Below are 144179 nucleotides of genomic sequence, written 5' to 3'. Positions count from 1 at the left end.
CATTTTTAATAGGGTTATTTGGTTTTCTAGAGTCTAACTTCTTGAGTTCTCTCTCTCTCTCTCTCTCTCTCTCTCTCTCTCTCTCTCTCTCTCTCTCTCTTTCTCTCTCTCTCTCTCTCTCTCTCCCTCTCTCTCTCCCTATATATATGAATGATATTACTCCCTATCAGATTTAGGATTGGTAAAGATCTTTTCCCAATTGGTTAGTTGCTGTTTTGTCTTATTGACAGTGTCCTTTGCCTTACAGAAGCTTTGCAATTTTATGAGGTCCCACACTGTCTAGTTTGTTGTACTTAAGTTTCATGTAGGAGTGTTGTGGCTTTTACACTAAATTGTTTACCCACTAGCCAATGCTTTATCCCAAAGATTAAATCTTATCTCAAATGCAATTTTTGATGATAAATTGAAAGTGGAAAGAATATTTCTCAATAGATTTTTAAGTTCAGTAAAGGAGAGAAACTATTATCTAAGCTTTTGGTAGCTAAACTTAAATGAAATAAACTATAAATGTAATTTTAAATCCTTGTTCTCCCTACAAAGAACCCCACATATATTCATGTTTTATTAGTTTTGAAATTTTCTCTCAGCTCCTGACATTAAGTATTTTCTAGATTTCTTCAATGATCATGAAGAACATCTCCCGTAAGTCATTGTTTTAAAACAGAATGCTGAAGACAGTCTATAAAACTCTTTAGCTGAAGCCCCCAAGCAATTAAAATAGATTTCTAACCTCAGCCCATGTGGTTCCAAAAATGTTATTTACTTCTCTCTTTGGTAGCTTGGCATCAAAACCTCGGTCAAAGTGTCTAATGAGTGAAGAAGAAAAAGTTCAATACAGATAAACAAAGTCAGTAAAATCTGCAGAACACTTATCTTCTCCTGTAGGTTTCAGGAATAAACTAATAGTACAGAAGAGAATATAGACTTGATGGATGTATTTTCTTGGAGAAAAATATTACCCGATTGTCATTGCCTTTAATTGTATCATCTGACTCTAAAACGATTCTCTAATTGCCAAGTAGGAGAGACTTTTCTGGAGCTATTGTTGTTATTTTCTTGTTAAGATGGTTCTATTTGTCTTCTACTATAACTCCAAGAAGTAAGCCACACAAAATTACAAAACACAGTGACTCAGGCCATGACTCATTATCCTTCCAAATGCAGTTATATCTACATGTTGATCCATCTATGTCTACATCTTTGTCTTTATCGTGGTTTCCATCTCTATCTCCCATCTTTACCTCTATCTCTGTCCATGTTCATCTATTTTGATCTCTACCTTCACTTGTATACCCATCTCATCTATCCCTTTTCAATATCCTTTTCTCTTGCTTTTTCTGGTCAGGGTTGTTCTTATCTATAAAAGAGGCCAGAAAGATCCCCTACTTTCTTACAGAGACACATTACTTCCAATTTTAATTTCTGGCACACTCAATTTATTATTTATAATTACCTACCAAATTCATGGAGTTATAGATAAATAGTCTAAGATTGGATTTGCTTAGTTTCCTTTCCAAATCCCTCCTCTAACTCTTGATGCACTTATTTTCTTAATTCTAATGCTATTCATTTCTGCCATCTTTTGAACCATGTCCAGCCCACAAAACATTTGGGTTTTATGAGAAATAATTCACATATTTACTAAGTATTCTCTCTTTCATTTTTGTTCCTAATAATTTCATTTTCCCCCTTTTGTGCATATTTGATATGATTAATTCTCTTTTTGCATTCTAAATTCTGAAATTCTAAATTCTAAAAGAAACCTAAAAAGACTGAAATTTTCTGCTTGCTAACATCTTTGGCCACATTGCATAATGAGCATGATATATTACATGCTCATTATTCATTTGTACACTTATTATTTACATCTTAGTTTCTTCTTTAGCCAAGGGTTTTCCTAAGAAGTATCATCCAAGTTTTCAAACAAATGTTTCAGACCCAGGGATGTGGTTCCATGGTAGACACTTCCCTGCTGTGTTTGAAGCCTTGGCTTTGATATCCAGTTCCACCAATGATTGAAAGGCCCTCTTCTGTCTCACATCTAATATGAAATTATTTTTTAAAAATAGCATGGCCATATTTTAATTTTATTGTATTAATATTGTTATACATATAGTATTTATGAGATGCTCTGTATGGTACAACTTTAAACTTGCTTTTCTGGTTACTATAGCTCAAAAAGTTGAAAAAGAATACACATTTTCTTTTAAGTATGTACATGTAATCAAAGTGTGTTGTCCTTAGAAGCCCATTAAGCAGTGTTTTCTAATGCTCACCACTGAGTTTTGAAAATAGTCATGATTCTTCTCATCACTCTTGTCATTTTTGCTTCCTTATATTTTGGCAACTTTATATAACATTTTCTTCAAAATAATATTTTTACTGACTCTTTTAAAATTTCACATCATATACCCCATCACACTTCCCGTTCCTTCCATGGTCCCCATTTGGGCCCCCCAAATAAACTAATTAATAAATAATAATAACAACAACAATAATAACAACATTAATAATAATTAGTCCAATTGTGCTGTCCATATACTCACTGGAGCATGATCAAACTCCCTGTGCCCAGCACGCTAAAGAAAACTGAGTCCTTCTCTGCCTCAGTTCATGCCAGATGCCATCAATATAGAGAACTACATTTCGACATCTTTATCACAATTTTTAAGAGTTCTCTCTGATGGCTTTCTTTTTAGGCTGTTACTTTAGGGGTAGGGTAGTCATAGAACCCTTCTATGTCCCTCTTTCTCACCTGCAGTCATTGGTATCACTACTAAAGGAGCTTCGTTGCTCTTTATGTTCACCAGAAGTATGGATCCCATGCCCCATACTTCCACATGGCCTTAGGTGGAGACACTGGCCATATATTATCAACATGGTACCCTACAGCAGCAAGGTCATGTAGACATCAACATAGATTCAAACTGCAGCATAAACCACATGGCCTTTGGTGATAACTCCGACATAGACATCAATACAGCCACAGTAAGACCTTGAAAGCCAGTCTTGTCGCTCAATAGTAGCATGGCTTTGGCCATCACCACGGCCTCAGGTGGCAGAGCATGCTACTCACAACAGCCTGGCCCCCAGCCACATCAGGGCCACTGACCCATACCTGGCCCTCGGCAGCATCTTGGAGCACCACTGTGGTTCCTTGAGGAGGTCCAATCCAGAATGTGACCGGTTCCTTATCTCGGGCCTTGATCATTGCCCAGAGCTGGTTGCAGAGTCTGTGTTGACAGCTCTCCACAGACCCCACTGGACAACCATATGTTCCACTGTTGACTTCAGCCTCCTTCTCTCACAACTCACTACCTCTCTGTACCACACACACATTGTTCTGCTCTTCTACCTTTCCAACTTCTACATCATACATTCATTCATCTTAGTGGTACCCACTTACCCTCAAGGTGGAGGAGGAGGGGTGGGCTATATAATGTTTCTAAAGTCTGATTACTAGCCTTTACTATTTTTGATAGGTTGTACTTTGATGGTGTATGTTTCTCATCCATAGTAGTTCTTCTAAACTGTTACTATGTTCATGGTTTGAGTTTCACTGGATACAAATATTATCATACCTTATTTTATTGATTATCTGGAAAGTACTTTTAACCTTTAAAATAGTTTATTCTACTTTTAGTTTCTTTCTTACTATCTTGAGATATTATTTTATTGTCATGGTATCTTACAGACATTTGTGGTTGGGTTACCTCACTCAGGATGATGCCCTCCAGGTCCATCCATTTGCCTAGGAATTTCATAAATTCATTGTTTTTAATAGCTGAGTAGTACTCCATTGTGTAAATGTACCACATTTTCTGTATCCATTCCTCTGTTGAGGGACATCTGGGTTCTTTCCAGTTTTTGGCTGTTATAAATAAGACTGCTATGAACATAATGGAGCATGTGTCCTTATTGCATATGCTAGCAAGATTTTGCTGAAAGGTCCCAGATAGAGCTGTCTCTTGTGAGACTATGCCAGGGCCTAACAAACACAGAAGTGGATGCTCACAGTCATCTATTGGATGGAACACGGGGCCCCCCAATGGAGGAGCTAGAGAAAGTACTCAAGGAGCTAAAGGGGTCTGCAACCCTATACGAGGAACAACAATATGAACTAACCAGTAGCCCCAAGAACTTGTGTCTCTAATTGCATATGTAGCAGAGGATGGCCTAGTCGGCCATCAATGGGAGGAGAGTCCCTTGGTATTGCAAAGATTATATGCCCCAGTACAGGAGAATGCCAGGGCCAGAAAACAGAAGTGGGTGGGTTGGGGAACAGGGCAGGGGGAGGGTATATGGGACTTTCAGAGAGGAAACTAGGAAAGGGGATAGAATTTGAAATGTAAATGAAGAAAATATCTAATAAAATGTATATTATAGAAAAAACTAAATGATAGAAGTTTTTAAAAAATGAAATTTTGGCTGGACATAGTGGTCCATTCACTAAGGAAGAAGCAGCCGGCATGTTTCTGTGACTTACAAAACAGAGAGCAAGCTAGTGATATCTTTCTCTAAAAATTTACAATGAGTTATAAAAGAGAAAACAGTTTGTAAAGGCATAATTATTTAACATTTTAATAATAAAATTTAATTATTTTATTATTGTTTACCACTAAGACATTAAAATATCCTATCTACTAAGAGGACAGTACACCTTATTACCTTAGATCCATCGTCCGATTTCACTTGTGCCCACATTCAGCCACGTTTCTCTGAAACCTGGTTGTGCCATGCTACAAAATATTTACTGATTGCCAATGTGCTGTCAATCTTTTTTTGTCAGTGTGGTTTCTGCCATGCTAAACACTTATCTCAGAGCTGATTCAAATGGATGGACCCATCTTCCCATACTTATATGGGAATTACTGAGGGTCCTGCCCTATGCCTTCACATCTCTCTAAATCCTATGCATGCTTCAAGAACAAGCTCAAATGTCAGCCATCGCACAGCCATGTAGGCAAACCCTCTGGAAGGAGCTTTGTATCCTTGTTAATTTTTTTTGCCACACTTTATGGTATCCTAATACTCTGCATAATACCTCCTGTAATTATTTACATGCTTCTCATTTAAAAACTAATGGCAGTTATCATTGTAAACTCAGACTATGATGTCTGGTATCTAAGAAATATTTTATGACCAGCACAATGAAAAATGGATTTTTTTATTGTTTCAAAATAAAATAACTGAGTATTTTTCCTGGGAGAGCCCCAAAATGTGACAGTAGTAGTTTCACTTCATTTGTACTAATTGAGGTGCTCTGAGGACAATCTGGTGTTTATTTTGGCCCTATTGACCTTTGAGGTATATCAAAGTAAGAACTACTATTGCCAAAAGTTGTTGCTTGTGTGCTATTATTTTTTCCTGTTTATAGAAATTTCCTGATAGGAGAGTTGTGATTTGATCTTCTTCCAATATTGCTATTTAAGATTGTGGTAATTCAGTACTAAAATATTTGACATTTCCTTCTTTTCTTCTAAGATAACGCTTCTGCCTTTTATGTAGCTGAATATGACACACTTCCAATTTTTCCTATTTCCCTATTTAGTATTAACTGTAGAAGTTTCAAGTTTTTAAAAGAAGAAATCATATTCTTTTGAATTATAGTTCTTACTTGGCCTTTAGATTAGATATTTTCATTAGAAACCTCTGTGAATTACTGCAGAGCTCTCTAGTTGACACACAAATCTGAAAAAATGCCTTTCAGGAAAGAGAAGTTGCAGTACATTTAAGTCAATTTTTGAAAGTTCCATTGAAGAATGAGCTATGGGAGCGTAAGTCCTAATGCTAAATTCATCAAGGCATGGCAGGATTGTCACGGATATTCTTATTTTAAGTATGCACAAGAGATGAAAAGGACTTGTATCATTTTTTCATCATGAAAAGAATTCATTATGAGCAGTAAAGTGAAACATCGTTAGGTACATCTTCCGAATCAACTTACTCGTTATCCAGTTACTGAGGGATGTGATCTTCCCTAACTAATCATTTTATAAGCAGACCTGGACTTGTTTTTCTTCAATTTTCCAAGCTGAACTTTGCTGCATGAGTTTTCTAATCAGGAGACTTGGAGCACTTCCATTTCATAGCTCCAGGTTCTCTGTCACAGGGGTGAACGCATTCCGTTGATGTGTAGAGAAAAGCCCTACTCACCAAAGCTTCATTTTGTGAAATGCCATATTTCCAAAGGAACTGGGAACCTAAAGCTGGCCAATGTTTATCTGTCACTTCATAAAGATGTAGTCATCAAATCATCAGCAAGAGGTCTAAATTAGAAGGAAGAGGTCTATTAGAAGAGAAATTATTTTCCAAGTCTATGAGTATAAAGCCTTCAGCCTCTTGTTTGTTAGTTCCAAGTGTCAGACATCTAGGGTGTGGTCCTTTGGAGATTCTCTCTGCCAAGCCCAAGTAAGGAATGTAGTCCTGAAGTATGAAGTGAAGGACGAAGCAATGAAAAACTGAGTGTAACAGACATAATTGCCTCTTTCTATCTTAGTGTCTTAGTGTCAGGTCTTACACTGCACCCGTGTCATTAAGAACTGGACCAACAATGGTAACGTTTCTTCCATTAACTTTACAACTGATCATCTTGTTCTATTGAATTTTCTGGCCAGCCTCCTCAAAGGACCAGCTCATCTCTTCTGATGGGATAACAAACTACAGGTCGCCATCCACATCGGAGTTTTTGATCCTAGTTGCTTGTGACTCAGAGAGAAGCCATGTTCTCACTCAGTCTCATTGCAGAGACAAAAAATATTTGGTGAGCATTCCTATGGAGTACTAATGGTGGGATAATGGCTCAGAACAGTACTTTTTGTGACTGTTATGTTGTCCTCACTGAATTTCTCCCTACTTCATTGCAAGATGCTATGGAAGGGGTACTTGCTGTCGAGGGAAAAGTCTATAGGTGAGAGCGAAGAGCTATGCCCCCTACTTTTACAGTCAAGATACAGTTTGAATAAAGTCAGAATGATCCAATGGGGTTACTTCCTGAGGGACAGGTGCAGCTTCCTGTGATTTAGACAAGGGATTCACAGAAAGCTGGGGAGTTAAAAAATAGGTAAGTCAGAAGTATTTATGGAATAAGGGTTATATTTGTTCATTTTGGGAGTCTGCATCTCGCTCTCTCTCACTCTCTCTATGTTTCTCTCTCTCTCTGTCTCTCTTTGTATCTCTCTGTCTCTCTCTGTCTCTCTCTGTCTCTCTCTGTCTCTGTCTCTGTCTCTCTCTCTCTTTCTCTCTCACAACTTGAGGATGAGATATAAACCCTCACCTATTTACCCAACACTATGCCTGTACACCTGCTTAATGCTAGGTGTCCTAGACATGATAACTGACTAATTCTCTGAAACTATAAGCAGCTCCTAGTTGGATATTTTTTTAATTTTATGAGTTGCTCATGGCGTTTCATCAAAGCAATAAAACAGTAACTAAAACATATTCCAACAGGAAGCTGTAGCAGGAGCAGAAAACATCACAGAGGAACAGAACAGCTAGTGGGGGGTTATATGCCCCAGTACAGGGGAACGCCAGGGCCAAAAAGGTGGAGTGGGTGGGTAGGGGAGTTGGGGAGGTGGGTATGGGGGACTTTTGGGATAGCATTGGAAATGTAAACGAGGAAAACACCTAATAAAAAATTTAAAAAAAACCAAAAAGAGAGAGAGAGAGAAAGAGAGAGAGAGAGAGAGAGAGAGAGAGAGAGAGAGAGAGAGAGAGAGAGAGAGAGAGAGAGAGAGAGAGAGAAGGGCTTTGGAGTCACACTGCCAGGGCTGGCTTTCACTCCACACCACCTGTTGTCAGCAACTTTAACCTCAGGGAGTCACTTAGATTCCCATACTTGCTTTTATCATCTATAAAATGTGGGAAATAATGTTTCTTTCACAGTGTTAGGAGCAAGTGTTAACAATAAATTAATAACTATGTATTAATATGCAGAAAATGTTTAAAACAGTACCTTGCACATTGCCCATTCTAGACCAAAAATTTCACCATTCAGTTACTTATCACTACAATATACAGGATTATAGAATAGCGTATTTGCAGATCTCAACACAAGCTTCACAGAAACATGGACTCTTAGTCAAGTATGCACTTATGCTGGATCCATGACTGAATACACATTTGGAATACTCGGTCATTTAGGAATTCTTAAATCCCTCTTATGTAAAAGGATCCAGCATGTGTTATAGCCTCATGAGGCCTGAGCTGCTCATAGTTGGTGGCAGCCAGGGGAAGAAGAATTGATTTTCTTCGGAGTGGTTGCCACTAGTAGATTACCCATGCTGCAATATATGGTTGCTATGCTCATGAGTATACAGACAGCTCTGAGTAGACCCAGTGTGTGAAAAAAATTATACATGGTTTTGAGGAGATCTACGGAGAGTTGGGGAAGAAAATGTTCATCACACATATAAAATTCTCAAAGAATAAATTTAAAACATATTAAAAATAAGATATAGCAAGATACACATTTTTCTAAACTTGTGGATTATACTAGAAAGCAGAAAAGACAGTCTTGATCGGCATGACATCTCAACTGGAGTGGCCATCTTGGATCTATAACTAAGCAAGCTTGGTAAAGTTGGGGTCTGACTCTGAAAGATAATAAAAGGAAGCAAAGCTACAAGATGGTGTGGTGGGGCATGCTGCAGCAAGACAACAAAACATGCAATAGATACAGCAAGGAAGCAGGGATCAGAGAGGAAGAAGCATTGCAAAGAGGGCATGTAGCCTGTGTACTAGCAAGGTATTACATGGATCCAGAAAGTCCAATGTGACTCAGGCTGTCCCAGCCTATAGGAAAAATCATGAGCAGAACTGGAAGCACGCAAGCCACACAGGACCACATGAGCAATGCAGAACCAAGTGAGCAGTGCTAACAAGTTCAGACTTGCTGTGATAAGCACCAAAACAGAAATGTCAAAGAGTGTTGACTCCAAAGGTCTGCCATGAAACACGAGGGCCAGGAGTTATGAGAGAAGGCACCAAGAGGGGCGATGACATGAACGTGTATTGGACACAATGAAATGAATACTAAAGTTGCCTTCTATAATTGAAAATTGTTGAACTGATTCACTATATTAAAAATACCCGACAGGATTTTGAGACTGCTGGTGAGTGGAACACAGCTTCTGCTCCAGTCCAATCACGCGGGACCCGAGACTGCTCTGGTTGGGGAGGCAGAAATCCAGCCTACATAGGGCCACAAGCCTCTTCCGGTCAGAAAAGCACCTGGGAAGCTAGGGCGCAGGGTCGGCTGACACTAGCCAGCTACCCACAACACCCGCCACAGGATCTTAAGACTTCTGGTGAGTGGAACACAGCTTCTGCTCCAATCCAATTGCGCGCGGGACCTGAGACTGCATTAGTTAGGGAAGCAGAAAACCGGCCTGAGTAGGACCACAGGCCTCTTCCGGCTGGACCAGCACCGGGGTACCGCCAGCTACCCACGACCCCAGCCACAGGATTTTGAGACTGCTGGTGAGTGGAACACAGCTTCTGCTCCAATCTTTAAACAGTGACAACGACAACAACTAACCCCAGACATTACCAGATGGCGAAAGGTAAACGTAATAATCTTACTAACAGAAACCAAGACCACTCACCATCATCAGAACCCAGCACTCCCACTTCGCCCAGCCAGGGCATCCCAACACACCGGAAAAGCTAGACACGGATCTAAAAGCATATCTCCTGATGATGGTAGAGGACTTCAAGAAGGACTTTAATAACACACTTAAAGAAATACAAAGGAACGCTGGTAAACAGGTAGAAGACAGTAAAGAGGAAGCACAAAAATCCCTTAAAGAATTGCAGGAGAACACTGCTAAAGAGTTACAATTCCTTAAAGAAAAACAGGATAACATAATCAAACAGGTAGAAGTCCTTAATGAAAAACAGGAAAACACATCCAAACAGATGATGGAAATGAACAAAACCATACTAGACCTAAAAAGGGAAGTAGACACAATAAAGAAAACCCAAAATGAGGCAACACTGGAGATAGAAACCCTAGGAAAGAAATCTGGAACCATAGATACGAGCATCAACAACAGAATACAAGAGATGGAAGAGAGAATCTCAGGTGCAGAAGATTCCATAGAGAACATCGGCACAACAATCAAGGAAAATGTAAAATGCAAAAAGATCCTAACTCAAAACATCCAAGAAATACAGGACACAATGTGAAGACCAAACCTACGGATAATAGGAGTGGATGAGAATGAAGATTTTCAACTCAAAGGACCAGCAAACATCTTCAACAAAATTATAGAAGAAAACTTCCCAAATCTAAAGAAAGAGATGCCCATGAACATACAAGAAGCCTACAGAACTCCAAATAGACTGGACCAGAAAAGAAATACCTCCCGACACATAATAATCAGAACAACAAATGCTCTAAATAAAGACAGAATACTTATAGCAGTAAGAGAAAAAGGCCAAGTAACATATAAAGGCAAGCCTATCAGAATTACACCAGATTTTTCACCAGAGACTATGAGAGCCAGAAGATCCTGGACGGATGTTATACAGACACTAAAAGAACACAAATTCCAGCCCAGGCTACTATACCCAGCCAAACTCTCAATTAACATAGATGGAGAAACCAAAGTATTCCACGACAAAACCAAATTCACGAATTATCTCTCCACGAATCCAGCCCTTCAAAGGATAATAACAGAAAAAAACCAATACAAGGACAGGAACCATGCCCTAGAAACAACAAGAAGGTAATCCCTCAACAAACCTAAAAGAAGACAGCCACAAGAACAGAATGCCAACTTTAACAACAAAAATAACAGGAAACAACAATTACTTTTCCTTAATATCAATGGACTCAACTCCCCGATAAAAAGACATAGACTAACAAACTGGCTACACAAACAAGACCCAACATTTTGCTGCTTACAAGAAACTCATCTCAGAGAAAAAGATAGACACTACCTCAGAATGAAAGGCTGGAAAACAATTTTCCAAGCAAATGGTATGAAGAAACAAGCTGGAGTAGCCATTCTAATATCTGATAAGATTGACTTCCAACCCAAAGTCATCAAAAAAGACAGGGAGGGACACTTCATACTCATCAAAGGTAAAATCCTCCAAGAGGAACTATCAATCCTGAATATCTATGCTCCAAATACAAAGGCAGCCACATTCATTAAAGAAACTTTAGTAAATCTCAAAGCACACATTGCACCTCATACAATAATAGTGGGAGACTTCAACACACCACTTTCACCAATGGACAGATCATGGAAACAGAAACTAAACAGGGACACAGTGAAACTAACAGAAATTATGAATCAAATGGATCTGGCAGATATCTACAGAACATTCTATTCTAAAACGAAAGGATATACCTTCTTCTCAGCACCTCATGGTACCTTCTCCAAAATTGACCACATAATTGGTCACAAAACAGGCCTCAACAGATACAAAAATATTGAAATTGTCCCATGCATCCTATCAGATCACCATGGACTAAGGCTGATCTTCAACAACAAAATAAATAATAGAAAGCCAGCCTTCACGTGGAAACTGAACAACACTCTTCTTTTTTTTTTTTTTTTTTGGTTTTTCGAGACAGGGTTTCTCTGTGTAGCCCTGGCTGTCCTGGCACTCACTTCGTAGACCAGGCTGGCCTTGAACTCAGGAATCCGCCTGCCTCTGCCTCCCGAGTGCTGGGATTAAAGTCATGCGCCACCACGCCCGGCTTAACAACACTCTTCTCAATGATACCTTGGTCAAGGAAGGAATAAAGAAAGAAATTAAGGACTTTTTAGAGTTCAATGAAAATGAAGCCACAACATACCCAAACTTATGGGACGCAATGAAAGCATTTCTAAGAGGAAAACTCATAGCTCTGAGTGCCTCCAAAAGGAAACTAGAGAGAGCACACATTAGCAGCTTGACAACATACCTAAAAGCACTAGAACAAAAGGAAGCAAATTCGCCCAAGAGGAGTAGACGGCAGGAAATAATCAAACTCAGGGGCAAAATCAACCAAGTGGAAACAAGAAAAACTATTCAAAGAATCAACCAATCAAGGAGCTGGTTCTTTGAGAAAATCAACAAGATAGATAAACCCTTAGCCAGACTCACTAGAGGGCACAGGGAAAGCATCCTAATTAACAAAATCAGAAATGAAAAAGGAGACATAACAACAGATCCTGAAGACATCCAAAACACCATCAGATCCTTCTACCAAAGGCTATACTCAACAAAACTGGAGAACCTGGATGAAATGGAGAAGTTCCTAGACAGATACCAGGTACCAAAGTTGAATCAAGATCAGGTTAATGATCTAAACAGCCCTATATCCCCCAAAGAAATAGAAGCAGTTATTAATAGTCTCCCAACTAAAAAAAGGCCAGGACCAGATGGGTTTAGTGCAGAGTTCTATCAGACCTTCAAAGAAGATCTAATCCCAGTTCTTCACAAACTATTCCACAAAATAGAAACAGAAGGTACTCTACCCAACTCATTCTATGAAGCCACAATTACTCTGATACCTAAACCACAAAAAGACCCAACAAAGATAGAAAACTTCAGACCAATATCCCTTATGAATATTGATGCAAAATCCTCAATAAAGTTCTTGCTAACCGAATCCAAGAACACATCAAAACAATCATCCATCCTGACCAAGTAGGTTTCATCCCAGGGATGCAGGGATGGTTCAATATACGGAAATCCATCAACGTAATCCAGTATATAAACAAACTCAAAGACAAAAACCACATGGTCATCTCGTTAGATGCGGAAAAAGCATTTGACAAGATCCAACACCCATTCATGATAAAAGTCTTGGAAAGATCAGGAATTCAAGGCCCATACCTAAACATGATAAAAGCAATCTACAGCAAACCAGTAGCCAACATCAAAGTAAATGGTCAGAAGCTTGAAGCAATCCCTCTAAAATCAGGGACTAGACAAGGCTGTCCACTTTCTCCATACCTATTCAACATTGTACTTGAAGTCCTAGCCAGAGCAATTCGACAACAAAAGGAGATCAAAGGGATACAAATTGGAAAAGATGAAGTCAAAATATCACTCTTTGCAGATGATATGATAGTATATATAAGTGACCCTAAAAATTCCACCAGAGAACTCCTAAGCCTGATAAACAGCTTCGGTGAAGTAGCTGGATATAAAATTAACTCAAACAAATCAATGGCCTTTCTCTACACAAAGAATAAACAGGCTGAGAAAGAAATTAGGGAAACAACACCCTTCTCAATAGTCACAAATAATATAAAATATCTTGGCGTGACTCTAACTAAGGAAGTGAAAGATCTGTATAATAAAAACTTCAAGTCTCTGAAGAAAGAAATTATAGAAGATCTCAGAAGATGGAAAGATCTCCCATGCTCATGGATTGGCAGGATCAACATTGTAAAAATGGCTATCTTGCCAAAAGCAATCTACAGATTCAATGCAATCCCCATCAAAATTCCAAATCAATTCTTCAACGAATTAGAAAGTGCAATCTGCAAATTCATCTGGAATAACAAAAAACCTAGGATAGCAAAAACTCTTCTGAAGGATAAAAGAACCTCTGGTGGAATCACCATGCCTGACCTAAAGCTCTACTACAGAGCAATTGTGATAAAAACTGCATGGTACTGGTATAGTGACAGACAAATAGACCAATGGAATAGAATTGAAGACCCAGAAATGAATCCACACACCTACGGTCACTTGATCTTCGACAAGGGAGCTAAAAACATCCAGTGGAAGAAAGACAGCATTTTCAACAAATGGTGCTGGCACAACTGGTTGTTAACATGTAGAAGAATGCGAATTGATCCATTCCTATCTCCTTGTACTAAGGTCAAGTCTAAGTGGATCAAGGAACTTCACATAAAACCAGAGACACTGAAACTTATAGAGGAGAAAGTGGGGAAAAGCCTTGAAGATATGGGCACAGGGGAAAAATTCCTGAATAGAACAGTAATGGCTTGTGCTGTAAGATCGAGAATTGACAAGTGGGACCTCATGAAACTACAAAGCTTCTGCAAGGCTAAAGACACCATCAATAAGACAAAAAAACCACCAACAGATTGGGAAAGGATCTTCACCTATCCTAAATCAGATAAGGGACTAATATCCAATATATATAAAGAACTCAAGAAGGTGGACTCCAGAAAGTCAAATAACCCCATTAAAAAATGGGGCTCAGAACTGAACAAAGAATTCTCACCTGAGGAATACCGAATGGCAGAGAAGCACCTGAAAAAAATGTTCAACATCCTTAATCATCAGGGAAATGCAAATCAAAACAACCCTGAGATTCCACCTCACACCAGTCAGAATGGCTAAGATCAAAAATTCAGGTGACAGCAGATGCTGGCGAGGATGTGGAGAAAGAGGAACACTTCTCCATTGTTGGTGGGATTGCAAGCTTGTACAACCACTCTGGAAATCAGTCTGGCGGTTCCTCAGAAAATTGGACATAGTACTACCGGAGGATCCAGCAATACCTCTCCTGGGCATATATCCAGAAGATGTCCCAACCGGTAAAAAGGACACATGCTCCACTATGTTCATAGCAGCCCTATTTATAATAGCCAGAAGCTGGAAAGAACCCAGATGTCCCTCAACAGAGGAATGGATACAGAAATTATGGTACATTTACACAATGGAGTACTACTCAGCTATTAAAAAGAATGAATTTATGAAATTCCTAGCCAAATGGATGGACCTGGAGGGCATCATCTTGAGTGAAGTAACACAATCACAAAAGAACTCACACAATATGTATTCACTGATAAGTGGATATTAGCCCAAAACTTAGGATACCCAAGATATAAGATACAATTTGCTAAACGCATGAAACTCAAGAAGAATGAAGACCAAAGTGTGGACACTGTGCACCTTCTTAGAATTGGGAACAAAACACCCAGGGAAGGAGTTACAGAGACAAAGTTCGTAGCTGTGATGAAAGGATGGACCATTTAGAGACTGCTGTATCCAGGGATCCGTCCCATAATCAGCTTCTAATCGCTGACACCATTGCATACACTAGCAAGATTTTGCTGAAAGGACCCAAATATAGCTGTCTCTTGTGAGATGATGCCGGGGCCCAGCAAACACAGGAGTGGATGTTCACAGTCAGCTATTGGATGTATCACAGGGCTCCCAATGGAGAAGCTAGAGAAAGTACCCAAGGAGCTAAAGGGATCTGCAACCCTATTGTTGGAACAACATGATGTACTAACCAGAACCCCGGAGCTCTTGTCTCTAGCTGCATATGTATCGAATGATGGCCTAGTCGGCCATCACTGGAAAGAGAGGCCCATTGGACTTGCAAACTTTATATGCCCCAATATAGGGGAATGCCAGGGCCAAAAGAATGGGAATGGGTGGGTAGGGAAGTGGGGGGTGCTATGGGGGACTTTTGGGATAGCATTGGAAATGTAATTGAGGAAAATATGTAATAAAAATATTAAAAATTAAAAAATAAAAAATAAAAAAACCCCAATTTGTATCCTAAAAGGATGTATGTGTGTGTGTATGTGTGTAATTTAATTACAAATATATTTTTAATTTATTTGTTGGCAATTGTATACATGGATACAATGAAATTTGATCATATGCAACTCTCACTTCCCCTCACCTTCTCCTATATCCCCTTTTCCTCATTCTCCTACCAATTTCATATCTTCTTTTTGTTTTGTTTTGTTTTCTTTTGTTATTTTCATAAGTCACTGGGTCTAATTAGTACTACCTACATGGGGTAGGGCTGTCCACAGGAGCATGGTGAACCAACTTGTAGCCATACTCCTGAAGAAAATTAACCCATTCTTGCTTAGTAGACAACAACTGCCAATGATTTCTCAGCAACGGTGTCTTAGTTAGGGTTTTACTGCTGTGAACAGACACCATGACCAAGGCAAGTCTTATATAAAAAAAAAAAGCAATATTTAATTGGAGCTGGCTTACAGGTTCAGAGGTTCAGTCCATTATCATCAAGGTGGGAGCATGGCAGTATCCAGGCAGGCATGGCGCAGGAGGAGCTAAGAGTTCTATGTCTTCATCCAAAGGCTGCTAGTGGAAGACTGACTTCCAGGCAACTAGGGTGAGGATCTTATACCCACACCCACAGTGACACACCCATTCCAACCAGGTCACACCTATTCCAACAAGGCCACACCTTCAGATGGTGCCACTCCCTGGTCCAAGGATATACAAACCATCACAAACGGCTAGGGTCTCTTGAGCCCTTGTCCATCCATGTGGGAGTGTTGACTGGCTTGGTCTTGTACAGGTCTTCTGCAACGAGTATAGCTGCTGTGAGTCCATGCGTACAACAGTCCTGTTATAGCCGGGCGCAGTGGCTCACGCCTTTAATCCCAGCACTCAGGAGGCAGATTTTTTAGTTCAAGGCCAGCCTGGTCTACAAAGTGAGTTCCAGGACAGCCAGGGCTATACAGAGAAACCCTCTCTTGAAAAACAAAACAAACAAACAAACAAAACAGTCCTGTTATGTCCAGAAGGACCTTGCTATGGCATTCTTCTCACACTCTGGCTCCTCTAATCCTTCCACCCTCTTATCTGTGGTATTCCCTGAACATTGAGCATAAAGAGTTTTAAAAAGGGGTCTAGAGAGATGGCTCAGAGGTGAAGAGCACAGGCTGCTCTTCCAGAGGTCTTGGGTTCAATTCCCAGCAACCACATGATGGCAGACAACCCTCTGTAATGGGATCCGATGCCCTCTTCTGGTGTGTCTGAAGACAGCTACAGTGTAGTTACATACATACAATAAATAAAACTTTAAAAGATAAAAAAGTTTTGAAAGAAAATAAAGAGCAAAACACCAGAGTCTATTGATCCATGTTGGTCCTGATATCACAATGTTCCACTCAAGACAACTAATATGTGTAATTTATAAACAGGCTGAACGATGGTACTGACATGACTATAACAAATGATACTTTGTGTTTCATGAAACCGGACGAGCTTCACATCCAGACATGTTGGCAGGCGTTTAGACTGCACCTCTTGTTTGTGTGTGAAACCATGTGATCTGAGGGTTGAAGGATGTCAAGGGTCAGCTAGTGCAGTGCTCAGATCAGGGCATTGAGCTACCCTCTCCACCACATCTAAGCCATTTGAAAAGGCTCTTAACTCAGTCATCTAGGGGATTCTTATGGGAGCACAACCATTGTGTGGGGTGCTACAGTGAGACTTGGAGAGGTGAGGAAGTTAACCAAGGGTATAGTCTCTCTCTTCCACAAAGCATACTTTTTCAAAACATTGTGGCAGTTAGCAATTTAGTCTGCTGCTTCCACCACATTGTAATCATGTCCCCTCCCCCGCCAATACCAAAAGCCACATACCATCCTTCTGGCCAAATATGTCAAAATATGTTCTGGAATGTTGTGCACTGGCCCTCTGGGAGCAATACGAGTTCTATTTATAAACATGACTATTCCCCAAAGCCTCAGCTATTCTTTGATACTCAGCCTTTATCTTTATCTGCCTTATTATTAATATTTTTAAATCCCTTTGTACCTACCAAAGACAATAATCATGATCAAAGTCCCCCTCCTTGGGCTGGTGAGATGGCTAGGGGTAAAGAATCTTGTTGCCAACTTGGACTACCCAAGTTTGATCCACGTTGGAAGAAGAAACTCAACTTCATTGAGTTGTCTTTTGGCCTCAACACATGTTCCATGGCACACACATGCCTTCACAAATAAAAAATAAACAAAAAAAATTTAAATGCATCCTACTTGTCACTTTAAATACTTCATTCTATTGCTAATACTAGCTTGGACTTGCATAGTGCCTAATGTATAGTAAGGACTTCTAAAATATTTATTTTATTCCTTATTATGTGTGTCTGCATTTGTGGGTCTGTGTGCATGTGTGGGTGAAGTTTCCTGGAGAGACATGAAGAGGACACCATACTTCCTAGAGCTGGGGTTACAGGTGGATATGATCCACTTGATGTGGGTGCTGGGAAGTAAACTTGAGTCTGTGTGCTTACCCTCCAAGCACCTTTAACAGTACATATATGTTAAACCAACTCTCACTTAAAAAGTACTGAGTAGGGTCCCTTCAGCAATGAGGCAAGCCAGTAGGAGGAAAAGTGTCCCAAAAGCAGACAAAAAGAGATACAGCCCATATTTGCACTGTTAGGAGTCTCACAAGAGCAACAAGCTACACAACCATAACTATGCTGAGGTCAGACCCATGCCAGCTCCCGGATTGTCACTTCAGTGACACTTCAGACCAGGTTAGTTGATTCTGTGGCATCCTTGACAATTCTGGTTCCAACAGTCCTTCCTCACATTCTTCCACAGGATTCCCAGAATACCACCAACTGTTTGGTTGTGGGTCTCTGCATCTGCTCCCATCAGTTGTTGGATGAAGCCTCTCTGACGATGACTATGCAAGTCTTTGGTCTACAAGTATAGCATATTATCATTAGGAATCATTTCATTGACTTTTTGTGGGTTGTGTTTAGTTCTCTCCTAGGTTTCTGGGCTATCCAGCCTCTGGTTCCTGGCCTTCCAAAAAGTGTCAGGTCTGAGCTCCTTCTGCATAGGTCTGAAGCTGAACCATTCATTAGTTGGTCACTCCCACAAGTCCTGTGCCACCTTTACCCTACCACTTCCTACAGGCAGGACAAATCATAGGTCAAAGGTTTTGTGGCTGGGTTGGTGTTCCAGTCCCTCCACTGGAAGCCTATCCAGGAAACAAGATGATCAGTTCAGGCTCTGAATCCACACTCACTAGGAGTCTTAGCTAGAGTCACCCTTGTAGATTCCTACTAGTTTCCTTTGCACTAGGTTTCTACCTTGACCCTAAAATGCACCCCAATTCCAGTTGTTTCTCAGTACTCAATCCTTGGGTCCCCCTCCCCCACCTATTTCCTCCTGTTCCAATCCGCACCCTCCCTCAATCCACCTGGGCAAAATCTATTCAATTTTCCCTCCCTAGGGAGATTCAGATTTCCTCTTTGAGTCCTTGTTACTTATCCTCTCTGAGTCTGTAGATTGCAGTGTGAATTTCCTTTGCTCTACAGCCGATATTCACCCATAAGTGAATACATACCATGTGTGTCTATCTGGGTCAAGATAAACATGGTACTTCTGGGTCTTTTTGAATGTTTCCATTCACATTTAAGAAAGTGTGTGTACACCCATAATGCCATACTGGGATTTGTTGAGAAAAACAGGCTTTATAGATGCACCCTTCTTATTGCTCAGAACTGAAGGAGGTTTAGGCAGTCAATCCAATCTCATCTATTTCCAGAAAGGACTATGGAGCTTATGCTGGTGATATGACCAAAGCACATTTAGAGTGGTAAGAAAAGGCTGATTATTTGAAAGGTCAAGAAACAGTGTGAAGAAAGAGCATAAAGGAGAAACTAGGATTGGAAGATTAAATGGGGATGGAGATGGAATGGGAGAGTAACGGAGGTAATGTGTGGAAAGACAGCAAACACTAAAGGCCTTTTCAAAAGCCATAAGGAAATCTACTGCTGCAGAAGCTCCCTAAAACATAAATAGATCAAAGGAATATTTTAAGTGCACCTATCAAACAGTAGAGGAGACAATGCCCCAGTTAGGCATCTTATGCTTCCAAGTAAACTGCCCCCCTACCAGGAATGGGTTACATCATGTTGAGTCATTGGCCAAAGGAGTCCTATATACTCCCCCAGCATTACAGACTATCAGATTCCCACAACACCTAAATGTGAAACCTCATTGCTAAAGACATCACTTATGTATGGCATGAAACATGAAGAAATTGAGCTGATGCCCAACTAGAAACCTCACATTTACTGACTAGCATCCATGGTGCTGAAAGGCACCATGTAAGCTACTGGAGGAGGAAAGTAAGCAGCACAATCAGCCAGCTAAGAGCCCTGTGACCTACAATAATGACCTGCCTGCGAGGCACAATGTGCAATCATGGCGCAAATGTTATGGCAGCGACCAATGACATTCGGTTGGATTTAAAACCTGCTCCACAAGATGGCACCTATCCTTGATACTGCTTATGACCAAGACAATACAGGTTTTAGGCCCCAGAAGGAAGCCTACCCCTAATATTGTGCTAAATGACTACAACCAGAAAACAACTAACAGTATTGCTCAACCCATAGACTAGTGCATTGTTCAACTCTTATCAGAGAAGCTTCTTGCAGCACATGATAATTCATACAGAGATCCATAATTGAGCAACGCTCAGAATGAGAGATTTGGGGTTTTATAACACTCCTCCACCTCGAGGTTTAGGGATCTACGCAGAAGATGTGAAAAGATTATAGGAGCCGAATGTGGTGGATGATTCCAAAGAAAGAGCGTTTTTCAGACACCAGGGTGCTGATTCATATATGAACTCACTGAACATGTGACACTATCCACAAAGCCTATACAAGTTCAAGCCAGACAAATCACAGCATTGAGAAATGGAATTGGGTTTAGAGTTCCATTATTAGCCAGGAGCTATTTGCCACACAATCAATAGCTGTGGGGAGAGGGGTAAAAATCAGTTTTCTCAAATGGAGTAACAGTGATTATATCAACCACAGTCCAGGGCAAGCCCCATCCTTGTAGTTGGCCAACATAAAAATTTTTCCATGATTTTTCTGTGAGCTTTCTGTTGTTTTTATTTGATTTGGTAATTTTTTATGTTTGTTTGTGTTGACTTTGGGTATTTTTCATTATTTATTTTAAAAAAAGAAAAAGCATGAAGTTCTGTGCTTATGGAGGTAGGAAGGACCTGGGAGAAGTTAGGGAGGAAAAATATCAAGTATATTACATGAAAAAATTAAAACCAATATATATTTTAAAAAATACACACACACACACACACACACACACACCCTTTGTAGGTTTGTGAATAGAATAGTCCACTATGTTTTTTTTTTCCTCACAAAATAACACTCTTCTATTTCTTTTTTAAGACAAGCTATGGAAAAGAGAAGGAAACAGTGTGAAGCAATGCAAGAAAGTGAGATAAAAAGTAGAGCCCTGTACAAACCGGAAATGAACACACAGGCTCTAAGTGGTGAACACTTCGTGGAAGAAGATGAAATTATCTAAGAGATTTGTCTATGTAGAAAGGACTATCTAGTTAGTGGATGTGCATGCTTCTTACTGTAAGACACCTTTAAACAGAAGTCTTACTTTTATGAAGTCTAAACTGGAGTGGGGACAGAGTACAAAGCTATGGTCCCCAAGCAGTCCAGGAAAGAGGTGTGGGCCACAGTGAGGAAGGTGTTCTGTTCATTCGGAAGCTGGAAATTTGAAAGGAAATTTGGAATCTGACAGAGGTGAAAGAAGAATGGAATAAAAATATTTTCCCACAAACACTCCTAAGTCTGGAATTTACGTGACTAACTCATGATACATAATTGAAGTTTGAGATGAATGTTAAAAAAATCATGAGTAATTTTTTTGATCCTTTTTTTTCTGTGTTTCTGTTCATGAAAGTGTAATCGTCTGTCCCCCCCACCCCCACCAGGGAGGGTTACAGAATTTGGAAAGCTTCCCACCCAGAATACAAAACATTCTCTCCTATGCTAATTATCCCACAATTAATGCCTGGCTGCTCTCCTCACTTATTGTAAGACTGTGAAAAAGACACCCAACATTTCTGTCTCTCTTTCCCAGCTATATAATGAGGATCCCATTAGCATCAATAAGTCATTATAGGACTAAATGAGGTTGTGTACGTAAAGTGCTTTAGTATGAGCCTAGAATATATTATTTCACTGTAAGTGAAATTTATATTAAACCCATAACTGATTTTTTTTTCTTTTAAAATCTCAGACCCCTGTACTAGGTCCTAGTACCTAATCTTTGTATTTCTGTTCTAATATCATCTTCCCTACTTCTTTAAAACACCACCCACAATTGGTCCTGAACTTGCCTTACAATTGGCTATCTAATTTAAATGGAATGGCTTCTTGCTAAAAATTTATCAATTTGGGTGTGAATTTCCCCCAATACAATGAAGTAAGCATTTTCTTTGTATTCAGACATATTAGAAAAGATGAAACCACCTCCAGGGGAGCAGAACATAAAGCAACCTTCCATTCTCGCATTATGAGTTGATTTCTCTTGTCAGGAAGCTGGTACTAGATCATATACACCCAGGGGCAAAGCTGGAAGAGGGTGCTTGGTATAGAAACAAAATCATAGGTCACCAAGAAGCCAGGTTTGAGGAGCAAGCCATACAAAGAGTAGACTAGTTGCTTCCAGACTCAATTTGACAGACTTGCTGATAGTCAGTCTCATTGAGACTAAAGCATGAAGAAGAAGCAAGTAAATAATTTTGTCATACACACAGTTTTATGTGGTAATAATGACACATGCATTTCATGCTATGGAACACTTAGACACATTCCAGGAAGGCGTCCTTGCACTCAGATGATTTCTGTCTCAGTAATCATAGTTACACATGTAAATGTGTAATGTGTAAAAAAAAAAAAATTAAGTGTGTAAGAAATCAGTGGGCTCTGGTTCATCACAGCAAAAAACAAAAACAAAAACAAAAACAAAAAAGCAAAAAAAAAAAAAAACCAAAAAACAAAAACAAAACAAAACAAAAAAACCGCAAAAAAACAAAAACAAAAACAAAACAAAACAAAAAACACCAAAAAACAAAAACAAGACAAAAAACACCAAAAAACAAAAACAAAAAACCCCACACACAACAAAAAACCAAACATGTTGAAGACCATGTGCCTAAATGAAAAGATGCTGTGTCTTTGAAGAATGACACTGAAAACAAGAAGACTCAACTTCAGCATTGTGGCAGTGAACTCATGAAGAACTTTCCCCAATGATGAGTAATCCAGATTTTAGAAAGGCAGTAAAGGGGATTAGGACTGCCTTCTTATAGCATCCTATTAATTAACCAGTACCAAGATGGCCACTATACAAGGCCCAAAGTAAAGCCAGCTCTTGTGTATAATGGAAGGAAGGAAGGAAGGAAGGAAGGAAGGAAGGAAGGAAGGAAGGAAGGAAGGAAGGAAGGAAGGAAGGAAGGGAGGGAGGGAGGGAGGGAGGGAGGGAGGGAGGGAGGGAGGGAGGGAGGGAGGGAGGGAAGGAGGGAGGGAGGGAAGGAGGGAGGGTCTAGACAAGAGCCCTGTTTGAACACTCCCAAACTTCATTAAAAGTTGAAGTAGAACAGATACAAATAATCAATCTTTTTCTTCTATCAATTATATGAATGATTTTGTGATGTGCAGGTGAAGCCCACTTAGCTGTGTGCTTGGATGAAATGGTGCCAGCTACTTTAAATCTAAAGGCTTTGTATTGGGACCATTCGCATGGCACATCTTATTCTCCTATCTGGCCCAGGTAGGCTGACCTATCACCTACTCTAATCAATGCCCTTGGCTCCTGAGCACATATCCTTCCCCCTGGCCCAGCTTCCTGAAGCTCCTACTGCTTTCTACCCATGCATCACCTGGAACTCATCTTGCTCTTGCTGCCTCCTTCCTCCTTACCTTCCTTCTCTAACCTTCCCTTTCCCCTCCACCAAATAGATGAAAATCTTTGCCACTCCTCCTGCCCAGAAACTTGATCAGGCCAACACCACTGCAGGCTCAGGTGGCCATCTTATCTTCTTCTCTACACTGCAGTCTCCATGATCTTCCAAAGAATAAATACGTCACTGAGTTACTTATCTACTTAAAATACTTCAGATGCACTATCTTATATACATTATGGTAGTTATTATTTTTAAAAATAACAAAGTCACAAATATTAGTAATGATGTAGAAAAACCCAAACTTACATGTACTATTGGTAGGATTTTTAAAAAATAAAATAAAAAATATGGATATTATAGGAAACAATAAGGTAATTCTTCTAAAACTTCAAAATGGTTAGCATGTATTATGACCAATTTCTTCTGACTGTGTATTACATATTTTTGTGTCACTGTGACCAAAATGGCTATCAGAAACAGCCTAAAGGTATATTTTGGCTCACAGTTTTGGGGAACTTCAGTCTAGTACTATGGGGGAGACAGGAAAGTCTATGGTGGCACAGGATATATCTGAGAGTCCCCACTTCACCACAAAGCAGGAAGCAGAGAGCACTCGTTGGAAGCATAGGCAGGATTGATCTTCAAAGATCCCACCGCAGAGGTGCACTTTGACCAGTCAGTCCCTGTCTCTTTAACATTCCATAGCCTTCAAAGTAAAACAGTTAGCTGGGAACTTAGAATTCAAGATATGAGACTCTGAATATCATTTCAGATAAAACTATAGCAGTTCATCCCCAAACAAGCAAACAATCCAGAAGACAAAAGTGTGTGATCGAAAGAATGGAAAGAAGGAACTCTAAGACATATGAGCCCCTGGGGCTTGGGAAGATAGCACAGTGGGTAAGTGCACAGGCTGTTTACACAAGAGGTCCTGAGTTTGAATCCCCAGGACTCACAGAGAAGTTGAGCATGGCACACTTCACTGCAATACCAGTTTTGGGGAACAGAAAAGGGCCAATAAGCAGGAGCTCAATAGCTGGCCAGCCTAGTTGAAACAGTGAGTTTCATGTTTACAGAAGGGTCCTAGCTTACAAAGTAAGGTAGAGTGTAAGAGAGAACAATAACCAATGTCCTCCTCAGATTGCTACATGCCTAACATAGGTATGTGAAATAAACCAACCCCAAAGGACACCATAGGATTCAGCTTTCCCGGTGTGCCTAGAGTCCTCCAGTTCATAGAGACAAGTAGAATGGAGATTCCCTGACGCTGTAAAGACAGGGGAGATGAGGAGGTATTTAGCAGTATGAGGTTTCATCTTCCTGAGATGAGAAAGACTCAGAAAGTTGGTTGTACAAAACAATAAAAATAAAATAAATCTAACATTACTGCACTATAGAGTTAAAGGCAGGTAAATTTAGGTGTATGTATTTTACTGCAGCAAGAGGAAACAAACCAGCTGCAACTGTAATACTCATGCGAACTCCTGGAGAAGAGCACATGTGAGCTTGTAGGTCCCTCCACCGCCCCCCAACATGGCTAGAGTAGTGGGTGGAACATGAAGTCAACAACCTGCAACAGCAAGCCCATTCCACTTTCAAAGTGACAGACGGATTTTTTTTTTTTATTTTTCAAAAACTCACCACCTCCTCTAGAAGAAATTTTCATTAACTCTCAACACCACTAAACATGGGTGCATGCTGGCAAGGTGGACCATAAACATGGATGCAAGTGGCTAAGCTGTCCCCTCCACCATGAGCCTTTTAGAGCATGCTGACCCTCTTTGGGGGATGTGTATATTGTCACAGACTGTGTCTGTTGTATGTGTCACCACAGCCTGACTTCTGTTCCATCAGCCCTTCAGACCTTGTTGCATGTTTCAAAAGGAACAAAGTTTTATTTGTCCCTCCGGTTTCCTGGAACATGGTGTGGATAAACACACAGATTGGTAAATAAATAAAAGTATCTGGATCTAAGTCGTTAAGAACATTATTAGTTGAGCCAGTATGAAATTTGAGCACTCCACATTTGCTACCCCTATTTTCTTGAATTTGCCTAATTAAAGGCACACATACCTCCCTCTTAGAAACTTAGGGATACACTTTCTGTGTCTGGTAAAAGTTAAATAGGCTTAACTTGCCTTCTCAGGCTCTATGAAACAAATCTCTGTGTTGTCACTAAAGGCAGCTTAAGAAAAAGCAGGGCCTTAGATATAAATAAGGCAGGTGTGTGTGTGTGTGTGTGTGTGTGTGTGTGTGTGTGTGTGTGTGTAAATGGCAGGGCAACTCAGAGAAAGTAAGAGTTGGATTTAACACCCCTATCTGTAAACAATTATTAAAATATGAGATGCCTTAAAAAGCAGAGCAAGCCAAGTTTCTTATATTGAAACAAGAATATATACTTAGGAGTATTATATATGGTTGCTCACACTTATAAACTCAGTGCTTGGGAAGTGAACACAAGGTGGGAGGATTGTCACACGCCTGCAATGTGAGACCCTGTCTCATCAAAACAAAGAACCACAAATAAATAGAAATAATGAAACATATGAAATCCATGAGCAAATATTTCTGATATGTTAAAACCAGAATCATACTTTGAATCTTTAACAAGTCAAATAAGTAAGAATAAAAAGAGATAACATTTACCTTTCACCTAATAAATATGGGCATTTCTCAGTTTTCTATGCACTGATCTATTTTAACCTCTTGATAGTAATACAAATAAAGCAGACTTTTTCCTATTTCATAGAACCTGAGAAATGAGATCAGTTGTCTTCTAAAAAGGGCTGATATTCATGTCTGTCTTTTAAGATGTGTCCCTACTAGCTAAGATTCTCTGTCTGTCTGCATGTCTCTGTCTGTCTGTCTGTCTTTTTCTGTCTGTATGTCTTGCTCTGTCCCTGTCTCTATTTCTCTCCCACTTTGTCTCTGTCTCTCTGTCTCTCTGTCTCACTCTGCCTCACTCTGTCTCCCTGTCTCTCTGTCCCTCTCTCTTTCACTTTCTTTCTCTCTATATAAGCACATATTCTCCCTCCCTCCCCCCTCCAGATATATATGTCTCTTTCTGTGTCTCTCTGTATCTCCCTGTCTCTCTCACTCAGTCTCTGTCTCTTTGACTCTCTTGACTCTTTCTCTCTCTCTTCACCTTCAACACAAAATAAAAGAGCCTGGCTCCAGTGATTTTATGACAGCACAAGGTTAGTCAGGAAACAGGAAGACAAAAAGTTTATAAACTTACTAAATGTTAAGCAGATATTGGCATAATGTAGGCAACCACAAATTCACACTGTATGAGTTTTGTGATAGCCAGTTTTTAAAACCTTAAACTGTGTTGACCATGTTATCTCTTCCTTTCACTTGATTGGCATAGTTTATTAGAATCACAGTTGTTTTTACAGTGCAGCAATAACAAATCTGCTAGAGTGAATAAACAGGAATTCATGTTTTATGTTGAGCAGAAACTTGTTCCAAGGCATTATTTAAAGTGCAAACCAATCTTTACAGAAGGTAGAGGCAAGAGGAAGGCATGTGACTACCTTACCCTTCCAGTACAGATGAAGAGATCAAAACCAGCCACTGCCTGCCAGGAGTACTCTAATGTGGAACTGGAAGAGGCTAAATAAGGAATCAAGATATTGTGCCAATATTTTAAAAGAAAATGTCTTTGCAACATTTCTAAGAGAAACAGACAAAGGAGTTTGACTTGAAGTCAATAGTTGGATTTTAGGAATGTCTTTATATTTCAGCCTGTTTTTTTCTTTCTTTCTTTTCAATCTGATAGCTCAAAAAGGTTTGGATTGTAGCATTCTGCTCCCTAAAGTCAAAGCAGTAATAAATGTTTAACTACAGAAATAGAAAAAGAATACTACCCATAAAATACACTCCAACAGTGCATTTCTAGAAGTACAAAGCCTGCCTAAATTACTGCTGATACAAGGTTTTACTTGTGTATGCATTATAAAGAAATATTTAACAGAAAGGAATTTCTGGTGTAAAATGGTGGACGGACTGCATTTTTTCTCTAGTTTTATCTAAATCTTTCTATAAGTAAACAAATAAGGACTGCATAAAGTCACTAAAACAACCAACAGCAAATAAGAGTTTCAAAAAATTCTGGAATGCAAAAAAAGTAATGTGTACAGGTTTTAAAACTGGTCAGAGAAGAAGTCAGAAGCCAGAGCAGGTTCATTTCAGTCTTAAAGTCACCCTACATAAATATAGGGGGTAGGTGTCCACTTTGGAACCAGAACAGGTTGCAAAGGCTTTTAAACTCAACATAACTGTAGATGCAATGGTTTCACTTTGAAGAAGAAAATTAGAAAGTTTAAAGCAAGTTGTACTGCTTAGTTTTAATTGTCATCTTGACACTACCTAAAAGTGCCCACTAGGAGACTTAATAGCTAGTTATTTAGATTAACATCAGCCTGCCTGTGTAAGGTGATTTTGATTACTAATTGAGGTATTTCTCACAAAAGGGAGACAGGCATAGCCAGTTGAAAACAGCACCATTCCCTAGGTAGGAAGTCCTGAATAGTGTAGGGGGTTGGGGGAGAGGAAGCAATCTGAGCAAAGCAAGTAAGCAAAGGACCCATGGATTTATCTTATCTCTGTTCTTGACTGTGGATGTGCATCTTTAAGTGTCCACCTAGACTTTCAGCTATAGTGGGATATAACCTGAAATTATAAACCAAAAAACCAAGCAAAGGAAAACTTCTCTTCCCTGGCATTTTGTTAGCATAGTTTATCACAACAACAGAAATGAAATTGGAAAAGAAGAGCAAATTCGCTAATGTACTTTAATGAAACACAGAGTCTAGAGATGGTCTCCTATATAGACAACACAGACCGCTGGTTCCCAGAGCTCTCAGAAGCCTAGAAGGTAGATGTGGGTAGCAGTTCTACAGGTAATCTAACTAAAACCTCATCAATTTTACCAGAAAGTCAGTAAGTAACATAGAAGTGGAAAATAAACAACTCAGCATGCATAGGACACAGATTTACAATGTTAACCAACAAAGAAGTTTGAAATGGAAAAAGCCAATGAGAAAACCTGTTGCCTCTGAGAAACAGAATTAAATGTAGGAAACTATGAATCAAAAAGTTTATCCTTGTGGATCACAGTCATCCATTGGACGGAGCACAGGATCCCCAGTGAAGGAGCTGGAGAACATACCCAGGGAGCTGAAGAGGTCTGCAGCCCCATAGGAGGAACAACAATGTGAACTAACCAGTATCTCCAGAGCTCCCTGGGACTAAACCACCAACCAAAGAAAAAAACATGGTGGCGCTCATGGCTCTAGCTGCGTATGTAGCAGAGGATGGCCTAGTTGGTCATCAATGGAAGGAGAGGCCCTTGTTCCTGTGAAGTTTCTATGCCCCAGTATAGGGGAATGCCAGGGCCAGGAAGCAGGAGTGGGTGGGTTGGGGAGCCAGGGGAAGGGGGAAGAGGTTTTTGGAGGGGAAACCAGGAAAGGGGATAACATTTGAAATGTAAATAAAGAAAATATCTTTTTTCAAAAAAAAAAAAAAAAGAAAAGAAAACAAACAGAAAAGTTTATCCTTTGAACTATCTGTGTTTATGGAATTGGTTATTTTTTCCAATACTGGGCTATCAAACTGAGATCTTTCCACACAAGAGACAAACACTCTAACACAGAGTTGCTAACTTTTTGTTAGTTCATTTGTTTGTTTGTTTTGAAGTAGGGTCTCACCATGTAATCCTGGCTAGACTAGTCTTGCTATGTAGACCAGGCTAGCCTCCAAATCACAGAGATACACCTAGTTCTGCCTTCTAATACACCACCATACCAGACATACTACTAAATTTTAACTCCAATCCATTTTTTGAAAACATTAACATACATTTTACTTACAAGAATTTCAAACATGTGCTTGAAAACTTGTTCAGGTATCATTACTTCGTTACTATGTTGAGCCTATGACTTTGAGCTTTGTTTAACACAAGATGAGAAAACAAGACGGATATATTCAAACAGCTAACCCTCCAACCCACCTAGAAGAGAATCTCTACACCTTTTATTAGGCTGTTTGGACACAGCGATGTCTGTTTCTATTTGGGCCAATAAAGCCTGGAAGGCTTTCAACTGTTTCCTTTGAAAAGGTCTGGCGTCGAAGAATGAATTATATTTCATAAGACTAGCAGACAAGACTAGAGAGAGAGACTCTGTAGATAGTTCTCTTTCAGGCTTTCCTTCCTCAGAGCAGATGGTAACAACGGGCTAGCCTGGAGCCTTTCAATGGGCTAGCCTGGGGCCTTTAAAGGGTGTTCTTCACATTCTCGATGTAGATCTCCACAGCTCACATATGCTGTGGTTGAGCTGTGAGTCTGTGGTAGCATTCTTTGTGCGTGTTTAGGAATCACATTAGTAAAGAAATAACTTGACTGTCTAGAACATGCCCACCTTACATAGCATCTACTAACTTAATAAATAATGATTTCCATAGATTCAAAATGTATATATGGCATCATGACTCATAGCATATTGGAAATTTGAATTAATTTGAACATATGACAAATAACAACACAAATACTCATTTTGTTTGGTTTTGTGCCAAGAGGAAAAATCTCGTAGGTAATAGCAGTGTTACATGTCAGTCAAGATGTCTCAACCATGTTGGTCAGAAACCATGAACAAAATTAAACCATTGTCTGTCAAGATACTAATTATTACTACAGAATAGAATATAAATATTATTAAATAAAAATGTCAGTGATGTAGTGGCAGCTACTTTTGATTGCCAAGTGGATAGAGAAATGCCTAGAAATCTAGGAGAGCACACCTTTGCCTATATATTGAACAGGTTCCCAGAGAAGATAATCCAAGGAGAAAAGATCATTTCTGAATATGATAGCACCATGCCACAGGCTGTGGCTATGGGTAGGATGAACAACAGGAAAGGAAAAGGCTCGTTGAGAAGACATTCTCTCTCTGTCTCTGTCTCTCTCCCCGCTCCTCTGTGTGTGTGTGTGTGTGTGTGTGTATGTCTGCTTCATGGCCACTGTCCTGTGAGTTGAAGGCTCTTCTAGGCCCTCTCAACCATGTTGGGCAGAAACAATGAACAAAATAAAACCATTGTCTCTCTGGTTGTTTTTGTCAGATGCTTTGGTCCCTGTGATGGATGGATAGATAGCTGAGCCTCACAGATTCAATTTGAATGATACACTTCTCAAAGTAGCCTCAGATTCCCAAAGGCATCAAGAATGGCTGTAGCTCCCCTGCCTGTGCCAAGTCCTTTACTCGGCTCTATGTTTGTCCCAAATAACATCTCATCTTAGAATCTGTTATGTGGTTTATTTAAAGTTGTTTGTGTTGTTGTTGTTGTTGTTGTGTTGTTGTTTTCTAAGCAGTATTTCTGTGTGCTGCTCTGGATATCCTGGAACTCGAATTTTAAGCCAGGCTGACCGTGAACTCAGGGATTTGCCTGCCTCTGCATCTCAAGTGCTGATAAAAGACATGTACCATCACCTGGCTGTGTGTCTCTTTGCACACGTGTGTCTCTTCTGTCATACAACATGATTACCTACTACACGGTATGTCTCATAAAGATACTGAATAAATATTTACTGAATTGATTAAGGTGGGTTTGGTAGACATGTTTTGACATTTCCTTCATAAACAATGTCAGTTCATAACAACTGTATCTGAAAAGAAAAGGAAGACTTAAAGTCAACATTTCCCACTCACTGTAGTTCTTCAAGTTCTCTGCTTTAGATCCTGTAGTTTCAGCTTGACACTAGTTAAAAGCCTGCCAAATTTGCATGCCTTAACTCTAGATCCATATACCTGCAAATTAGTCTCCAAAACTCATGTTTCACCAGCCTTAACAACTGATGTTGTTAGAGAGGATTCTAATATCAGCAGAAAGAGTTTATGACAAATTGAGCATAGAAGCATGTTGTAAATACTCATAATATAAATTGCTTATTTTAGGGAAAGCTTCCATTGTTGCAAGCTCTAGCACTGCTCATCAAACTTTCCATAAGGCATGGAAGTAATAAACAACTGGCTATTACTCACTAGTGATCTATGCCCATAAACCACATCTGATGACCGCACATCTGTTGAGATTCCATTTTTATGCTGCTTTTTCTATACCCCAGATTAACGAAAAAGCAAATGAAGATTTCAAATATGTTGGCCACATGCAAACTATGTTTTAGGTTACCCAGGAAATATTTTCTCCATCCATTGGAAGAAGCTCAAGTTAATTTGCTGCATATAATCATTGTCGTATTAATAAAATGGAGAAAAACAACATATTTTCTCTCATTAAAATTAAGATAGGGATAACAAATATTAAAAAAAGAAATAGCATACCCAAATTGAATATCTGGTGTCCATGGTGATAGAAGAAGCAAAAGATATATTAGCTGTGTTGATAAAACACAAGTATCACTCAGTAAAATCTTAATAAAAATTGCTTACAGATAAATGAACATCGAATTTGAAGTAATCCACATTCAGAGAGCTCTGGTTTATTACCACACATTTGCATGTCTAATAATGATATAGCTTGATCTTGAAGAATTCTAGATTTGGGGAACAAGGAGGCACTCAGAGCCTTCCAGAGTTCGACACTGACATTCCACTGTGTCCAGGTTTGTAGACACTCCAGTTCATCAGCATACTTTAGTCTTGGCATGAAGTTGCTTGTCATTTACCATGTTCCTTCTGTGAGCCAGACTGTGCATGAGATTATGAGTCAAGACAAAACTCTCCTTGTCTTTAAAACATCAACCTTTCCTGGAAACAGACTCATGAGAAAAATATCAACTGCTAGGCAAAACAGTGCAAGGTTAAAGGAGCTTTCAGAGCACAGTGGAAGATGGATCACTTCTGTGTTCAGAGCCAGGGTAAGGAATTAGTAATGAAGAGACACTTGAGCATAAACAATTGTTGAATATCTGTCTTTGCTCTCTCATCAAATGCAGCCTATTTTTTTTTTACACAAAGATAACCAGGACATGTCTTCAATTAGGGCTGTGACACTTGCCTCACATAAATCAAAACAGCTCCAGAGCCAAAGGCATGTGATCCCCTTTTCATGTACCCTTTTTAATTGAGCCTGTGACGACTGGAGCATACCAGGGTGGGGAACAGATAGTGTCATCTCCTGTGCACCACTGTGGAGTAACTGTTGTACTATACAGCCAGAGCATGGTGATCAAGGGTCCCATACAGAAACTGTCATCATATCTAACTTTTGTTAAGTTTGTTTTCAATGCAGACCCATTTGGAACTTGTGGAACTTGGTCTTTGTCCCTGCTCTGATTTACTCCATATTGCACAGAACAATTGCATTCAGGCCATGCCTTGCTCTAAGCAATTTCACTTTCCAAAGAGCAGTTTTCTCAACTGTGTGTGCAAATGTTGACTGAATGACTCAACAGCTTGTTTATGAAAATAAACAACCACCACCTGTCTGATACAAACTATCAGTCCATACACTAAAAAATAATGTTTCATGCAAGTAAAATATTGCTACCCACAAATATCAACACTCTTCTTGATTTAGATTTTAAGATATCTGAAGCCATCAATAATGTTTACACAGCACTAGGGAGGAAGGATAAGGAAGACACCAATGGGCTACAGTTTTATATGCTTGTCTGTATTTGTTTAATAAAAGATAAAAGTAAACATCTTAAAAGAGGGGATAATTCTGAGAGAGAGAGAGAGAGAGAGAGAGAGAGAGAGAGAGAGAGAGAGAGAGAGATGGTCTTCTGAAACCTCAAAGCCTATCCTCCATAACATACTTCCTCCAATTAGGCCACACCTCCTAATCCTTCCCAAACAGTTCCACCAACTGTGGACCAGGCATTCAAATATATGAACCTATGACAGCTATTCTCATCTTAATCATCCCAGACAATATAGATTATTATGAAATATTCAGCACCTCCCCCTGGCATAAACAGGAAGACAAAGCTATTTACTCTCAGGATTCCTACAAACATCACTGGAAGTAATACAAAGCAGGAAATATAAGTACAAGATGAGAAAGCAAATACTGACATTCATGGAAAACTATGCATCTTGGTTATTATCTCATGTAACAAATAACTTAAAATGAGTCTTAGGCTTAAATACAAAAGTCAACTATAAGACTCACAGGAGAAAATATTCATCACTTCATTTTAATAGATGGTGTTTTTAAAGGAGCTGAGGAGATGGCACAATGATTCAAATGAATGAGAACCAGATTTAACATCTTCAGAAGCTAGCAAAATGCTGGTGAGCATAGCCCACTTGTAATTCTAGCCTACAGAAGGTTGAGTCAGGGGATACACTGAGCAAACTGGCTAACAAGACTAGTATCAATGGGCTCTGGTACATTACCTCAATGAAAACAAACAGAAGAGTTATGGGGGATGCTTAGAGACCTAGCAATCCCGGGCCTCTACATATACATGTGTGCCTATGCACATAATTATTTATGCTTATCAACACAAAGTACACTCACAAACATGCAAAACATGTACACCTGTGTGCCTGCATACATACACACACATAAAAATTACAAACACAGAAAACTATATTGTTAGAACACTGCTGGCTTGAATAAGAAAGTCCCCAACAGGCACATAGATTTGAGTACTTAGGTCAGTAAGAGGTAGCACTATTTGAATGGATTCAGAGGTGTGTCCTTGTTGGAGAAAGTGGGGCTGGGCCTTGAGCCATCTACTCTCAGGACTCCTACAAACATCACTGGAAATAGTGCAAAACAGGTAGAAGACATGTGAATTGTAAAGAAAGAAGTAGAGCTGCTCTTATTTGCGCATGTGAAATTCTTTTCATAGAATATCCCAAGGTTTCAAACAACCAGTAAAGGTAAAATTAGAGTCAATTTATCAAAATGTCCAAATTCAAGGTCAGTTAACAAAAGTGAATGTGATTCTATACATTGGGAAGTTTACATTTTTTCAATTAGTTTGCATAAGGATGCCACAAATTAAACAAGAATAAATCCAACAGTGGAAAACCCATTGCATGCCCAGAGTCTCTCTCCTCCTGTCTCCTGTGTATCTGAATGATAACCAATATTGGACTCAACCTTGAAAACTGTAAGCTAGACTTAATGAAATGTTTTCTTTTTTATAAGAGTATGTTGGGTAGGTGCTGACATACAACTTTAATCCCAGCACTCAAGTGGAAAAGGCAGGGGATCTCTGTGATTTGAGGGCCAGGCTGGTCTATAGAGATAGTTTCAGGACATACAGCTACACAGAGAAACCCTATCTCGAAATACGATGATGATGATGATGATGATGGTAATGGTGGTGGTGATGGTGGTGATAAGAAGAAGGAGAAGAAGGAAGAGAAGAAGAAATAGAAGCAGCAGCAGCTGCAGTAGCCATGGTCATAATGTCTTTTCACACCAAAAAAAAAACACTGTCTAAGATAGACACAAAAGGCATAGGCTATAATAGAAAATTGGTAAGTTGCTGCAAAGCATAACTAAAAATTGAAATGGTAAGGACAAAATAGGAAAAAATTCATAAAGAGCTTTTGGATTTTTGTAATTGGAGCAGAATGGACTTTTATTTGTTGTAAGCAGATATCCACAGAAAGCTTATGATTTCTGGTAGTATCATAAAATATGCTCACTATCACTAATTATGAGGAATAATCAACTTAAAGCCACACACAAGGTCATTGCACGCCCACTAGAACGACTAACAAAAGTCACACACATTTATAATGCCAACTATGCAAAAGTGTGTCTTCCATTAGGAATTTTATGTTGCTGGAAGAGGGTGAAATGGTACAAAATATTTTGTGTTTTTCTATGAAACTAAAGACACATTTAGGATACAACCTGACCATTCTTTCCTATGTATTCATACTGAAATCAATCCACAAGCCCAGGAAAAGGACTTGAAAATAGAATTTGTATTCAGTAAAATCCCAAACTTGGAATAACCAGTTTTTCACCAATAAGTGTTTGACCAAATGCTGTGCTAATTCATAACATCAGGATTCTTTTGCAGCATGATATCCTCTGCAGAAATACTTCTGTGAGTTCAGCTTCATTTAAGAAACTATAATCCTGCTAGCTTGAGAAAAACACAATATTCAGCCTAGGGAATGACAAGATAGCTCAGTGAATAAAGGAGCTGGCTGTTAAGCCTGACTATCTGAGTTCATGTCCTGGAGCCCATATGATAGAAAAGAGAACCAGTTCACACACACACACACACACACACACACACACACACACACAAACACACACACTACTACTACTACTACTGCTACTATTACAACTACCAACAGAACAACAACTACTACTACTACTACTAATTATAATAACAACAGTAATTAGCTATTAAAACTATTCTATTTAATAATAAAATAACACTTTTCAAATTGGCAATTAGAAACCATTTGACATGATCCCTATTTACATTAATTTAGCCTCATAGTGGCACTTCAAGATCTTCCTAGAAACTTGATGATCAACAAACCAGAGGATCAGAGATCACAGCGTTCATGTTAATACTTCACATTGGCAGAGTAATGTGAAGTATTAACCATTTGTTATGTAACCAAAGTATTAACCATTGTTAGTAATGTGAAGTATTAACCATTAAGTATTTGTTATAAGTAACCAAAGCACCCCTTGTTTTCATTATAGTTTGGAACACTAGACGTTTCTGGATTTACAGACTCCATTGATTGATAGAAGACAGAAGGTTTTTCTTTCTGTACTCCTCTTCATTGCTTAAGAAAGGGACTTGATGTGTCCAAAAACTTCAGATTCCAATGTAAATAAACGTTAGAGACTATTTCAGGAAAGAGTAGGAACTCATTCCAATGCTACATGTTTTCCCAAGCTCTCTGCTTGTTCCCAGTTGGCCCTCTCAAACTTTCCTCTGCCCTCTGCAATCCTGACTTCTTCCTCTGCTCATCTCTTCCAGCCACTCCATTACTCACAGCTGATCTCTTTCCACCACCGATTAGTCCTCTCAGCCTCCCTCAGGGAAAACCTCACCACCTTCATCTCAAATCGAACACCCTGCCCTTAATACTCCCTCAAGATTATCCAAAGATGAATATTCCACTTCACAGTCCTCAAATTATTAAAACCAACCCATTGCAGGAAAAAAAAGGGGGGAGAGGCATTGTAAGTGTAAGTATTAGAGCCCTGAGGTGGAAGGTATCCCGGCAGTTGGGAGCCAAGGAATATCACAAAGTCACACAGCCCAATGAATCCCACAAGCAATTGATTGGGAAAGACACAGGAGAGGGGATGGCTGCCTCTGCTCCAGTGAGAAGCAGGCTTTTTGTGGGGTTCCTTATGGAGGTGGGGCTTTTCAGGGTAGCCCGGGATTAGAGTGACTCTGTGGCCTGATCTTAGGCCTTTCTTTTTTCCCCCAATAGGGTAGGGTCTGGCCACTCTTAATCTTCAAGGGGCTGTAAACTTAAGAGAAGTCTGAGGAGCAGGGCCTAATCACTAGTACTCTTCAAGGGACTTATAGTAAGTACCATTTTAATAAGAGCATTTGGCCGTTATTTCAGAATAGTTTCATATAATATAATAGATGTTTCAGAAAATCAAGATTAAAATATAAAAATTACTTTCAGGAAAAAGTTTGTAATAGAATTTTAAAAAGAAAAGCATACTAGCCCTCCTGCACCCCACCCTCCCACAAATGCTAACTTTTTCTTGCATATAGAACGTATCCTTAGATGGAAGCCAAGCCAAAATATCACTTTCATGAGCTGATCACATGTTAATATTTTCTACAGTAATACAACTTGAAGAAGTTCAAAGATTTCAAACTGATCAAACATACTCCATTTGAGTATTTATATAAGTTTTCTAGCCATTGTCATCTCACTTAGCATTTTTGATCATAGTCACCTTAAATAACCTGTTACAAATGTCTTGATGTTCCCTAACTTTTTAATGAAAAATTTTTGTTCAACATTATATTTTATAATGTTTTATGTAATTGTGTAGCCTTTTAACATTTTCAAAATCCCAAGGAATTTAAAATATTCTAGGAGAATTACCATTTTAGGGATCTGAGGTGAACAGTCTCAGGGCTTAATGAAGTATTGTTTTTATACAAATGTTTGTAACAGGTTAGAGCATGTACAGTTCTGAAGGCAGAAATAGAAACCATGTCAAAATTACCCAGACAGAAAAGACTCTGGAGCACAATGCAGCACCCTGTATAAAGCCGGCGATCATGGAAGCAAACCAACAAACCCTCCTCACACAGGAGGGACAGCTGAAGTGTAAAGCGTTTGTACAAGTGATACTGTTTCTAATTTTAAAGAATCTTCTGGAAAATATAGAACAATTCACAAAATTGCATGTTATCCTCATTTAGGAGACAACACGCTAACGTCTGTTTCCAGGTCATAGGATGCAAGTATCTGGGTGACTTTAAGACATTTTCGGATGTGAGTTTAGATGCTCGGGAAGGAGGTCAGCAGGCAGCTTCCCACTTTAATGCGTATGCTGCCCAAGTGAGGACAAGCATCTTCGGAAGAAATCGTCTCCTCCTCTTCATGGCTTACTAGTCAGAGACCGTGTTCCACATAAACTGTAGTCCTATCCTAAGTTAATCATTTAATCAAAACTCATTGATACAGGCTGATGCAGCACACACAACTCTAACCCAAGCAGGGCATCAGGAATTCTAGTCTGGGTTACACAGTGAGTTTCAGACCAGTCTGAAGCAAACAGAATTTATGTCAAAAATGAAACAGTTTTAAAATAAAGTGAAAATTCATAATGATTCTTTCCTTCTTAACATGAGAACATTTCGTTTGTTCATGCTAAAAAAATGATTTAATTGATAAGAATCAAATGTTTGCAAGCAAGGAACTCTAAGTTTACTAAGAACTGGGAGGGCAAAACCATAACCAGGAAATGTTCTGTTCCTGAGGTTGATTACGTGAACTGCCCTGTGTAATCATTCATCACATTAGGACTGGGGAGATGGCTCAGTCTGTAAAGTCCTGCAAGCACAGAGAGCTGAGTTTAGATTCCTCAGTACCCAAGTGAAAGTGGGTCGCTGTATACTTTTGTAACTCCCATTCTAGGGGGACACAAACAGAGAGCTCCTTACAGGTAGTCAGACCAGCCAAAAAATGGCAACCTCCAAGTAGAGAGAAGCCCTGTCTTAAAAGTAAGATGAAGTCTCTGTCTCTCTCTCTCTCTCTCTGTCTCTCTCTCTCTCTCTCTCTCTCTCTCTCTCTCTCTCACACACACACACACACACAGACACCAGAGAGACAGAGACAGAGACAGAGACAGAGACAGAGACAGAGACAGAGACAGAGACAGAAAGAGAGGAGGGGGGCAGATGGATGGAGAGATACACAGAGACAAACACAGAGAGACAGAGAGACACAGAGAGACAGAGACAGGCACAGAGAGGGACAGATGCAAAGAGAGAGCTCAACAAAGCACCTGCACACCCCACAAAGAGACACTAAAACAAAAGCATGTGATTAAATTCATTTGCAGATAATTTTGGAGAATCGCCTTTTTCTGCAGCAGCAACAACACATCGTTAGCATGGGTCTGTGAATCTTTTCTCCTTCTGATTATTCTCTTTGATCCCCTTTCTCCAGGTTCCAGCATGCTGCATTCTCTAGACTTTAGTATAGCATACTGACTCATTTTTAAGTGTACATCCTATCTTGCCACATTAAACAAATACCTGAAGAAATAATTTTCCCCACATTCCATTGTTTGAGGAGCTTTATAGGGCAGAGCATGTGTGAGGCTCCTCCAGCCATGAAGTGACTTTGTCCTACACTCATTGGCTCTTTGTTCCATTGCATTGCTGGCCCTTTGCTGGCCCAACATTCTGCAGAAGATCAGAAGGTGGAAGAAGGATGCATCTTGGTTTTATTCACAGAAACCAACACTACTTTTCCCATTTCTAGGCAGCTTCGGCATTCCAGTCACCAGCCTCTCTCCAGATTCTAAGCCAGTGGCCGTTGATGTCCTCATTGCTATTGTTGCTTCTCCTGGAAAACAGCCTCACATGACACTCTACCCATTTCCTTCCAGGACACAAAGCCCCTGTCTCCTTTTTCATCCATGAAGGATGCCTTCTATCTGCCAAACACATCATGAGCCTGAGCTCCAGATGAGAGCAGACAAGTGCTAAGTCACAAGGAAGCCTAAAGAGGAAAGAAAATTCCACTTTGTCCCCTGTTCCGTGATGTATGGAAGTGATAAATTCAGGTCAAGCTATAAACAGAAGCCTGTATATGGGTGGACAGTGTAAGAGTTAAAAGCTGACCATATTTGGCCTGAAAAGACGAAAATCCTTTCCACAGCTGAAGCTTTGTTTCTTGGCTGCCAAATCAAGCATTGCAGTCTGCTTACCAACTCGCAACACTCACAATGCTCAAGTAGCCGGTTTCCTGACATTCTCCCCTTGCCACAATTGAGGCATAACTAGGATTTTTTCTTTTAATGTTAAAATAGAATTTAAAGTGTTTTAAAACATATTAACCAAAAGAAGCATTAAGTGATGAAAATCTTGTGTCAGTGGAGTCTCTGGGAGTTCTCTAGTTAATAACTCGTCAGGCACTGAGATTTCTGTTTAATAACCCATGTCTTCTGGAAGCAGCATTGTGTACCCAAGTAGGGTACCTCCACTCAAACTCCATTCATTCATTCATTCATTCATTCATTCACTCATTACATTTTGTAATTAGCTTAGAAGGTAATAGATATAGATTTCCATAAGGTTTTCCCCACACATCCTTGGTTTGGTTAAGCCCTTCCTCCCTGTCTTGTTCCCATTCCCACTTAAACTTTTACTCTCCAGCATTAATCCTGTTTTCCTTCATATTGCATGTGTTCTACTGTCCTCTCTAGATATAATTTTTAATTGGATTTAAGACGGGTTTCCATATGGCTTCTTCCGATCTGCTGAAGTTTGGTTAACATAACCCTCCTCTCTCTTTCCTTCTACCCCCACTCTTTCCTTGCTCCCTTGTTTCTACCCTGACTGTTCCTCTCCTCTACTTTTGCTATGTGTATTATCTCCCACTCCTTTCTCTTAATCCACCTGCAATATTGTCCCCTTTCTAGTTTACTGACTTCCACTCATACTCTAGGTTAAGCATACAAAAACAAAAAATTCAAAGCTAAGACTCACATAAAAGAGAAACCATACAGTGTTTGTCTGAGCCTGGAATAATACCTCACTTGGTATAATTTTCCCATTTCATCCACTTCATCCTGCAATTTTGTCATTTCAGTCTTTTTTTTTTTCAGCAGTTGGATGAAATGCCATTGTGTACATGTTCTGCATTTTCCTAGCCCCATCATCAACTGATGGGCTTCTGGGTTGATTACAGTCCCTGGGTATTGGTATGAGCATATTGCTGGGAAATGCCACTTGATTTGATTGCAAGACAAAGAGAAATTAATCTCGGACTGGGAAACATCCTGCTAACTAGCTTTTGTGGTAGATATAAATTTGCAATAATGAAAAGTTTATGATTAGGATTGGGAAAATGGGCTCAGTGAAAATAGCAAGAATAAGTAGCTGTGAGTGCTTAGCCCTAGATAGAACATCTGTATGAACCTCTGCAATCCACGGTGCAGGGAACATCTCTAAAGAGATCATGGAATGAGTGTAAGATAGGAAGGATAGGGAGTGTACTCTGAAACACTGTCTTCTGTGCATAACAGTGTCCCATGTGTAACACACCTTCAAGGATTTCCTGCACAAAACCAAGCCAGTCAAAATCTCAATGTGGTTGGGATAGGAGCACAGGAGGTTGATTCTAGGGAATGGAGAGTCATTTCCTGTGGGGTTGTCACCAGTGATAGGTTGCCCATGCTCCAAGGGAATGAGCCCACACCCATCTGTCCTGTGCAAATAGGAAGCGCTAAGTGAACTCAGTGGGAGATTAAAAGAGAAAGAAAGATAAGATAAAATAAAAGGTGAAGCTAGAAGTAGGTAGGGATATGTTGGGGGCAGTTGGGGGAATAGGTGATATCTAAACACATTGTACAAAATTCCCAAATCATAAGTGAAACAATAGCTTCAGAAGAAAGAAAGAAATGCTAAACGTCGCTCAGGAAGCAATTGAGAGCTCTTAAGTCTTGAATAGCAGACTTGGTGCAGCCATCACTGGAATCTGAAGGATCAGTATGAGGTCAAGGCTAGCCTGGATTACATTTCCATGCTTCTCTAGGATAGAAGGAGACCCTGTCTTTAAAGCAACAACAGCAACAAATCCTGTCTGTAGAGTCTGTAGTTGAGGTTACAAGGAGTCTGTGCTCCAAGATCCGGGAGCTGCATGTTCCTCGGCTCGCTGGACCCCGCCAAGGGTTTTAGATATAATCAGCTCCCAAATTAGTGTCAAGAATAGAACAGAAAGGAAAGTAAGCTATATAAAAAGAAACTGGAGGGGTTGGGAAGAAGTCCACAGTAATAGCCTTCTTCCTTCTTTAATATCCTCTGAAAGGGTTTGGAAGGAGGCATGTGCCCTTTTGTAAATGTCTAAGTTGACAGAAAATGTCATCTTGACTACCATTTAAATGGCCTCATGGAATGTAATTTCCAGAATAATTATAAATACTAAGAATATTCTGTTAAATGTAGCCAGTGTGATATAATCATATAAATTTGATGCTACAACCACGTATTTTATATGAGCAAATGTATCACAACATTTTTAATTGGCAATAAGTTGCTTGGTCCTTTATTTCTCCTGAAAAAAATTACTCAATATAAGTTCTAATTACAGACCCTTCAGACATGATTGTTGTTGTTGTTGTTGTTGTTGAAGTCAGGGTATCATTCTATTTTAGACAAGCCTGGAAGACACTATATCAACCTCCCAAATACTGGGATAACAGACATGTGCAACAGACAAGGGTCACATAATAAGGGGCAAAAATGATCTTGTACCAATAGCAGAAGTACATTAGCCATAGAATAGATATGATTGGGAAGGCTGTTCATTATAACTCAACTGATGCATTATAAATCTAACAGAAAGGCACACTGGGGGATATTATATGAAAAGACGTAAGAAATTCACAGGGAAGGAAATATTTCAGGATAAAACTCCTTTTATTTGAAAGTCTAAATGGCATATATAGGCAAATGTCTCATATCAAAAATAAAAAATTATAATCATCCACAAAGAACATGTAAACACCATCTCACATACGCTAGTATGTGTACAGAAAAGACACATTAAAATATGCAGAAGCAGGAATTCTCAGACACTCAGTACATAATGAACAATGAAAGATACCATTGATTCCAAAGACAGCCTTCACCTTCTTCAAAGATTAAAATCAAAGTACCTGAGGGTCCAACAACTCCAACCTACCATTAGGTCCAGGTGCCATGAAAACACATCTACACAGGAAACTGCACACAAGGGTTCAAAGTTGCATTAATCATAAACAATAAAGCAAAATAATTCAAGTTTGCATTAACCAATGATGAGAGAACAGGATTAAGAGTGACAACTATTCAGGAACACAGAGGGATAGGGCTGGCTTGGCTTTGTGATGCAACAAGCAAAATTGTGGGAAACTGTGACAGACATAAAAGACCACGAATTACATGATATCATTTATATTAAATGCCCAGAGTAGGCAAATGACGATGCTGAATGGCACAGGAGACAATAGCTAACAGGTACAGAGTTTCTTCAACGGGTAATCAAGATGGGCTCTGTAAGCAACTAAGCAATGGAGCCACACCATTAATACATTTCAAATTCAGTTGTAGTAACAGCTATATAGTGTTACAAATATCCTGAAAACAGTTAAATCATGTTACCTGGTAACAAATTATCTTGTAAATGAAGATTTTTATCTTAATAAGATATTATTTTTAAAAAAAAGAAGCTAAATAGATCTATTATTTTCTTTCTCTTTCCTCCTTCATCACATGTGATTGGGTTTACTGTAGAGAAAAGTAACAGAAAGTCGAGTTGGGTAAAGAAAAGGGTTGGACAATAATAGAATTAATGTGGGCCTTTGATCCTCAGGCCTTGGCATCATGAATCCAATAGATTTTTTTTGCACCAAGAAGTTAATATTTTGAGCCATTTCCATGTTGTAGAGCCTCCAGAATGTTTCATAGCTCTCTCTCTCTCTCTCTCTCTCTCTCTCTCTCTCTCTCTCTCTCTCTCTCTCTCTCTCTCTCTCTCTCTGATTGTGGTGGAAGGCTTCTCATAGCAGCGTGGCCACTTTATGACATCAATAAACCCATTGGTGGTGAGGACTCTTTTCAGGGTCCTGTATGTACTTTCCATGTTTCCTTTCTGATCCATCACAGAACTGACTATGAAGTGCAGTTGTTTGATATAAGAGGCCTTGAATTCAAACCCTCACTCTTGAGGACCTATAGACTGCAGACTCAGCACTTGAACTCCAGGACCACTGTTATTTTCCGAGTAGATCCCAAGCTCCATTTAGCACATTCTTTTAAACTTTGCAAGGTATAGACCTTATCTTGACTCTTTTGGTTCTTGGTTTTCTGAAGCAGTTCAGAGCTATTCAAAAGAACCTGCAACCATGTGAGTGACTTGTCAGTGTTCCAGGCCAACCCACTCCTCTCAGAAAGGCAGGCACCAGCCACACTGGGTTAGAACAGTATCTACCTGCTTCCCCTCACTTTCCTTTTAGAACTATATGCCAAATAAATCCTTTCCTCTCCAGATTGCCTTAGTCATGGTTTTTTTATGATAGTAATAGAAAGCCTAATTAAGACACAGTTAAATCATATTATCTGCTAACAAATTACCTTGTATATGAAGAGTAACAATGTCCTATTAAATTCTCTTTAAAAAAAAAACTTATTCTATCTTTTTTACATCATCAATTTAAAAAGTCAATGATCCTAGGCAGTACCAGTACACAATTTACTTGGTATTTTCCTTCTGAAATATGTTCTAACCACACTTTGAAATTATTTCTAGTTTGTATAGACTACCATAACTCCCATAGCATCATATTATCCCTAAAGTAAATTGATGGCCATGTTGGACATCAGTGGGAGGAGAGGCCTTTGAGACTGAGGGTGTTTGATGCCCCAATGTAAGGGAATGCCAGGGTGGGAAGGCAGGACTGGGTGGGTGGGGTATGGGTTAGGGGGTCTCAGAATGGGAAACCTGGAAAGAGGAAAACATTTGAAACGTAAATAAAGAAAATATCCAATAAAAAGAAAAAATAAGGAAATTGAAACAAGACTATCCAAGATAAGTCTAGTATTTGGAGACAGATTACAGGACAGTGTTTGAGAATGACCACTCACATCCAGGGAATGAATGATTTTGTTCTTTGTCTTCAACTGTTTCCTGAAGCATAATCAACACCTTCTCATGTGCCGAAACAAAACTGAAGCCCATCACAGAAGGAAACATGCTTTAAATACCATATGACAAGGTTCCATTCAATTGCAGGTGATACTTGACTACCTGGGCCCTGAGCCAAGACATTGGGTTTACACTCTGGACCTAACATTGAATAACCATAGAATATTTGCCAAGTCCACAAGCCCTTCAGAGCTTCAGTTTTTTTGTATGGGTACAATAATCTCCTGATACACTGAATCCTTTATAAGGACAAATGAAACACACTCAGAGAAAGAAAAACATAAATGATACATATTATCTTAGTTAGGGTTTTACTGCTGAGAACAGACACCATGACCAAGACAACTCTTTTTAAGTACAACATTTAATTGGAGATGACTTACAGGTTCAGAGGTTCAGTCCATTATCATCAAGGTGGGAACTTGGCAGCATCCAGGCAGGCATGGTGCAGGAGGAGCTGAGAGTTCTACATTTTCACCTGAAGGCTGCTAGGAGAAGACTGGCTTTCAGGCAGATAGGATGAAGGTCTTAAAGCCCATGCCCACAGAGAGACATTTACTCCAAAAAAGACAAAACTACTCCAACAAGGCCATACCTCCTTATAGCTCCACTCCCTGGGCCAATCATATTCAAACAACTGCACATATGTTAGGAATTAATGAATTAGTTGCAGACTTCTGAGGCCATATTGTTAAGGTTAATTTTATTCACCTTGAAGAATGCAAAAATAAAAGTAGTGAACTAACACCCACAATGGTGCAACTCTAATCTCATATTATTTCTTCTATGTCATAGTTAGTAAAGTATTTCTTCTTTCTTGATCTCCTGAACATTCCTACCCCTTTAAGACACACAGATTAGAGGATCCAGTATTCCTGTCCATAGAGGAAGGTGAGGACATAGACTCTCACCACACTAGGACAGTGATGGTGGCAGGTTCCCCAGGACAATCTTCATGCAAGTTGGTTATCTGATACAGTTGCCGAATGTCACTTTTCATTTTCAAAATCTAACACTAGATTAATACCTTGAAGGTTAATCAAAATAATCCAGGCTAAGACACCCACTCCATTGCCACCACATCAATGCATCAAAACTGTATATGTCTAAATGCGCTACTGATTTTTACTTTCAAGTTTTGTTAGTTAAGTGAAAAGGGAATATCTATGTCTCCAGATGGCAGCCAAGAGGAGAGGAACTAGAACAAAGAGACAAGAAAGGCAAGAGAAATAGAGTCATAAATGATGAATTATGAGAGAGGATGTCCTAACTAAAAAAAAACAAATCTACTGGCTTGTAAGCTAGGCTCAAAGCAAGATGGTTCTTCTGACATTCATATTGTCTCTTCCGAGGAAGGAAGTGGGATGGAGATGCATTTTCCATTCCCCGAATGGACATTTGAGTAAAGTTGATTATTTTGGCCCTTGTGTTTTCCTATGAGTGCTTGCCAGTGAGCTGTCCATCCCTCTGCATGAATATCTGCCTCAAGCCAGCACCGGATCCTGCTTTTTATCCACCTCGTGAGTTTAATAAAATAATAGGAACTTCTCACTTTTTTCATAGTCAACCTTAATATCTTCAGTTCTTGTTGAAATATCTAATATTTTTAAATTTTTTAAAAAATCATTGAACTTTAAGCCAGGCAATGGTGGCGCACGCCTTTAATCCCAGCACTTGGAAGACATAGACAGGCATATTTCTGAGTTTAAGGCCAGCCTGGTCTACAGAGTGATTTCCAGGACATCCAGGGCTATACAGGGAAACCCTGTCTCGAAAAAAAAAAATCATTGAGCTTTAAAAATCAAAATTTTGTGTGCAATGAATTACTCTCTCTTATTGTCAAAATGAAGGCATAAGTAAACATGTCTTCCTTTAATTTTATATCCCAAATAAATGTTCTATACCTTGTCACCCCAAACAAGAAACTAGCCACATTCCATCAGTATTAGAGTGGACAAATAAGTTGCTCCTTGATCGTATGTCACACTACATAGCGATGTAATGAGATGAAAGATCCCCTCTGATACACAAGTCTGTGAGTGTCACAGTTATAGTTTCTGAAATAAACTAGAGACAACATAGAAAAATCTGGTGTGTGATGTCACTATGTATATACAATTTTAAGCAGAAAAATATAATGCATTATGTGAAAGTTTAGGCTTAGCCTTGCAGGAGAAGAGGAGGATGGAGTAACAGAGATGAACATGACATAGGCCTTGGGGATTGGTTATCTTCTGCCTTCATTTGAATAGAGGACATTTTCTCTGTGAAAACTCACTGAACTGCACATTTATGATTTATCACCTTTATATGCACATATAGTATGTCTAATAAGAATATGTATTGAATGCTATGTTGTTACAAGCTCCACAGATATGGGGTAGAGGCTGAGACTTACTAGTGTAAACACGTGGTCTGTGACAGAAGCTGTATCAATGATCTTATCTGAGACCAGGTTAAGCAAGCAAGATGGAAGAAGGTGGAAGCGTTAATTTGGGCAGTGGAACTAACAGACTGCTGGGTCAGTAGCAAGGAACAACTTGCAGAAATTAAAGCTGAAGCCTGAGTTTAGATTTTAACCAACAGTGTGATCAGACTGAATAGGGCTGATTTCGGGATAGAAATGAAAACCTGGTTTGTTTGTTTTTGACACATGAAATTTGAGGTAGCAAGATTATCATGTGGACATGCCTTTGAAGTTTGAAATCACTAGTCAAAACATACATTTAGAGGTTGTGAACATGTAGACGGTGTAGCTAGTGACCAAATTGGAATGCTTCACAACTCTTAAACACTCATCAAAATATATTCAACTTTCCATCAGTGACTGTGAGCAAATGCATAAGGAGACTGACATGAAATAAACACAAAACAGCATAAAAACAAGGCAATAACTCAGAAAGTGATGAAATCTAATAGAAATGCTTTAGTTGACTCTTTACAAGACAGGCATCAACTAGTACTATGGTACCTTTGTAGTGTGACATAAGCAAAGTTAATGACATTGGATTATGTCATCAGAGAAAGGACAAATTATGTTTAAAAACTAACCTCAAACAAAGTGGGAGCTGGGCTTTAATAGTTATTTTGTTTGAGAATCAAATGCAGCATTTAGATAGATAGATATAGAGACTTGCAGACTGACAGACAGATGATAGATGATAGATAAAATTATCTTTACATAGCTAGATCTTGGCATAAAATAAGAAATTTCTAAAACCGTATCTTTGGGTTGCTTTATAAACTAGCTTTTCATTGTTGTGGTATTCTAACAGAGTATAAAGGAACATGGTAGCACTCATCTAAAATGGCGGTTCTCAACTTGTGGATCATAACCCCTTTGAGGGTTGCATATCAGATATTCAGCATATCGTATATTTAAGTTACAGTTCATAACTGTAGCAAAATTAAACTTATGTATGAGACAGCATTGAAATTATTTTATGGTTGAGGGTTTCCACAACATAAGGAAAAATATTAAGGGTCATAGCTTTAGGAAGATTGAGAACCACTGGTCTCAAGTTTTCAAGTTCCTCCCTACTCTAAAATGTTGGAAATGGGACATTCTTTGATTGGGCAAAGAGACATCTTAGGAAGAAACAAACTGCAAAGGAGGACAAAGGAGGGAAGGAGAGCAGAATGAGACATTTCTATTATGGGAAGCTTTGTTTGGCTGGTAATAAAAGAACAAGAAAATAAAGAGAAACTGGGCGTGGTAACATGCGCTTTTAATCCCAGTGCTCAGGAACCAAAGGCAAGCAGGTCAGTGAGTAGGAGGCCAGCCCCGGTCTATATAGTGAGTTCTGGGACAGTCAGAACTACATACAGAAACCCTGCCTGAAAAACTACAGCAAAACAAAATAAACAATTTTGTAATATAAAGAGAGAAATAGGCAAAGCTTTTCCAATATGATAAAATAATAACTCTATTTTTGTCCCAAACATTTAGCTAATTGTACTCGACTCCTTCAGAAAATACTTTGCTTTCATAATAAAAAGCCTTCAGAACGAAGTGTCTTACGTAGCATGCCCTTTCCAGCAACATTCTGCAGATTCTACTGCTTCCAAATAAAGCAGTGCACAGTTTTTCAGGACCACAGTTGTTTTACTATCTAGGTTTATTTCCAGTGTCCTGTTTATCCAAGAGCTTCCAAGGACAATGGTTTTTAAAAGGGAAAGGCATGCTTTTTACTGAACTGTCTAACTCCCCAAAGGCATATATAGACTGACAGTGACGATCAGAAGTTCATTATTTCACAACAGAACTTCATGTTCATTCACTCTTATACAAAGGGGAAACAATCCTATTTATAAAACATTTTTTACTGCTCCCTAAAAGTTAAATGGCATTATAAATACAGGTTTTATAAAAACAAATGACTATTCCAATGAGAACTTTGGTGTTTCTCCTGATGTTTGCATCTTAATTCTCCCAAGAGTTTCCTTTTCTTCTTTACAAAAAGAAAAATATAAACATCTACCAAAATTACTTTCCAATATAATGTTTACACATTTACTAATTGGTTAACTAGGGAAACATTTTCCTCATCCAGACACATAAGAACAACAATAGTCCTCTTGGTAATATACTGTAATAGCACAAACTTCATTTTTATCTCCTTCTCTATCCAGTTCTGAGGCTGATATAAATGAGAGATTAAGAACTTAACAAGCATTTGTCAGACAGTTTGGGGGCTAACTGTGCTTTTGGGGCCCACAAAGAATAAATACAGACACCTAGATTTTCTATTTTTATGTTTTTGTGTATTCTAGAAACCTGCCTTACAACTGTATGCCATGAAGGAACAGAAGCAGAAACACATATTCTTTAAAAAAAATAAATAAGCCCTGGGACCAAAATTCTTCCCAGATATTTATTGATAGGAAAATCTAATCTACAAATTCTTCTGCCCTGTCCCTTAGCCACATCCCAGTCTTCCATTTGCTCTGTAGACTTGGCCTCCTTTGGCTCTCTGCTCACAAATGATTCTTTCATGAGCTGAAAGATGCCTAAGGGACACTAAAATGATGCTTTACCAGAGCCAGGTGGGAGCACTCTGTTCCTACCATCTTATTTTCCTATTGAGAACACGTGATGTGGTAGGATTCGAAAGGACTATTCTTGCCGTCTCATTCCCTATTTCTCATCTTTAAACTTTGAGTGTGCTGGGGCTGTCCTGCCCTTTCCTGTCTTGGCTATTCTAGATGAGACATGTTGTTTTTACAGATTGGCATTAATTCTAAATGAAAGCTGAAAAATATTTGTAAATAAGAGAACATGGAGCCTGAGGAGATGGATCCATAGACGTGATGATTATGACTGGCAACCTGAAAGGACCTAGAAATCATGAAGGATTTCCAGACACACTTGTAAAGTATTAAGTAGATTAGGTTAACTTCTAGCAAGCCTGAGAGAGATTATCTAGATTAGGTTAATTGAAGCAGGAAGATCCATCTAAACTGTGGATGATACCATTCCATGAGTTGGGTCTCAGAGTGAATAAAAAGGAGAAAGGGCTGAGCACAAGCATCCATCATTCTCTCTTTCCTTACTGTGATGCAATGTAACCAGCTGCCTCCGGTCCCTTGTACTGTGACTTCCCCACCATGGTAATAGCATCTGAGAGATCAAACTGTCCTTTAAGTTGTTCTTGTGGTATACTTGAACATGCCAAGGAGAAAGTAACCCATATGGCAAGTAAACTGTTTACTCTGCAAGCCTGAGGCTGTCAAGTCAGATCCCAGCACCCATGTGAGGTCTGAGCAGTGTGACATGCACTGCAAATATAGCCTGGGGAGGATAAGACAGCTGGACCCTGAGGGCTTGTTGGGCAGCCTTCTACCCAAAATGATGAGTCCAGGTTCTCTAAGGCTCTTTCTCAAAAGGAAGTAAACAGCAATAGTAAAAGGAACCCGATCCCAACGTCTGACCCCCATGTATTAATGCAGAGACAAGTATACCTCCACAAACATCTGCCTATAGAAACACATGCATGTGCATGCGTGCACACAAACACACAGAAAGAAGTTACTACTACTACTATTCAATACAGAGTATTAAATCTGAGTTTTGTCCAAACTAAAATCTCAAATCAAGCCCCAACAGGATGGTTCTATAGTTCACATTTTAATTAATTTAGGCTGTTGCCAAGCCTAAAAATTAGGGTTCTGTCCCTGGAACTGAATTTATGAAGAAGAGTACCAAGCCCCTCATGTTGAGCTCTGGCCTCCACTGTGTTGTGGCCTGTATATACAAAATTAATAATAAAATTATGTATCAATTAATAAAAAATTAATAAAATATTTATTCTCAAAACAAGAAAGTAGCTTCATGATCATAGTTAATACTGGGGAAAGACTAACCCACAGTTTTGCAAAAACTAGGACCCTACCTGTATATAAAGTAAATAACACTTCTTAAAAGTTTAGCTTAAAGTTAGTGCTTAGTAAAGCTTAATGAGTTCCTACTTCATGTTCCGGAAAGATAAACTATCAAAGTCCTATAAAGATGTCTTTTTAATATATACAGTACTCCAGATGTCAATGAGAGATACTCAGAAGGCTAAACAGGAAAATCCTTTACTTATGGAAAACAGGATAAAATAATGCTAAAATTAATCATCTTGCATTGTTCTGAAATGAGAATAGAATGACTTATCCAATCTCTGTCAACATGAAATGAGAATAGAATGACTTATCCAATCTCTGTCAACAGTGCATACAGAAAGCTCAAGACTGCACTGGTACCCTGCTATTTCTAAGAGCTAGGTTTTCTCACACAAAAAGTAATTCTGAATATTCTTGTGTATGACTTTTTTTGGGCAGAGAGTCCTATTTGAAACAAAAAAAAAAATATTAAGCTGTCACTAATCCCAAACAAGCTAGTCTGTCTTAATATTAAACCAGAAATTCCTGGTCATGGATGCAAGACTTTTTACAAGTGACAGGAAAAAAAAAAAAAAAAAAAAGACAGATGGCATGTAAAACAAAACAAAACCTGAGGAAACTTTCATTGAGTATCTGGCACCACTTCACATGTGTGACAGTTGAAGAACTTTAAGGACAAACACCTTCTATCTGATCTTTTAAACTTCAGGGGACAGGGTCCATTGTCAGGAGATGTCAGGAGATGGTGGAGGAAGAGGGTTAAGTGTGGAGAGGAAAAGGTATGAGAAACAAACACACATGCACACGCACGCACGCACACACATTCATGCACTCACACCCGGAGAAAACCAAAAACCTAGGGAGCTATTAATAATAACTATTAAGCTATTATTCAAAATCCACTATGCCATGGAGAGAGATCAGCTCAAACAAGAAGTAACAGTGTTTCTAAATTTCTCAAGCTTTGTTCTGTAACAGCAAAACCCTGATCAAGGCTGCTTTGTTTTTCTTCTAACAGGGACATGGATTCCTCAATTAAAGTCACCTAAAACTTGGGGAAATTATTCAATAGGTGAAATTTGCCAAAAATCCCAGAACTTAATATGGTCTTAAGATGAAATATGAAGGATCAAGACATCCCAAAATTTATCGTTTTCTAGATATAATCATCTAAACAATCCATACATTTGTGAAGAAAAGTATAGGGTGTATGGCAAACAGACAAGGTTTGGACATTGCTTCTGGGAGTCTCTTCATGGGTCTGTATATCTCTTAACTAATAACAATATTATAATGAAATATTGAATACTAATTATTTTGAAAAACTTAAAGAATAAAGTCCTTATATTTAAATTTTAAAAATAAATATATATGTAATGTTGGACAGCTTTTTTGTTTCACAATTACGAAGATGTTTCACAATTGAGAATCGGGTTTTCTAATAAATTATTAGTACAATTTCAAACTTTGTCTTAAGCAAGGGTTTATTAGTGGGCAGTGAGGCCTCGGGTTTTTTTCCTGTTCATGTGACATAGTTCAATAATGGTGAATTCCATGGTTCTCGGACTCAGAAAAGGCAGGGAAAGGTGACTTGGGTCCTCAGGGGACATTTGGCAATGTCTGGAAACATTTGGTGTTGTCATGACTGGGCAGTGTTACCTGCAGCTAGTGAGGCAGAGGCCAGGGATGTTGCTAAATGTACAGTTCTTGGGATAAGCCCTCAAAGCACAGGGTGATCTGGTTGAAAATGCCAATAATTTGGAAGTTGAGCAAGCCTCCTTTAACCCAAGTGCTTTAAATATCAAGAAATTATTTCCATGAATAACCAGTTCCATGAATAACCAAGGAGTAGAGCTGTATGTGAACAATACGGGACACTAGAAGATGTGTTTGTGATTTGAGAAGAAAACCAAAGAGAAAGACTGATTTTATTCATATGTGTATCCATAAACACATTACAATAAGCCAGAAAAGATCTTCTTTGTTACAGTGTAGTGAGAAAATGAAAGAACGAAATCCTACCCACAAATACTAATTTAGGATCAAGTTGTACTCCGCCATAATTTTAATATGACATCTAAAACTCTTATTAGAAGGCAAGATACATAATAATAGCTAGAAAAAGACAGCACCAGCATTGATTTTATATGAAATTTAACGTCTCCTTCCTTATAATTGAATGTGCTTTTGAGGCCCATTGGAGGATAATCCCGCACGCTGGAAGTTCTAGTGTGGACTCGGCCATTTGGCTGCAACATCTTCTTTAATTTTTTTCTTTCTTAGAAAATCTGTCAGTTTAGCATGAATAAGACCATCTTTGCTATGTGAATCATGCTGTTTTAATCCCCTTGAAAATAATGGTAGCTGCCATAGTCTAAAAATATTCTAATAAGATACACAAAATCATTTTATAGAAAGGCTTAAAAAAACGAATTAAAATAGTGAAGCGGGCAAGCATGATATTAAATATAAGAGTGTCATCAAGTCCCAACCCATGGTAGAGGGATATATTCAGTAAGTCAGTATGCGAGTCTTCCTCTATTGAATTCTTCATGGCATACGCCAACTCTAGACAGGTTCTATTTTCATCATGGGCTTCAGAGACAACTTTTATAAATACCTATAATTTTACAAATGAATCTTTAACTGTAACTGCCCAATTTTTATCTCTCCATGGCCTCCTGTCTCCACTGCTTGAAAACTCAGCAGTTATTTGCAATAGGTCTTTCAATTGTCCTAAGGAGGACCATGGAAATGTGAAGGTATCTGGAAGACTTGGAAGGGATGAAGCCCCAGGGCTAGATGTCCGGCCACCACCCTGACTGCACCCGTGCTTTTTCTTCCTCTTGAGAAAGATCTTACAACTTTGAGGAAATGTAAGCTTTACAAAAGATTAAATGGATCTAAACTATCTCTTCCAAACCCTGGTAATCAACACGAGGGCCTCCCCTTCAAACTCCTGCCATGGGAGGGGGGGGGGAGAAGGGGGGGGGGAGACAGCATCTAGACCCTATCTGATTCTCAGAAAGTCCGAATGAATGCAGAATGGTGAAGTGCCGAGAAAACAGTGAGTGTAAGGCCTATACCATCCCTTCGAATTAAAACGGACTTAAATAAAACCAGGAAGGAAAAGTATAAGCAGTGGGAGGGGGAAGCTTGAGTAACAGGACTCGGTGAGGGAGAGAGAAGAAGCCTCCAGGACCTGGGATTCAACCCTGTGCCATTCTGCATTACCGACATGATGACCCACACACTGCAGTGGAAGAAGATACACTCCTTATTCAACTATGCCATTTAGAGTTTTGCCTTCAAAATATGTTCTCCGATCAGTTCCCAGGTTGTTTGGTTGGTTGCTTTGTAACTTGTATTACTCCCCAAATAGCCTTTCCTTTTCCAAAGAAACCTTCAAATCCATTTCCTACAAGGGATTTGATTTGTGCAGCAGGCTCTAAAGCCGGCTGTCCAGAGCAATGCCCATTCTTTGGTACTATATTTTGGGGTCTGGGCAAGCTGAAAGCATCATTCCATATCTATACTCACCAAATTCCTATTTCCCGCAGGCAAAGTTTTAGTTTACCAGATGGCAAACTCTTTATGCCAACTCCTCCCTACTGAAGCTCTTGAGAGAATGGTCAGCGGGTTTATCCATGTACCATGACGTAGTTATATGCTTCTGTTTATGCTGCTCCTACGATGGCATTACAGATCTCTCTGCACGGCATTAGTTCCTGCAGTCTTTGAACAAAATCCTGATTTTATGGAAAATCCAAAATTAGTTGTAGTTTGGAGGCAGAAGAGCAGACCTATCCTTGGGGTATGATGGCAACAAACTCCTATAACAACTTACATAACCAACTCTGGGAAAACAAAACCAAAACGAAAGGGCTGCTGCAGTCCATTATCTGTCAACAAGGTACGCCTTAGCCTCACAATTCAGCGACAATGCTTGTTGTGAGTTGGGGACCAAGTAAAAGTTATGAATTAACATCTCATTCTCTCAGGATAGCTCTGAGGAGCAGGTGCCACAACTCTAATCCAACCAGTAGATGCATGTAGACTTCCCTAATGCTTGCCCCCTAGCACCTCCAGACCTTCTTCCAGTACACACACCTCCCCGACCAATCTGTCTGCCTTTAAGCATCCCTGTTGGGACTGCAAGCCAAGTGGCCCGGGAGGTCTGCTTTGCCCGGCTTCACCAAGCCAGGAGATGACTCATCGAGCCGGTTCCCCGGGCTCCTTGGGGCTCTGGCAAACAACTGGAGAGGTGCCCTCCCTCCCCGCAGGCCCGGCGGGGCGGGGCGGGGTTCGGCCAGCCAAGGCTGGGAGCCGGAACCGGCAGCGGGAAGCGGCCGCCGCCCGGGCAGCCCGAGGCTAGGCAGGGCGAAGCCAGGCGAGGCGGGGCTGAGCGCCACGGGAAGGGGAGGCAGGGCTGCCTAGGGACCGAACGAACGACCGAGCCACTCTTGCAACGCCAGCCACGATGGGGCTGGAGACCGAGAAGGCCGATGTGCAGCTCTTCATGGCCGATGACGCCTACAGCCACCACAGTGGCGTCGACTACGCAGATCCTGAGAAGTATGTTGACTTGAGTCATGACCGAGATCCTCACCAGCTCAACTCTCATCTCAAGGTGAGTTTCAGGCTGGGCTATCAATCACCTAGGCTGGAGGTTGCTGAGGGTCCCTTGTATGCTGCAGGAGGATGACTCTTGAACTTCTCCCCAACAGTGGGGGTTGGTCCCATTGCTAATGCTGGTTCCATTGGCACTCTGCCCTGGTCCCACAGCCTTCAGGCTCCCTGAACAGCCACACAGTGTCCAACTCCTGTGTGCCCAGTGTCACTCTAAGAAAAGCTGAAGATACTCTAGTCAGGTCGCCCTTCCTTCGGACTTCCCCTTCTTAGAGTGCTTCTGTCACCACACTCCCACCCCCACCAACTTCGTTCCCCACCCCCACCCCGACCCTATCCCGGACAGGTTGGATGACATCATGAGTCCTTGCATCTTGTCTCTGCAGCTAGGCTTCGAGGATCTGATTGCAGAGCCTGAGACTACACACTCCTTTGACAAAGTGTGGATCTGCAGCCATGCCCTCTTTGAAATCAGCAAATATGTGATGTACAAGTTCCTGACCGTATTTCTGGCCATCCCCTTGGCCTTCATTGCGGGTATCCTGTTTGCTACCCTCAGCTGTCTGCACATCTGGTGAGAGGGGACACATGGGGTAATTCTGAAGCTTAGAGAGGTTTTTGCCACCTGCTCTCTGCTCTTCCTATTTCCCAGGGCCCATTTGCAGAGAAAACGCTTACATTCGTTTCCAGGGGTAACAAGACCTGAGAAATCTGGAAGGGCAGTGTGCTTTCTTTAGAATTATAGTCCCAGCTGAGAGTTTAAACAGAAGGAAGCAAGGGCCTCTTTCCTGGGTGTGATTTTTCCTTCCATGCAGAAGGCTGAGCTGAGCGCGGAGGTGGGGTCTGGAAGGCCACTTCCTGTCATAGGCTGCTCTCTCCAGGGCCTGTTGTGACTCGTGCCTGTGGTTCTGGGCAGGTCCTTTCCTCCTTTCATTGACTTTTATTCAGTCACCATCTGTGCTTGGGCAAAACAAACATTGATCTCAGAGAAAACAGCGCTTACTTACATTCTGACCCTTGGAGAAGGGCAGACTTTAGTAAAAGAGTGCTATGAACTGAGCCACTCAAGTCTTGCTATTGGTAAACAGCAGCCATGAACCAGGGGAGACAGGAGTGTTTACAATGATTGGGTTGAACATCTACCACGAACAAATAAAATGTTAAGCTATGAAAAAAGGGGATAGGCCATTACATTATTGTTTCACTTATGAAGCACACACACACACAAATGCCATCTAGTTACAAGAAAAAGAAATATGGAAACCAGTCGAATGTTGGGATGTCTGTAAAGTTATTCACGTTCAAGATGCATCATAAGCTTTTTTAAGCACTCAAACTTTTCTTAAGGGAACTAGCCCACTCCTCCAAGAAATGTTTTTTGTGTTAAAGGTTACCCACTTCATTCAAAGAATCATCCCCAATGTCACAATAGTTCTTAAGCTGGTACTTCAAGGTGGTCCTGGTGACACGTGTGACCCTAGATAACGCCGTTTAGTTTTTCACATCATGGGGCATTGCCACATCCCAGGGCAGTCTCAGTGTTCAAAGAGTTACCCAACTTACTCCTTCTTTCAGTCTCGAGGTACACGTTGCTGTGTTAGCTCACTAGTTCTGCACACCAAGCCTATTAGGTGCTCAGTGTTGCTGAGTGAGAACACAAGCTCTTCTTCAGCTTGCCCATCACCAGGGAGGGGGATTTAGAACCAAACCCAAATGGTGAGAAAGCATGGTGAGCAACCAATGGAGGAGCTGGGAAACAAGTGTAACTTTGTGAGGGAAAGGAATCTGAAGACCAAAAGAAGTCTTTTGGAAGATAAATATAAATTCAGATGACGAAAGTATAAACAAAGAATACCAATCCAATCGCTTGAGGCTCTAAGCAGTCATCTTGAAAGGGCCAAAAGATTGCCAGAGAAGTGGAACTCTTTGCTTTCGTGTGTATGCAGGCCCACACAAGCATGTGTATGGTTATCTCATATGGGACATTCCCACATAGGTGATTTTTTTTACATGCCTAAATCAATATATAAAACTGTACATTCCAGCCGGGCTGTGGTGGCGCAAGCCTTTAATCCCAGCACTTGGGAGGTAGAGGCAGGCGGATTTCTGAGTTCGAGGCCAGCCTGGTCTACAAAGTGAGCTCCAGGACAGCCAGAGCTATACAGAGAAACCCTGTCTCGAAAAGCAAACAACAAAACAAAACAAACAAAAAAACAAAAACAAAAAAAAAAAACCCCTGTACATTCCAAATTTACTAAAATTGCCAACTGAATGACTAAATCTGTTATTTTTACTTTCAAAAACAGGAAAAGATAAAGGACCCATAACATATTGCAACATGCTAGCTTTGATGCTCTCTGTTCATTGATAACACTAGGTCTTCTCACAGCTTTGGGGGAAGAATTGACAAAAGATACGTTCTCATTTGCTAAATAGTGGAAAGATATCAACAGTACGACAATGTGCTAAATGTTGACTCCACCTGTCTTCCCTGGGAGTGGGAGGAGCTTTGTGTCTGGCTTCCACTGGTGAATCATCATATCACTTCCCTTTTAGACACACAATATGTATTATTTAACTTCAGCTCATTTCTCAAATTGTATTCATGTGAGACATTAATATTTAACTGTCACATGCTTGTCATCGGGTAGCTATGAATTGGTGTTTAACTGTTACATTTTACCTTCATGAAACAGTTATCATCAATGGATTGCATGCCCCTAACACATAAGCTGGATCGATTGCAAGGTTTATAGAAGAGTAGACTTGCTTGGCTTTTTGTTTTGTTTTTTTCTTTTCAGGCGTTTATTTTATATTTCTAAAACAGGGTGCTGTTCATTGTTAAACCACAGTTGAGAAAGTAAAAACTAAAGGGGCTTTTACCCAAGTCACAATGTCACCACCAACCTGATTTTAGATTTTTGTTTTGGTTGTTGTTATTGTTAGGACAGGAGTTATTTGGTTTATTAGCTGTTTTGTGTATTTGTGAACACGGAGCTCAATATGTTGCCAAGGTTGGCCTTGAACTCCTGGGCTCAAGCAGCCCTCATGCTTCAGCCTCTCCAGGAGCTGAAACTAGAGCTATACATCACAACAGGTAGATATCATATTCTTCACCCAAGTAAATAACAAAAACTAAATTATAAACATCTGGTTATACTGGACCTTCAGCCAAATGTTCAGATCATTAGGACTGGTGAGTTGATTTTATTTGGTACCTTGGTCAGATCCCCTTACCATTTGCCAAGTAAGTTTGCTGATCATCATAACTGAAGAAATGTCACAGGGGCTCATTTTTTTTCTGGAATGTGATGAAAATAGATGTCAGGTTACTGGAAATGCACTGTTTAGTTTCTTGTTTCCGATACAGTGTATTGCTGAGACAACACAGGCTTCAAGACACTGTAGTATAAAAACAAATAATAATCCCTGACCCCAGGCTGGGTGTCCCGTGGCAGCACAGAGGACCATAGGTTAGCCCATGTGCATAAGAAGCATTTGGTTATGCTTCAGCACATTCATTTTCAGTCTAAACTGTGTGCAGATTTAGGAGAGAAGTGAGTCACAATGTTAAGAACATAACTCAAATCCTATAACCAATGACCGTGGAACTCTCTGATACAAAGAGAATAACTTGCAGAAAATAAAATAAGCTCACCACATCCAATGAACTGGAATCTTCAAATATGGGCGATTGGATTTCAGTGAATCACAAAATGCTCAAGTGCCTTTTAGAGCCTAGAGATATAATGGGTTATGAAGAGTGAAAAGGAATAGCCTAAGGAGAGAATAGAGCACAATTTGTTCAATGTGAAGTGGATTTGATTAACAAACTTTCAGACATAAACTTCAGATATCTATTAATTTGAGGTGATTTCATTAATTTTTCCACTATGCATTCTGATTTCAAAATCCGTCTACTGATTATTATTTATTAGATAACAATACCATATGACATCTTAGGGACATAAAATAAGGCTTAGAGCCATAACTGGTTCTGTAAGATTTCTAGTCTCTTGTTAATTTGTGGCAGTGTGTGGAAGTGACATCGTGTGAGAAGCACGAAGAGTCAGAAGTGAAAAGTTGTTATCACTCACCCTTTAATCAGCTGTCTAGTTCTAAATACCTATAATTCGTGTTCTTACTAGATTGTTTCAAATATTTAGCAGTTGAAGGAAAACATAACCTAAATATAGTCTGTGTAAATGGGCACATGAACTCTAAAAACATTCATCAAACCCATAGTTGTTGATCCTGTATCCTTTGAATTAAAATCAGTAGTTACATCAGATTTTAAGAACAAACCAAGAAATCAAACTCATGCCCAGCTCTCCACCCAAGTAACAATAAAATTCCATCAAGATCTCTGGCAGTGCCAGGCATGGTGGCACACGCCTTTAATCCCAGCACTTGGTGGGCAGAGGCAGGCAGATTTCTGTGTTCGGGGCCAGCCTGGTCTACAGAGTGAGTTCCAGGACAGCCAGGGCTACACAGAGAAACTCTGTCTTGAAGAAAAAAAAAGATCTCTGGCAGAGTTCAAAACTCACAAACATTTTCCTTTTTTTTTTTTTTTTCTCAAAGGGAACATTGTTCAGGGGATTACACAAAAATTTGACCTGGGTAACTGAAGAATATTAAGCTATCTTAAGAAAAGGTATACAAACACGTGGGAATAAACATTTTCTCTTTTAACTACAGTACACAGGCCTTCTTGGTGACTGTCATTACTATGGAGAATAATAATATTCAGTCATTAATGTTGTGAATGCTGAAAACAATATGAAGCTGAACAGAATACTAAGTTCATTTCCACACAGGTCTTGATGAAAGAAAAAGTTCAGCATATAATCTAGAACGAAAGACTATCTACTTACCATGTGTTTTTGATAAATTTGAAAGTTGCTAAGTTTGTTTGTTTCAGTACATTAGAAATGCAACGAGGAGGCTCCCAACCAGACTGGCTAAGAGAGGAGCCAAAGAGAGAGGCCACAGGAAAGGCAGGCAGGAAGTAGACTCTCAGAGAAACAGGAAGTGCTAGTCAGTTAATGTTTACGGGCAGAGATCTGGCAGAGAAATAAACCTCTTTGTTTATTTTTGTTTTACCGTTTCCACCAGCATTCAACCAGCAGAAAGAATATTAATATTTATCATCTACGTGCCTGTTTATCTGTTAAACAGTGTGCTTCTTGCTCTTCTTACCATGCTGGCCACTGTCCATTTATTTTTTGTGAACTGTTAAAAGCACATTTGAGTTAAGTATTTGTATTTGTTCAAGCATGTGTGTCAGGCCCCTTACTTGGTAATGGAAATTGTTAGTGGTAATATTAACAATGCTTGTATCTCCCTCTTCCCCCATTCCAGGATCCTAATGCCTTTTGTGAAGACCTGCCTAATGGTCTTGCCTTCCGTGCAGACAATATGGAAGAGTGTGACAGACGTTGTCATTGGCCCATTGTGTACAAGTGTGGGCCGCACCTTCTCATCAGTCAGCATGCAACTGAGTCACGACTGACCACTCAGGCCCCGGGTGGGTCCAAACATTTGGATACTGTACAACTTTGTTGATGTAACACAAACTCACTACTGTTCTGTTCACTTCCCAACTGTTATAATTATTCTTAAAATGGAACCCAGATTTATCGAAGTTCACTGTCAGATCTTTAAAAGTAATGATTTTTCTCACTAAAAGCCAAGGATTCTCTATCTAATTATATATAACAAGAATTGGCAACACCCAGTGTGAGAACAGACATCTTTAGGAAAAAACATCCATTTGTAGTGATGACTTGATAATGGTCAAAGGGCAACTCCCTCAGACATTAGAGTAATTTTGTGCATAACTGCTCATGAGAGTAAGGAATTTCTTATTTTCTTTTCCTCGAGGAGTAATGTTCTTGAAGCTACTTTTACAGATATGGTCATAAGGCTAGCTAGAGGCAATACATTCCAACATTCTAGGAACTTTGTACATTAACAAAAGCATATACTTATGATAATAACTATTGAATAGTAAGACAGATAAATGTGAAAATGTGTTCCTCTGTGATATTATTAGCCTGCAAGCCTATTTAACAAGATGTTTTGTTTTTCTGTATATTGTATACCTAATGCAAGTGTTACCCTAATGAAATCGCTTTGGAGTGTGTTTTTCTTGCGTTTGCTATTGTACTAATCTCATTATATAAAGTAAGCATAGCTACCATAGGGTAACTTTCTTTGTAAGACTGTGATGTCCTATATGAGAATGTAGATAGATTCTTTGGAATGCAGTGTAAAATGTGCTGTCTATGTGTTCTCTCCAACTTACCCAGCAAATGTTTTATGACTGGGCTTCATCTGGCTGTGACCATAAGACATGTAGACATGTAGTTGTTTTGTTTACTATAAGTTTTCTTCTGAATAGTTAGAAACTTATTCTGTATTCTACATTCCTATGAATGCTTCACTTACTTTCAAGTAACTCTGGTGCTAGTTAATAATATTTTTTATGATAAAGGCTGTGTCTAACATCTAAGCACATTTTTTTACTACAGTGGCTCATATAGAGAAACTTACAGGAGAATTAACAATTGTGAGGGTTTATAAAACTGAAGTACATGTGTAAATTAAAAACTAAGATTACAAATTTTAAAGATGTTCTCTAGTATGAATCTTAAAACCCATAAAACATTATTTCCTTACTCAGTATGGTCTTTTAAAAATTGGTATGTTAAAAACTTTCTACATTATAATTACATAATATTTCAAATTTCAGAATTATTATCAAAACCTGAATGAGCATTTGCTTGAATATGCTCATGGGTGTCAAATCTTCACTGAAAGAAGATAAATTTTTTTTCAATTTTTCAATTCTGGTCATTATTATAGGTCATTGAACTGGGATTCTATTGCAGACCAGGTCAAAATATCATATTAAAAAACTAAGTGATAAAACTCATATCAATTTGATGGTAATCATAAAAGAAACATTTCAAAACAGCCTTAGGGTATTGTACCATCCTCAGTAAAAGAAGTCATAGCTTGGTAATAGCCACAAGCATCGCCATTAATGTGACTATGAAGATTGTATCACACTAGTTTCCAAGGTCAGTCTCATGCTTTATATTATTTTTGTAATTTAAGTTTTAAATGCCTGGATATATTGATTAGTCAAAACTTTAACAATAAAATATCAGTTTAATAAATTATAAGCGTCAACCTTTTAAAATAGTTCTGACAGATTTTAAGACAAATATGTATAATTATATATAAAAATCTTTAATTTCTAATATATATGATTTCCTTTTTCTAAATAGAATTGATTACTTTCAACTGAACTTTAACTGAAACTTTTCACGAATTATTTTGTCTCAAAAACTAAAATTGTGGATAAAAGGAATCAAAGTTAAATATGCAAATATGTTGATTTTGGGAGGCAGGGCAATTGGAAGTCAGAGGCAAAGAAATTCCCTTATTATCCATAATAAACATCTTTTAAAACAATGGATGATTTCATTGATTCTATTATAAATGATTTCCTTTTTCTAAATAGTATTGATTACTTTCAACTGAACTTTAACTGAAAGTTTTCACGAATTATTTTGTCTCAAAAACTAAAATTGTGGATAAAAGGAATCAAAGTTAAATATGCAAATATGTTGATTTTGGGGGGCAGGGCAATTGGAAGTCAGAGGCAAAGAAATTCCCTTATTATCCATAATAAACATCTTTTAAAACAATGGATGATTTCATTGATTCTATTAGTTTGTCTTTCTGCTGCTTATGTCGTACATCTGGAACTCAGGAGCAAGAACCTTTTCAAATAAAGTTTCTTAAAATCTCAAATAACAAGGACATGAGTTGCTGTTCCAAGATATATCTGTCAGGCTGAAGAGATGGGTAAATAGTTTTGGTGCTTGCCATACAAGCAAATTAGAGTTTTGGATTCCTAGAACCTAGATAGAAGCCATGCAAACTTGGCAGACCATTTTTAGCTCCATTATTCCAAAGACAGAGATGGGATCTCCAGGGCCAGCTGGCCGACTAGTCATATCCACAAGCTCTGAGGTCAGCTGAGAAATCCTGCCTCAGCCAACAAGGTGAATAGTGATAGAAGACTTCTGACATCAAACCCCAGGTCTCTCTGCATGCATACAGCTGTGTGCACAACCATGTACACAAGTGTGTGCACACATGAGAGAATGTGGACGCACACACTGCAAATGCACATAAGGAAAAAGAATGTTGCCCTGAAGAATTATGAGACTGATCGTTTAGTTCTCTGTTTTCCTAGCACTCGAAGAGATTCTGCATAAACTTTCCTGTCATTTGATAACTAATATGTGGTGGCTTGCTCACAAACCAACCATGCTCGAGCTTTGTAAAGTTTCATGTTGCTAATCTTAAATAAACTGATGTCTCTATTTCTAAGTCTTAAATATGAACGGGATACCAATATAACTCACATACTAAAATACCTTGTATCCCAAAGCCAGATTTCTCCAAAATTATTTTTGGAGAGTAAGTGTGTGAGGAACAACTGTGGATATTGGCACAGACTTTCTTGTGGTCAATTAATCTGTTAATAAATCAGATATTTGGCTGCTTTCGAATGTTCTTTATAGATTGAAAGAACTTTAAAAGTCCCTCTTTTTACTAGTCATCTAAATCCCATTCATTTAGTTTCAAGTCTTTCTTGGAAGCTGTTGCTGCAGGAAAATGCTCCCTGCCCTAGAACTGAGACATCCCCGATCCACCCTCAGCACTACCACGACCCCTGTAGTTCACCTTCTGCAGATGGCTTAGCATCTGAGTCTTGGATTTCTTATCTGTAGGGAAAATAACACTGAATTAAATGTTCCTCCCAAAGCACCACACGTCGCTGCATTTTATAGCACAAAGATTTGGTTATGTCTCTTCTTACACATTTCGCTATTTAGTCTAGGAACTTTAATAACAACAACAACAATGATAGTAATGATAATAATGAGGAGGAGGAGAAGAAAGAGGAGGAGGAAGAGGAGGTGGAGGAGAAATGTAGTCAATTACTCAGTTGAGATACAGAACATACATTCACAGATATACTTTGTACTCTTCTATTGATTATAGGACTCTTTTTTATGACTTTGATTCTTTATGACAAAACTTTTCGATTTTTATAAGCTCAAATGTTATCATTCCATTCCCTAGAGTAACATGTTTTGGTACATTTTAAAGAAATTCAGATTAATTTGAAGATTTACTAACAAAATCGACATTTTAATAGATGCTATGGTTTGGATCTCAAATGTTCCCCAAAAGACTCATATCCTAAAGGCTTGGTCACCCACCAGTGGTGCTTTTGGGAGTTGGTAGAACCTTTAGTAGTTTGGGTCTAAATGAAACAAGCCATGTCTTTGAAAGTGTAGAAGAAGATACTGGGATCTCAGCTCCTTGCTGTCTCTCTCCTCTTAGTTCCTGGGTACCATGCAGTCAGCAGTTTGTTCTAACACAAATGTACTCCCTCACTACAGCCCAAAGTCAACAGGGCCAAGCAATTGAAACATCTAAAAGAAAATATGATCCCAAAATAATTCTTTCTATCTCCAAGTTACATCAAAGGCCCGAGCAATGGAAAGCTGTTGGGAACCACCATTGCCATTATCATCTTCACCTTCAGCCTGGCTGTCATCCAGCACTCCCAGCTGGCCTTACCCTCTCTGTCAATATCTTCTCAAAGGTCCTTCCCTTAAAAATGTTATCCTATCAAAGCTATTCCATCTCCTTCATTTAAAACATTGGCTATAAATGATCACCCTTATATGATCAAACTTTTGCATGACATGCACAAGGCTTATCACATTGTCACCATTAAAGAGCCTTTCTATTATCACATACAATGTTAACTAGCCCCATTATATAGCTGCTTAAGGACCCAACGCAACTCCACGTTTGAGTCCTAAGATTCTGGAAGGCTGGAAACCAAATGAATTCAGGAAATGTTTTCTTCTTCTCCTTCTTTCTTCAACTTCTTCAACTTCTTCAACTTCTTCTTCTCCCCCTCCCCCTCCCCCTCCCCCTCCCCCTTCTTCTTCTTCTTCTTCTTCTTCTTCTTCTTCTTCTTCTTCTTCTTCTTCTTCTTCTTCTTCTTCTTCTTCTTCTTCTTCTTCTTCTTCTCCTTCTTTTGGTTTTTCGAGACAGGGTTTCTCTGTGTAGCCCTGGCTGTCCCGGAATTCACTCTGTAGACGAGGCTGGCCTCGAACTCAGAAATTGGCCTGCTTCTGCCTCCCAAGTGCTGGGAATAAAGGCGTGCACTACCATGACCAAGGAAATGTTTTCTAAATGAGTAACTAGAGGAACAAATGATTAAGCAAAATCAGAGGTGCTTGCAGAATTAGGAGTAAGAGTTATATTTCAAAGGAGAGCAAAACATACTGATTATGGTAAAAGTTCATATGCGTGATTTTCATGCTCATGAATCACTATGGGAAAACTAGACCTTTCATAAGACATATGATGTGCATTCCTTCCTTTGGGGCAATACCAGTTGTGTTGCTTACACATGTCATTGCTATAACAAAATACCTGACAAATACAGTTTAAGGGGTTTATTCTGACTCGTGCTTTAGGAAGAGAAACACTTGGTTGTGGTGGGGAAAGGCCTAGAACCAGAGTGTTAAGTACTTAGTTTTACTGCAATCAGGAAGCAGAGTGCAGGGAGGAAGGCTCAGCTAAAATCTTTAGACCCTCCCCATACACCCTGCTTCTTCAGTCAGGCTCCACCTCCTAAAGGTCTATCCCTTCCTGCAGCTCTATCAGCAGGGAACCATATGTCCAAACACATGATATTTCTTACTCAAGACACGCCTGTCTAATTCTGTGTTGCCTTTATCCGAACCTGTTTTCAAATCGTCAAGAACAGGGATCTCTACAACTTGGAAACTTTCCTGTATTCTTGCCTGTGTGGTTTTTGGAACGGTAGTTACTGTTATTATCCCATTTCCCACTGAAAGGGACTGAAGCATGGCTTCTGTAGAATGTTGCATCTCAGAAAACACATTCTATACATTGTGTCCATTGAACACTAGGACAAATTAAATGGCTTTGTATGGTAAGAGACCATAGGAACTGCCCCATTTCTGTGGCTGCAACTTCATCATTACAGAGTGTTTCCATAAGATAACAGGAGTTTCCAAAGGTTTTGTAGGGTTTATGTGAAGCAGCCAGGGGAAGAAAGTGGGTAAAGATGCAAAGAGCCCTTAGCACATCTGATGCAGCTCATCACGAATGAGGATGCAGGACATTTTCTCTGAAAAACAGACAGAGGGGGGAGGCAAAGGATACCAGTGCACTAGATATGCAGGCTAGAGATTCAAGGAATAAGAGGAATTTGGGGTCAACTCACCAAGTGTCTTCCCTCTTCACTTCTAAGTAGTAAAATGAGCCAAAGAAGGCTCCCCCTAGTCCTAGTTTAAAATCACTTTTATACCCTCTAGCCTTCCTCTGGGTAACATCTGAAAGCTACCACAGGTTTCTTACCTCTGATGCCTTTTAAGTAGAAAATAACCTTGAGTAGGGTCACGTTTCAATTGATTAGCAGCCTTATATTTTAAACTTCAGTATGAATGGGTGGTCTAAAGGGGATATTGAACACTGCAGAAGGGACGTGCCCAGGAAGAGCCCTGAGTACCATATGGAGCACATACACAGACCAAGAAGAAAGCCCGGCTATAGACGAAAAGACAGGCGGCTACAATGGCCCTGACCTTAACCCTCCCCAGCTTGCTTTGGAGACCTCTGCTTCATATTCCTAAGCAGGGTTCAGTGGAAACTGAATAGGAGTGGAGAGAATCCAGTCCACAAAAGAGACTTCTTTTTCTCCACAAAGAATTGCTTTTGTCTTATTGAATAAAAAGGGGCCTGGGGGGGGGAGCTTGGGGGCTCTGCAGGAACCAAATACCCTAAAGACCATCCAGTGAGCAAAACTGAAGATGAAAATCCAAGTATAGCTGTGACCACTTGTGTCTCTTTCACCTTGCCCTGGCCCACTGTTGATCCCAGCTATGGTGTCTGTGACAGAGAAAGGATACCACAGAGCAGTCAGAGAAATCAGAGGACACCACTCCAACAATTACCCCAAAATAGGACAGGGACACCTATCTGACTGCCCTTGTGCGTGTTATGTTACCCAGCGTGGGTGCACGGCTGGAGAAGTTATTTTGCCTTTATGGGAAGAAGTAGAGGTGGAGGAGGATGAGAGGAAGGAAGAGATGGGACTCGGTGGGAAACAGCATGTCACCAAGGGCAAATATTGCTCGCCAATATAAATGATTCAGGAAGAGATGAGAGCAACAGGTCATCTGTGGAGCATTCTTTTCTTTCCCTGCCTCCCAGCCACTTGTCACTGAGCCCCATCCAGTCACAAAAGGGGAGAGAAGGGCAGTAATCAGGCCCTGCTACAGCTGAATGGTAGATCAGTTCCAGGCAACTACTGTCTCAGCTAACTGGGACAGCAGAACAAGGAGTTGTTTGGGATGTTGCAGGGCAGAACTAGGGTGTTTTTCAGAGGCAAGTGGCAGAGATTATCATTCTTATTGCAATCCTTCATATGCATATGACTGAGAGCTCTCAGTTTAATCAACTACAGGAATGTGAACATTGATTAAACACTCAGGCGCTGAGAACTTCATCTGTACCTTATGACTTGGATTCTATTGTCCCCATTTTTTAAATGGTGAAAATGATGCCTGGAAGTTGAAGAATTCACTCAAGTTCACACGTAAAATTATGATTCGACCAAGACATTCTGAAATGAAAGTTTATACACCAAAGTTTATACTTGGTCTCCAAGAAGATGTCTTTTTTCCCTAGGATTCTATGCATGGCTTCTCCTGTCCTTTCTATCATATAATCTCCCGGAAGCACATGTCTGCATTCTCCCATCTATGGAGTGAGTCTCAGGACCCAAGAGGCAGGTCCTCTTCCAACCTGAAAGCTTCCTCCAGCTGTGTCTCCAAGTACAGCTCAGGCTCCTGCTTCTCTAGGCGCAGCCTCTCTTTCCTTTTACAATCTTTCTCCTGGCTCTTAAATTCTGTGCAATAGCAGATTGTTTTGCAAATGACATTATTCACAGATAGAATTTCAAGTTCTTCACAAGTTTCTCTCCGATATGTCTCAAGCACAGTGATTTATCTAAACACTAGGCACATCATCAGCACACATTAACAATTACATCAATTTTCTGTTTAGGCTATCAGTTCTCTAGGCAGAACCTATTTGATGTCTTTATTTGTTGAAAATTTCCTTCTCGGTGTATCCAGCCTTTTGTTGTTACAAACCTTTGTCTGACATTCTGTTTTTTGAAATCCAAAGGAAAACATAATTTTGTTTGTTTTCCTACCACTGAAGATTTTAGAATAATTGTTCAGAAGTAGAGCATCATGACAGTATATGGTAATATTAACAGTTTAGTTAGTGACATACAGATGTGAAATCTATGTGTATAATGCCTAATTACAACAGTATTGTATTATGATTTTTTTTGATACTGAATCTTAATTTGTAACCCTGGTTGCCCCAGAACTCACTATGTAGAACAGGCTGGTTTTGAACTCACAGACATCTGCCTGCCTCTCTTGCCTCTCTCTGCTTCCCAAGTGTTGGTATTAAATTTTTGTGCCACCATGCCAGGCTGTAAATTTTAATCTTGTTATCAGTATGGATTGGTGTTGAGAGAAATTCATTTTTCTTATCAAAAGTAGCCAGTCATCCAAAGGCCAATATTCCACAAATCTTGTGAAACTTTTATTCAAATCTTTTAATCTCCCCTACCTTACAAAACATTTATGCAAATTTTTCAAAAATCCCATTTTTAATATTTACTTATCTTTACTTTTTATGTCCATGAGTGTTTTTGCCTACATGTATGTGTATGCACTTCAGGCACACTTGGGACTCAGGAAGGCTGGAAGATGGTGCCAGATTCCCCAAACTAAAGTTATGAACAACTGTAAGAAACCATGTAGGTGCTGGGAACCAAACCCATTAAGCTATCTATATCGTTCTCTGTGCAAATCTTTTCATCTCCTCTCAAAGGCCCTGTTGCATTACCGGAACTTAATGGCCCTTAACGTGCAACCCCCTTTCCTTCATGCCACTTTCCAAATTAACCAATCAGGAATAGACTGTGAGCTTGAACTTTAGCCAACAGGGAGGAATAGCCAAGATTCCCCCTTTAATTAAAATAAAAGGCAGAGGCCATCCTGACCTCAGTGAGAACGGCTTGCTCAGTTTTAGTTGCGGTGCACCTTTTGCCAAAGACACTGACTTCTCAGGTCACTTCCCTTGTTAGATAGTTCTTTGTGCAATACTGAGAATATTCTTTTGCAGAAGTATGTATATGTGTAACCCAGTATGATTTTTTATATTCTTTTCTTTTTTATGTGAGTGTGTGTGTGTGTGTGTTTGCATGAGGGTGAGTGTGTATGGGGAGTAGATATAATGTGATGTGCACATAGGTGTGGTGGCCGAAGGTTGATTTAGGAAATCTTCCTCTACATTCTTCTACTTCAGTCTCTTAAGTTTGACTCTCAAAGAAACCCAGAACTCACCAACATGGTTAGTCATGCTAACCAGATTCTCTAGGAGTCACGACTCTACCATGTGAAGCTGCCTGGAATGAACGTGAGTTGCCACATTCCCTCAGCACTTATGATGGTTCTGGAGATATTAATTCTAGTCATCTTGCTTGTATGACCATATGTAGGAAATAGAGTAATTAAAATTAGAACTCCATGACTCCTCACCTCCGTGAGGTCACCATCTATGATGGAGTGATATGGTAAGGGCCATCCTAGAACAAAGGAAAGGTAACACAGTATATGTGACTACAACATAGAGCACATAATTAGAACATACACTGACATATGGGCAAGACAAAGGAACTAAACTGTAAAGGAAGCTAGAGGAAGGGCTCAGGTATTGCCCGCGCTTTTGTTCCCCCTGGTAAGAACACGCTCAGGGCAACCGGAATCTTCTGCGGCACAAGCTTTATTGCTTACCCCTTCAGGAGCCAGTGGAGAAGAGAGCGCCAGAGAGAGAGAGAGAGAGAGAGATATCCATAGAATGGCGGAACCCCGTCCCTTTTATGGAGGACTGTCCTCTGCCTCGGACGTGTCGCTCCCTGATTGGCTGCAGCCCATCGGCCGGAGTTGTCGTCACGGGGAAGGCAGAGCACATGGGGTGGGAAACTACCCCGGCGCATGCACAGATGGTTTGATTACACGGGTGCCAGTGCCATCAGCGCCATCTTGTAATGGCGAATGTGAGGGCGGCTCCTTACACTCAGGCTTTAGATGTGAATCCATTTAGCCAGTGGCCACACACATAACTATTGCTTCTTGGCATAAGGCCTTGGTGTCCTATCTTTCTATTTGTACACATACCAACTGTGGAACTTTGCAATGATGCAGCTGTTTGGGAGTCCCCCCATATACTGCCAGAAAGCCCATGAAACTCATTGGTCTCACCATGTTGGAATCTTACTTTTGTAGGTCATTTTGATGTTCATCTGGGATGACTGATGTTAATTCAAATCCCTAGGAATGTTTAACCTTGTCATTTTTCCAACTATAAAAAATAACTGAGTGATTTTGAGCATTGTGATTCCTACATTCATCTTTTACTCTAGTTTTTCAACTGATGTAATAAAACAGTGAAGTGCTTTGTAATAATGATTACACCAGGGGCTGGAAAGGCAGCTCAGTAGAACCACAGAGTACACATTTCTCTTACAGAGGACCCTAGTTAGGTTCCCAGCACCCACATAGAGCAGCTCAAAACTGCCTGAAACTCTAGCTATGGTCTAGACCAAAGTCTGGGGGCAAGTCACATGTATTTGCATAATCAAAACTGAGAAACATACTTTTAAATATATGCGACTCTCCACATTCACTCAGCATTTATCTTGGTCCTGGACATATGATTTATATGCATCTTGCTTGTGTGACCATGTGTAGGAAACAGTAAATAAAATTAGGACTTCTGCAGGGCATGGTGGGGCATGCCTTTAATCCCAGCACTTGGGAGGCAGAGGCAGGTGGATTTCTGAGTTTGAGGCCAGCATGATCTACAGAGTGAGTTCCAGGACAGCCAGGGCTATACAAAAAAACCCTGTCTCGAAAAACCAAAAAACCAAAAAAACAAAATTAAAAAAAAAAAAATTAGGACTTCTGTCAGAGGCCAAGGAGACTATCGCTTAGTCTTAGCAGTGACTGAAGATAATTCATATTTATTCACTCTCTCATCCTCTACTTTGTCCTGTCTTCCCCTTCTCATTCAACCCTGTGATCTGAATATTTTATATGACTCTGAAGAGTAGAGAATTTTAGTGAAAGACAAAAATGAAGTGGACTACACATATGATTTAAGTTTATTTATAACATTGTTTTAACTGGCATAACAAAATTTAATGTTTTTCTCATTAAAATATGTTAGGCAGTGGTTCTCAACCTTTTAAACGCTGCCACCCTTTTTTAGTACAGTGTCTGATGTTATGGCGACCACCAACCATAAAATTATTTTTATTAGTACTTTATATCTAAGGTTGCTTCTGTTATAAATCATAATGTAAATCTGTGTGTTTTCTGATCATTTTAGGTGACCACAGTGACCACCCAGAGAGGTCAGTTCAGAACTGCTGGGGTAAGGTATAATACACCAAAATAAGAAAATCACTAAATGAATGTATTTAAAATAGCTAATATTTCTTACACACATATATGTACTTACTAAGCAATAGTTATAGAATCAATCAATATCATCAATATCAAAGATGGGAGCGACCATGAACACAGGAAACTGTGACACTGTGATACATGCAGAGAAGCCTAAGACACAACTGCACTCTCTTTTAAGAATCCAATGTAGGCAGGCAGTCACAAAAATATTACAATTAGGACTAGATGTCAGAAACAAGATGAAGACTCTCCAGAGATCAAGAGCAAATTCGATCAGTATCAGGGCTGCATGCACAAGACCAGACCATGCAGAATTACCTACAATTCAGGAGCTAGAGCCATGGTTAAAGCATAATGATGATGGTGATGGTGATGGTGATGGTGATGGTGATGGTGATGATGATGATGATGATGATGATGATAATATCATTATCTGTGGGAACTAAAAAGGGGCCAGGGAAAAGAGGGGGAGGGAGGATAGCCCATGTACGGCCGGAATTCCTCCTATACTTTGGGCAGGCAGAAGCGGGAGGGCTGCCAGACGCTTTCCACTCTGTCCTGGGGTGGGCATCTGAGCCACTGACCCCACTCGACAGGGGGGTGGACAAGGGGCAGCCCCTGACCAGGGGCCTGGGGCAACACCCTGTTGCCCTGAGGTTATGGGAGAGAGGGCTTAGAGAGCAAGGTTCCCACACAGGCAAGAGTCTGCACAGCAGGCCTTGATGAGCAGAGACTGTCTATGGTTTTAGAGCTTTATTATAGAAAGGCAGGAGGAAAGAGAGAAGGTAGAAAAGAGAGAGAGAAGAAAGACTAGAGTGAAAGAGAGAGTAAGAGAGTGAGAGGAGAGGAGAAAAGGGAGGAGAAGACAAAGAGAGCAAGAGGAGTGAGAGTGAGAGAGTGAGGAGGGGCTAAGCAGCTCTTTGTATGGTTTGCTGCTATCTTTACCGTTGCTAGGTAACTGGGGAAGAGTTTAGCCTGAAGGTCATAAGCTTGGGACATTGCCTATGAGACTACTAGCCATGCTTCTTCTGTGGGGACTGAGGAGGGCGGTAACTTCAACAGGAGCCAGGGTCCAGGAGACATGAGAGAACTCCTTCCGTCCCATGTAGGTGAATTATCACCACCGGGTCCCAGGGTTCACCTCAGCTCAACCGGAGACCAGACTGTCTTTGCATAGCCCAATGCCTCACAATCATCATCAGAAAATCATTTGTGTCATTTAGAAGAAACAGGTGAGCCATCAATTAAATCAAGCTGGTCAAACTTTGAAAGGCATAACCGTGTTTTAGTGCGATTTGTTCCAGAGGTTACCTACAGCATGCAGGTTGTCTTGGAAAGGACAATTCTTATTACCACTTTTTGATCCTGAAAGTCTAAATAAAGTTATCTTTGTTATGAAGAACACAAGAGATACATGTGTGCGTGCTTACACCCCCACTCACACTGAATACTAGTTACATAAAAATATTCAAATAAGAACAGAGACAAAAAGAAGACTGTGAAACAACTTGTCTGGAAGAACTTTGGTAGCGGTCAGCACCTTCTACCAAAGGCAGGTATGAAAGGGACTATGCTCTCTGATGCATGATAACTCAAACCATGAGTTTATTCAAAACCTCCACAAGAAAATGTTCAGAAAACAAAATCCCTCTACCTAAAGTCTACAGATGAAGTGTCCTAAATGGGGTAACCTCTGGTAAGATCGCGAGGTCCTCAGCTCACCACTCATAGGTACTACTTTCACTGGTGTTCTTAATGGAGTACTTAATGCATGCAGTCTACATATATAAATATATGGAGTGCTGGTCTCTGCCTAGTGCATAATTTCTAATTTCACATTCCAAGGAGACTTCGGTTTCTAGAGAGAAAAAAAAATTGTCATCTCCCTACAAGCTATTTAGCCAGCATAACTGTGGGGTTTCCCTTCAATGATGCTTGCTTCCTGCCATTTGCTTACAAACATTTCTTCAGTCATACATCACTTTCTCTTGCTGAATTGAGGTTCCCTCCTAGTCTCCCAGGCTATAGTTCCAAGGCTCTTCCTTTATTGTAATGTTTTGTTTGTTTGTTTGCTGTGTGTGTTTTCTGTTGCTTGCTTAGTTTATCCACACTTCCTATACAGGTTAGTAATACTTACTGGCATGGCTTCTGATTTACAAAATGCCTTAAGGTTTAAAGTTCTTAGAGTTTCTTCTAAATCAGCACTTCTTAAAAACAAAGACTATGGATTGCCTGGGGGTTTTGGTAAACTGCACTTCTGACTCAGTGCGACTGTGCTAGGACCTGGGATTCTGCATTTCTAGGGATCACTCACTCCTGTGACGCTGACTCTAAACCACTCTCAGAGTGGTGTGGCTCTTAGTGCTCTAAACACTTTTAAAAAGGCACAGACAGAGAAACAAATGAAAGAGCGGCAAACAAAGGAGACAGAGGTAACAGCAGTGTGTTTGGTCCTCTGAAAAGGGACAGGAGATGATTTGAACATTAGAATCTTCTCTACACACATTAAAACACATTTGCATTCTCAAAACTGGCAATAAGGAATTAAATCCAGTTAGCAGCTACATAAAAGCAAAGTTGCAATGTTGGACTTTCTTTGGAAAAGAAAATAATAAATTTTATAGGACTGTGGAAAAGTAAACTGCAATGGCTAATATAAAATCACACACACACACATGGCTCACACTTTTTTAAAGTGTTATATATTTAACAATAAGTATCATTGCCTTGAAGAAAGTAGTGTGCAGACCCACTTTCCCAGATAAAAATTATTTCTGGTAAATAGTTTATGTACTAGGGAAAGCATCAAATGCAGGAGCATTTACTTTGTGAAATAATGAAGCATTGCCATAGATCTGCAATCAAAGTGCTTTTGTGGGCGGCTCCACCCAGACATTTACATTTGCCGAAGAAAAATGTCAGTTTCATATCTTCACTTTATGATTTTGTGATGCACAAACTCAATTTTTGCTATTTATCATTACTTGAGGTTCAAAATATATGTTTTGACCCACTATAATTAAAAACAATAGTGTGTAGTTACACACTCTGTCTGTGCCTTTTTAAAAGTGTTTAGATCACTACGAGCCACACCACTCAGGGTGGTTTCGAGAGTCAATATAGTACAAAAACAGTATGCAGATATCCCTCTAATTAGTATATGTTGGTTTTGCTTTATTATATCAAAGTACACTAGGTTGCATTATGTCCTATATTATAGCACCACTTGTAGTCAGTTCTGGATCGTGTTTATGAGACAGTCAAATGTCTAAAAGGGAGTTACAGTTTACTTAGCTTGCTTGAGCAGGAGGAGATGCAACCATTATTCCACTACTCAATATCTCTCAACTAGATTTAATGGAGCAATTTTCCTCAACACTTAGCTTCGTACTTTTCTGAAAACTTCTACACCTGAGACTTCTTTACAGTAAATAGTTTCAAGTTTATATTCAATAGAATTGCATTTGGGCTTTCATTATTGATATAAATCCACTCCGATGAAAGAATGAACACTTATTTTCAACTTTATTTTTCAAACACTTATTTTCATGCTTTCAGAATATATAATCCTTAGATCATGTTACTAGTGGCTATACATTTAGATTAAGAAATTTGTTTTTGTCTTAAAGAATGGAAGGACAGTTATGATCCAGTTATCAATGTAAATAAAATAGATCACTCATTTTCATGGCAGCTAGCTTGAGTTATTCTATGCCATCATGATAAAACAATTATGTGGGCTGAGAATGTTACTTGAGTTTCAAGCATATCTCTACCCCAGGGTATTGCTAATACACTGCTTTCTAGGAATGAGACAAAGGACAGCTATAGGATATATATTAAAGCTTAGATGAAAATTTAGAAAATCAGTAAAAAGCCAGTCTCTGAAGAACCTCTGGCTTCTCTTTATTCACAGCCTTAGCATGGCTTTCTCATTGCTGATAGTTTCTCCTCTGTGGGAAGCCACATGCGCCGTTGCTGGCTACCACTGGCCACCACGCATACATAGGCAGTAAAGTTTTTGGTTTTTTTTTTTTTTTTTTGCCAAGATGAGGTTTTGAGAATTAACCAATCAGATGAGAGACAAGTTAACCAATCAGATGAGAGACAAGTTAACCAATCAGATGTAGGCATGCAAATGAGGTGGTAAGCATAACCCAAGCACAACCAATCCGGGTGTGAGACACGCCTCTCCTAGGCCTATATAAGCAGCACCAGTTCTGGGCTTGGGTTCTCTTCACCTCTGTAATCAAGCTCTCCCAATAAACATGTGCAGAAGGATCCTGTTGCAGCATCGTTCTTGCTGGCGAGTCGGGCGCGCACAAGACTCCTCCCTTGTCCTGGGGTCAGACCAGGTTACACCTACTACAGAAGGCCATACCTTCTATTAATGCCACTCCCTGGAACAAGCATATTCAAATCACTATAGTGTTCAATCAAAACTTGCTAAGGTTTGTCTCCTTGTCTCCTTAGCCTTTAAAACTACTAGATTTTATAGTAGTTGATTTATAGAGCCATGCTGTAGAAATAATTGATTGCTATACCCTAAAGTTTAGTTTTTAAATATTTATCAAATGTATAATAATGAAATCATGTTGATTCCCATCAACTTTCACTTTCAGTTAGCTATTATGGTAACCATTCAGAAAGATCCATAAAGTTACAATGGACTGGAGCCTACCAAACACAAGGTGACCAAGCTTTCAGCAAGTTGTGATGGGGGCCCTATGGTGGTTTGAATATGCTTGTCCCAGGGAGTGGCATTATTAGGAGGTGTGGCCTTGTTGTAGTTGGTGTGGTCTTGTTGTAGTAGGTATGGCCTTGTTGGAGGAAATGGGTCACTGTGTGGGTGGGCTTTGAGAGCTTCCTTCTAGCTGCCCGAGGATGCCAGTCTTCTGATTACATTTGAATCAAGATATAGAACTCTTGGCTGCTTACCCAGCACTGTGTCTGCCTGGAAGCTGCCATGCTTCCTGCCATGATGATGATGATGATGATGGACTAAACCTCTGAACCTGTAAGCCAGCACCAACTAAATGTTTTCCCTATAAGAGTTGCTTTGGTAATGGTGTCTTTTCTCAGCAATGGAAACCCTAAGTCTGACATAAAAGTGAATTCAGTTTTCTTGTTTATGTGTGTGTTGGTTGGTTGGTTTAATTTGGTTTTAGTTTTTTGAAGCAGTTTCTCTGCATAGAAACTGGCCTCAAAAGCAGAAATCCACCTGACTCTGCCTCCTGAGTATTGGGATTAAAGGCATGTACCACCATGCCCTGCTAAAATAAATTCAACTTCATAACAGCATTGGGTGCTTAAATGTTTTCTGGGGATTTCACTCAACAGTAAATAACCATCAGATTAATTTAGATTTGAGTAGTAGAAAGTTTACTGATAGAAGTGTGAACTGACATAGGAAAAGCTAAATGGAGATCATATGGTTATTACTATTTTGAGTTAATAGAGGGGCAAAGGCTTTAATGTGAAGCTGTCTGGGAAAATAGATGTATTTACAGAAATCCTAAGATTAAACGTTTGCAATTTGAATTAGCTGGTTTGTTCCGACAAACTAGGTAGAGTACAGAGATGTTGCTGAGAATAATGATACTTTCTAAAGTTTACTGATGCCCCTGGAGCACCCCTCTCCATCCCAAAGCAGAACTGTGATAAAACACACACACACACACACACACACACACACACAAAGCAAAAAGCAGAGTAGATGTTCTCATCCCCTCAGCCTTGTTCCTGGGGGACTCAGAGCATAGAAGTATTACTGGGTGACCCAGAAATAGGCTACCTGCTCAAGTGAAAAGAAGTTAGAGAACAAAATGTTCATAAGCAGATAATATATAAGGTTCAGAGAGCAAAGATAATGCTTTTGGTTCCTGAGTAGAGCTAATGTGGGTAGCAACCCCCAGATTGTTTCAATGAGCCATGACAAGGCTAGGGAATGACTTACCTCACTTGGGATCAATGGATACTCCTGTATCACTCCTGTCTCTCCAGTTTATCATATTTCCACAGAGCCCTTGGGACTCTGGAACTGAAATAATAAGATAATAATAATAGTAATAATAATAATAATGATAAGCACCACTGGCCCTACGTTAGTCAGTTCTCCACCTCTGGAACAAGTACTTGAGCTAATCAACTTGTAAGGAAGAAAGAATTGTTCTGACTCACAGTTTGATTGTAGTTCATGGTCAGATGTACCTATGGCTTTGGGGCCAGTTTTAAAGCAGCACATGGTGGGAGCATTGAGCAGAAAAAATCTATTTGCTTTATGGTAGGGACAGTACTCTTTCTGAGTTTGCCTACAGTGACCTAATAATCTCGCCTCATAATGTCTCCACCAGCTCTTAACAGTACCACTCTGGGGACTTTGGAGGAGCAGTCAAGATGCAAATTAGAGTATCTCCTAAGAGGTGCATGAAAGGACCATGAAAAATGCTGTAGGGGCATCCACTGCCTGAGGACAGAGAAGTGATTTCAACAGTCTTTGGGCCGCAAAGCATCCTAAGACCTAGACATGCCTCAGAATTGAATTCCTTAGCAATTCACAAGCTCACTTCTAAACAAACTACCGAGGAATGGTGGAAAGTACAAACTGTCCTCAGTGAACTTTCTGCTACCTAAAGAAATTGGGTTTTGTTAGGGAAATTAAGTTTAGCTATAGAAAAGAGTTGCTATGGTTCACAGATGACTTTAACAGTGTCTATAATGTTTTCCCCTTAAGTTCTAAGGCAAAGAAGACAAAATGATTTTACCATCAAGCTTGATTGGGCCTGTTCATATTATGTGCTTACTTTGAACAGTTGGATTATTTTACAGAAAACATATTTTACAGTGGTAGTTTGAATAAAATGGTCCCACATGCCCATAGATTTGAATGCTGGGTTATTAGGGAGTAATCCTACTTGAAAGGGACTTGGAGGTGTGACTGGGGATGGGCTTTGGGGTTTCAAATGCTTCAGCCAGGCCCAGAGTCTTTCTCTCCCTTCCTGCTGCCTGCAGATCTAGATGTAGACCTCTCAGCTGCTTCTCTAGCACCATGTCAGCCTGCATGTCTCCGTGGTTCCCATTATAAGAAAATGGATTAAACTTTTGAAACTGTAAGCAAGTCCCAATTAAATGCTTTCTTTTGGAAGAGTCGACACGGTCATGGTGTCTCTTCACAGTAATAGAACACTTACTAAGACATTTTGTGAAGTAAAATGTGTCCATTCCATTATTGAATTTGTGGGCTAAACTCTGTCCCTGAGGGTTAGTGGCATCTATCATAATTTAGGTAATTGCACCAATATTTTAACTGTGTCATCTTATGGAATGTTCACAGCACCCTTGATGGATATGCATCAATTATGTCTTCCATTTTTAAAAAATAAAGAATGTAAAGCTAATTAGAAACACTCTCCAGGCATCTTGATCAGAAAAACAAAGAAATAGTTTGCTTTGTCATTTAATAAATAAATAAATAAATAAATAAATAAATAAATATCATTAAAATACTGAAAGAAAAGCTGGGCATGACATGCCTATAAATTTCAGTATTTGATAGGTGGAGGCAGGAGATGAGAAGTTCAAGGCCAGCCTTCTCAAATACATTGGTATTTGATGATGATGATGATGATGATGAAGAAGAAGAAGAAGAAGAAGAAGAAGAAGAAGAAGAAGAAGAAGAAGAAGAAGAAGAAGATTCAAGCAAAGAAGTTCCAGCTAGACTCCCTGTCAGACAGGGAAGAAAGGAATCAGCAATGTAACAAATCTTCAGTCAGAATGCTGTTACTTTCCAAGTGAAATCCATGAAATAAGGGAAGAAGACCTCCATGGAACCTGGTAGACAGAGTAAGTAGAGGAAAGCATATGAGGGCTACCAGCCAATTAGCAGTGCTGGGAGGAAAGCCTCTGAGATATAGCTCAAGTCTGGAATGAGTGGTAACTGACTTTGCCATAGTTACACACACACACACACACACACACACACACACACACACAGAGCCATTTACCATTTACAACCCATTCCCAAATCTCTTTTCTAAGCTGATTACGAAATATTGAAAGATTTGCTTGCTTGTTTGTTTTTCCTTTTGAAGTTGTATGTATTTTCTTTTGTCTGTAGGAGTGTTTGCCTGCGTGTATTTGTGCGCACCAAGTGTGTGTCAGTGCCAGAAGAGGGCAGAGGATCCCCTCAAACTAGGGTTATGGACAGTGTGATCTACCAAACCCAACCCAGAGCCTATGCAAGAGCAGCAAGCTCTCATAACCCTCCTTACTCTCGCCCATCGCTCCAGCCCTGGGTTTTACTTCTTAAGACTCTTAGTATTGCTTAACCTTAGGCTCCTAACCAGAGAGGAGAAAAAAGATAAAACTAAATGAAAAGAGGAAAAAGACTCAGTGTCATGAGAATGGGAAAGATAAAGCACGGTAGGAAGATGGGCCTGGAAGAAAGGCAGGGCGAACACAAAAAAAAAAAAAAGCAGCTAATTGTTATTTAGCCACAAGCAGATCCTGTGTCCTGGAACTTAACAAGTGCAGTGAGTTGTCAACTTAGAAGCGGTTTATTTTCCTCAGAAGGAGTGTTAGTGCATCCAGACTTCAGTGTCTTTATGTCTAAGATAGTGGGATTAGCTGACCATTACCGTGTTTAGTTAAGTATCTCTACTGATGCAAAATCCTCAGGCAGGCCTTTAAGGTTGCATCAGACATGCGAAAAATAGCAAATAAATAAACTGCAATACTCATTTCCAGTAAATGATTTAGAGAAAGCTATTAACTTTGCCTCAAGCCCAAAGTCACATGTGTGAATATCAAAGAAAAGGATTATCTATATCTCCTATTCACTTAAATCTATACCTAAGTTAGCAGAGTTAACTTCTCATGGGTCGGAGTCATTTCTCCCAGTCAGCTGTCACAAGAGCTTAAGAACTGTTTCTCTGTAGCATCTGTGTCTTGTTGAGGTGGGTCACCTAAACAGCTATAGTTTTTCTAGTCATTGTGGATTCATCTTGGCATCGGGAGCACTCCCCTAATCTTTATGATTCCAGAGCCACTGTTGACTTGACTTAGATATGGGCTTTCCCCTGGAGGTGGCTTTCCCTCTGCTGGTTTAGGTAGGCACTCACTGAAGGACCTTTTCAGAACTTCTTTCTGTCTGGAATACAAGGCAAACTCTCCCCATTCCTGTTGACTTCTTCACAGTCAGAATTACTCAGCGGCAGCTTGAAACAATGGGTGGGAACCAGTTTCTACGTTTTTCCCTAGAACAGAATCCTAATGGCCTCGAAGCAAATATCTCTGAAAGACAATGCATATAGTAGACAAATGATATCCTAAGAGATCTTCAGAGGTAGCTAAGGCAGATAGATACATGGAACCAGAAGGCCTTTTCTGGCTTACCGTGTAGGTTGACACACAAGTTGATAAAAGATTTTGGAAAAGTAACTTAGTAGAAATAAAACTAAGGAGACTAGCCTTTGGGAAGACGTTTAATCTCATGGGGAACAGCCAGCATAAGTTACCTAACCTGTACCACACTGACTTTCCCCTGCCATTCCTAGTTAAAATTCGCCCTTTTATTTTTAACAACATACTGCTAACCACCCTCATTAGATTAGTATGACAAATGCAAGTGCTGAAATAGCACACCGTTCCCATTAGCTATGAGTATCACACCCTGATAAAAAATAAATAAATTATTCATAAATAATATATTTATAATTTATAATACAATATATTATAAATTTATAATTAATCAAATAATTAATTAACAATTAATTCAAAGGATAGATTGCCTCCCTATCAGCCGGGGACCCAGGTTGCTGGTCTTTTCAGGTCTTCTTTCCAGCTAGATGATCAGTTCTTTCAGGGTTCCATTTTATCTGTTTTTTTATTTTATCAGGCCCCAGGATTCCTCTTCATCCTTCTCATGAGCCCGTGTTCTTGCTTCTTGGAAACAATTTTAAAAATGTACTCTCTGTCCTTTCCGGTGTGCATTGGGAGTGTTTGCATAGGAATGCTTAGGTAAAACTTTCCTTTCATCCTTGAGGTGGTGGGGAGTAAACTGCTTAGTTACTGTCTCTAATTAGTTACTCTTTCCTTTAGTAAAAAGCAACTATAGTTTGTCTTATTTTTCCTTACAATAAAACAAAAGGAGGCTGGCCAGCTTTTGAAACTGATATTTTAGTTGTTAACTTAAAAAGAAAAACTACTTTGTCAAAAAATAAAACAAACAAACAAACAAAAGCATGCTCTCACAGTCAAGTACATATTCCTGCGCCTGGATCCTCTATGGCAGATGTAATTCAGTGGTAGAGTGTTTAATCTCCAGACAGAATACCCAAAGCCCTGGGTTCGAACTCGTCGATCTCGAGCCAAGAAAAAAAAAAAAACAAAAAAAAACCTCTCTAGTAACAAGCTTGAACCTCTAAGTAAAATTTTCTGCAGTTGAAAATACTCAAAGTGCTTATGATTACTGTATAACCTGCTGGTAGGGATTTCATTTTCTTTATTGCAGAGGCGCCCACACAGATTGCTTCGTTGTGTTTATATTTAAAAACAAACAAAAAAAGTTCCCTCAGGTTCCCAGTCATCTCGCTTCTATATCTTTCTCTGTGAAACAAGGAGACAGATCAGTTCTAGGAGGTAATGGGACGTGGGCGAATTGGGAGGGGAAGCAGCTTAGGACAGGGCAGAATTCTTTCTGCAGAGCCGGATGCCCATACTGGGCATCTCTGCAGACTCTTGGGCTCCCTCCACCCCTGCTGAGATGATGCACTGGGAAAACACGCGCTCTCCCCTGGATGCCTCTCTGTAGGTTTATAGCTGGGAAAACGTTGCCTCGAGTCTAAAAAAAATCTGCCCAAACTGCCTAGCTCTGATGAAGGCTTTCTCACAGGCTCTCAGCTCCCCGCGGGCGCTCCCCGCCCTCTGCTGCCAGAACCTTGGGGATGTGCCTAGACCCGGCGCAGAGCACGTCCTAGCCAACTGAGAGCAGAACAAACCCCTGGCGAACAGCCAAGAGGCTCCCTCCCAGCCACCGCCCCCCGCCAGCGCCTTTCCCCCCTCTATACAATACAAGATCTTCCTTCCTCAGTTCTCTTAAATCACAGCCCAGGGAAACCTCCTCAGAGCCTGCAGCCAGCCACGCGCCAGCATGTCTGGGGGCAAATACGTAGACTCCGAGGTAGGCTTGGGTGAGGGCGCGCCGGCTCCAAAGTGCCTGCTTTTGCTATCTCCCACTCCAAATGCTCGGACTGCTTTCCTCGCCCCAGCCCGCTCTCCACCTTCGCGGCACTCGAGCTGGCACCGCAGAGGAATGGGCTGGGTGGGGAGGTGAAAAGCTAGGAATGTCTTAGGGCTTCCTTTTGGAGAGGAGACCAATGGATCCAAAAGGGGAAAGAAGGAGACCCGGTCTGCCGGTCTGCCAGACTTAGAAAAGTTTTCCAGATGACACGTTCGCGAGACCCCACTGCGGTCCAGCCCGTACCTACTGGGAGGCTTAGGGCTGGTGCTCAGTGTGTATGTGTGTGTGTGTGTGTGTGTGTGTGTGTGTGTGTGTGTGTGTGTGTGTGTGTGTGTTCGGGGGAAGGAGATTCATTTGGACAGTGTCCCCCCACCCCAACCCCCCAGGAGCCTAAAGTGGCTGGCTTGGGCAGCGGCATGCGTGTATTGCACTTAGCGAAGTTCTCAAGAACTTCAATAGTTCTTTCTGCCCCTGAGAGGCCCGGGCGCGGTGGGGGGGGGGGTCGGAGGTGGGGGAAGCCTCCTTCCTCCCTCACAAGTACCACCGCCATTGTCAACTACTTCTTGGTACTCAGGTGAACTAAACGTGGAGACCCCGGTTCCCAAATAGGACTACCGTTCAGGTTGGAGTAGACAGCCTGAGAGTGATCTAAGTAAGGGTGGTTCAGGCAGTCCTACAGATGGCATGTCCTTCTGGGGCGTGGGGGTGACGGGTCTTGGCACATGCCTCAGCCTAAAGAAGTATGTTAGATTGTGAGCCACTTATTCACCCCCACGGCCTAAGGAAAACCAGAGAGTAAAGGCGGGTTTTAAAAAAGGGTAGGGGCTGCGGCAGGTGCAAGGAAGAAGCACGGAGGGACAGTGAAGATGGGGCCTTTACGTCTGTCAGTTTGGTCCAGAGGGATCTTGATAATGTTGAAAGGGACCTTAGGACAGTGTTAACGGTTAAGAGAGGGACCAGGGAGCAGGTGAGGTTGTGGGGACGTAGGTCTGGCGGAGAGAAGGAATACAGAGGAGGAGGAACGGGAACCCCAGCCCCTGGGCTGGGGAGTCAGGGCCGAGAGCCGCGGGGAGCAGGAGGGCGCATGGGACTTCGCCCTGACCCCTGGCGGCGGGCGCGGGAGGCAGGCGCTCTCTGCCTGGTACCGAGGGGTGTGGTGTCCTCCGCTCCGTCCTCTTAAAAAGCTTGCAGCGCTGGAGTTTTCTGTGTGCAAGCCTTTCCTTCGAGGTTGAAGCTAGCAAAAGTTGGAGCGCCAGGCTCCCCCCGCACAGCCAGGCTGACTCTTGACTCTTGTTTTTCTTTCTGAACTTTTCTTCCCACCGCTGTTGCCGCCCTCCCCTGGCTTGGCCGGTTGCCCTCACAGGGACATCTCTACACTGTTCCCATCCGGGAACAGGGCAACATCTACAAGCCCAACAACAAGGCCATGGCAGACGAGGTGACTGAGAAACAAGTGTATGACGCGCACACCAAGGAGATTGACCTGGTCAACCGCGACCCCAAGCATCTCAACGACGACGTGGTCAAGGTAAGCATGTTACTGTCTGGGTCCCACAGTGTACTCTCCCAAGCTTTGACAGACAGGCACTCTTTTTTGAACTTGGCCGTGTGTGAGCCCCTGCGGGTCTGGTGTCAGAAATGTCGCATCTGCCTGCCTCTTCCTGCTGGCAAGTTCAGCAGGAATTTAGCCAGTTGATGTGGGGGGTCCATAGAACCTCAGCCACGAGTGCCCTACCACACACATGCACATTACTTGAGAAGGGAGAATTATTATGGTCCATTGGCAGGTTAAAAGTCCAGTTACAGGTCTTTTCCATGTCGGTAAAATAATTGTGTGAGACTTTGTGCCACTGGTGAATAACGGAATACAGAATGAGCAGATTCTGTCAGCTAAATAATCTAAATGATTAGCATAAAATATGAAATGAGTGGAAATGCTTAAAACCGATAACATATACAGATATGTGTACATATTTTGTATGTAGTGTGTGTGTGTGGTGTTTTAACTATAGAAACAAGGCACACGTGCAAGGGAAAGCCCATTTACCAAATTGAAAATCATTTTCACCTCTTGACTTCTGGATCCCTCTAGTTAAATTTGTGCATGTGTGGTGACAGCCAAGGTCAGCCTGCCCTGGGCTAACAGAACTCAAGATTGGTGTTCTATTTTCAAGATGTCCTTACTGAGATTTAAAATACCTTACTTTCCTGAGTTGTTGGTCAGCATAGACTTGACACAGTGGTCTGTCTGACTTTCATTATCATTTTGTTATTCAACTTTGACCCTTTCAACAATTCTGGCTCAAGGAATTTTTTTTTTGTCTGAATCTGAGTGGGTTGAGAAATCCTGGACTTGAGCTGTCCTTGGCAGAGGGTTTCCTTTGAGTGGCCTGGAGGGCCAAGGAAAATCCTAGCTCCAGGGGTTCTAGCGGAAGACACTGTCCTGCCCAGCCCCTGACTCACCATTGAGGAGGTGATGTGGTTTCTGCCCACAGCCTTCTATCTATGGATGGGAGGAGCTCCAATACAGTTTCACCTTTATGAATAATATATTTCAGAGAGAGAGATGGCTTAATCTACAACTACAGGGAAAGTGTATCTGTCAAAATTGACTCTCTTGGTTTGCTGGTAGAGAAAAAGGAAAATTGGACCATTTTCTTTTGGCCACATTGTGGAATATTTAAAACCAGCAATGAAGGCACCTCATAAATTGGAAGTTAAAATTGCTAAAAAAAAATCCGTTTATTAGCCACACTTCCTTAAAGGGGAAAGAGCAGTTTTCTTTTCACCCTTCTTGTGCTGCATTGGTCAAAGAGGGAGACTCCAATTATAAAAGCAGATTTCATGATTACAAATTGGCTCCCTTCTATGGAGCCTCCCTGTTGTTGCAATGTGGATTCCCAAGAGCCAGAGAGCCTCCTGAGATGAGTCAGAAAGGCCAGCAGTGTGGATTTGGGTCCCCACACATAGCATGACTAAGTGGAGAGAGAAGGCCCCACTGGGAAAAGAGACTTCAACACAGATGGAAAAAAGGCATAACAGGCTTGGAGGAAATAGCAGTTTACAAAATACTACGTCAAGAGCGAGTGTGGAGCTCCTCAAATTAGAAGAGCTAGAGCAATACCTGCCTGCTTGCTCACAGGAGGAGCAAATCCAGAAAGACGGACAGACAAGAAAAAGCTTACCTTGAGAAAAGAATTTGGAAGGATTTAGGCAGATGTCCTGTCCAGGAGGTTATCTTCTGAAAGCATTTGTTTTGCAAAGAGAGACCCAGGCTACCCCTGCTCATAGACTCCTCCCCTTCCCCACAGAACTAGCTAGAAATTTTCCATCATAGAAATCTCTGCTGGACAGTGTCTTGCTAGAGTGTCCCCTGTTCTTCACCGATACCTTCATATCCAGTTGAAAACCACAACTAAACAAACCTTCTATGTAGACAAGAAATGAGGCCCAGATTTAAGGTATAAAGAACAGCATATTCCAAATCATCTCAGCCCTATGTATCAAGTATGGAGGCATGGAAAGGCTCCAAAGGCTTCATGCTCTACACTTGCACTTCATCAACACAGAGCATGATCACCTAGCCCTCCGGCAACACGAGTATCAATTTCAATATAGAATTGATTGCCAGTATAACTGTTTTCATATAGAGGCTTGACACTCCACATAACGGTGTATCTACATATATACAAAATATTATGATTTGAATGTTTTCTTAAGCTTCTTTTACCCAGGTAGTTACCCTTGGACTCTCCATTCTTCCTCTGGCATTTATAATGTTCATTCATTTGCTTATTACCCATGATTAAAATGTGAAAGTTAAAAAAATGCATTAAAATATATGATCTTATTAATTGCTATTCAGTTTATTACGATGTTGCGATGTGTTAGGCTGGATTTTTATGATTTAGTTTTTAAAATAAGTCCAGCAGATAAAAATATTACTGTTATTACTGCTAATAAAACAAGAAAGATATGTACATATTTTAAAAATCTTAATCTTGAACACACACACACAGCCACAATGGATCCTTTAGTTTTGCCTTGACTACCAAGACACATGTAGCTCTATTATTTGTTTTATTAGCACAATTTATTTACTCTCCCCCACAGGTGGTTTTGTGTTCTCTCTCTCTCTCTCACTCTCTCTCTCTCCTTCCCTCCCTCTCCTTCCCTCTCTCTCTCTCTATCCCTCCCTCTCTCTCCCCCCCTCCCTCCCTCCCTCCCTCTTACTCCCTCTCTCCCTCTTCCTCTCCCCCCTCTCCCTCCCTCTCTCCCTCTTCCTCTCCCCCCCTCTCCCTCCCTCTCTCCCTCTTCCTCTCCCCCCTCCCTCCCTCCCTCTCCTTCGCCCCCCCTTCTCTCTCTCTCCCTCCCTCCCTCTCCCTCCCTCTCTCCCTCCCCCCTCTCTCTCCTGGCATGTAGTAATATGAGGCTCCATTGCTCTGTCAACTGCATTGTCATTTTAGAAATAGACTAAATATATGCTATGCTAAGCCAAAGTAAGCAGTATCGCATATCGCAGAATAAAATGTTCTTAAAAGTGATTGTCACTGATACTGTCAGGAAGATGTCGCAGGAAGAGCAGCAGGTGGGTAAAGATTCCTTAAATCCTTTAATGGAGGGGGTCAAGAGGAGCATGGGATCTGACCTGGGTGGGAGAGCACAGTCTGGATGCAGAAGGTTAGGAGGGCAGGAGGGTGCACGGAAGGAGACCAGACTGTTATATATTGTATTTTGAGAATATTCTCTTCCATACCTTCTTACCCTCCATCTTCTCACCCCTCCCTTTCTTTGTCCCTGTAGACACTTCCATATTATTATTTTAAATAAAGTTTGATTATAATTTTTAATTTTTGAGATTATAATTATGTTCCCCTCCCCATTTCCCTTTCCTCCTTCCAGCCCCACCCAGTGTAACCCTTGACTTTTTCTCAGATCCATGGTTGCTTTTCCTTCAAATATATATGCATATAAATTTCTAAACATAAAAATATAGCCTGCTCTGTCTATATAGCGTTGTCTGTGTATGTTCTCAGGGGTATTTGGTATTAGATGATTAACTGGTATGCTGCTACCTGGGGAAGACTGTTTCCCTCACTCTCAGCATTCCTTCGCTGCCTGTAGTTTTTGTCTAGGGTTGAGGCCTTGTGAGTATTTCTATCCCTTAGCATGTCTACCGATGTCATCCTTGCTAAGGTCTTGTTTAGGCAGCCATGTTGGTGTGGCTTCATGGGTGTTGCTGCTCTGACGTTTCTAGGAAACACAGTGTCACAGCAACCTATGTGTTCCTCTGACTCTTCTCATCTTTCCTCCCCCTCTTCCACCACAACCTCTTAGTATTAGGTGCAGTTGTTCCATGCAAATTTTAATATCTCACTTTGATTGGAATCTAGGAGCTCATGTGGCATAGTAGAACACGATAAAAATGAAATGAGAGATTAAAACCAAGCAGCAGAGTCCTGAATATCACACTCAGTTTAAGATTGTAGGCTCCCAAGTCCACAGTGGGAAGCTGTGGCATAACTGAAGGATGGCGTTGATATGAGATGCTAAAGTTTTGAAAAAGACTAGGGTTGAAAGCACAGCTGTGATGTAGCCATGCTGGGAAAACAGGAAAGGGCTGAAATGCAAGTAGTCCACAACTCACCGTGGTGCAACCTGATTATTCAGTTTTCCAGGCTACAAAAATAGAGCAAATTCAGTAGGAACTATGCTTCAAAAATTTGAATCTTGACCTTTTCCCACTCCAGCAGTGATATGTATCACAATGGTCTCTTGTGATGCTGGGCGGTGGGAGTGAGCATAACTCCCAGATAACCACACAATCCCAAAAAGAAACAACCACCAATACTACAGTATACCATGTGGCTGAACTATGGTGTTCAGTAGGTTTGGTGTGTTAAATGCATCTTTGACTTGAAGTATTCTCAACGTATAATGGACTTAATGACTCCATGGTGCAGACGTGATATGAAATGAATGGTGCATACACTACAGATAGAACCATCAGAGCACAAAACAACATAATTTATGGGAACATAATGGTTAGTTGCCTAGTTTCTAGTTCCCCCTTTGGGACATTAATAAAAAATTAGAGTTAATGAAGTTTTAAAAAGTTCTCCATAGTTTCAAAAAGGTGCTCAAGACAGATATTTTGAAATGTACCACCAAAAAAGAAAACATAAGATTACAAAATTTGTCATGGATTATTGTCATGGAGAAGAAATGGGTTTAGTGATCTTGGGATTAGCACTGAGACAAATCAGAACATCTGGGAAGAGGTCTTTGCTCAAAAGTAAAAATATCTGTTTGCAACTTTGTCTCCTAAAACGTGAACATAATTAGATATGGACAAACTCAGTTTTCATTAATCATGGAGCAAAGTCATGTGTGTAGTGAGCAGAACATTATCAGTGAGGTTTTCCATGCCTCTGTGACCATTTTCTATGAGAAAAAGTCTAGAAAAAGTTGTGACTGATGTCAGATAAGGATTATTTATAAAATTAAGCCACTTTAGTATACACATAATCAAAGCACACTTCCAATACCATGGTGGCAACCTTTCCTGTTGGAGTTGATAGACATTTGACTTCTTTGTTTAAGGTGCTTCTTAAAATGGTAATAAATATGCTGCAACAACTGAAATCATACCTAGAATTCAGGATGTCCAGGTTATAAATCTTACATCCTTGATTGCAAGTTTTTACATATTATTGAGCAAAGCAAGATACTAAAATGAGAGACATTATTTATTCCTAAGCATATGAATAAGTTTATGTTCAGCTAACAATTACATAAATATTGTATAATATTTTATTCTTAAATATTAATGCATAATATATAATATATTATGTATTTTACATATTATTCTTTAAATGCTTCTTTAAAAATTGCTTTTTTTCTTACATCCATCTCCATACTAAGGTAAAAATATAGTGAGAAATTGTTTGTCTAAACTCTGACTTTAACTGAATAGGAATCTATATTTCTTATTATGACAAAGTGTACTATATATCCTTGAATTATGAAGGGCCCATGATATGGGATATTTTCCCATTAGCAGCAGTGCTGGCTACATTTTCTAGGGGGTTGAATTATGAACAACTGCAGTAGGGAACAGGATCCAAAAGGTCCAGAAATTTCAAAAGCCACCTGCTTATGCATCCTGTCCACTCAAGTGTATACAATAGCAGGTACTTTCTAGCTCTTTCTAGTTTACCCTACTCTGAAACAGCAGTTCTCTATGACTGAATTCCCAGATAAATCTGATTGCTAAAGAGAGGTGTTCACCGACCTGTGGGGCTCTGGATCCTTCTATCACACTATATTTGCAGTAGGGAGAATGAATGCCTACAGAAGAGTTTATGCCAGGATGCATGCACCCTTTCTTCTGCTCTGGAGAACTTGTATGAAGATGCATATATGTATGCATATGCATTCTCTGGAATGTTTGTTATATGAGATGCATTGCATGTATATGCATATATATATAAAGCTTTTATGATGTTAATGAAATATCTTTACAAGGATATAGTGTTTTGAAAGATATATATGTCTTTGAAAACAATGTAGTAAAAGAGCTCCGCTCTCTTACAAAGTGGCCTAATGTAGAGGAATTTAGAGATGTTCTGCCATAGTGGAAAGACTACCATGCTAATAAAATACTTTTAAACAATGTCCATTTTGAATTCTGAAAAATTGTGATTGAATTGCAGAAAATATTGCAGTTAATATTTAATCACCTCTCTTCACATATCAGCTTTCCATTTTTTCTATAGAATATTTGAAACCTGAAGTCTTTAAAAAATGGATGGTTTCTTTCCAAACCCAAGAGGTTTCACAGATTTAATTAAGGCATCAGAGTCATTAGAGGAATTCTTAAAAATCTAGATGCTTGGGCTTCCCCAGATCTGTCCATTTGGAACTTCAGGTTTAGAAATAATTCTGCCCAAGTTGGTGTAAAGATACATACTCTTTGTTCTACTCCTTTAGAACAGACAAGTCATGTGGTATTGATTGTTTGTTTGTGTTGTTTTGTTCTTGACACTTTTCCCTGACAGCACATTAGTTGAGGGTTTGGACATCTTAAAGCTTGTCAGAGAATTTTGAAATGCTGTGGAGTACTCCCAAATCACCCTTACTCAATGCTTTTCCATCTTTTTGAGGTCATTTCAGTTTAGAGCCAACTGGACTCTCAAAGCCCCAGGGTAACCTGAGTGGGGCAACCATAAGTTCCATGTTGCCCTATCCCAGATAATTCTGCCCAGCTTTGAGCAATCAGGATTATTTTTTAACCTTGAGCAACTATTAATAGTGCTCCCCATTGGGAGCAAGTGCCTCCATTTGGAAGACAAAGCATAAAAGCACATTGACAATCATCTGTTCCTGCTTCTCTGCTCCCTTACCTAACAGATGATACAACATTTTCACATCCCAGGTGTACCCTGTCTCCCTCCTCCCCACTCTCTAGGGCCAGGCCTTTCCTGCCTTTTATCATATCCAACAAGCTGCCTCATCATCTGGATGGGCAGTTTCTAAACTCAATCTACCCTGTGCTAACCCACTAGATTCTTTCCACAAATCACAGGGTTAAATGAACTGACATTCCTCCATCACATATTTTGTCAGTGACTCAATCAAAAGATTAAAATGTTTAAAATCACTTAACTATTTTTCAGTTAGTCCAGGAAACATAAAACAGCATACTTTCACATGAACCATTGTTTAGGGAGGGGGAAATGTTTTTGAATTCTGTCTTAAAGGAAATCTGCATGATCCATGTACTGGGTGAGTACCAAGGGATTTAGCCAGTAGAATAGAATTACACCTGCAGAGAATACATATTTCCTGCCTCTCAGGGAAATTGTGTTGATGGTTCAGATATAAAGTACATCTTGCTTTCTTTAATTGAGCCTCACAAAGATGTCTCTCGTTGGCCATTACTTCGTGGAAAGGGAAGTGCGTGTTCTTAAAGATACAAGCAGGTTTTCCCCTTCATCATTGTTGCCTGCTCCGGTAATTCAAAACTAGGCATTTTTGAACTTTGAGGAGACTTAACCAGGTTCCAGTGCAGTGTATCTCACAGTAATGTCAAAGTTAAAAGTTTAAAGCTGCATTAAGTGTACAAACCTTTTCCAAGCACAAGAGCAGCATTATAATATAGCTAGATGATGACAGATTCACCCCTAGATATTTGCATTTAGATATTATATTGGGTTATATAGGGTGCAGATATCAAACACAAATACATTTTCCCATTTACAGTGAATCATGAAAGACACTGAGAACAAATAGTGGAAAACAACGTGACTGAAAGCAAGCAAACAAAAATCTTAAATGTCCTCTGGCTGGTCACGTGCTCTGTGCTAGGCTAGGCTGCATACACCCCAGCCCCAGCTTTCCCCACATTGACTTCTACTTAAAAGTGCTGCCATGTATGACTACCCAGCCAGACTCAGGCGTTCCCCGAGTAGCTGAGTCACAGGACCCATCTGCAAGGCTGTAGGGCAGGAATATACACCTCGATGATTCTGAAGAAGATTGTATAACTAAAGGGCAGGCAACAATCAGACACAAAGCAGAGAGGGCTTGGCAGTCTCCAACGTTAAGTACATGTTTGCACAGAAAGGATTCCCACCAAGAGCAGTCATGGAGGTGAAGGTGCCTGGTATCAGCAGCAGTTCGCGGTATCCAGAGCCACGTGGAAAACCAGCGTCCGGTTCAGCAGGGCTGTCTTCACTCAGCCACCATGTTTGTGTCTTAAAGGTGTCAGTGATCCATAAAGGGGCCTTGTGGCCACAGAGCACCCTAGTGCTGGTTACAAGCACCCTAGTAGGGTAGGGGGGAGTGGGGTAATGGGAGGCTCCCTCCAGCCTTTCCTACAGCTCGGCTCAATGATGCTCATGTCATTTCCTCCTCCAGTGGTCCTGTGAGATGCAAACTGTTGTTGCTACCGCCATCACACTCGGTTTTGGAGAAAGGAACCACAGGTTGCTCAGAGCTGCACAAATAGAAAGTAGGCTGTCGGATTTAGAACACAAACAGTGGAATTCAAAAGAATAGGCTCCTAAGCACTGTTATCCCATACCCCTCTGTGGCAGGTCACCCTCCAGGCAAACACTAGTGTTGTGAAACAGCTGAAATACATGATGGCAGCCTCATACTGAGCACACAGCGATTTTTGATTCAGTCTTCTACGTTGGGAGTAGCAGGCATATCATTGTCAGACCTGACTTTAGATCCTGGCAGGTTGGAAGGAAAGGAGAAAAATGCATGTACAAACCGAAATAAACTCCAAGACGTACACGTTCCCAGGGAGGTGGAGGGCACTAAGTTGCAGAGACCAGAGGTGAGCACAAACTCCTGGGGCATATCAGTGAGAGGAAGCAGAAGCAAAGGCGTCGACTGAAGACTGTTTAAAGAGCAGGGATCACTCAGGCTGCTGAGAGCACCTGGGGTGTGGCTGCTCCTGCTGGATATGACGGGTGGAGTAAGCAGGAGAGAACACCAAGGCAGGCCCCAACACGTACAAAACAACGTTCTCAGTTTGCCTACTCAGTCTGTATAGACATACGTGCCAGCCAGCCATACATTGTGGAAACAGGAAGCTATTAAGAACAACCTAAGTTAGATGCTGCTGGGAGAAAGGTCCATTGATTTCTACAGGGAGTTTCTCTGAGACTTCCTCCCTGGGCATTACATATTTGTTCTCAAAAACAAATGCCAGAAACAAAGACAGACTTAACTAGTGCACTTTTACAAGGCAGCATTAATCCTTTCGAATGACTAGAATGCTTCGTCAGTCGGGCCCCACTGTTTGCCTTCCCTGTATTGTGAGCATATGGCTGGAAGTGGGCACTCCTCCAGGATAAGCCAAGGCAAAGGAACTAACTACATTCGTTAGAATCATCACTGATTATTTTTGTTAATTAAACATATACTCTTTTCTTGTTTGTTTCTCAAAGAGCCAGAGTTTTTGTTTGTTTGGTTTTGGGTTGGTTTTTTTTTTGGGGGGGGGGGGGGTGCGTGGGTAGTGAGGACTGGAGATGGCATCATTGAAAACAGTTACGACCAATCTCCCAGATTATTTTTGGATAAACCCCTTCCATTTCTGCAGTTACATAGTATGGGAATGAGTTGTTCCCATAAAACATGCTCAAACAATACTTAGGAAAACCAACTCCCCACCAGGCCCAGAGAACATGGAGTCCCAGGACACTAGGACCCCATCCTAGAACTCCAAGCATCCTGCAGCATCAGCAGCAGATGCCTGTTGCCTCAGGAGCATCAGCAAAGTCTGCTCTTTACTCCAGTAGCTATGTAGCTATGTGCTCACTGCTGAAGATTTTAAAGCTTTCCAGACACCGGTTCACTGTTCATTAAGAGAAAAGTGAGGTGGGTTCCTTAAAAAAAAAAAAAAAAAAAAAAAACTCTTTAAGAGGACTAGTCTTCTCTCTCTCTCTCTCTCTCTCTCTCTCTCTCTCCCTCTCCCTCTCCCTCTCCCTCTCCCTCTCCCTCTCCCTCTCCCTCTCCCTCTCCCTCTCCCTCTCCCTCTCCCTCTCCCTCTCCCTCTCCCTCTCCCTCTCCCTCTCCCTCTCCCTCTCCCTCTCCCTCCACCCCCCCCCCTCATGCCTGAGTTCTGCAAACCGGGTTCTCACTCCTATCACTGCCCAAAACCTCCAGGTGGACTCCAGAGCCCAACACTGAGTCAGCCACCAGAAAGTAGAAGCTGACTTGAACCAATGCCAATGACTCAACTTCCTTAGCTAATTACAATTCTGGTTGTTTTGTTTTGTTTTTATGAAAGCACAGTTGAATTGCATTATCACCTGGCTTCCTCTGCACCTTTTATCTACATTGACTACAGTTTGAAACCTTGTAAGAAAACAAACATCTGAAACAGTGATAAAAATATCAAAAAAAAATCAGTCTTATTAAGAGAAGAAAAATGGCTTCTACTTGTATACATGCTTATATACACATATCTGCAAGTATTTGTAATACTTGTATGCATTTTAACAAGTATTTTTCAATGTTATTTTAAAAATATTTTAACTCCAGTATTAGAAGAACACAAATATAACTAAATCTTCCTTGGGCCTTCTCATATTGACCTCCTGGGCTCGACAGATCAAGGCTAAGCTCCAGCATATCCCAAGCACATTCCCAGGATGCCATTGGCTGCCATTTGGCTTCCCCACTTCTTCCTCCACTTTTGCTTTATCACTTTGGGAAGATAAGCATGCAGAACTTGAGGCTGTACTTGCTTAGAGGATTGGGATAGCCATCCACTCTTCCAGCATCAGAGAAGGTTCCCTATGTACCAAAGCTGGTCTCTTACAGTTCACAGATCTCTTCTCAGAGAAAAGGTAAAATAAGGTAAGTAAGTAAACTAACTAACTAACTAACTAACTAACTAACTAGCTAACTAATTAACTAACACACCCAGAAAAGATAGAATAGAGAACTCTGGGGTCTGCTGTTACTGCTTCATTACTGGTGTCTCTGCCACATGCACTGAAAGGTCAGCTTTTATCTCTAATATTTGACCCGATCTTGTCCCCTGTAATAGAGGATATATTTACTACAATATGTCTAAGAACCAGCAGCAACATGATATGTGTAAAATATCTGCTCTATGTCAGTTAAAAGTATAAAGGAAGAAGAGCCACCAAGGAAGAGTGTTGAAGTGTAATGAGGATGTTGGGCATGTGATTTACACCAAACATGCAAGCCAAAATCACAATCTTAGCACATATGATGTCTGTCACAGACTGGACTGGACAAGTTAAGTGAACTTTCACCTCACAGATAACACCAGTTATGATGACCTCATTGACATCTGTGATAAAAATAAAATCAATGTGTCCTTGATAAATTACAGATAGCCTGTAAAAAAGAATGACCACTACAAAGCATGATTGTGTGAAAGCTCTAGAAATAAAATATGTAATGAGAAGCAGATAACTAAACATAAAAATAGAAAAAATGGCAGGGAAAGAGTGTAATTTTGAAGGAAACATGCGATGTGGAAAGCTGAGGTACCTGTTGAGCGCTGTAGACCTGAACTTTCTGCCATAATGACTCCACTGCCCTTGGAACCAATACCTTTTTTGACACTAGTGTAAACACACCCTTAATGGATCAAGACAAAGTCCCTTGAGTGATGGGAGACACAAACTAACTCTGTCAGTTGCTCCAGAACATTGAACATCTCCATAGTTAAATGATACTTGAAAGCAAGCATGATTTGATGTTTCAAAAAGAATGCCACCTTCAAGATCTTTACCTTACTACACTACACACTGCTAGAACACAGGCTCCTATTTTGGTCTTGAAAGGGTGTAGAGATTCTGGAGAAAACTTAGAGAGGAGCAAAAGGCAGGTAGGTAGTCAAGAGGAAAGAGAAATCCCCAATGGGGAGGGGACTGTTTGGTCTGAATGGTATTTTAGGAGAGACCATGGAATAACAGCTATCTTTGCTTGTTGTCAGGTTACTAGGAGTCTTACAAGAGAAATATTAGTCAGACATAGCCATCATTCAAGAAAAGATAAGTAGAAAATACTTCCAAGTAATAACAGTGGTTAATCCCAGGAATGTGTCACAAGACGTTGGTTCCTGGTGTGTGTGTGTGTGTGTGTGTGTGTGTGTGTTTCCTTGCTTATCCATGCAACTTCTCAAATCTTTCTCTACCTCTCTACAATTACAGCTTGGTGTATGACAACACGGCACACGCACGCGCGCGCATACACACACACACACAGCCTAACATAGACATATATGAACACCTTTATCTATTTCAGCAGGATGCCTGATTTGCTTGAGTAAAGACTTGTTGTAGCTTTGCTTTGGTTGGCGATGGAGAACACCCAAAAGTGAAACACTGGAAAATGCATGCATTGTAATGACCAAAAGGTCAGCATGAAGCATTATCTGTATGGAAACCCGTCCTCCACTCCCTCCTACACAGCACATAGTCACAGCCCTTGCTGCTTCTATAAACCCCATTGTGATAGACCTTGGGATATAACCTCATAAGAGGGTGTGGCTTACACAGAGAGGCTCTTCACCCAGCCTCAGATCATCTGGAGAACATTTTAAAACGCTGCATGTTGATATGTAGAAAATCTGATGTGATTATTCTGTGCTAGGGCCCAATCTCTGGGATCTTCCTTCATAGCGCCTAGATGCAGCCTGATACACAGTCAGAATTAAGCTCAGACTGGTTTAGAGTCTCAGAACTTATTAATTTAAAAATGCATCACGGTAAGATTTTCATAGGCATAAAGGCATTAAGGTAATATTACTTCACTAGCTCCCCACTTGTCATGAGCAGTAGGGTCTTCATCATCTTACTAGAATATAATGTTTTCTGCTGTAGCTACTGTAGTAGAGTATACTTTACATGCGGAGTGGAGTTCCTGTTACTTATAAAATCCAGCTATGGGCTACCTCCCTTCTCTTCCATTATACTTGTCGATTCTCCCACAAGAGCACAGTCTGTTGTTCAGAGCAACAAAATGCTATGTCCAGTCCATTTACTTAACTGTACTGGACCTTACAACTCACAATCGTTTTTCTCCTAAAAGTGCTGCAAAACTCCTGTATTGCCAGAAGCCATGGGGAGCTTCAGAGAATCCACACCAGGCAGGTCCCTACATTCTCCAGTGCCTTACAGAGAAGTGACTCCAAGTCACTGACAGACATTTCTTGGTGCCAGTCCTTCCTCAGAGCAGATGGAGAAACTGATTCCCAAAGTAGGTTTTAATTCCAGTCCTCTTTTTGGACACATATCTCTAATGTTCCTTTGGACCTTGGCACAGTCTTATCTACTTCCTGTGCCTATAACAATCAAAATTTAGAACTAGACAAGTCCTAAGTCACTTTTATGTCTAATGATTTATACTTCAGGTAGGCCAACATTTATACAAAGGTAGAAGCCCAAATATACAGCTGACAGAGAACATTGGAAGACTTCTTGTCAATAAACAGCATATGTTTCTTTGCTTATTTCTTGAGACAATGCCATCTTACTAAGTAACTCTGAGTGTCCTGGGACCCTTGACGTAGACACAGCTGTCCTTGAATTCATAGTAATATACCTGTCGCTGCCTCCTGAGTACTAGGATTAAAAGTGTGTACTGCCATATCCAGCTAATAATCAATAGTGGCTTTATCATGCACTTCCTAAATTTTTCCATCCTTTCTCTTAGTTCTGTAATTGTGGTGCTTAATTAAATTATCGTTGAAAGACCAAGCTCATGGGTGGCCTGCTGAACCCATATGTTCCATAATACACGTTGAGTTCTGAAGACAATCTAGATCTAAGTTCATTTCACTCTCTGATTTCCACTTTATACCTTACATGCTTCTATTTTATTGCACGCGCCTCGAAATAAACTACTTGCATTCCAAAATGAGCCAGAATTCCATTCCCAAGTTGGCTCCAAACCTTCAAGCTTTCTCTTTCCTCATTTGCAGCTAGCTAGCCAGTTCATCTAAGTTCATAAGCAGAGAGCGCATAATTGTAACTTCAGTTAGAGCAGTGGTCTAATGGACCTAGACGAATAGAAAATTCATAGACTTTATGAAGCCAACAGTTGTCAAATTCACCTAGTTCCTGTGGCCCCATTTCTGGAGTTCTTTTAAGGCCCATCTGTGAGCAATAGGATCGGATGACTAAGAGGCAAAGGAAAGGCACCGTTACTTTGAGTCATATTTTCCTGTCAGAGAGTTGTAAAGTTTGTTTCTCTTCAACAGACATAAAGTTTAGCATTTAAAGGCCCACAGAATTTTAATCCCATCACTTAGCACCCCAGCTGTGTGACTCTGAAGTTAAGCATGGAGTCTCTGGAGTTCTGCACCAACAGATCCCCCCCTAGGGGACTCATCAGCTCTCACAAGCAAAGCTATACCAAGACCCATAGGTCTGAATCCAAAGGTTCATAGTACACAGAACTAAACTAAGCTCTCTTCCCTGCCAGTGCTCATCCTGTGTTCATACTTTCACCAAAATTATACCTGGATTGGAAAAAAATGACTATTATCAGTGAAATCAGATTCTAATCCATAGCCAGATAAATAACACAGAACTGTTTCTTAAAAGGGGGTGGGAGGTCATCAAGACAGCAATTGCCTATAAGGAAGAGGAACTACAATGTACAAATGTCTGTTAAGACAGCTGGAATGAGAATGGAACCCACAGACTCAGGTATTGAAATGTCTGTTTCTAAGTTGGTGGAACTCTTCAGGGGGAATGAAGCAGAATGTCCTTATTGGAGGGAGGAAGTCACTGGGAGTGGGCTTGAGGTTTCCAAAGCCCATGCTAAGTAAGACCAGTCTCACTTTCCTTCTCCCTCTCCCTCCCTCTCTCTCTCTTTCCCCATCTCTCTCTCCCCCCACCACCACATCTGTCCCCTTCCTCCCACCCTGTGTCTTCTACCTTTGGGTCAGGTTGCAAGTTTAGATGATGCTCCTGAACTGTGCCTATCTGATACCATGCTCTCCCCATCCCATGATGGTCATGGACTAACCTCCGACCACAGGCTGGTCTCCAATGAAGTGTTTTGTTTCATCGGTTCCCTTGGTCATGGTGTCCCTTCACAGCAACAGAAGAGCAGCTAAGATAGCTGATCTCACCAATTCGTTTGTATATTTACTAAATACTGATTTATGATCCACCACATTTTAGATACATAGAGTGTGCCAGCCGAAACTCTAACCACATGAACACACACACACGCATACACACACGCATACACACACTAACACATAAGTAAAGAGTGATAACCAAGGTGGAAGGGAAGGTTCAAGGAAGAAACCAGTGCAAGGGTAGGATGAAAGCTCTGAGGCAGGACAAGACATAGAGAAGTAGCTGGCTGAGAGGGATGGGAGAAACAAGCCAAGTGTCCCTCAGCCAATGAAAGGCTCTGTAGCAGGAATGGGCCTGGGCCTGGCAGACATTATCCTTCATTCCTCTAGGTTCTAGAAGCTCACAATCTGGAGTCAGGATGCAGAGTGCCTTCCTCTCTTACCTAAAAGTAAATGAGCCCATCCCAGAGGTCACCACCCTCCCTGCGGTGACGCCTAAGTGAGTCTGCAAAGCCAAAGCTCACATCTATTTCATTGACACTGTCCTCTTTCGATACCATAGAGCCTGCCCTTTGACCCCTACCTGGCGTCCTTCCCTCATTTCATTTATCCCATTCTCCAAAAATAAATGCTTCCCAAATGTTCGATGGATAAATAACTGGCTCTAAAAGACCATAACGGAGCAAAGCAAACATCCCTGCAATAAACAGATAGCATTCCAGGGTATAGATCCTCCTAAAGTCAAGAGCCACCTCGTCACAGCATATTATGACTCTCTAGAGCAGGATTCTCAACCAGGTGCAATTTTGCTTCCCTTCCAAGAGGACATCTGGCAATGTCTAGAGACCGTGTTACTTGTCACAGTCTGGAGGATGTTACTGACATCTAGAGAGTAGACTTTAAAGATACTGATAATCACCCCATGGTGCACCTCCAACAATAATGGCTCATCGAAACCTAAATACTAATCTGCCAATTATGTCCGTGTGGAAAACCCCATTGTAAAGGTTAGGGGCTCTTAGGTAAAGTGTCCGTTCTGTACAAAGGCTGTGATTCTCCTTGCAAGGACACTAGTATGTATCCTTTCCCCTGTTTACCAAATAGTGTTCAGGCCTGCAGAGATTTATTTCATTTATTTTCTATTTGTTTAATAAACAGACTAAAAGCACTGGAGGGAAAATATTCCTGCAGTGAGGTAAAATTAATTCTGTTTGTAATACTCCTTTGACCGATCTGAATGGCAGGAAGCAACATCTGACATCAGGAAGGGCACAGTAGCAACTGAAAGAGGAGTTCACATTGTTTTTTTATTGGATATTTTATGTATTTACATTTCAAATATGATCTCCTTTCCCAGTTTCCCCTCCGGAACCCCCATCCCACCTCCCCTCCCCCTGCTTCTATGAGGGTACTCCCTCTCCCACCTCATTCCCTACACTGGGGAATCGAGCCTTCACAGGACCAAGGGCCTCTCATTCTATTGATGCCAGATAAGGCCATCCTCTACTACATATGCGGCTGGAGTCATGAGTCCCTCCATGTGTATACTTTGGTTGGTGGTTTAGTCCCCGGGAGCTCTGGGGGGTCTGGTTGGTTGATATTGTTGTTCTTCTATGGGGTTACAAACCCCTTCAGTTCCTTCAGTCCTTTCTCTAACTCCTCCACTGGGGTCCCCATGCTCAGTCCAATGGTTGGCTGAGAGCATCTGCCTCTGTATAAAAGACTGCGACTCAAACACATTTAATTACTAAAGGAGTAGCCTCAAAACGGCAAAGGCATTTCTGCTTGTTTCGTGTTGATAAAATATAAAAAGCCCTTTTTTAAAAGTATGGCAATCATTCATATCTATCCCATGACATGCCCAGAAGCTTAAAGAATGATAAACACCAAAGTATAAATACAAAATTCAGTGAGCAAGCCAGACCTCCAGATGAGCCTTCTAATTGGGTGTTCGCACAAAATAAGATCTCTATACATTAAATGATGCAAGCCTTCTCTACTGGGGACAGCATTGACCATGAATGCTACAGTTATTCCTCCTCCTCTTGCATGGCAAACACAAGTCCGCCCAAACCATCATTCTTCGCTGCCCAAGTTCACTAACACACACTCTCCAGTTCCTATCTCTGGACCGTTCTTGGTCTATTTTTACACTGCTATCTGTTCTCTGTCACCGGTTTGATGACACTCAGCATCAACAAGTGGCACCAAATGGACACCAGAAGTCTGTGAAGAATAAAAGGAATCAAGAGGTGCTCAGCCTACTTTGTACAGAGACATCTGCAGCTGGACATTTTGTGATAAGGAAACTGAGGTAGATGGTTCCTTGAGAAGACTCCTAGCCAACTAGCCTCAACTACACAGTGTGGTTCTGGGGTCCCGATCACCCTAAGAAAGAGTGGGCAGCCTGATTGATACTGAAAGTAAGTTTTGAAACTTTAAGGGAGATATAGATGCATTTCCTAGGAATAACCCCCTCCCCATCAAACCATTACAAGCAGGGTACCTTAAAGCCAATAGATACCCATTGTCTCCTAGACTGAAGGTGACGGGTCCAAAATCAAGATGATAGCAAGGCCAGGCTCCCTGTGAAACCTCTGCTTGGTCTTTGTCTTTTCCTTGTTTCTTATGGATTGCTGAACATTCTTGGCAGTCTTTAGATGGCATCTGCATAACCTCATTGCCTGCCTCCATCATCGCTTGCCTTCTCCCTGAGTTTACTGGAAATTGAGGTTTTAATTTAGCTTATAATGGGGTCACAAGTCAATGCATAGCAAACTATAAACATCTGTGTTCTCAGACCTGGGACACTCAGCCTACAATGATGAAAAGTGACTCAACCCTCAGAATCTCTCACTCCTTCATGGCCAAGACAACTGGACCAGTGCTCCTTATACAGGAGGACCAGTGCTCCTCATATAGCTGTCTCCCTCCTAGACATTTTCAATACGTTAGCTATTAAATACTTTGAACTGGCACCCTCGTACCTGCGTGATCACAGGAAGAAACAAGGCAGGAGCAGATTAGCAGTTTATGTGGCTTAATACTGCCATTAAAGAAGGCAAATGCAGCCGCCATGCCTTTGGCCTGGACAATGCATTGCATTTCAAAAACAATGCACTATATACTACTGCATTCATTCAGATCTGCATGTTGAAGTTTTGAGATCCTCTCTACTGACAGCTTTGTTTTTCTCTTCCCTAGACCTCCTGCATCAAACTCAGGCTAGAGAAAGATACCTTGATACTCCCTTCCCCCCACCCCCACCCCCACCCCCACCCCCACCCCCACCCCCACACCCACACCCACACCCACACCCACACAGACTACCAATTCTGATTTGAGACCCAGAAATTTGTACTTTAGCAGTAGCTTTTGGAAATTCTGAAGTCTTTTATTAGTGTTTGAGAAACTGTCCCTCAGGAATAAGGAAGAATTAAAATGCTCTGGGGGAGAGAGCAGGGAGAACAGAAAAGGATGACAGCTCAACCTTCTCCCCTCAACTACCGGACAGGAAAGAATGAGGTTGATGAAGACAGACCACTAGGAGAGGAGAGAGTGGCCAAGCAAGAGTCCAGGTTTCTCCCTGCAGACCTTTTCCTGCCGTGTAACCTACACTCCTACACTTCACTTGTTCACACGCAGCATCTTGTGCTATAACTCTGCTTACGAATGCATCCTTTCCCCCTGTTCCCCAAGGCACAGTCCTGGGAACCTCTGAAAGACGAAGTTTCTTCACATCTTCCACTGAAGAGCAGCAGGCCTCCACGCCACGAACACGAAACAATGTTCCTATCCCAGATTTACATTCCTCTAAAGCACCGGTGGGTCACGGAGCCTCTCACGTGATCGTGGGCATTTGTAACATAATCCAGACTCTCTCTCTCTCTCTCTCTCTCTCTCTCTCTCTGCCTTCAGCACTGGCTGCAAGAGCACCACAGCCTCTTCGCCAGTGGTGCCCGTTTTGCCCAGTAAATTCTGCTTCTGAGAAAACACATGGGAATTGTGGCAAAGTTCCTGTGTTCTGGTAGCGTTTAACTGCACTCTTTCTCATCCTCCTCCATGCCCACATGCTCACACACAGTATTATTCCATTGACTTCAAAGGCCTCTCAGCATGTTGGAAATTTGTGTGGGAACAGAGAAGGGAGTTGGAAGTTGGAATACATGCTCTCTGTGTGTGACTAGATTTGGTACACACATTAGAATTTTTAAAATATGTATTTAATTTAAACAAAACCATGCGTTGGTTTTATTAAATATAGAGCAGTGGAGATACACCACAATCTCTACTGACTGGTTTTTCATAACGATCACAGGCGTTTATTTTTGATCAATAATCCATATCTGTAGGTTGAAATTAGGAAAAGATTTTCTGAGAGTGTTTACATCAGGATCCAGGTGTCATCCAGTGTAAGAGGAATTTACAGAAGGAAGTAAGTCAGGGCCGAAAGGCCCAGAGAGAGTACAACATGGATACCACAGGACTGTCATTAACTATAAGGAGCCATGACACACTCCAGTAAAATTTATCACTGAAGAGAGAAAAGAAGTCCTATTTAAAGTGAAAGCCCTGGGGGAGGGGGGGAGGGGCTGGAGAAATAACTCAGTGGTTAAGAAAGGGCAAAGCTATTTTAATGGATGCAAGTTCATTACACAGCATCCTTGTCAGATGGTGCACAACCACTTGTAACTCTAATCCCAGGGCATACTGCACCCTTCTAACTCTGAAGGTACCTGCACTCATGCATATACTGACACACAAACAGACAGACAGGCTTTTAGACTTAGCACTCAGAAGGCTGAGACAGGGGGACTTTCAGGTCTTGACTAGCCTGAGCTATATAAGGAGATCCTGTCTGAAATAAGAAAAGTACAGACCCAGACCCCAGACTGATTGAAGGGCTAACTGATTCTAACAGTTTTTTTTTTTCTTTGAAGATCCTTTTGGTGTGTTACTCATGTTGAGAACTTCTGAAAATTAAAAACCATAAAGTAGTGCACTGTGGAGTATTAGATTTTAAGGTCTAGAATTGGTTGTCTGGGTGATTTTCTGCATATCTGGTGTTTAGGCAGGATTCTCCAGAAAAACAGAACCCATGGAATGTACGTAAGAGAACATTGTAAGCCTTAGTCTGGCTTACAATGTAGGAGTGGGATATTCTAACAACAGTGAGAATCCAGTAGCCTCTCAATCCAGGAAACTGGATGCCTCAGTTGTCCCAAACAAGTGCTAAAATAGCATAAAGATTTCTGGAGAGCCGCAAGTATCCTGTCCACATTAAAAGACAAAACTGGGTTTGGGTACCCCCAGGAAGGAGCAAACGCTGGCAGGCAGTGATGCTTTTCCTTCAGATCTTCTCATGTCTCAATCACCATTGGAAGGTACCGCCCAGCTTGAGTCAGTTAATCCCCTCTGCCTAAGGTGTGGTTAGATTGTAAACCCTAGGTTAAAGGTAAATCCTATTAAGGTAACAATTAAAACCAATGATCAGATTTGGTTATAATCTCAAGCCCTTTGAGACATATAGGTAGTGTTACACAAACACTGAAAATGGTCTAATTATTTTTCTAAGATTGTGTAGATTATAGAAAGTTTAAGATGGTGTATTTAGTTCTTATACACTCATGGATTTGAGCCTCAGCACAAATTTTTAAGAAATTAGGTATATATTCGCTCTACATGTTTTTATATAGGTATGAAAGTTGAGTTGGCTAATATAAATGACATAAAGTAGACACAATAGCGTGAAAGAGGCTTGCTTTAGAATTGGATTCATTGTCTATCCCTTCATATCCAGTTATCTTCAAATTTAGTAACATATAGCAACAAGTATCCATCATCTTACACTTTCTGTGTGGTGTAACTTGGCTGAGTGGTTGCTCAGGGTCTCTCACCAGGTGCTAGATCCTCCCAAAGCCAAGATGGGGTAGGTGCCACATCCAGACTTAGCATGGTTGGTGATCCTCTCCTCTTAAGCTGCTGAACTGAAGTCTCCAGTGTCTCAAGACTTGATAGCCAGGGCCCTCCTCTAGGTCTTGTCCATGCCATCCCCTTTGAAGGTAACCCAATCATGGTAGCTAATTTCCAACAGAGCAAACCAGAGAGCAAGAACAGCACACAAGGCAAGCAGTTACAGTGTTGTGTAAACTCTTCAGCAACCCCCAACACATTTGAAGGACAATCACTTCTAGCCACCAACTCAAGCAGAGGGCGTTGCAAGAACATCTCGAAGGAAAACTTTGAGACCCATTTTAGACGCTGTTATATTTTAACTTCATTTCTATAAAAGAAAAACTGACTGTGCTGCTTCATTCATAGCTAATTTATCATGCTAATATTAATGTAAAGCAAACATCTCCTGAATGAAGCTTGGCTACAATCCGTGGGAATTTCTAGCAGTGTGGGAAGGAAATGTCGAGGCCAGACAAGGAACATGTTTCTAAATGTGCACGTACTATGCCTAGCAACAGAGAAGTTGTTGTTGTTCTAGGACAGAAACCTAGAGCTGTGGTTTACACTGATGGTGTGTACACATTGCTAAGTGGTCAGTATCTCTGGCATTGTTTCCATATCTGGTCAGTGGCAAAAGGAGCATCTTTCTAACCCCGTGTCCTCCACTCATTCATGTTACCTCATGATCATGAGGTGACATCACTTTATGTAATTAGAATATACTATTCTAAGCAGGACGAAAGGGGTCTCCCAATTAGCAGCTGTATCTTAAGGAGTATAAAGTTTTCCTAGAGGCTAGAATGATGGCCCAGAACATGAGAATAGGCACTGTTCTCACACAGGACCAGAGTTAGACTTCTGAGACCCACATTTGGTGGCTTGAAACTGTCTGAAGTTCAGCTTCAGGGAATCTGATGTCTAATCCTGGATTCTGCCAGCATCTGGACACATATTAGTGTGCACACACATGCGTGCACGTGCGTATGTGCACAAACACACACACACATAATTAAATAAAAAGTAAATACGCTTTGAAAGAAAAGCTCTCTTGAAACTTTTGCTCAGCAGACTAACTTAAATCTTATTGGTCAGAACCGAGTCACATGTATAATATGCTCAACAAACCACTCACCGATAATACTGATGTGCTACACCAGGTATAAAGTAACCATGACGTGACTCTGAGATCAGGAGAGAGTTTCAGTCAACTAAGTGGTTAGGGCTCTTTTGGAACAGCAGTGTAACTGTGCTGGACAGACAGCAAATGGGTCTTCAGTAAACATCTTGGCAGCTGCTTAGTTAGTATTATGTCCTCCACATACATTTAATTATCCTAATAATGTCCTAATATATACCTCATATACAATCAGAGAATTTACTAACAGTATAAAACTATATTTTCTTCACTGAAACCAAACAGGAAAACATTGTTGTACACAAAACCACAAAGGTACTTATATTGGTCTTGACTGTCTCTTATTCAGAAAAAAAGTCCACATTTGGAGAAAAATGACTGTATTTATTTTATTCCTATGTACATGTAGACCACCTTTCAAATATTACCTTAAGATGAATTTAACTAGATAGGATATTATGAGATTTACTGCGTTAACCAAGCATTATCAAAACATAATAAGACAAACTGTCTTTCTTGAAATCCATGGTTAGATTTTGTTATGTTTCAGAAACAGCCAAAGCTGTGCAAGGTATTTTAGCATCATTTATAAAAATCTAATAATATAAGCTTTTGACTCCTGATAAAGCATCCATTGAGACCCAGAAATATTACTGAAGTGCATTTGTGCCTTTCATCTGTAGGTCTGCAGAGTGGACAGTACCAAACTGGCAAATATGCTCCTTCAGTTACAGACGGAAAAGTCAGTTCTTTGGTGTAATAACTTCGCTTCATCGGAGGCATCTCATTTTAAAAGCCACAGGGTGCCTATACCATGTGGGTTTGTTGTCTTTTCTTTCTAAGGAAAGGAAATTTCTAACTCCCGTGCCAGTCTAAATCTGAGCAAGCGTATAAAGGATTGCTCTGGGTGACGCCAGAAACACTGAACTGAACATAGTCAGTTCTGCTAGGTGCATAGTCATCTAATCAATGGCAGGGCAAAATTCCTTGCCTACCAAGGTATAGTTGCAATGGAGAGGGGTAAGTGGGACAAGTCTCCTGGGAAAGGAGCCTCACAGGTGGCTGTTTTGATGGAAGGTTGATCATTCAGATGGTCTGTGCAAACACTGAGCACCAGGGTACTGGCAGGAAAAGGCATCACCATCGCTTGTCTAACAAATAGACCTGCAGGGCCTCTGGAGAGCAAGATGTTTAAATTCAAGTAAAGGACCAGATGTCATTGTTGTTGGTCTCAGAGCAGACTACCAGAGTGGCTACCAGAGTGACTGGGAGTGTTTGGTGATGGCAGGCAGTGGTGGCAGAGGTCAGGATGGTTTCCAAACCTGAGTTCCCATCCTGTGCCTGCCATTTGATGAGATGTTAGATTTGGTCTCACCATGGTGGTCATTGATGCCTGTACTTTATACTGGACTTCAGTTCTTTATAAATCATTTGCTTTATTCGACAACAAAAGGACTTCAAGGAGATACAAATTGGGGATACTATTAGCAGATGATTTGATAGTATATATAAGTGACCCTAAAAATTCCACCAGAGAACTCCTAAACCTGATAAACAGCTTCAGTGCAGTAGCTGGATATAAAATTAACTCAAACAAATCAATGGCCTTTCTCTACACAAAGGATAAACGGACTGAGAAAAAAATTAGGGAAACAACACCCTTCTCAATAGTCACAAATAGTATAAAATACCTAGGCGTGACTCTAACTAAGGAAGTGAAAGACCTGTATGATAAGACCTTCAAGTATCTGAAGAAAGAAATCGAAGAAGATCTCAGAAGATGGAAAGATCTCCCATGTTCATGGATTGGCAGGATTAATATAGTCAAAATGGCTATTCTGCCAAAAGCAATCTACAGATTGCAATCCCCATCAAAATTCCAACTCAATTCTTCACTGAGATAGAAAGGGCAATTTGAAAATTCATCTGGAATAATAAAAAACCTAGGATAGCAAAAACTATTCTCAACAATAAAAGAACCTGGGTGGAATCACCGTGCCTGACATTAAGCTGTACTACAGAGCAATTGTGATAAAAACTGCGTGGTACTGGTATAGTGACAGACAAATAGACCAATGGAATAGAATTGAAGACCCAGAAATGAATCCACACATCTATGGTCATTTGATCTTTGACAAGGGAGCTAAAACCATCCAGTGGAAAAAAGACAGCATTTCCAACAAATGGTGCTGGCACAACTGGTGGTTATCATGTAGAAGAATGCGAATTGATCCATTCTTACCTCCTTGTACAAAACTCAAGTCTAAGTAGATCAAAGACCTCCACATAAAACCAGAGACACTGAAATTAATAAAGGAGAAAGTGGGAAAAAGCCTCGAAGATATGGGCACAGGCGAAAAATTCCTAAACAGAACAGCAATGGCTTGTGCTGTAAGATCAAGAATTGACAAATGGGACCTCATAAAATTGTAAAGCTTCTGCAAGGCAAAAGACACCGTCAATAAGACAAAAAGGCCACCAACAGATTGGGAAAAGATTTTTACCAATCCTAAATCTGATAGGGGACTAATATCAAATATATACAAAGAGCTCAAGAAGCTGGACTCCAGAAATTCAAATAACCCCATTTAAAAATGGGGTACAGAGCTAAACAAAAAATTCTCAACTGAGAAGCACCTGAAAAAAAAATGTTCAACATCCTTAATCATCAGGGAAATGCAAATCAAAACAACCCTGAGATTCCACCTCACACCAGTCAGAATGGCTAAGATCAAAAATTCAGGTGACAGCAGATGCTGGCAAGGATGTGGAGAAAGAGGAACACTCCTCCATTGTTGGTGGGATTGCAAGCTTGTAAAACCACTCTGGAAGTCAGTCTGGAGGTTCCTCAGAAAATTGGACATAATACTACTGGAAGATCCAGCAATACCTCTCCTGGGCATATACCCAGAAGAAGTTCCAAGTGGTAATAAAAACATATGCTCCACTATGTTCATAGCAGCCTATTTATAATAGCCAGAAGCTGGAAAGAACCCAGATGTCCCTCAACAGAAGAATGGATATAGAAAATGTGGTACATTTACACAATGGAGTACTACTCAGCTATTAAAAAACAATGGATTTATGAATTTCTTGGACAAATGGATATATCTGGAGCATATCATACTGAGTGAGGTAACCCAATCACAAAAGAAGTCATTAGATATACACTCACTGATAAGTGGGTATTAGCCCAGAAACATAGAACACCCAAGATACAATTTGCAAAACACAAGAAAATCAAGAGGAGGGAAGACCAATGGGTGGATACTTTGTGCCTCCTTAGAATAGGGAACAAAATACCCATGAAAGGAGTTACAGAAACAGTTTGGAGCTAAGAAGAAAGGATGGACTATGCAGAGACTACCCTACCCCGGGGATCCATCCCATAATCAGCCACCAAACCCAGACACTATTGCATATGCCAGCAAGATTTTGATGAAGGGACCCTGGTATAGCTGTCTCGTATGAGGCTATGCCAGTGCCTGGCAAATACAGAAGTGGATGCTCACAGTCATCTATTAGATGGAACACAGGGCCCCCAATGGAGAAGCTAGAGAATGCACACAAGGAGCTGAAGGAGTCTGCAACCCTATAGGTGGAACGACAATATGAACTAACCAGTACCCCCCGGAGCTCGAGTCTCTAGCTGCAAGTGTAGCAGAAGATGGCCTAGTCAGCCATCACTGGGAAGAGAGGCCCCTTGGAATTGCTAACTTTATATGCCCCAGTACAGGGGAATGCTAGGGCCAAGAAGCGGGAGTGAGTGGTTAGGGAAGCAGGGCAGGGAGGGTATAGGGAACTTTCGGGATAGCATTTGAAATTTGAAATGTATATAAAGAAAATATCTAATAAATAAATCATTTGCTTTATCTTTCTCTGAATCTATTAACTAGCGCTACCTTGCTTGAAGGGGAATTTTCCTCTGTCATGACTATTCACTTAGCAGAATGATGTTCAGTTCAGTGCACTTTGAGTATTCTGAAAATCGATATATAGACTAAAGATATTTGTTTGTAGTCCTCAGGGTTGAAGAGATGACTTAGTGATTAAAGAGATGGCCTATGTTCAATCATGAGCAACAGCATTTAGACCCCAGCACCACACACACACACACACAAACCAACAACAACCATTTAAAGTATTTATTCCAGTTCTATTCACCCTGACTGAAGTATAAAAATGTCACTGGCACAATATAAAGAAGACATCTGTCTAAAACATATGCACACGTACTGCCAAACCAAAGTCTTAGAAGGCAAGGAACATGTGTGAGTACCTAGAGATAGAACAGGTACCAGAAAATATGGAAACATTGTGGGGCCTTGGGCTATTCATGCACTTGGGATCTGTGAAATTAGCATTCTAACTTTAACTTTTTTTTTTTTTCTGATTCATTTGGGACCCTGAGATTGTCTGCCTCAGTTTCCATATCTGCCATTTATCTTGACAGTCCCTGGCTGAATTCCCAGGATTGTGAGCACATAGTGTTCAGAGTAGTATAAAAATAATCAGTACACAAAACTCAAAATATCCTTCTTACCAGATGTCCTGGCCTGAAGTGGTAATATTAGCAAGAGCTGTGCCTTTCACCACCATGCTGTGAGTGCTTCTGGGCACCCAGCACTTCAGCAGTGCGGAAGCAGAGGTGCTTACACCCGAAACGTGACACATTCTAGCTTTGTTCGCTAGCATCTGGGGGGCCTGGAGCAATTTATTGACTTCCCTCAAAACCCTCATCTTCGAAAAGCAGTAGGAGTGAGCACCTCAGAGGCTTGAGAGAACAAACACAGGTTAGTCCTCTTGAGCCAGCAGTAGGCGCTGAATTCACAGCCTCTATGCTTTATACCTTTATATCAATCATACTTGCTTATCTATTGAAAACCCTGTTCATCTGATCAAGATGTCTGTCACCCCCGCTGCTTATTTAGCATGCTACGTTTCAGGGCTTTGCGCTCAGTAAGCTCTCTTTGCAGTAGCGGACATCCGGACATCCGGACATCCAACATCGCTGTAGAATGAGGGAGGGAGGAGAAAGCATCGCCCCTGGCTTTCGGGCTCCATCAGCTCGAGTTGCTTCTGCCTTCAGCTACACCTAATTTGCCTGTACTGTTTTATTCTTCTAAGTCACCGTAAATTCTTTTTTTTTAATTAATAATTTTATTTGTTTACATTTCAAATGTTTTTTTTTTTTTTCTCTTTCCACTGATGGCCGACTAGGCCATCTTTTTTTTTTTTTTTTAATATTTTTATTACATATTTTCCTCAATTACGTTTCCAATGCTATCCCAAAAGTCCCCCATAGCGCCCCCCCACTTCCCTATCCACCCATTCCCATTCTTTTGGCCCTGGCATTCCCCTATATTGGGGCATATAAAGTTTGCAAGTCCAATGGGCCTCTCTTTCCATTGATGGCTGACTAGGCCATCTTTCGATACATATGCAGCTAGAGACAAGAGCTCTGGGGTTCTAGTTAGTACATCATGTTGTTCCAACAATAGGGTTGCAGATCCCTTTAGCTCCTTGGGTACTTACTCTAGCTTCTCCATTGGGAGCCCTGTGATACATCCAATAGCTGACTGTGAGCATCCACTCCTGTGTTTGCTAGGCCCCTGCATCGTCTCACAAGAGACAGCTATATTTGGGTCCTTTCAGCAAAATCTTGCTAGTGTATGCAATGGTGTCAGCGTTTAGAAGTTGATTATGGGATGGATCCCTGGATACGGCAGTCTCTAAATGGTCCATCCTTTCATCACCGCTACGAACTTTGTCTCTGTAACTCCTTCCCTGGGTGTTTTGTTCCCAATTCTGAGAAGGTGCACAGTGTCCACACTTTGGTCTTCATTCTTCTTGAGTTTCATGCGTTTAGCAAATTGTAGCTTAAATCTTGGGTATCCTAAGTTTTGGGCTAATATCCACTTATCAGTGAATACATATTGTGTGAGTTCTTTTGTGATTGTGTTACCTCACTCAAGATGATGCCCTCCAGGTCCATCCATTTGGCTAGGAATTTCATAAATTCATTCTTTTTAATAGCTGAGTAGTACTCCATTGTGTAAATGTACCATAATTTCTGTATCCATTCCTCTGTTGAGGGACATCTGGGTTCTTTCCAGCTTCTGGCTATTATAAATAGGGCTGCTATGAACATAGTGGAACATGTGTCCTTTTTACCGGTTGGGACATCTTCTGGATATATGCCCAGGAGAGGTATTGCTGGATCCTCCGGTAGTACTATGTCCAATTTTCTGAGGAACCGCCAGACTGATTTCCAGAGTGGTTGTACAAGCTTGCAATCCCACCAACAATGGAGGAGTGTTCCTCTTTCTCCACATCCTCGCCAGCAACTGCTGTCACCTGAATTTTTGATCTTAGCCATTCTGACTGGTGTGAGGTGGAATCTCAGGGTTGTTTTGATTTGCATTTCCCTGATGATTAAGGATGTTGAACATTTTTTCAGGTGTTTCTCTGCCATTCGGTATTCCTCAGGCGAGAATTCTTTGTTCAGTTCTGAGCCCCATTTTTTAATGGGGTTATTTGACTTTCTGGAGTCCACCTTCTTGAGTTCTTTATATATATTGGATATTAGTCCCTTATCTGATTTAGGATAGGTGAAGATCCTTTCCCAATCTGTTGGTGGTTTTTTTGTCTTATTGATGGTGTCTTTAGCCTTGCAGAAGCTTTGTAGTTTCATGAGGTCCCACTTGTCAATTCTCGATCTTACAGCACAAGCCATTACTGTTCTATTCAGGAATTTTTCCCCTGTGCCCATATCTTCAAGGCTTTTCCCCACTTTCTCCTCTATAAGTTTCAGTGTCTCTGGTTTTATGTGAAGTTCCTTGATCCACTTAGACTTGACCTTAGTACAAGAAGATAGGAATGGATCGATTCGCATTCTTCTACATGTTAACAACCAGTTGTGCCAGCACCATTTGTTGAAAATGCTGTCTTTCTTCCACTGGATGTTTTTAGCTCCCTTGTCGAAGATCAAGTGACCATAGGTGTGTGGGTTCATTTCTGGGTCTTCAATTCTATTCCATTGGTCTATTTGTCTGTCACTATACCAGTACCATGCAGTTTTTATCACAATTGCTCTGTAGTAGAGCTTTAGGTCCGGCATGGTGATTCCACCAGAGGTTCTTTTATCCTTGAGAAGAGTTTTTGCTATCCTAGGTTTTTTGTTATTCCAGATGAATTTGCAGATTGCACTTTCTAATTCGTTGAAGAATTGAGTTGGAATTTTGATGGGGATTGCATTGAATCTGTAGATTGCTTTTGGCAAGATAGCCATTTTTACAATGTTGATCCTGCCAATCCATGAGCATGGGAGATCTTTCCATCTTCTGAGATCTTCTATAATTTCTTTCTTCAGAGACTTGAAGTTTTTATTATACAGATCTTTCACTTCCTTAGTTAGAGTCACGCCAAGATATTTTATATTATTTGTGACTATTGAGAAGGGTGTTGTTTCCCTAATTTCTTTCTCAGCCTGTTTATTCTTTGTGTAGAGAAAGGCCATTGATTTGTTTGAGTTAATTTTATATCCAGCTACTTCACCGAAGCTGTTTATCAGGCTTAGGAGTTCTCTGGTGGAATTTTTAGGGTCACTTATATATACTATCATATCATCTGCAAAAAGTGATATTTTGACTTCATCTTTTCCAATTTGTATCCCTTTGATCTCCTTTTGTTGTCGAATTGCTCTGGCTAGGACTTCAAGTACAATGTTGAATAGGTATGGAGAAAGTGGACAGCCTTGTCTAGTCCCTGATTTTAGAGGGATTGCTTCAAGCTTCTGACCATTTACTTTGATGTTGGCTACTGGTTTGCTGTAGATTGCTTTTATCATGTTTAGGTATGGGCCTTGAATTCCTGATCTTTCCAAGACTTTTATCATGAATGGGTGTTGGATCTTGTCAAATGCTTTTTCCGCATCTAAGGAGATGACCATGTGGTTTTTGTCTTTGAGTTTGTTTATATACTGGATTACGTTGATGGATTTCCGTATATTGAACCATCCCTGCATCCCTGGGATGAAACCTACTTGGTCAGGATGGATGATTGTTTTGATGTGTTCTTGGATTCGGTTAGCAAGAACTTTATTGAGGATTTTTGCATCAATATTCATAAGGGATATTGGTCTGAAGTTTTCTATGTTTGTTGGGTCTTTTTGTGGTTTAGGTATCAGAGTAATTGTGGCTTCATAGAATGAGTTGGGTAGAGTACCTTCTGTTTCTATTTTGTGGAATAGTTTGTGAAGAACTGGGATTAGATCTTCTTTGAAGGTCTGATAGAACTCTGCACTAAACCCATCTGGTCCTGGGCTTTTTTTGGTTGGGAGACTATTAATGACTGCTTCTATTTCTTTGGGGGATATAGGGCTGTTTAGATCATTAACCTGATCTTGATTCAACTTTGGTACCTGGTATCTGTCTAGGAACTTCTCCATTTCATCCAGGTTCTCCAGTTTTGTTGAGTATAGCCTTTGGTAGAAGGATCTGATGGTGTTTTGGATGTCTTCAGGATCTGTTGTTATGTCTCCTTTTTCATTTCTGATTTTGTTAATTAGGATGCTTTCCCTGTGCCCTCTAGTGAGTCTGGCTAAGGGTTTATCTATCTTGTTGATTTTCTCAAAGAACCAGCTCCTTGATTGGTTGATTCTTTGAATAGTTTTTCTTGTTTCCATTTGGTTGATTTCACCCCTGAGTTTGATTATTTCCTGCCGTCTACTCCTCTTGGGTGAATTTGCTTCCTTTTGTTCTAGTGCTTTTAGGTGTGTTGTCAAGCTGCTAATGTGTGCTCTTTCTAGTTTCCTTTTGGAGGCACTCAGAGCTATGAGTTTTCCTCTTAGAAATGCTTTCATTGCGTCCCATAAGTTTGGGTATGTTGTGGCTTCATTTTCATTGAACTCTAAAAAGTCCTTAATTTCTTTCTTTATTCCTTCCTTGACCAAGGTATCATTGAGAAGAGTGTTGTTCAGTTTCCACGTGAAGGTTGGCTTTCTATTATTTATTTTGTTATTGAAGATCAGCTTTAGTCCATGGTGATCTGATAGGATGCATGGGACAATTTCAATGTTTTTGTATCTGTTGAGTCCTGTTTTGTGCCCAATTACGTGGTCAATTTTGGAGAAGGTACCATGAGGTGCTGAGAAGAAGGTGTATCCTTTTGTTTTAGGGTAAAATGTTCTGTAGATATCTGCCAGATCCATTTGATCCATAACTTCTGTTAGTTTCACTGTGTCCCTGTTTAGTTTCTGTTTCCATGATCTGTCCATTGGTGAAAGTGGTGTGTTGAAGTCTCCCACTATTATTGTATGAGGTGCAATGTGTGCTTTGAGATTTACTAAAGTTTCTTTAATGAATGAGGCTGCCTTTGTATTTGGAGCATAGATATTCAGGATTGATAGTTCCTCTTGGAGGATTTTACCTTTGATGAGTATGAAGTGCCCCTCCCTGTCTTTTTTGATGACTTTGGGTTGGAAGTCAATCTTATCTGATATTAGAATGGCTACTCCAGCTTGTTTCTTCAGACCATTTGCTTGGAAAATTGTTTTCCAGCCTTTCATTCTGAGGTAGTGTCTATCTTTTTCTCTGAGATGAGTTTCTTGTAAACAGCAAAATGTTGGGTCTTGTTTGTGTAGCCAGTTTGTTAGTCTATGTCTTTTTATCGGGGAGTTGAGTCCATTGATATTAAGAGATATTAAGGAAAAGTAATTGTTGTTTCCTGTTATTTTTGTTGTTAAAGTTGGCATTCTGTTCTTGTGGCTGTCTTCTTTTAGGTTTGTTGAGGGATTACCTTCTTGTTGTTTCTAGGGCGTGGTTCCTGTCCTTGTATTGGTTTTTTTCTGTTATTATCCTTTGAAGGGCTGGATTCGTGAAGAGATAATGTGTGAATTTGGCTTTGTCGTGGAATACTTTGGTTTCTCCATCTATGTTAATTGAGAGTTTGGCTGGGTATAGTAGCCTGGGCTGGAATTTGTGTTCTTTTAGTGTCTGTATAACATCTGTCCAGGATCTTCTAGCTTTCATAGTCTCTGGTGAAAAATCTGGTGTAATTCTGATAGGCTTGCCTTTATATGTTACTTGGCCTTTTTCTCTTACTGCTTTTAGTATTCTATCTTTATTTAGTGCATTTGTTGTTCTGATTATTATGTGTCGGGAGGTATTTCTTTTCTGGTCCAGCCTATTTGGAGTTCTGTAGGCTTCTTGTATGTTCATGGGCATCTCTTTCTTTAGATTTGGGAAGTTTTCTTCTATAATTTTGTTGAAGATGTTTGCTGGTCCTTTGAGTTGAAAATCTTCATTCTCATCCACTCCTATTATCCGTAGGTTTGGTCTTCTCATTGTGTCCTGTATTTCCTGGATGTTTTGAGTTAGGATCTTTTTGCATTTTCCATTTTCCTTGATTGTTGTGCCCATGTTCTCTATGGAATCTTCTGCACCTGAGATTCTCTCTTCCATCTCTTGTATTCTGTTGCTGATGCTTGCATCTATGGTTCCAGATTTCTTTCCTAGGGTTTCTATCTCCAGTGTTGCCTCATTTTGTGTTTTCTTTATTGTGTCTACTTCCCTTTTTAGGTCTAGTATGGTTTTGTTCATTTCCATCATCTGATTGGATGTGTTTTCCTGTTTCTCTTTAAGGACTTCTACCAGTTTGGTTGTGTTTTCCTGTTTTTCTTTAAGGACTTGTAACTCTTTAGCCATGTTCTCCTGTAGTTCTTTAAAGTCCTTCTTGATGTCCTCTACCATCATCATGAGATATGCTTTTAAATCCAGGTCTAGTTTTTCAGGTGTGTTGGGGTGCCCTGGACTGGGCGAAGTGGGAGTGCTGGGTTCTGATGATGGTGAGTGGTCTTGGTTTCTGTTAGTAAGATTCTTACGTTTACCTCTCGCCATCTGGTAATCTCTGGAGTTGTTATAGTTGTCTCTGTTCAGAGGTTGTTCTTCTGGGGATTCTGAGTATCCTCTGTCAGCAGACCTGTACAGACTAAGTTCGGCGGAGTCCTGGAGCCAAGATGGCGCTCCCTGCAGGGCAGGTCACTGTTCTCTGGCTGGGAGGGTGTCGGATGTCTGCGGCCCCAAAAGGGTGCTGCCTCAGCGGTTCTGTGGCTCCCGCCTGTCCCAGAAGCTGTCTGCCTCTGTGGTCCTCACTCTGACCTGTACAGACTAAGTTCGGTGGAGTCCCGGAGCCAAGATGGCGCTCCCTGCAGGGCAGGTCACTGTCCTCCGACTGGGAGGGTGCCGGATGTCTGCGGCCCCTAAAGGGTGCTGCCTCAGCAGCTCTGTGGCTCCCGCCTGTCCCAGAAGCCGTCTGCCCCCGTGGTCCCCACTCTGACCTGTAGAGACTAAGCTCGGCGGAGTCCCGGAGCCAAGATGGCGTTCCCTGCAGGGCAGGTCACTGTCCTCAGACTGGGAGGGTGCCGGAAGTCTGCGGCCCCAAAAGGGTGCTGCCTCAGCAGCTCTGTGGCTCCCGCCTGTCCCAGAAGCTGTCTGCCTCTGTGGTCCTCACTCTAACCTGTAGACTAAGTTCGGCGGAGTCCCTGAGCCAAGATGGCACTCTCTGCAGGGCAGGTCTCTGTCCTCCGGCTGGGAGGGTGCCGGAAGTCTGCGGCCCCAAAAGGGTGCTGCCTCAGCGGCTCTGTGGCTCCTGCCTGTCCCAGAAGCCGTCTGCCCCCTTGGTCCCCACTCTGACCTGTAGAGACTAAGCTCGGCGGAGTCCCGGAGCCAAGATGGCGCTCCCTGCAGGGCAGGTCACTGTCCTCCGACTGGGAGGGTGCCGGATGTCTGCGGCCCCTAAAGGGTGCTGCCTCAGCAGCTCTGTGGCTCCCGCCTGTCCCAGAAGCCGTCTGCCCCCGTGGTCCCCACTCTGACCTGTAGAGACTAAGCTCGGCGGAGTCCCGGAGCCAAGATCTACATTTCAAATGTTAGTCCCTTCCCAGTCTCCCTTTCATAAGCCTCCCCACCCAACTCCCCTCCTCTTTGCGTCTAAGAGGGTGCTCTCCCAACCACCCGCCCATTCCCACATCACTCCTCTAGTATCTCCCTTCTCTGGGGCATCAAGCCTCCATAAGACCAAGTGCCTCTCCTCCCACTGATGCTAGGTAAGGCAGTCCTCCACCTTAAATTCTTAAGACTAAATTAGAAACTAACTGAATAGATAGATAGATAGATGATAGATAGATAGATAGATAGATAGATAGATAGATAGATAATTTTTTTCTTTTCATCATCTTGTCACAGAAAAAACCCACAAAATTCACTGAGGTACAAAATTCATTGAATGTTATACTCACTACCTGTTTGGGGCATGCACTGAAAATGTAGCTACCTAGAAACTTTCAAAAATACCTAAAAAGAGAAAAAAGAATCTCCAATATGCTTACTTAAAAAGTACTTTAGATGTAAAGTTAAGGAAATTGTTATCAAGAAAGTTTTCGTAGAAACACATGTCCCTAGATATCTTCTCTAACTAGATATACTTCATTAATATGAGCAAATTATATTTATATATGCATGCACACACGCACACACACACACAAACACACACACACGTTGTTCACTGCCTCTGAGGTCATGCTAGGGAAATTATTACTTACCAGCAGAGTTCAGGGTGTGAAACAGATTCTAAGTCTATTAATATGCCTTCTAATTGTGAAATGCTCTGTTCATTTTCAAAAAATACTTTTCATAAAGTGCTTCAGTCTTAAAGAAACCATCAACTTCTTTAGACCAGACTTGAGCCTCAAACCAACCTCTTGTTCACATAGACAATCCCTTGTCATTTCTGGAATAATTAGTAATAAACCTTCCTGTAATGAAAGCAATGGGCCTTTGTACACTTTGTATGCTCCAGCAGTTCTGCACTCCCAGGAGATTGGTCAATCACCATGCATTATCCTTTGATCCCAGATTTAAATTTTATTGATGATTTTGCAGTTTTAAATAATGACACCTTTTTAAAAAGTAAAAATAAGAGTATATTTTAAATGAATTGAAGGAAAAAATCTTAATTTCTCATTTTCATTGCTTTGGGAAGAATGTGTTACACATAGACGATTATAAATAAATTGAACAGAAACATCATTCAAGTGTTGGTCTGATTTGCCTTATGCCCCTCTCCATTTTCTCTAAGTGTGTGTGTGTGTGTGTGTGTGTTTCAGAGGACATATCAGAGATTGTTTTTCCAAACCCACCCATCATTTTTTATTAAACATAAACTCTCTCACTAGTCTGGAATTCCCTGCTTAGACTGGCCTGCTGAGCCCTGTGTCTGGTGGGCTTTGGTTTGTTTGTTTGTTTGTATGTTTGCTTGTTTGTTTACTCTTTTTTTAGTGTGTTCTGAGGACCAAACTTATGTCCTTGTGCTTGCACCTGAGCTATCTGGATTCTACAATCTGCTAAACACACACACACACAAGTAAATATTTACCTCAGTCTAGTTCTGAATGTTCTGAGGAAAAATACAATAACAATAAATCTATTTAACTTCATTTGCAAAATTATAACCAAGCCATTTTGCATATTATACTCTTAGGACACTGGGCAATAGAGAAAGAAACAGAATGTTCTAGAAAATAAACTTTAAGACTGGTAAGCATCATGTACTTTTTCCAAAGATAGTTTGGTGTGCTGAATCAAAGGTGACTCTTTGACACTGAGCCACAGCCTGAAGGAACCCAAGTTCTAGCCTAGCTCTGCAGGGCTGCTGCTGGTCAATGACATCAGTTTCTTTGAATTTCAAACTATGCTAGAGCCCCTCACATAGCAGCCACCAGGAAGGAGTTGCTCTATTCTGCTTTCCTGATGATAACTGCTTTTAATCTTGTGTTTCATTTAGTTTATATAAAGCCTAAGAAGTAACTATGTAGGTGAGTAAGTGAGACCTTGCAAAAGAACTGAATTTGCACTGGGATCCTCCTATTGCTGTGTGTGCATCTGACTTTAGAAAGTCGCCATATGTCTCTTCTTTTGTAAAGTGACAGGAACCCACTGTTCTAGGTAACCAATGCAAAGAAGCAGTTGTAAGTGCTATGTAACTGCAAATTTGGTTGATTGCTTTCCAGTGGCTTCCTAAAATGGACTTCTGAAATATCCATGATTCTTGGGCCATTGGCATTTGTCTTAATCATTACCAAAAACTATATTCTCAATTTGTCTAATTCTAAGGTGAGGTTCCGATCTGCTAACTTAATTTTTCTCTCTCTAATATTCTCCTTGCTCTAATGTCACCTGTGTTCTCCCTAACAGTCCTATTGAGAGTTCGAAGGTCATTCTTTGTTCCTCTCTTTGAAATAACACTCAGACACACACACTCACACACTTAGATATTCACACCCCTTGTCAAATTCATCTAAAGAAACTGTGTGTCTGTAGCTGCTCTTCCCTGTTCTAACATCTTCAAAGACCCTCACTGTATGGAAAACAGTACCCATTCTGGCCTCAACATGTCTTCTGATGTGGTCACTCTGGTCTCCTCTGCCTGTGACACTCCTGGGTCTCATTCTTACTTGCTCCTGATGCTTGGATCCCAGCATTCCCACGCACCTCGAATTTCCCCATCACATACATTTCCAAAGCTCTGCTTTGCCACCCCACAATCATTTCTGTGCCTCAACTCGCAGTGATGATAGGATGGATGAAAGGATTCTGTTAATCCTGTTACAAATGTCATTAACAGGTTTGTCTAATTCTAACTGTGTCTAGTATTTAACACTGGATTATGATTGTCTTTGAAGGCAGTAAAAACTTAGGTCACATTATTTACCTCTTACTGAATGTTGGGTGTCCTCACTCATGTTCCTGAGTTTTGCTTTAAACCACATCTATTTAACCTGAGCAGTAGTCCTCAACAGATGACACAGCAAAGAAACACCTGGGATGTAGGTTAAAATCCTTTTCTGCTCCACCCTGGAATAATCAGATCTAAGGAGAACCATATATTCATGTTCCCAGTGAGGTCCAAGGAGGCAGGTGCTGATGATGGCTGCTGATTGCCTTGCACAGGGCTGGCACACAGATCTTACACATTTGCATACATCTCACATGGTCTTCCCCCCTTTTCTTCTGTTCTCACATTCTGCTCCTTCTTTCTTTCAGATTGACTTTGAAGATGTGATTGCAGAACCAGAAGGGACACACAGTTTCGACGGCATCTGGAAGGCCAGCTTCACCACCTTCACTGTGACAAAATATTGGTTTTACCGCTTGTTGTCTACGATCTTCGGCATCCCAATGGCGCTCATCTGGGGCATTTACTTTGCCATTCTCTCCTTCCTGCACATCTGGGCTGTTGTACCGTGCATCAAGAGCTTCCTGATTGAGATTCAGTGCATCAGCCGCGTCTACTCCATCTACGTCCACACCTTCTGCGATCCACTCTTTGAAGCTATTGGCAAGATATTCAGCAACATCCGCATCAGCACGCAGAAAGAGATATGAGGGACATTTCAAGGATGAAAGGTTTTTTTCCCCCTTACTATTTCCTTGGTGCCAATTCCAAGTTGCTATCGCAGCAGCAATTTATGAATGGTCTGTCTTGATCAAGAACAAAGAATTCATTCCCACCGTTCTCTTATATACTACTTGTCTCTTCTAAGCTACTGCATCTATGTTTGACAGCCTGGAATGTTTAAACCCATTCCTGCTCTCTCTTTTATATGTGAATCATTGTTTCATTGGCTAAGATATAAACATATTTTTGAAAGATGATTTGAGAAAAATAGGAAGGACTGGGAGGCAGGGGAAGAGTACCGACAACCTCAACTGCCTACTCAAAGGTGATGATGTCATGCAAAGGGAAGAGATTCAGGCTATGGCCATGTGTTTAGGGGCATGAAGGAAGGTGTTTAATATATGCCGGTTATCTAAGGAATTGGTTGTTGTCCTCACTCTTAACAATCCAGTTAGATTTAGGGATTTAGGGATCACCATCAATTTGGAGATTATAATCTTCATCATACCAACAATGTTTTACTCATCCTGGCATTTTTTAACCTGTTATTTTGTTTGCCTGAATATTTGCTATACTGAGAATAAGACCCACGTGCCTTCTAATTTTTCATGTTTTTTTTTTTTCCAAATAGGATCTAACTCATCTACTTGCATGATGCCGGCAGCTTTCCTAAAAACAAACCATACAAAATGCACTTGCTAGTTCTCTGTACTTGTTTCTGACTCTGAAATACAGAACCTGTTGATGTTGATATCTGTGCTTGGCTATGTAGCATCTTTCTCTATGTTAAGCCTGGTCAACATTAACCCAATGAAATGATTTGAAGCAGACAAATGGGGCTGAGACCTCTCTGGACTGGCAGAAGTAGAAGCCAGCTTTCCCTGCCACTCAGCAACTGAGTGAGGCCAGCGTGTCTATTCAGTTTCACTCATTTTCAAGAATAATCACAGGTTCCTGACTCTAAGCTGACCCCTCACCAGGATAAAGGTTTAGTGACTGACTGGGACGGCTTAGGAGCTCAACACTGTGCTTCCTTTTCAGCTGAACCTCCAGGGAGGGGTGTCACAAAGGAGGTTGCCAAGCCTGTTGTAAACATGGCCCCTTTTATGCAAAGCCTTTGCAATAATCTGTAATGCTGTGAAGCTCAACCTTTCCCCCTGCAAGGAGCCTTTGACCCAATCCAACCATCATTTTGTTCAGAAAGGTGGGGGAAGGGTGGTAACAAAAGCCTGAGGTAATGTTCTTGCTGGAATAAGTTCAAGTTTTTCTGAACCCAAACTGAGGAATTTCACCTGTGTACCTGAGTCTCCAGAAAGCTGCCTGCCTGGGACACCCAAAAGCCTTGACTTCCCAGCTCACATTACAGCTCTGCCCTTGGGGATATTTTTAAAATTCCAGATAGGCTTTTATTTTCACTTTCATACATTTATTGGAACCCTGCTTGACTTGTTTTCTCCTTTAGTCTTGCCGACACTTTACCAACCTGCTACCTACTTTGATTGTTTGCATTTAAAACAGACACTGGCATGGCCACAGTTTGAATTTTAAACTGTGCACATAACTGAAAGTGTACTAGACTGTATACCTTTTTACATGTAGAGATATTCTTTATCTTTATATAAGGAGAATCACTTGGGAAATGATTCTACAATTCAGTCTGTAAACTGTGTGTTCCAAGACATGTCTGTTCTCCCTAGATACTCAGTTTTATACAAGTCGATTGCTGATCCAAAAGGTTACTGAAATTTTATATGCTTACTGATATATTTTACACTTTTTTATGCTGCATGTCCTATAAAGATTTCAAATCTGCACAATAAAATTGTTTAACAGTTAAGCAGTTTTGTTTGTATGTGTGTCTGTCTGTATGTCTGTCTGTATGTAGTAAGCAAGTATACAATGCATATTTGTGGGTTTGTATAATGTTTGGGGGTAGCAAACTTCTTAAATATTAAAAATTAATTTAAGTGGGATTTTTCTGCTAAAAGTCATTGCTATTCATGGATTACTTCAAATAGTTTAGTTGTAATTTATAACTAATTTAAAGCCATTTTAGTAATTTATGCAATGATTTATTATCTACTAATCTGAGTCCCAGTAACCATATGTCATGGATATGAATATTGTCATCTAGTTCCACCTAAATTTACATTTGGAATTCTGTATTAAAGTGTTCTAAAGATACAAATCCACAAGACATGGACAGGAATGATAAAGATGGAGATTAAGAAAGAAACTAAGGCTGGGCATAGTGGCGCACGCTTTTAATCCCAGCACTTGGGAGGCAGAGGCAGGCGGATTTCTGAGTTCAAGGTCAGCCTGGTCTTCAAAGTGAGTTCCAGGATAGCCAGGGCTACACAGAGAAACCCTGTCTCAAAAAACCAAGAAAGAAAGAAAGAGAGAGAGAGAGAGAGAGAGAGAGAGAGAGAGGGAGGGAGGGAGGGAGGGTGCAGTGAGGGAGGGAGGGAGGGAGGGAGGGAGGGAGGGAGGGAGGGAGGATGCAGGGAGGGAGAGAGAGAGAGAGAGAGAGGAAGGAAGGAAGGAAGGAAGGAAGGAAGGAAGGAAGGAAGGAAGGAAGGAAGGAAGGAAGGAAGGAAGGAAGAAAGAAAGAAGATAAAAACAAAGAACAAAAGATTTATCAAAAAGAACTTGGCTTCATTTTGGGATACTGGCAATTTCTAGAAGGTGAACCAGGATGCTGGGGATCCCACTCAGGGGTCCGTGAGCTCAACACTCCAGGAAAACTAGTATCTGGTTTTCCAATGAAAACGGTGGGAGGAAAATGATATGCCAAGTAGGAGGGCCTCTGTCTGACTCAAGCAAAGGTCAATTTCTTGTTCTATTCAGATCTTCAACTGATTGAATGAGGTTTACCCATGTGAAAAGAGGGCAACATGCTTTTATTCAGTCTAGCAATTGAAATAGCAATGTCATTGAAACCACTCTTGAAGGAACCATGACATAATGGTTGACCAGATATCTGGACATTTCAAGGCCCAGACAATTTGACAAAGGAAATGAACCCGTACAGCTTCCAAATTCAATGTGATTTAAAAAAATCTCTAGTTTCTTTCAGCTAAGAAAAATGCATGGTCATTACCGGGTTTCTCTCTTTTCTCAGAAAGCCTGGGAGCTGTTTAGCAGGCAGTTGTGCATAGACTATGAGTTGACCCATCTGTTTGTTTCCACTGCACACACCCTGATCATCACCATTCGATCCAGGCAGAACTGTGACTTCCACTTACAGGAGAATAAGTGAAGTGTCCTTAGACCGAAGTGAACTATCCTTCTGTTTGTCATGTGAATGTCTCATTGTCTACACATGAGCAAAGTCACCTGTAGCTTGGTTCAGCCCCACCCATGAAAATGGTCCATCACTGGGTATACAAACAACTATACAGTTTGGAAGACTTTGGCTTCATATTGACACTAAGTTGATTCATATATCACACATTTATATATTTCCATATATAGAAATACATGTTGACCCAAAGAATTAGGTCGCTCAGTCTGAATAGCTCAATTATAACATCCCTGAATAGTGAGTTTAAACATTTTATCTTTCAAATTGTTCACATTTTGAGGGATAAGAAGTGAAGAAAGACAGCCATGGTATGAGGAAAGGGTAAAGCCACAAAAAGATTTGCTATATGAAGGCATAAAGTAATAAATATATACAGTATTAAATTTCTATATATCATAAATATGCAAAACAAATGGCAAATAGGTTTGCTGAATGGTTAAAATATGTAGTGCATAGCTCTATAATATACTTGAAATATAAATTCAATATAATTTCCTAAATTAAGATTATGAACATGACAATTTTTAAAGGCATAAAAATTTATGTACACATGATAATAATAAAACTTAAAAATTTACAAGGTAAATTTAGTTATTTCGTGGGGTTTGCTGTTAATTTTGGATTAAAAACAGAAAGGGAACATTTAACTAAAATAACTTCTGATTTCTATCAGATACTTATTTCTATTGCATACATAAAATATTGAAAGCTAGAACAGTCTATAAAACTGTTCCCATCTTATAATAAGATCTACAGAGCATAATGAGTATATAGTCCCCATAGCTAATGTCCTGTGGTATTGCTCCTGTCCTGTGTATCACCCACCAAACCTCTGTTCCCTCCACTCCTCCATCCTGCTCTGTGTGGTATCAGAGCCTCAAGGCTTCCTACTCCCAGGACCTTGCAGAGGCTTTCTGTCTATTTTGAATATAGTTATAAAAAGAGTTTATCAGGTGAGCAGAGTTCAAGTAAACAGTAGGAATAGTTAAGTCGCAGTAGTTAAAATTGCGACGATCCCTATGTATCATGTCTGTGCACTTCAATTGTATTCATTTACACACTTCTATCAACCTTCTACAATGCATTTTTCATACCATTTCAATTATAGAGATTAGTAAACTGTGACTCTGAGGAGTCAAACAGTTGATCCAGATTCACACAGCTAGTGTGAATCTTACAACGTCAAGATTATAAACACATGGATCTTCCAGAGTTGCTCGCTGACCAATGGCATGAATTCACACAGTTAGCAACTGATAATGCTGAAAAACTGAAAGCAAGGTGGGTCTATGTGAAGAACAAGTGCTGGCCAACATCCCAGGCTTCAATAAAATACAAACAAAATACTTTGCTTCTAAATATAAAAGTAAAACTACTCTCATAAATTTATCAAAATCATTTTAAGGGTTTAAAAATAAGAGGGCTCAGTAAGTTGAGCCCAAGTCTCATCATAAGGGCTCAAAAGTTAAGGTTTTACCGATTATCATGATGTTTGTTTGATTGACTGATTGATTCTTTTTTTCAGAACCAGGTCTGAACCCAGGTCCCTGCCATTACTAGGCAAGTGCTCTACGACTGAGCTAAATCACACATTAAACCCCAACACTTGAGAAGACACAAAGGTAGATCTCTGAGTTCAAGGCCAGCACAGCCAGGCCTATACAGAGAAAGCTGTCTCAAAAAGTGAAGAGAGAGAGGGAGGGGGAGGGGGAGGGAGAGAGAGAGAGAGAGAGAGAGAGAGAGAGAATATCTCACTTCAAAACCTCCCTTGAACTCAGGTTTTTCTCTAACTCAGTGGTTCTCAACTTGTGGGTCGTGACACCCTTTGGAAAATATCTATCTCCAAAAATATTTGCATTATTATTCATAATAGTAGCAAAATTATAGTTATGAAGTAGTAATTTAAATAATATTATGGTTGGGGGTTATTACGTGAGGAACTGTATTAAAGTATCACAGCATTAAGAAGGTTGAGAGCCACTTGCACCTATTAACTATTTTACATACTTTCTTTTATAGCTAAATTTCTCAAAGGAATGTCTTTGGACATTTTCCAAACAGCATTAAAACTACCCCCAGTCTCACTGTATATTTAAGCTGAATAGGCTTTTAGCATTCCTCTTGAGTTCAGGTGCTGCCACTGTCAGTTCACTTGACTTTTCTTATTTTGTTGCTTAGTTATAATTTGTCTATGAAATCATAACCAAACCAAGTTCTAGAGCAATGACTATATTATACATGAATTTCATGTTGACTGTTAAACATTGAAGATGTTCTACTCAGATCATACTTCTTTGGAAATATGGCACTTTGTCCTGCATGGGTTGCACAGGCCCTAGGACTCAGGAGACAGAGACAAAAAATCTAGAATACAGGAGCAGCCCAGTGGGTAGAGTGAGACTCTATGTCAAGCAACCAAGGTGGGGGGAATTGCAAGTGCCAGGATAGCACATGCAAAGCCCTGGGTTCTAACGTCTGCACCACATACCCAGATACATCTCTAGTTCCTTGGGTTTGTTTGTTTGTTTGTTTGTTTTTGAGGCCATAATTACAACATTTTCCCCTTCACTTTTCTCTCTCCAAACCCTTCCATATATAACCCCTCCTTGCTCTCTCTCAAAATTATGAGCATACATATGCACTTAGGAATATACATTCATGAAATTACACACACATGCACACACACACACAAACACACACACACACACACACACACACACACACACAGAGGCTATTCTTTTTCTTATAATGGTGTAGGGCACATGGAATGGTCATGGGACTGGTAAAGTGGCGCACGTTCAAACCCTGGAAATCTCAGAGATTTGAGACCCACATGAATAGAGCTAACTCTCTCCCTATTTCCATACCTGCTTTGGGGCACATAACCATGACCTCCAACTAGGTGATCACAAACAGTCAGTCATGTACCCAGCACCTGGAACACCTCTCTGTGCTAATGAGGCATTGCAGTAGCCTTAGCCTTCCGCCAATGACCTTTTCTTCCTGGATATTTCCACACCCTTCCCCCAAATTACACCCTGAGTAAAAGATACATGTTCAACCCCACCCCAATAAAGAAATACCAACATGCTAAGAACATTCAGAGAGCTACTTTAATAGAGATCGTCAAGAAAGGCCTTTGCCTAGAGGACCCAAAACACTAAGACTCTACAAGAAGGCCTTCTCTCTCTTCTCCTCTCCCTCCCAGATGGCATATCGGCAGTGCCCAGACAACCACTGGAGGAGAGGCACCACATAATGTTATTTGTATATTTTGTTTTCAGGGTGGACCATTTGGTATTGGACAACCAATTGCTGTGCTCTTCTCCGGTGAAGGCGATTTCCCCTGCTCAGCATTCTTTAGCTTCCTGTAATACTTTGCATAGGATTGAACTCTATAGGTCTTTGTATAGGACTCTGGAAACATAAACTTTGAGACAAAGCAATTAATTCAATATAGAAAGACTCAGTACATAACTGTAGAAGATTCTATAGATAGATGATAGACAGATATTAGATAGATAGACTTATAGACAGATAGAAAAATATATAACTTGGTGATTTGTCTGCATGTTTTAAAGTTTCTTTTGCTGAATATTTATATGACATGACCATTCTTGCCTGCTGTATTCATTTCCCTTTTCGGCTGCTGTACATGGCTGCATTCACAGTACAGTATACAATGCTACACTATACACATTGGAGTGTCCTTCAGAGAGATTGTCATATGGATTGCACCTCCTGAGTTGTATATAGGGAAGACTTCTATTTTCTCATACACTATGTCTTTTAAAAAAGCAGAGTTGGAGCTGGCGTGCTGTTGTTCATCTTGCCAGCTCTCTCTCTCTCTCTCTCTCTCTCTCTCTCTCTCTCTCTCTCTCTCTCTCTCTCTCTCACACACACACACACACACACACACACACACAGATAGACACACACACATAAAACATCTATCCTATGTATGTCTATCCTATGGTTTCTCATTACATTCCATATAAAAATTGGATCCCTTTACCTAGAACTGTATAGTCTTATATGGTCCAGGCACTGACCATTCATTCCTCTGGCCTCATCTTGTATCACATCCTCATTGCCTGTGATCCAGACACACCTATGTTCCTTTATTTCCAAGAGTAGGATATTCCCTGTCTGGTGACATGGCCACACACTGTTTTTTTTTTTTTTCTCTGCCTCTGTTACCCCTTCCCATCCTTCAGCTCTCAGCCTCAATGTCACCAGAGAGGTCACTCATGTCTTCCTTAACTGAAGTAAGTCTTCCTTATTAATTTTTATCTTGACCACTCTCTTTTGTCTTCCTCCACATACTTCAACTATTTCATCTGATTATTGAGAAGACAGTAATTGTTACCATAATGGTTAATATTTGTTAGATATATACTTTCACAAACTGTCCAGAAACCTATGAAGATAGAAACTGTCAAGTTTATTCCCTTATTGCTAGTAAAGTCTTGACGTCTCCCAAGCAACTGTTAAAAGAACTACAGCATTTTCTTTTTTTTTTTTTTTTTTTTTTTTTAATATTTTTATTACATATTTTCCTCAATTACATTTCCAATACTATCCCAAAAGTCCCCCATAGCGACCCCCACTTCCCTACCCACCCATTCCCATTCTTTTGGCCCTGGCATTCCCCTATATTGGGGCATATAAAGTTTGCAAGTCCAATGGGCCTCTCTTTCCATTGATGGCCGACTAGGCCATCTTTCGATACATATGCAGCTAGAGACAAGAGCTCCAGGGTTCTGGTTAGTACATCATGTTGTTCCAACAATAGGGTTGCAGATCCCTTTAGCTCCTTGGGTACTTTCTCTAGCTTCTCCATTGGGAGCCCTGTGATACATCCAATAGCTGACTGTGAACATCCACTCCTGTGTTTGCTAGGCCCCGGCATCGTCTCACAAGAGACAGCTATATTTGGGTCCTTTCAGCAAGATCTTACTAGTGTATGCAATGGTGCCAGCGTTTAGAAGCTGATTATGGGACGGATCCCTGGATACAGCAGTCTCTAAATGGTCCATCCTTTCATCACAGCTACGAACTTTGTCTCTGTAACTCCTTCCCTGGGTGTTTTGTTCCCAATTCTAAGAAGGTGCACAATGTCCACACTTTGGTCTTCATTCTTCTTGAGTTTCATGCGTTTATCAAATTGTATCTTATATCTTGGGTATCCTAAGTTTTGGGCTAATATCCACTTATCAATGAATACATATTGTGTGAGATCTTTTGTGATTGTGTTACTTCACTCAAGATGATGCCCTCCAGATCCATCCATTTGGCTAGGAATTTCATAAATTCATTCTTTTTAATAGCTGAGTAGTACTCCATTGTGTAAATGTACCATAATTTCTGTATCCATTCCTCCGTTGAGGGACATCTGGGTTCTTTCCAGCTTCTGGCTATTATAAATAGGGCTGCTATGAACATAGTGGAGCATGTGTCCTTTTTACCGGTTGGGACATCTTCTGGATATATGCCCAGGAGAGGTATTGCTGGATCCTCCGGTAGTACTATGTCCAATTTTCTGAGGAACCGCCAGACTGATTTCCAGAGTGGTTGTACAAGCTTGCAATCCCACCAACAATGGAGGAGTGTTCCACTTTCTCCACATCCTCGCCAGCAACTGCTGTCACCTGAATTTTTGATCTTAGCCATTCTGACTGGTGTGAGGTGGAATCTCAGGGTTGTTTTGATTTGCATTTCCCTGATGATTAAGGATGTTGAACATTTTTTCAGGTGCTTCTCTGCCATTCGGTATTCCTCAGGTGAGAATTCTTTGTTCAGTTCTGAGCCCCATTTTTTAATGGGGTTATTTGACTTTCTGGAGTCCACCTTCTTGAGTTCTTTATATATATTGGATATTAGTCCCTTATCTGATTTAGGATAGGTGAAGATCCTTTCCCAATCTGTTGGTGGTTTTTTTGTCTTATTGATGGTGTCTTTAGCCTTGCAGAAGCTTTGTAGTTTCATGAGGTCCCACTTGTCAATTCTCGATCTTACAGCACAAGCCATTACTGTTCGATTCAGGAATTTTTCCCCTGTGCCCATATCTTCAAGGCTTTTCCCCACTTTCTCCTCTATAAGTTTCAGTGTCTCTGGTTTTATGTGAAGTTCCTTGATCCACTTAGACTTGACCTTAGTACAAGGAGATAGGAATGGATCGATTCGCATTCTTCTACATGTTAACAACCAGTTGTGCCAGCACCATTTGTTGAAAATGCTGTCTTTCTTCCACTGGATGTTTTTAGCTCCCTTGTCGAAGATCAAGTGACCATAGGTGTGTGGATTCATTTCTGGGTCTTCAATTCTATTCCATTGGTCTATTTGTCTGTCACTATACCAGTACCATGCAGTTTTTATCACAATTGCTCTGTAGTAGAGCTTTAGGTCCGGCATGGTGATTCCACCAGAGGTTCTTTTATCCTTGAGGAGAGTTTTTGCTATCCTAGGTTTTTTGTTATTCCAGATGAATTTGCAGATTGCATTTTCTAATTCGTTGAAGAATTGATTTGGGATTTTGATGGGGATTGCATTGAATCTGTAGATTGCTTTTGGCAAGATAGCCATTTTTACAATGTTGATCCTGCCAATCCATGAGCATGGGAGATCTTTCCATCTTCTGAGATCTTCTATAATTTCTTTCTTCAGAGACTTGAAGTTTTTATTATACAGATCTTTCACTTCCTTAGTTAGAGTCACGCCAAGATATTTTATATTATTTGTGACTATTGAGAAGGGTGTTGTTTCCCTAATTTCTTTCTCAGCCTGTTTATTCTTTGTGTAGAGAAAGGCCATTGATTTGTTTGAGTTAATTTTATATCCAGCTACTTCACCGAAGCTGTTTATCAGGCTTAGGAGTTCTCTGGTGGAATTTTTAGGGTCACTTATATATACTATCATATCATCTGCAAAAAGTGATATTTTGACTTCATCTTTTCCAATTTGTATCCCTTTGATCTCCTTTTGTTGTCGAATTGCTCTGGCTAGGACTTCAAGTACAATGTTGAATAGGTATGGAGAAAGTGGACAGCCTTGTCTAGTCCCTGATTTTAGAGGGATTGCTTCAAGCTTCTGACCATTTACTTTGATGTTGGCTACTGGTTTGCTGTAGATTGCTTTTATCATGTTTAGGTATGGGCCTTGAATTCCTGATCTTTCCAAGACTTTTATCATGAATGGGTGTTGGATCTTGTCAAATGCTTTTTCCGCATCTAAGGAGATGACCATGTGGTTTTTGTCTTTGAGTTTGTTTATATACTGGATTACGTTGATGGATTTCCGTATATTGAACCATCCCTGCATCCCTGGGATGAAACCTACTTGGTCAGGATGGATGATTGTTTTGATGTGTTCTTGGATTCGGTTAGCAAGAACTTTATTGAGGATTTTTGCATCAATATTCATAAGGGATATTGGTCTGAAGTTTTCTATCTTTGTTGGGTCTTTTTGTGGTTTAGGTATCAGAGTAATTGTGGCTTCATAGAATGAGTTGGGTAGAGTACCTTCTGTTTCTATTTTGTGGAATCGTTTGTGAAGAACTGGGATTAGATCTTCTTTGAAGGTCTGATAGAACTCTGCACTAAACCCATCTGGTCCTGGGCTTTTTTTAGTTGGGAAGAACTACAGCATTTTCAACAAAATTTTTGTCATTTGCTTTATTCTTTTATTTCATTCATTTCTCCACGATGTTGTTCTCCATCAGAACTCCTTCTTGAGTTCCCATTTAAATATTCTGTGTTAAAATGTGAATTTCAAGGCTGGAGAGATGGCTCAGTGGTTAAGAGCACTTTCTGTTCTTCCAGAAGACCTAAGTTTCATTACCAGCACAAGTATGGTGACTCACAAACATCTGTAACGCAGTTCCAGGAGATCTGGCATCCTTTGCTAGCCTCTGTGGGTGCAAGGCATGCAAATGCTGGACAAATATACATACAGACAATACAACTACACACATAAAGAATTAAATGAAAATTAAAACTAAGATGGCTTTGGAAGCTTGAATTTCTCTAGTGAAAACTTTAGCAAAGGCTAGCATGGATGTTTGGTGTGTCTATTTTTTCTTAGTCGAATAATAGCAAACACATGTTGATAGGGCTATTAAGGAGACATATTTTCCAGCAGCTGTTGACTTCATCAGTTCCACTATGCAATGAGTCATTTGAACTTCTAGAGCCACACAGTTACAACTGAAGAAGTGTGGGTTTCTTTTATTTTCTTAAATCATGATGAGAGGATTGGGAAGAGTTAGACATGAAGAAAATGAAAAAATAATCAGACTGAAGGAAGGACTGCATGCTATAGACGCTGAGTAACTTTCTTAAAAGCAGGGGTGTTTACCAAGTGCTTTAATGGAACAACTGAGCCTGGGGGCTGGAAACTGCAGAAAGGGTAGGACTTTGGCAAAATCTTTTCTTTTTTCTTCAAAGAATGGCAACAGCTGCCAGTCTGAGCCATTCTAAGAACTTCCAATAAAGATGCCTATGTCTTGCCTTTGGCTGTATCTGTTATGCCAACTATTAATGAGTTAATAGCTATTCCAGGCATTAGTCAACACTCCTTTCAAGGGTCTATTTCTTAAGTCCCATATCATATTGCTCAGGCACTTGGAAAGGGTGACCTGCAATTACCTTCCAACACCAAGTCAGCACACTGGGCTGACTGTATAATAAGAGGAAGCATTCTATGTTGTGCACAACAGAGCATACACTGATGGGGCAGCCATTTTTTAGCTTGGCAGAGACATTTTCCTTTGCCTTGTTGCCCTTCGTACTGCTCTAAATAACGGTTTCTATTTATTAAGCACATGCTATAAACTAAACAGAATCCTAAACATTTTATAAATATCACTGCTGGGAAGTGGTGGTACATTCTTTTAATTCCAGCACTTGGGAAGCAGAGGCAGGCTAATCTCTGAGTTCAAGTTGATCTACATAGTGAGTTTCAAGATGGCCACAGAGAAAGCTAAACAGAGAAATCCTGTCTATAAAAATTAATAATAATAATAATAATAGTTACTAACAAATTTTAAAGATCACTAATAGCACTATATTTTGTATTATTTAGGTCAAGTGAGTACCACTGACCTATTTAACAGATAAGAAAAATCAAAGCTTAGTGAAGGTCAATAACTTAATCTGCATCAGCTAGTTAATTTAAAACCCATGAATATTAGCTTTAAAGATTTTCTTTATGATGGAAGGAAGGACCATTCAGAGACTGCTCTACCCAGGGTTCCATCCCATAAACAGCCACCAAACGCAGACACTATTGCATACACCAGCAAGATTTTTGCTGAAAGGACCCTAATATAGCTGTCTCTTGTGAGGCTATGCCAGTGCCTGGCAAATACAGAAGTGGATGCTCACAGTCATCTATAGGATGGAACACAGGACCCCCAATGGAGGAGCTACAGAAAGTACCCAAGGAGCTGAAGGGGTCTGCAACCCTATAGGTAGAACAACAATATGAACTAACCAGTACCCCCAGAGCTCATGTCTCTAGCTGCATATGTAGCAGAAGATGGCCTAGTTGCAATCAATGGCAGGAGAGGCCCTTGGTCTTGGAATATTATATGCCCCAGTACAGGAGAATGCCAGGGCCTGGAAGCGGGAGTGGGTGGGTTGGGGAGCAGGGCTTGGGGAGGATATAAGGGACTTTTGGGATAGCATTTGAAATGCAAATGAAGAAAATATCTAATAAAAAGTTGTTTTTTGAAAAAAAAGGTTTTCTTTATGGAAAAACTTATATTATTCCTAAGAGAGTGTGTAAAAGCATAGCTCCACTTCCGAGCCCTACAACAGCACTGTGTGTCATCAGCCAGACACATGAAACAGCAGTAAAAGGGTGAAAGTCATGGAAACAATGTGTTTAGTATTGAGTATAGGATTCTGTTAACAAACTTGTTGGCTTTCTTCTCTCAAAGGGCATAGTGGAACAATGATTCAGCAATAATGGAGGAAAGGTAAATGGAAACAACAGGGCCTTTGTCTTCATGGTGCTTAGTGAAGCAGCAATAGCAGCAATGGTAAGATGGGATGGGTTCATAGCTTGTTGCCTTCTACTGACAGAATAGCTATTATAAAACAAAAATTGTTTATAATGAGTTTATACTTAATACAGTGACCCCAAAAACATGCCCTGTAGGATCCCTGAGAAACACAGGAGAGGGAAGCGGTCAGGAGAATGGTCTCTGACACTTTGCTACTAACAAAGTCTAGTTGACTTTCTTTTTGCATTGATTTCCAGCCTTACATTTTCTTTGGCTAAATTACTTCATCACAGAGATAATCTTAAAGCTACTTTATGAGTTGGGGAAATAAATACATATTTTTATATTGACTTAGATCTTAAGGGAAATATCTGATTTTGTAATTACCATTCAAACATGGATGGTAGCATTTTTTTTGATTTTTAATATTTTTATTACATATTTTCCTCAATTACATTTCCAATGCTATCCCAAAAGTCCCCCATAGTGCCCCCCACTTCCCTACCCACCCATTCCCATTCTTTTGGCCCTGGCATTCCCCTATATTGGGGCATATAAAGTTTGCAAGTCCAATGGGCCTCTCTTTAGCATTTTTAAATTACTTTATTTTTATTCTGTATTTGTATGTGTGTGTGTGTGTGTGTGTGTGTGAGTGCACTCGCGCGCATGCATGTGCAAGACATAGGAAAGGGTTTTGGATCCCTTGGAATCAGTTTTGAGGTGGCCAATGTGGGTTCTGAGAACTAAACTGGACCCTCTCCAAGGACATTACAAGCTCTCTACTGCAGAGCCATTACTGATGACAAATTACAACTCCATCGCTGAGTTGTAATATACTTTAAAAGCTGTCTTAACAGAGTACATGACCAAACACAGGAAACATGTATCAAAGCCATGAATAAATACCAATTAAAATATAGGATGGCCTTGCAACACTCACACCCTTGTTGGAACAGAGGCAAATAATGACTCTAGTGGGACAAATAGGAAAAACATAGTCATGTCTTTCATATTCCTGGGGAGGAAATGAATGTAGCAGCGAGGTTATCGACATTCAGACAAATTTCTGACATACTATAAACTATTGCTCAAGAAAGTACAAATAAACTATCAGGCCTTCCTCTGGTCTGTACACTGAACTTGAGTGACTTATTTAGATCTTATTTAACTTTCAGCATTAAATAGTAGAGAAAGAAAATAAGCCACTGGTGTAGCAGGAAAGGCTTTGAAATTAGAGGCAGAAACCTAACATCAAATCCTCAACTAATCTCAAAACCAAGCGTGACTTTGGATAAGTCATGCAACTGATTAACTTCTCTCCTTTGGAAGCTATACTATCATGTTAGGTTGTGATATGTGTAAAAAGCTGAAAATCCCTAAACATACTCAGACCTTATGAGGATAAGGAAGATTTGGGCAGCCCCTGGCTGCTTGAATCTAAAGTACTTTTTCTAGAACCCAGAGTCACTTACCTGGTGTTCTTAACACAGGGAAGCCTTTCTCTGGTCTTTTGCTATAGAATACATTGCTTTGTGTATTGTTCAATATGATCTAAGTCAACAACTCCCCAAATAAACCTGACCCTTTAACCTTAAGGTATCATCAGTTTGGATACTGTCTTTGTTCCTGCATTCACAAAGGGTGACATCTTATTGGTTCAAGCTATATTATAAAGTCAACTCATCTTATATTTGTTGTCCTCCTGTCTCCACTCAGTTACGGGGGTGCAGTCATCAGGTTTCAGATGGTAAGAAGGGGTGTTAGAAATTGGGATGTAGCAGGAAAAAAACTAGAAGACATCTTTCTTCACAGTCTACATATCCCTAAAACACTAACCTTCCAAACCCTCCCCCATATGAATCCCCAAAGTCCTAGGAAATAGGAAAGAAGGCTCACAACCCGATTTTACAGAGAGGAAGACACCACTACCAAGACTAAAGAACTTTCTCAGTAATACTTTTTAAGTGCAAGTCATGATTGAAAGAAAGTTAAGACCTTTGGCTGGCTGTTCTCTCTTTATTAATTGATGCTTCAGAAATTCGGAACATATGCAAGTATAGTTATGTAGCATCCATATCAACAGCAGAAGCAGTCTCAGGCCCACAAAGAAGGAAGATCCATGAAAGGTCACTAAAGTGAGGAAACATTGTAAAATAGGCATGTTTCTCAAAAGCCACATTTCTACTTGAGGAGCTTTCTCACTGTCAGTGGCATTTACTTAAACCAGAAATGAACCAGAGGATCAAATCCTTGGACAGGCCCAAGTGGCAATGAAGATCTCCCCTTGTCCTCACAACTCAATAGATAAATAGAGTTTTCATTCATACAAGTCTTAAAAATACAGTTCCTATAAGCCACTGCCTACAAATTAAGTGAGTTATCTCACTGCAAAGGACATAACTGTTTCATTATCTCTACAGTTAAAATAAAAATACTAAAGGGAGACAAGATCCAGCACAAGAAGTTTCAACAAAAGATCACTGCTCAGTAGCCTTAAACCTGTGGGACCATTAGGAAGTCTAAATGTCCCCTCCACTTGACCTCTGACGAGGGTGGGAATGGGAAGAGATTCTCTCAGTGTTACTCAACAGAATACAGTGAAAGACATCCTTGCCATGAGGCCTAATCGCCTGCCCTATGATTAATGTTGTTAAGCAAATTTGTATCTCGTCACAGTTCCCACACTGTGGTCCATGCTCATTTAGAAAGTGGAGCAAAGAGAGTTCAATACTTAGAGAATGTCAATACAAAATTAAAATAATTGGTCATTACATAATACAGTTATTAAAATATTCTCTGTTGTTCAAGAAACAAGTGTGCGTGTTGATTGAGAAGACAGAAGAAACTGACATAATTATGTTTTTTCTCTGATAATTTTCCCAAGCAGAGAAAGTTACTCTGGCCCTGAAGATCATAAGATGTTTATTCTTATCTCTATTGAACTACAAACGACTAGGGAATTTGGGCAGTAGAGACCAATGTTTAGGTCTCTTTGTGTCTATAGAATTTAGTCTAATGGCTAGCACATTAAATACCTGCTAAAATAATGATTTAAACTGACCTCTGTTAAAGAATACACTATACATAATGTACTTTGCAATTTGACAAAAGTTTGCTGTGGGTGTACTACAATTACAAATCCTTCTAAGTGGCACTACACGTAGTCTCTTTATAGCTTTGTGGTGCTACATTCACAATTTTAGAACAAAGGCTTCTGATATTTCTGCCTTTGAGGCACATGTCACTGCTATTGACAAGTGTGGTTACTGTATGCTTGAAATACAAGTAGTAGGAGAAAAAAAATAAGTTCATTTATCTGTATTAATTTATGTTTAGCTCAGCCATTGTGGTTTATAGACAAAGAAGGGATGGATTATAGGATGGTGATTGCCACATAGTAGTTACTATTGGAATGTTTATGAATGAGTGAAGGAATGAAAATGAGTGAGTGAATGAATGCACACAACCAATCCCTCTGTAAACTTGCACCGTGCATACAGCTCTCAGAGGTAGAGCTAAAAGTATTTCCTATGCACGGATTTCCTGGGTTGTGTCAACACAAGTTGATTGCATTACAGGGATAATATCTCTAGTTAATGTAGACTTGTTTTTTCCCAAACACTCTTCCAACAGGCATGTTTGGAAGGGATCTTAAAAGGGTGGAAATACAGGATCCACTGAGGCACAGAGGAATGGAAAAGCAAGACAGGAGAGCAATGTTGGGAGTGTCTTCCAAGGCTGAGATGACAACAAGTGTGTATGGGTAGCACAGGCCCAGGCAGCCTGTACCTATTCCTTTGTAGCCCCCTACAATGTAATATGACCCTAAAGGGGAATGTCTAGCAGGAACTACTAAAGAGCCCTTCCAGTGCTTTAAGTGCTACAGGAGAGCAGCCCAGACTGCATCCTTAGAGAAGACACAGCTCTGTAGACCAAGCATCAACTGTGGTTTGTGGGGAACCAAATAGGACCTTCATATGGCACAGTGAAGGACACTGTCATGATAACGGTTGACCTTCCCACCAGCTGGGCAGAAAATGGCTTGGACCGTGTTCAATTTATTCAGAGAAAGGAAAGGAATGCAACATTACTCACATCCTGTGTTTTAAAATAAAATCATATTGCTAACCACTTTATGACTGTGATTCAAAGCAGGGCTACCTTCCACCCCACACTTGTAGAGACCAAGTGGAGGTTTTAACTCACTCTTTACCACACAGCACACATCTCCCTTCAGGATAGCTGAACATTAATTCTCATTATGCTCTGCTCCTGGCCTGTGTTCACTGCTGCTCCTTTTGACCTGGGAAGAGTTTCTTTGATCAAGTGAATGTCACTGGGGAACAGATGTAAGAAAATTTAGTCACCCATGAGTTCTATGTTCCTCTAGTAAGCAGTGACCATCCCCTGTTGCTAGGAACACATGGGAACTGTAATCCTCCCCAACAAACTCTGAGTCATGTTGATGGCACATCTGAGATCAAAATCACTACATGTTCAAATGCTAAACATAGGCTTTGAAATAATAATGTAACTTGGGGGCATAAATGCAATGGCATGCTAGGCAGTACTATATGAAAGTCTTGGGGTACTGATATCCCAATGAAGAATACATCTAAACTGCTCACAGCTTGGTGAGTTACAGTCCCTCTAGTGTGCATGGACTTGGGTAAAGCTGTACTTGAAAAACAGCACCGAGAGGGAGGCAGTCAGTGGTGCTTTTTCCAGATTTTTTTCCTTTCTTCCTTTCTGTTATTTTTACAAGGGCAGAAAAACCTACACAGTATTTCCTGCCACTCCACAGATCTTGATCACCAGTCATTCCATCAACTGCTGTTAATTTCTAGTGTTCCTTATGTTACTAAGCAGACTTCCCTGCACTGGCTGGATACATCATTATGATAGGACAGCTCATCTGGGTCTTTCCAACATTGGCTGAAGATACTTGGATTATAGATTTCTTATCTCATGGCTATAAAAGTTAACTGTTCGCCACTGTGCTGTTCTGTAACGTAGAGCGCACGCGTGTGCACACACACACACACACCTCTGTTAGCCTTATAGCATTATAACACTTTGCAGAGAATATACTTATCTGCTTTCCCTCAAGAAGAGCTCTCCCTCGGAATGGATACAGAAAATGTGGTACATTTACACAATGGAGTACTACTCAGCTATTAAAAGGAATGAATTTATGAAATTCATAGCCAAATGGATGGACCTGGAGGGCATCATCCTGAGTGAGGTAACACAATCACAAAAGAACTCACACAATATGTACTCACTGATAAGTAGATATTAGCCCAAAACTTAGGATACCCAAGATATAAGATACAGTTTGCTAAACACATGAAACTCAAGAAGAATGAAGACTGAAGTTTGGACATTATGCCCCTCCTTAGAATTGGGAACAGAACACCCATGGAAGGAGTTACAGAGACAAAGTTTGGAGCTGTGACGAAAGGATGAACCATCTAGAGACTGCCATATCCAGAGATCCATCCCATGATCAGCATCCAAACGCTGACACCATTGCATTCACTAGCAAGATTTTGCCGAAAGGACCCAGATATAGCTGTCTCTTGTGAGACTATGCCGGGGCCTAGCAAACACAGAAGTGGATGCTCACAGTCAGCTATTGGATGTATCACAGGGTCCCCAATGGAGGAGCTGGAGAAAGTACCCAAGGAGCTGAAGGGATCCGCAACCCTATGGGTGGAACAACATTATGAACTAACCAGTATCCCAGAGCTCTTGACTCTAGCTGCATATGTATCAAAAGATGGCCTAGTCGGCCATATCTGGAAAGAGAGGCCCATTGGACTTGCAAACTTTATATGTCCCAGTACAGGGGAACGCCAGGGCCAAAAAAATGGGAATGGGTGGGTAGGGAAGTGGGGGGGGGAGGGTATGGGGGACTTTTGGGATAACATTGGAAATGTAATTGAGGAAAAGATGTAATAATAAAAAATAAAAAATATATAATAAAAAAAAAAAGAAGAGCTCTCCCTCTGACCAGATGAGTAGTTTAATCTCTTTTTGCTTGGTCACATCTGTCCCTCTAGAATTGTAAGTTAAAACAAACCCTCTCTTCAACAGGTTGGTGTTGATCACGGAATTTTATCACAATGACAGAAAAGTGATTTCTAAAACAGCAGCCATAAGAGAGAGTTTTCTGTTGACACAACCTGGTCAACCTCAAAGTCCCCTATCTCCCAATACCTTGAGGGTAAACATTTCAACATATAAGTTTGGGATAGACAGCACACTTAGACCAAAGTACCCATTATAAAACTGTGGAGTTGGCTCACCAAGTCGATAGTTTCATTTATTAACTAAGAAAAGGGAAGTGGAGAATATGAGGAAGAAAATCAAGATGATGAGGTTAAGAAAAGGTATGGGAGGATGGGAGAAAGAGGGGAAGAAAGGAGAAGAGAAAGAAAAAGAAAAGAAAGATCTAAGTCACCCATGAATAGCAAGAGTAATATGATGAACTCAGTAAGACACTTTCACTTTTGATCCATATTTTCTATGCTCACTTTACAATCGACCCATCACTCCATCCCACAAACCCCCACCCCACACATCCCTTGCCACCACTGGAGCCAGGTAAAAGCAATAGTGAAAAGGAGCTTGCATGGTGCTAATGTTTTGTTGCTACAGTTTATAACAAATGAAGAGTGGTGGAAACATCCTAAACTTTCTAACACTTTGACATGAGTAAAGTTGCCATAGACACACAAGGAGACTCTAGTTTGAACCTCTGTAAAGAGCCTCCCACTCATTTTCCCAACTCTGAATGATCAGCCACATGTTCCAGCTTTGACCCTGGTCTCTTCCAGCTGCAGTCATGAGCCTGAAACTATTCTTCTAGCCTCAGCTTCCAATGAAGGGCCAGCTGACTACAGTCTCCTTGAGTTAGCATACTCTACCTACATGTGTGTGTACACACACACACACACACACACACACACTTTCTCTACCATGAGAGGGAGGAGATCTTGCTAAGGATCATGACCATTTCCATTCTGTGAACTGACATAGCCAAACTAAATGCACTTCTACATTCTCAGCTAGAAAGTGCCCCACTATTGGGAGGTATTGGAAGAAGTAGGTGATCCAGAGGGCTACCAACAGGGACTGCTGGTTTTATATACACTTGCTTATCATCCACACGATAGCAGATTCACATAGGATTCATGGTTCACAGGCTACCAGGTTTCCCAGAGATGAACCCTCCAAGATGGCTCTGTGCTTCCTGGACTCGTGCATGAGAGAAGTGCTGTATGGAACGCTGTACTCTCAGGCTCCATCACTTGAACCAGCTAGAGACTCCTAGCTTTCTCAGTTCCTGGGCTAGCAACTCCTTGCTCTCAGGTGATATGGTCTAGAATTTTCCTTTACACATCATGCCCAGAACATCACTCGCAAACTGGAGCTCCTTCCAATTGGTTGGATTGGCCAAGGAATACAAACTTACCTGAGCTTCCACCACTTTGTTCCTGAAACCACTATGGCTTTCCCTGTTTAGACACATTCAGGTACTTTAGCTCTGGCCTTCCTATTTTGCATCACTGTCTGGTTCATCCAAGTTAATTCCAGACTTCAGGACTAGCCACTGCACGGCGACCAGCACCTATGATGGGCCTACTGTTAATACTTGTCAATCTGGGAAATGCACTTTGGCTGCCATGCTAGAAACTGCCTGACTAGTTCCTGTATGGTGTTCTGCTTTCCCTTCTGAGCACACACTAGTCCTTCCTATGCCTGCACTTCTTCTATTGCCCATGTCCCCCAGATCTGGTACTAGTACTTAAGCAGAGACCATCATTCTTGTTCTAGACTTGAACCATACATAGCACCTCATCTATGATCTACCACGAGTCCTCTACCTATTGGCCGGAGATAGAAATCACGAGAATCTGAGAAGCTTCAGTGTTGAAACGGCAATGCTTATCTTAGTG

The 144179-nt window shown here is 40.5% G+C and overlaps 2 protein-coding genes across 2 annotated transcripts; both read left to right on the top strand.

Moving 5' to 3' along the window:
- Window positions 1–55535: 55535 nt before the first annotated feature.
- Window positions 55536–63320, top strand: Cav2 (caveolin 2). Its single transcript, XM_021165375.3, has 3 exons — window positions 55536–55839; window positions 56225–56412; window positions 61200–63320. The coding sequence occupies exons 1-3, from the start codon at window positions 55690–55692 to the stop codon at window positions 61348–61350; spliced, it is 489 nt and encodes a 162-aa protein (XP_021021034.1). The 5' UTR covers window positions 55536–55689; the 3' UTR covers window positions 61351–63320.
- Window positions 63321–83583: 20263 nt separating this feature from the next.
- On the top strand, window positions 83584–124742 carry Cav1 (caveolin 1). Its single transcript, XM_021165377.2, has 3 exons — window positions 83584–83711; window positions 85135–85299; window positions 122551–124742. The coding sequence occupies exons 1-3, from the start codon at window positions 83682–83684 to the stop codon at window positions 122890–122892; spliced, it is 537 nt and encodes a 178-aa protein (XP_021021036.1). The 5' UTR covers window positions 83584–83681; the 3' UTR covers window positions 122893–124742.
- Window positions 124743–144179: the final 19437 nt, after the last annotated feature.

This window comes from Mus caroli, unplaced genomic scaffold (genome assembly GCF_978045245.1).
Source record: "Mus caroli unplaced genomic scaffold, Mus_caroli_1 scaffold_7, whole genome shotgun sequence".
Taxonomy (NCBI): domain Eukaryota; kingdom Metazoa; phylum Chordata; class Mammalia; order Rodentia; family Muridae; genus Mus; species Mus caroli.
The sequence above is the reverse complement of the archived record's forward strand: the minus strand, read 5'-3'. Positions and strand labels throughout refer to the sequence as shown.

Excerpts from the sequence above, each read along its gene's own strand:
- Cav1 (XM_021165377.2), top strand. The coding sequence starts at position 83,682 with ATGTCTGGGGGCAAATACGTAGACTCCGAG. Across the intron at positions 83,712-85,134 it reads GCAAATACGTAGACTCCGAG|GGACATCTCTACACTGTTCC; the intron begins GTAGGCTTGGGT and ends TTGCCCTCACAG. Across the intron at positions 85,300-122,550 it reads TCAACGACGACGTGGTCAAG|ATTGACTTTGAAGATGTGAT; the intron begins GTAAGCATGTTA and ends TCTTTCTTTCAG.
- Cav2 (XM_021165375.3), top strand. The coding sequence starts at position 55,690 with ATGGGGCTGGAGACCGAGAAGGCCGATGTGCAGCTCTTCATGGCCGAT. Across the intron at positions 55,840-56,224 it reads AGCTCAACTCTCATCTCAAG|CTAGGCTTCGAGGATCTGAT; the intron begins GTGAGTTTCAGG and ends TTGTCTCTGCAG. Across the intron at positions 56,413-61,199 it reads CTCAGCTGTCTGCACATCTG|GATCCTAATGCCTTTTGTGA; the intron begins GTGAGAGGGGAC and ends CCCCCATTCCAG.